Here is a 138784-nt window from a genome sequence, read left to right as displayed (position 1 = left end):
AAAAGTAGAGTACATGTTTTATTAACTTTTTTTTAGGGAAATTGGTCTCTAAAATCATGAACTTTGCCCAAAATTTGGTATTTCCCATGAACTTTGAAATTGGTATATAATATCACGAACTTTTTTTTACTATATTTCTTTATAATTTCAATCAATTTCTTAAAATTAGTATGAAGTCCAATGAGACTATAAATATCGGAATGAGGAAATACTACTCAAATTTTCAGTAAGGAAATAAAGTTTTTTAGGAGCACTTATATGAGAACAATTTTTCTTAGTTCATAAACTTAAAATAAATGATAATCTTGTTTTATTGAAGCCAACTCCATAATATATTAATCGTTAATGCCCTTGCTAAACCGTAGGTAATCCGCATGAAGTCAGACAAGTTTAATCATCAACTTAAATATCAGAAACTTTGTTTAATTATCTCTAATTACTGCTAATACACTGTTTACACACAAAATTAAACAAGCCGTCTCTATCTTAAATGCGTCTACACTTTCGTAGTAAATTCCACTTATTAATTTTCATCTCACAAATCTGGTAAAAATACAGACAAATGCTATTTTGCACCTCTGAATCTGACCATTTTTATCCTCTTCTCTCTCCACTTCAATAATACTCTTCATAAATTATCCAAAATCATTACACGCACTTATATGTGAAAAACCCACACACACACATATATATTTATATTTATATATACGCACATACAAAAGTGCTCTGCCTTCTTATTCTTGCCCAACTTGCCTCTCTGTTTTCCCATTTCTTTGTAGAGTTCTAAAACAGAGGAACTCAGCTGCGAAACAGGGAAGACCTCTCGAGGTAAACACCCCAAATTTTTTGGAAACAAAATATCTTCCTCATTCCGATTTTGATGTTTATTGCTTGATTTGATTTGAGAATTTTGGGGGATTTTTTTTCATTATGTTACTCAATTAAGAAAATTGTTTTCGATTTCGTTTTAAACATACAATCTTCAATTTCTTCAAAAATCTGTGTTTCTGGTTTTGGGTGGATCTTATAACCGAAAAAAATCATTTCTTGACATACTATTTTCTAGTGATTTTGTTAATCAATGAGACATTAATTGTTTTTTTTTTCGCGGGGATTTTTGAAATAATTTTTCGTGGCAATTTCCGTGGAATATCTGATCTTAGATTTACTTGGATCTGTATTTTTTTTTTGTCATGATGGCAGCTTTTATTATCACAGATGTGAGAATCTAAGTAGTTCAAGAAAAGTGCGTTTTTTTATTTCCTACCTTTTCGGTTAAAGTTTCATGTGTTTGCTGTGATGAAATTTACTTTGCCTTAAGTCTTTTTCATTATAATCCTTGAATGTATTTGCATATATATCTTTTATTCCCCATTGGGTTTTTGAATTATTCGAGTATATATTCTGAATTTTGAAACTTTCATTTTTTGTAGCTGCAATTGCTAGGAACATCCCTAATTGTGTTTTTTAATTCATCTTTACAGGTGGGAATGGAATTTAAGTGATTTATCCCTTTTGCATAATTCAAGATCTAGAAGGCGATTTATTGAACTTTTTTTTGTTGGTGTTTGGTGTGGTGAGATGATGATGTTTGAGGAGATGGGGTTTTGTGGCGATCTCGATTTCTTTTCGTCTGCTCCGGTGAAGGAAGCCGATGTGTGTGGTCTGCAGTCCGGGGCTGAGGCGGATGCGGAGGGCGGTGTGGAGGAGGACTACACGGACGATGAGATCGACGTGGATGAGCTGGAGAGGAGGATGTGGAGGGACAAGATGCGGCTGAAGAGGCTCAAGGAGATGAGCAAAGGGAAGGAAGGCGTTGATGCTGCGAAGCAGCGCCAGTCGCAGGAGCAGGCGAGGCGGAAGAAGATGTCGAGGGCGCAGGATGGGATCTTGAAGTACATGTTGAAGATGATGGAGGTTTGCAAGGCTCAGGGCTTTGTTTATGGGATCATCCCCGAGAAGGGGAAGCCGGTGAGTGGAGCCTCGGATAATTTGAGGGAGTGGTGGAAGGATAAGGTGAGGTTCGACCGGAATGGGCCGGCTGCTATTGCTAAATACCAGGCGGATAACGCCATCCCTGGGAGGAACGAGGGGTCCAGCCCCGTTGGGCCGACTCCTCACACCTTGCAGGAGCTCCAGGACACCACCCTTGGCTCGTTGCTGTCGGCTCTGATGCAGCACTGTGATCCGCCTCAGAGGCGTTTCCCGTTGGAGAAGGGCGTCCCGCCTCCATGGTGGCCGACCGGGAAAGAGGAATGGTGGCATCAGTTGGGCTTGCAGAAGGATCAAGGCTCCCCTCCTTACAAGAAGCCTCATGATCTCAAGAAGGCGTGGAAGGTCGGGGTTCTGACAGCCGTGATCAAGCACATGTCTCCCGATATTGCCAAGATCCGGAAGCTCGTGAGGCAGTCCAAGTGTTTGCAGGACAAGATGACGGCCAAGGAGAGCGCGACCTGGCTGGCCATCATCAACCAGGAGGAAGCCCTGGCCCGGGAGCTCTACCCCGACCGCTGCCCGCCCCTCTCTGGATGTGGCGGCGGCAGTGGAACATTCGCCATGAACGACAGCAGCGAGTACGACGTGGATGTGGGCGACGAGGAGTCCAACTTCGACGTGCAGGAGCAGAAACCACCACCCGCGACGCTCGGGCTATTGAATATCGGGATGGATAGGTTTCAAGATCGGCTTCCGATTCCGCAACAGTCTCACGCCATCAAGGACGAACTCATCACCAACTTAGACTTCTCGAGGAAGAGAAAGCCCGGGTGCGAGCTCAACATGATGATGGATCAGAAGGTGTACACGTGCGAGTTTCTTCAATGCCCACACGCTGAGCTCTGCCATGGCTTCTACGACCGAGCCTCCCGCGATAATCACCAGCTATCTTGCCCTTACAAGCAGTTTGGGGTTCCTAGTTTCAGCATTAATGACATCAAGCCAGTCATCTTTCCTCAGTCCTTTGTCCATCAGAAGCCATCTCCACTCCCCGTCAACCAAACTCCGGCCCCACCCTTTGATCTCTCCGGCCTAGGGGTCCCAGAAGACGGGCAGAGGATGATCAACGAGCTCATGTCCTGCTACGACAACAATGTAGTAGGGAACAAGAACACGAATGCAGGCAGCGCCCCCAAGGACAGCGGCTACCTCCAAACGCAAGGAATGGTGATGGACGCCAGCCTATTCGAAGACGACCACAACCACAACACCACCAACATTCATCACAATCCCACAATGTTCCGGACAGCTGATCGGTTCAATCAATCGAAGATGTTGAACACACCTTTCAACACCAACCCTACTGAGAATTTCCAGCTAATGTTCAGTTCTCCGTTCAATATACCGGCGGTAGATTTCACCGAGAATTTCGGGCCGAGGGATAATAGCCTGGCAAAGCAGGATGTTGCAATGTGGTACTAAAAGTAGTCTCAATACAGTTTCAAAGGTGGATTTTTTTTTAATCTTCACCTGTCTTTTTCTTAGTTTTTACATGCTGTGGTGTGTTTTTAATGTTGCTAGAGTTTGAAGATGTTATGTAATAATCAATGTGGGGATTGTGGTATGGTATGGTGTCCCATGTCTTTAAAGATGCTTTGGTAGATTAGATAAGAGCTTATAAAGATGTTACATAAATAAGGTTGTTTTTATGGATATTTTGGAGTTAGGCTAAGGTCAGGCAGAAAAGGATAAAGTTGAATGTGGATGGCTGTATTTTGTTGACTGAGGAACTTGGTTTGTGATTGTGATTGTATTTGTGTTTTGAGTGGCCACAGCTGTAATGGAATTGCAGCTACATTAAGATTAGCAATTGGAGTGAGGGAATGGATCTATTATGGTTCATGTCCCATCAATACCCCACTCCCTTACCTTTTTATTAATGGAATTTCTCTTCTGTCATATTTCAATTTCTTTACTTTGGGATGCAAGTTTGGCTGAACTTTATTTGAGAGATAACAAATAAGTCTGCCACCTTCCTATTCAAAGTGAGTCCAGAATTATCCCAAGGGGTGTGGTCGAGTGGCATGTGATTCGTCCTTTCTTAATTAAACAGTTGGAGATTCATCCCTGTCTTTGAGTATGGAGCTGCTTTAAATCCTTGGGCTAATTATTCACTCATTAAGGTGCCTACAAATCAGCACAGAGCCTTAGTAATTACTAAAAACAAATGAGTCCAAAATCTTGAAATATCTTCTTTTCTTCGAAGAGGAGATCTTTGGTTTGTTATTGATTCCCATTCCATCCTTGTATTTTGAGTTTAGAAAGGAAAGGGGTCTTCAAATTAAACTCAAGTAGCATAGTTAAGATTAGTTAGACATGTAAACTAATTACATTTAATTAATTAAGGATAATGGAATAATAATGCAAAGGGTAGGTGATATGGTGTCGTCAAGCTAAGCGAAAGGGGGCCCCTTCAACTTAATTTAATAAGTAAATTAGGATAATGTTATGTTGATTTGGAGGCTTCTTACTTCAAGAATTCTTGTAGTTTTCATCTCTTTATCTTTTATTGCAGCCGCCCACACACAATGCCACCACTATTTCATCAATCCCATGCACAATCGAAAAGTCATATATATATGTATTGTAGTATAAGCATGGGGGGATGCACATAAAGGTAGCATAGTTTTTGTCGAGAAGCAAATGCTGTTCATTTAGTCATTTTCTAATTCATTTGGATTGTTTTTTACTCACTTCCATCAATTATTTATGAACAAATGACTTTCTCGCTTTACTTTATTTGCAGTTTCGCGCATTTCCTGGAAGAGAACAATTAAATATATTATTTTTTCATTGAATTGTATTTTACAATTTTGCACTTAAATCATGACCCTATTTCAAATTTTTGGATTTATTCCTACCAATAATGAAGTGAAGTAAAGAGTTTTTTAAAAAAGGGACTCCGGTATGGGTCGTGGTTGTAAGTCAATAAATATGATTTAGGACAATCTAATATAGTGATCTGTCATCTTTAAGTATAATGTCGTTATTATTAATTGCAAATTTTTTTGGGTCCGTTCATTCCTATTGATAAATAAGTTTTTGTCACACATGAAAGCACAATTCAAAACGCACTATTATAATGTGTTTTGAACAATAGCCGTAGTTATTCGGTTTTTATTATTATTATTTTTTTTAATTCATCTACTATTCTTACAATTATATAGTTTAGATAATTAGGACTCCAATTGTGAATCGAATTTGGGAAGCTCAATCATTAAGAGCCCGAATTAAAATATAAAAGATTTAGCATAAAATTAAAGAAATTATTATAGTGAACTCTATTAATTTGATATAAAGTGATTTGCATAAATAGTAAAGTATATTTATCATAGACTTTAGAAGATGGAGTATATAGTTACTCAACTCGTATATCTTAAAATATAAACAAGAGATTTAAACTATCCCCCATCTATGTAACTTCAATTGTTCATGGCTTCCAATAATGGCAGTTGACTTTAGGGATTAAAATAGTTCTTTTAGGTCATAGTTCATTCAATCTAAGTAAACTCAAACTGAAAATGATAGCTAGATAACAAGTATTTGACCTACAAATACAGGGAAACTCTTTGAACAACCCTTATACAACTAATAACTATAATTAAAAAAAAACACCTACACCTACAATAATCCATCTAAAATAGAACTAAAAATAAAGTCACTTCCTATCCCCTTGGAACCTTACACGACATGCACAAAAACAAAATAAAAAAGGAAGCAATTTCCATAATTTTTTAAAAAAATTATCATATTTTTGGAATACATGTGTGAAATTACACAAACGGTATAGTCATACCGCAAAAATCAACATTGATTTGCAATATCTACTAGAGCCGGGAAAAAAGCCCGGCACGACCAGACCTGACCCGTCTGACTAGAAGGGGGCATTATAATCTTGAAATTGTAAGTGTGTAGCTACATCATGAGGCAACATTTTCTGGCAAGAGAACATGCATGGCTTCTACTTCACCACATACAAGTTCATGCATCTACACAATTTGATCTCCCACAAAACGATAAAACACTAATTTTTTATTTATATTCATAAACCCTCTTAATCCCATTTAATTAACCATGGCATGATTTAATTAATCATACTTTCATGACAACACACTATCATTAATATTACAAAACCTCAGATTAGCAGACATATGCTTGGTGTTATGTTGAAAGAGAGAACTGTCTAATTAATACGGATAGACTACTTTAAAATACATATAAAACTTGATCAACTTATTAAATTAATCAAGTTTATCGGCACTTCTCACACACTTTTGGTGAATAGTTACTTTTATAATCTTGTGACCTGGCTAATGTGGTTGTTAATCCATGTCGTGGCGGTTATTGATTGGCTGGTGTTTGTTTAATTAAGGTTCTTTGTAATCATAGTTAGGGCACAATCAAAACTTCATGTGACTTTTAGATTTATTCAATGGTTATTTTTTATATAGCTAGCTAGTGTACCTTGTTCTGCTACTTTCTGTTGGGAGCAATTATTATGAAATTAAGAATACAATTATTGAGTAAGGAAATAGAAAGGGGACATGAGATCCACAAGAGTAGAGACATATACGACTACAAATTTTAAAAAGTAAATTCTCATGATCCAATACTTTAGTGGACATGTAATTTTATTTCTAAGTACTAAATGTGCGAGCACGTAGGTGAGTTGTCCATTTGCTAATTAGGATGACAAAACAAATTTAAAAATATATTTGTTACTCATGAGTCATTAATATTCGAATATTAAATAAATGAATTATAAAGATAACAATAGTTTTTTCTTTATTGGATATTATTTCGTAAAAAGGTAGTACTTTCTCTTTTTTTTTGTTATTTCATGCAGGCTACAAGTCTCATTTTTACTTGTGGCCTAAAATAAAATTTTGATATTCATTTTATTATGTTATACAAGTCTCATGTATAGTATAATTGTGGGAAATGAATATATTCGATGAATGCTACTCATAACTAATTAAATTAAATAAGTTGAGTAAAATTCAAGTGAATGAACGGATTCTAACATTTAAATTTGCTAAAAAGTGCAATAGTTGTACCACTTTTACACTCTTATTCTTTCCCGTTTTCTTGTAATTGATATTTTTAACTTTGAACCCTTTTGAGTTTCGAAAGGGCTATACATGGCAAGCACTTTTAACATTATTTAAATAAACATAAATAATTACATTAATTATATTTATCAAGTGTTTGTGACACGTGTCTTGCTGCCGAATGGTACAAGTCAACCCTTGTGTATAATAATGAGAAAGAGGCGTGTTAAATAATAGTATTGTAATAGTGGATTTAATTTCTTCCACTTAGAAATAATATTTTATTGCCTGATTTTATTTAATTGCTCATTCTCTCCCTTCTGTCATCCTAGCTGTTGTTGTTTTATTTGAAACAAGGTACATCCAATGGGAAAAAATCCCCACACATTCACCAAAAAAATTAAAAGATTTATACTCTATTTAGAGTAATTGTACCACATTGTTTAAACAAATGTCACTCATTTTGGTTCACGTACAAGAATAAAGCGAAAACTCAATCTTCAGTCATTTCCATTAAATTTAAACTAATTCTTCAGTCATTTCCATTAAATTTAAACTAATTTTTTTAATTTGAGTCCTCTTAAAAATTAGTTTCACTCTAATTATTTATTCTAAAATATAATCTAATTCAGTTACATTTTATACTTTCTCAATTTTTACCAACATACTTATTTAAATTACATATTAATCCCATAACACTTTATCAATGATTTATATAAATTAAATAATTACATAAAATTTTCTTATAAATATATTTATATAGTATTATACTTTATACTCAAAAATAATTACACTAACTTTAAAATTAAAACACACTAAACATACTACTATAATAAAATTGAAACGCATTTATAAACAAAATGAGGGAATAAACAAAGATATTAAAAAAAAGAATTATAAGGCCAAGTTTGAGGAAAATCAAAAGATGGCCCAAGAACACAAAACAATGAGGGTAGAAAATAAAACAATGGCTATGAACTTGAGCTCAGTGGTAGACGATCCTTATAGTCGTGCTTATTCAAGCTGAAAGAAGGCACATTTTACAGAAAAAAGCTCAATAAAAAACAACCAAATGACGGTGCGATCAAGATATATTCTTCATACTTTGACAATATTGTAGGATTTGGTTGTGATTAACCGGATTATAAGATTACATAATTTTTATTTTGTTATTGTAACTTATTGTTCGTATTTTAGTTCACATTAATTAAATAATAATGGGCCCATTTGAAATATTTCATAAATTTTGTGCAGTAGCACCATATTTATTGTTGTTCTGTATAAAAACCCAAAAATGAGTTTGGATTTGGTGTATAGTTGGAGATATTTTCTACACCAAATATGAGTATGATATATGGTTGAAGATGGTCTAAGTTCCAAGTTCCAGTTGTTTTGTTTTGAAGAAGCACAAACATTAATATGACTATTTTGAAAGATAATTTTAAATAGGGATAATTATCATTTAAATCACAATTTTTAGTTGATTTCTGGTCAATTTCATAACTTATAAAAGTAACTAATTAAATCATAGACTAAAGGCAAAATTTAGTCTCTTACATCTGCGTTAAAAAAACGTTTTTGTCTTACACATTAAGTGTGCTACGGAATGCTCCCAAACAATATATTTTCGTCCAAAATTAACATTTTTTTAAAACTCAGTCATCAAACATTTTTAACCAAATTAATCACTTAGTTATGAATCTAATTAATCAGATTAGCCTAATTACTTTAATACTAAAATTTATAAAATGTTTTTTATTCATAATGAAAATGAAATGAAATTAATATTGATAGGTAAATTTGTGAATATTTTATAAATTATAATTCAAATTAATTTTTATTATAGGTAAAAAATTATAAATATTAATATTTTTGTTATATGTAAAAAAGTATTTTCTAAATTTTAATATTTCTTAAATTTATAATATATTGGACGATTTTGACTTATAAAGATGTTATGCATTTCATTCTTTCAATCTTATCCGTATATATTGATCCAAAAATTAATTTCCATCTCTCATAAAATAATCTCTTTTTTTTTTCTGTCACACAAAATTAGTCTCCTATATTTCGTACGTTTTTCTCTCTTATGAGGTGGTTTCAATTCTTCACCAAGAATACAAGAATTACTGTTCTTTATATCTCTTTCATACTCTATCAATTTCACAATGAAACTCGTGCCAGTCCCTAAATTTTTTATTTTTATGGAATGAAAAGAGTATAAGTGTTTAGTTATGAATAGTTGTACATTAGTGCATCTCTTTAAAGAAGGGTCAATGACATATTTGGATTTTACATGGTTTTAGAGGGTGGTTATTTGTGAATTTGATCATATTTTGTCTATTATTGGACGTGTTTATATCTAGTTCTCTATGTTGACCATTTTGTTAAGAATGTGTAGAAAAAGGTACAAAATATGTGGATGTGCAGCAGCTTTGGTTTGAGACAATATTTACTGGAGATTTTGAAGTCCAATCAGCCCCTAATGCATACCAATCTCTTCATCTTCGAAAGAGCTTCGCGTGGGTATCTCACACGCCTCAATCGGAGTTCGGTAGAAGAAGTTATGGCCGTTATACGAACACTGCGCTGTCCAGAAATTCCCACCCGGCCGGGTGAATTATTACCCTATAATTCCACCCGGCCGGGTGGCGTAATTATGCCTGCGAGATTCCAGAGAGTACCAAAGAAGTCTCACCCGGCCGGGTGAATTTCCAGTGGATTAATTCCACCTGGCCGGGTACGTCATTTTGACATTTTTTAGAGCTGAAACGCAATTTTTTGAGGAGAAAATAAGAAGGAAGAATTAGGTCAATTCTATTCATTCTCTACAAGTGACAAAACACATCTCTCTCTTTGTGAAGAACTCTTGGAAGAAGATTGAAGATTCAAGCTTCAATTCTTCCGCCAATTGCAATTCGGATCATGATTTTTATTGTTTTGCTTAGTTTCTTTTTGTTTTCTACCATGAACATGAGTAACTGAACTTTTTATATAAAATTCTTGGTGAAGATGCATTAATTCATAATTTTAATCCAATTGACTTCGTTTTTATCTAGCTCTTATAATTGTTTGGTTTATTCCTGTGCTTTTTTCTGTCAATTGCTTGATCACCAATTGGTAGTGTTAGGGTTTCTTAGAGTAATCGAGAGGTGAAATAATTAATCTTGAAAGAGGGATAATTCACACCTTAATTCAATAAAACTCGGGAGAGTTGAGGTTTTGAGTGAGATCTTTAATCTAATCGAACTATTAGGAGTTAGGTCTAAGAATTAGAAGGGGACTTCAATTATTACACCTAATCTACGGATTTCTCACTTCGGGAGGGGGTTTAATCTATATTTGTGATTGATTCAACAATTCTGGAGACTTTAAATGGTAAATCGGTTTCAATTGGGTTAGGCTATGAGTTGTGCATCGGATCCTTGAATTCTGCATATTTTTCTATCATTTTCTACAACTTGCTTAATTGTTTTCTTGTTTAAGTGCTTATTTTAATCTCTGATTTTATATGCTTTCAGTAGTTGTTAGTTTAAAACCAAAATTCTCGATCGTCTGGATACTAGTTGAAATTGGTTCGTGGTACTTAGGTTTACACTTAATTGTCTTTGTGGGATACGATATACTCTTACTTACTATTTGCTACAATAACCTTGTACACTTGCAGGTATTATTTGGGTAAAATAAAGTTGAGTCAGTCAATAACCATTTAACTCATAAAGTTTGGTCAAATTTTAGTATGTCCAATGAAATTGAAATATTAAGTCACGAAATTAAATTTTTTCTCAATTATCTCATTCATGCACAATAGTCGAATTTTAACGATATCCAAAACGACGTGTTTCATTAAAATAAATATTTTTTGTTTACTTTCCTTTATTTTCTTATTTCTATTCTTATTTAATTGAAATATTATCTCTTTTAACATCACTAAAAGGCGTTAATTGTGCATGGACGAGACAATTAAAAACTCGTCCAATTAAAAAAAAATTAAAACCTTATAATTAATATTCCAATTTCAGAATTAATAGGAATAACTATTATTTGACCAAACTCATGATTTAGATGAGTATCACTATCATCCCTTTCAAACAATGATATTTATGACGTGAGCAATCAACATTTTTTAATGGGCCTGTCATCTAAGAAAGTTTAAGAATGAATTAAATAGTATTGTGGCCCACTAATATGACATTAAATAACAATGCTCATCTCCTTTATCAGTATATTTGCGGCCCAAACCATGTTTGTAGGCTTTGGCCATACAATGCAGCCTTGATAATTAAATAAAATATATTAAATTTATTTAGAAATATTTCATTTTTTTACTTCTTAACTGCTAATGATAACATTTTAAGTCATTGATACTCGAGAAATATACTTTGAGAAGAATGGGTGTTTTTTTTATCATTTAGGCTAAGAGGTAGCTTGGTGTACTTCTTTCTTTTAGTTTAACACAACAATATTAGTACTTCTCCGTCCCATAAAAGTTGATACAAAACTTTTGGGCACGGAGATTAAGAATTTATATTAAATAAATAGAAGCGATGAAAAAAGTAGGAAAGATAAGAGAGAGTAAAGTAAATGATGGAATAAAGGAAGAGTGATTAGATGTTTTGTCTTTTGTTAAAAAAGGAAATGACTCAACTTTGTTGGGACGGACTAAAATGGAATACGACTCAACTTTTATGGGACGGAGGGAGTATTATTTTTATATTAACAATATTTTTATATACTGTATATGTAAAACTACATTACATGAAAGAATAAATCAACATCCTTGGCTGAAAAAACGCATAAAATCAAATTCAACATCCTTGGCAAAAGAATAAATCATACTATTTGTCATGACTAAATGTAGATAAATGTACATTGGTCACCAGAGCTCATACTCACAAATCAAAACGAGACTACATTCTCCTTTGCAAAAGTCTTGAGAGGAACAAAGCTCGGCGTTGTAATGCATACACTATCAATACGTGAATAAAGCATATCAACTTCTTTAGTAGTATTAGTTTTAGTGTCGTATAATAATGTGCCCCCGTTCTCTCCCCATTCTAGCAAGATGGAACTATCTTCAAAAACTTTGATCACGCGAAGAAAATAAGGTGAATAACTTAAAAAATAACCAGTCTTGATTGTGAGAACAAATTTTGTTGTCCAAGATTTCTCATCACCATATTCCTTCATCAACCATATATTAATCTCATAACTAGGTGCATACTCATTCTTTGAACTCAAGCACACACATAAACAATCCCCCAAAACAGATAATCGCCCTAATTGGCAAGGAAAATCAACAGGAGGAGCCGAAAAGAAGCTAAAAAGTTCTGTTTCAAGATCAAGACAACAAACTCCCCAAGAGGATCCATTCCATTCCAACCAATGCAGATTTCCATTTAGAAATAAGCCTCTTGAATCACGTGTCACTGACAAGCTATCAAAAGCAATACTTCTCCACAATCTAGTCCCTATAGTGTATACTTGGCATAGTGTTTTACAGGAAAACCTAACCACCTTATAATGGCCACTTATTTTGCTCACTCCAAATCCATACTTGCTGAATAGAAGCGGATGTCGTGTAGGTAGAGGATCAACAATTGAGATATGCTCACGAGTGACTGGATTGCATAAGTGAAGATGACTATCAAACTTTGGCCGATGTAAGAGCAAACCATTAGCTGAACCAAGCAGTGGCCCATGAAAAGGGTGGTCTAAGTTAATTACATCCCAGCAATACTCATCACTGAGATCATTTACAAATTCAATTAATTTACATGGCTTCAAACCCAATTCCAGATGAAAAAGAGAGCCATTGGGTGGGCCTTGAAATATAGCGAGACAAGGGACTGATTTAGAAAGATGGGACTTGACAAACTCATGAGTCATGATCAGATCGAACCATGACTTACAAACCAACTTGCAGCAAGTGGCGGTTCGTGCGGGGAGTCTGGAGAGGATGTCTAGTGTGATTTCTGATGGCAGCCATTCGAAGAAAACTTGGTCCATTTGGGATAATCAATAGTTTTGCAGTCTTCTTGATCTTATATCTAAACAACAAAACAGTTTCAGTCTTCAACTATTTTATATCTAAACAGCCAAAATTCATAGTCTACTATTTTTCTATCTCAATAGTACTATAATTCGTTGTGTGTGAGTTGGTCTCAGATTCGAGTCCTCCATGGCGTGACCTTTAAATTAAATATCATTTACCCATCTAAATAAAATTAGTAAGTAGTACTAGTACTAAAATTTGTCTCTGCCATGGATAAAGGCAATATTTTTATAAGAAATTAAACGAAATAAAATGAGTAAATGCAGAAATCTATCCAACTCTAAACCCTAATCAATTCGGAGCTACTGCTAATGTAAAGATCCGAAAAAGCAAAACACATACGCATATGCAAAAGCAAAAAACATTTAGGTCCGCATTCACAAATAAACCGGTACAAAATTGAAAAAAGGTGGAGTAGTAAAACAAATTGACTTGACGGAAATAATTTACCTTGTCGGGATTGTGGTGGAGACTGACGGCTCTAGAAGGCGGAGATGGGTTGAATAAATGACAATAGTAAAGTTAAATTAAATGTATTAATTTTCACTGAATTATAGTATTAAAATTTTATTTTATTATTAGTTACTATATCAGAATTAGTATATAGCAACATGAAAAATTTATGACAATTTTTTATATAATTTCATGCTTGATTCGAAATAATTTAAATTAGGGTTAGGGTATGTTTAAATATGAAAAATATGTTACCTTAAAATTTTAATATTTTCATATATTGTTATGGAAACATAATTTATTTTAAGGTAATTTATATTTATAAATTGATTCACAATGTAAAATATTATATGTACAATTTATATACATTTATCACTACCTAAATGACAAAAATGAGCAGTACTAGTACTAAAGAAAGACTTTCCTATTTGAAAATTACTACTACACTAGTCTACTACTTTCTATACTCAACATAAATATGGAAATAAATAAACCATAATTATGGAGTAACAAATCCAATCCAAACGTGAAAATAAATAAATGATTGTTATGGAATAACAAATCCCGTATAATCATTGAAGCAAATATAACGACAGCTATGGAATTAAATCTTAATCCTAATTGAATCCATCTCATGTCGGTAATTCGGCATCAGTGTGATTTTAGGACATAATTATTTTTTTATTGAAGTTTAGGGCTTGATTATTTGAAAAACTGAAGTCCATGCCCATTTACTTGGGCCTTTTTTAATTTAGGTCTTCTTATTAGAAAAATATAGAAAACGCAATTTCACCAACCGATGTTTTAGTGTATGGAAAATATTGAAGAACATTTATGCAATATTTATCTCTCATTCTCTGTCACATCTGATTCTATGTCTCACCTGTACAAGATGGAGTATTTGAATATAGACAACAAAATAAATGAAATGGAAAAAACATACAAAAACGAATGTGGACTCTCGATGCTAAGATGCTAGAATACAATTATACAAATAAGAGAGAATAGATAAATTATTTGAATTGTGATATCCATCTACACCTCATGCTTTTACAGGCACAAATATGAAGAATCATAAAATTAAACCACTATTAAACAATCATTAAGCTAATGGTGATTACAACAAAATGGAAAACCAAAAGTTAAAAATTTAAAATTCATTTTAAACAATCATTAAGCTAATGGTGATTACAAGAAAATGGAAAACCAAAAGTTAAAAATTTAAAATTCATTTTAAACAATCATTAAGCTAATGGTGATTACAAGAAAATAGAAAACCAAAAGTTAAAAATTTAAAATTAAAAATGAATTATATAAATGTTAAACACTATATATATTATATAATATTTTAAATATGATATTATAAATTACAATGATATTTTGGTTAGTTATCACAAAACTCCCCTTTTGTAAATGTATAGGCTGTCATTTACAACAATTGGCATTAATAACAACATAGTCATCTCAAATTCACATCAAGCTAAAATAGCTCCACAATCGTATTTAGAGTCAACAGTCAGATGCAAGGACAATCCACCTATGACGTAGAATTATCACACAACATCAAGACTATAGCCCCCGATAGAGTGTAAAGCCCTACCTAAGCGGTGTCACATATCTCCTCAACATAGCCAATTACATCCATAAAATTTTGCTACCCAAAATCGCATTGACAAATTCTGTATTCGGCAACAATATAAGAACTTACCAGTAATTATCTCTTATTGTCTATTGATAATAGGTATGTAGTGTTTGTTTTAATAATATAAGAGTGCATCTTTCCAACTCTTTCAGTTTAAATCAACAATATATGACTATTTTTATATTAAAATATTGTTATATACATGGAAAACTACATTGCATGAAAGAATAAATCAACATCCCTGGCAAAACAAAAGTATAAAATCAATATCCTTAGCAAAAGAATAAATCATTTTGTCATGAAAAAAAGTAGATAAATTACATTGGTCACAAGAGCTCCCTACTCACAAATCAAAATGAGCCTACATTCTCCATTGCAAAAGTCTTGAGAGGAACAATGCTCGGCGTTGTAATGCATAAACTATCAATACGTGAATAAAGCATAGCAACGTCTTTAGTAGTAGTATTAGTTTTAGTGTTGTATAATACTATGCCCCCGTCCTCTCCCCATTCTAGCAAGATGAAACTATCTTCGAAAACTTTGATCGCGCGAAGATAATAAGGTGAATAATTAAAAAAATAGCCAGTATTGATTGTGAGGACAAATTTTTTTTCCCAAGATTTCTCATCACCATATTCCTTCATCAACCAGATATTAGGGCATCCACAATGGGACGCCCTAAGCGACGTCCTATGCACCGCCACGTCAGCATTTTATCCTCCTCCTATTCCACCTGCAGTGGGGCGGACTATAGCCCGCCCTAAGCATTTTACTATTTTGTATTTATATTTTTATGTTTGCAAATGTAAATAAAATTAATAAACAAATAAAAACAACACAATTAAAGGGAAATTCTAATTTTACTTAATTAAAAAAAAAGTTACAAAATAAGAAATAAAAAAAGCACTAAATACAAAAAAGGAGGCTAGTCTAGAGAAGTCCCAACTTGCGGCTGAGGCCATCGATCATCCGCTGGATCCCCTCGATTTGAGCCGGGTTGGTCGCCTGCATGAGGGCGGTGTGCGCGTCCAAAAACGTCCGGTAGTCGGAGGAGGCCGCCAAATCTGCGTACGCATGGGCCGCAGTCGAAGTAATGACGGCGTCGAACTCGGGGTCGGCGACAGGGTCGGGTCAGGCGGTGCGACGGAGGTTGATGTGGCCTTGCCCTTGACCTTGGCAGCCTTGACGCCAGGGGGGATGCCGGGAGGAAATCGGTGTGCCGGAACTCTCATCCGCGAACACCCTGTTGAGGTCCATCGGAGACGCGCCGCTATCGCTACTTGTATAATCATTGAAGGTGTGCTTCGACGCCCTCCTCCTCGCCGTTGTCGATTGGGGAATCACACCACCAACGAACTTCTACTTGTCCCTCAAGAGCGCCCAGGACTGGTAGTGCTTGAAATCGCCGTACAATGAAATGTACGACTGTATCGCTTTGTCCCGCACATCCGCGAGACTCTCGCCACTGGCCTGCTCCCAGTGAACAATTTACATGCTTCTTTATTTGATCTCAGTGCTTGCGGAGCTGCTCCCTGTGGCGCTTGTACGCGTTCGCCGGCTTGGCCGCATTGTATTTCTCGGCGATGCGCTCCCAATACACAGTCACCCTCTGGTTGTTGGCGTACACCGGATCCTCCGAAACATCAATCCAACATCTCGTCAAGACGATGGATTCGGGGTCGGAGTAGTTCGTCCTTCTCGGGGCGAACTCTTCACATACCTCCGTTGTAGGCAACTTCTAGGCTCGTGCCTTGGTCCGCTTCTTCTTGGTGGCGGACCCAGAAGCGGCGGCGGCGGAGGGGCGGTGTGGAGACGGTTCCATATCGGACAGCCCGTATGAGTCGGTGGAAAAGTCGGGATCGTACTCGGCGTTGGTGTCGAATGGCCGGTATTTGTCGGGTTCTGTACCCAGCCATCGTGCACCACCGAACATCGGACTATTCGGATAATCTACGGAATCCATTTTGCTTGAAAATGTAGTGAATTTGATGAGAGTGAAGTGAGAAAAATGAAGTGTGAAAAATGAAGTGAATTTGATATATATAGGTTTTGAAATTTTAATAAAATTAAAAAAAAAAAACTAAACCGCGTCGCATCGTCCGTGACCATCGTCCGCCTCGTCCACAGTGGCGGACGATGCGACAGACGATGGGTATCCTCCGCGCATCGTCCGCGGACGATGTATCGGGCGCGGACGATGGGTTACCCATCGTCCGCCCCATTGCGGATGCCCTTGATCTCATAATTAGATGCATACCCATAATTCGGACTCCAACACACACATAAACAATCCCCCAAAACAGATAATCGCCCTAATTTGCACGGAAAATCAACAGGAGGAAACGAAAAGGAGCTAAAAAGTTCTGTTTCAAGATCAAGGCAACAAACTCCCCAAGTGGACCCATTACTTTCCATCCAATGCAGATTTCCATTTAGAAATAAGCCTCTTGAATCACGTGCCACTGGCGATCTATCACAAGCAATACTTCTCCACAATTTAGTCCCTATAGTGTATACTTTACATAATGTTTTACCGAAAATCCTAACCACCTTATAATGGCCGCTTATTATGCTCACTCCAAATCCATACTTCCTGAATTGATGCAGTGGCCATGTAGGTCGAGGATCTTGCCATGTAGGTAGAGGATCAACAATTGTGATATACTCACGAGTGATTGGATTGCATAAGTATAGATAACTATCAAACTTTGGCTTATGTAAGAGCAAACCATTAGCTGAACCAATCACTGGCCCATGAAAAGGGTGGTCTAAGTTAATTACATCCCAACAATACTCATCACTGAGATCATTTACAAATTCAATTAATTTACATAGCTTCAAACCCGATTTCATATGAAACAGAGAGCCACCCGGTGGGGCTCGAAATATAGCGAGACAAGGGACTGATTTATAAAGATGAGACTTGACAAACTCATGAGTCTTGATCAGATTGAGCCATAACTTACAAACCAACTTGCAGCAAGTGGCGGTTCGTGCGGGGAGTCTGGAGAGGATGTCTAATGTGATTTCTGATGGCAGCCATTTGAAGAAAACTTGGTCCGTTTGGGGACAATCAATAGTTTTGCAGTCTTCTTGATCTTATATCTGAACAACAAAACAGTTTCAGTCTTCAACCATTTTTTATCTAAACAACCAAAATTAATAGCCTGCTATTTTCCTCTCGCTCTTCTCCTGTTTTATAGTACTATGATTTGTTGTGTAATAGTACTCCCTCCGTCCCCTATTAAGAGTCGCACTTTTTCATTTCAGTTTGTCCCTAATTAAAAGTCACACTTCATTTTTACCATAAATAATATGTAGTTCACACATTCCACTAACTCAATTCAGTCATATTTTATTATAAAACCAATATAAAAAAATGGGTCTCACATTCCACTAACTTTTTCAACAACTTTTCTTTACATTTCTTAAAACTTGTGTTCGGTCAAAGTGTGATTTAAACTTGTGTCCGGTCAAAGTGTGATCCAAAATTTAAATAGTACTCCTCATTTATCCGTCCAAAAAAAAAAAATTGTCTCTGCCATGGATACAGGAAATATTTTTATAAGAAATTAAACGAAATAATATAAGAGTAAGTACATAAATCTATCCAACACTAAACCCTAATCAATCCGGAGCTACTGCTAATATAAAGATCCGTAAAAAGCAAAACATATACGCATATGCAAAAGCAAAACATATACGCATATGCAAAAGCAAAAAACATTTAGGTCTGCATTCATAAATAATGCGGTACAAAATTGAAAAAAGGTAAAACAAATTGACTTGATGGAAATAATTTACCTTGTCGGGATTGTGGTGGAGACTGACGGCTCTAGAAGGCGGCGGAGATGGTATTTGGAGACAAATCGTTGTTGCAGTACTTGTTTGTTTGTATCAATTGCACAAAAACTCTATGAATAAATGACAAGAGTAAAGTTAATATCCCTAAACTTTAAATTTCACTAAATTATACTAGTATTAAAAGATAATTTTATTATTAGTTATACGAGTATATAGCAACACAAAAGAAGTGATGGAAAATTTATAACAAATTTTCACATAATTCGAAATAATTAGTACATCATATAATACCAGTATTCAAGTTTGAATATGAAAAATATGTAATTTATTTAATTTTAAATTTTAATACTATTTTCTTATATTGCAGGGAAATGAAATTTATTTTAAGTTAATTTATATTTATAAATTAATTTACAATGTAAAATATCGAAAAACACTCATATAAGTACAATTTATATACATTTATCACTACCTAAATGACCCAATGAGGACTCTTTATTAGTGAGTACTTACTAAACAAAGACTCTTTCCTATTTGAAAATTACTACTACTTAGTACTTTCTATACTCAACATATATAAACATGGAAATAAATAAACCATTATTATGGAATAACAAATCCCATACAAACACGAAAATAAGTAAATGATTATGTAACAAGAGATACGAATCCCATATAATCATCGAAACAAATAAAACGATAGCTATGGAATAATAAAATCGTAATCCTAAGAGCATCCGCATCGCATCTCGGTGCAGGCTCTATCTCGTCTCGGAGAGACGAGAGACCACATAGAGACAGCGATGCGGGAGCGCAATCTCGTCTCGTCGCGTCCCACGCCTCTCCGCGAAGATGTGGCTGGCGAGCTCCCGTTCGTCCGTGACGCCCACTCGCCGACCTGCGAGTGAGCGTCGTTTATATCCGTTGAAAAATGTTTTTTTTTAATTCCGAAAAAATCGAAAATAAGAAAAATTTAAAAAAATCCCAAAAAATACTAGCTATTTATAGCCTTTTTTTCAAAAAAAAAAATCTATTTTTTTTAAGCCCCCAATGACTTCTATAAATTTCAAATCATTCCCACAAATTATCCACCATCAAAAAACTCTCTATTCTCACTCAAACACTCTATGATTACCGTATCACTTTCCATGATTAGACCATCTCCAAGGGTACACTAAAACCTAAAATGGGATAGATATTTAGCTCCAATAGTACTCAAAAACCAATCCTATTTTTGGTTTTTGAGAAAAAAATACCTATCTTTAGGTTTACACTAAACCAATACCTAAAAGTTTTTCAAATTTTGTGTAAAAAAGACATAATATAGAGAATATTCTTTTAAGTTTGAGTTTAGTGTAAATGGTTGGAGTAAAATCAATATTTAGTGTGAGATTTACACTAAAATAAGTTTGAGTTTAGTGGAATGGTTGGAGATCCTCTTATACGGATTTCAGTTATGTATTTTTCGTATTTTCAGATGTTGTAATTTTCGTGATTTTTAATGATTTTATGAATTATTAGTATTTATTTAATATTTCAATGAAATGTTAATTGAATTTGTTGGAAATAAAAATAAAAAAAATGAAATTGAATGAATAGTTAAAAGATGAAATGGTTAAGAGACGGAGGGATGCATGTGCTTTTTCTTAGTTAAGAGATTGAGTGATAAGTACAATGGAGCCATGAATGGTGAAGGGATGAGACAGTATTGAGACAGAGATGCGGATGCCTAATTGTATCCATGTCAACGTGATTTTAGGACATACGTAATTATTTTTATTGAAATTTAGGGCTTGATTATTTAAACTGAAGTCCATGCCCATTTAGTTTGGCCTTTTTAATTTAGGTCTTCTTATTAGAAAATTTAGGCCAATATCAAAGTGTTACATTCATACTATTATTTTACTAATTTGAAGGTTGATTTAATTAAATATGGGAAATAATTTTTTGACATTAAGAAATTATTATTATTATAGAACTTAAGTAGTAATTTTAATTACATTACATTTTTTAATTTTGTATTTTGTATATGTACAATTTTAGGGTTTCAATTGATAGGTAATCTAATACTCCCTCTGTCCTATTAAAAATGAAACGTTTTCCTTTTTTTGTTGTCCCATTAAAAATGAAACGTTTCCTAAAATGAAAACAACTTTATCTCTACTTTTTCATCTCTCTTACTTTACTCTCTCTTCATTAACTCACAAAACAATACTACATAAAATCCCGTGCCGATTCACAAATGTTTCATTTTAAGTGGGACGGTGGAAGTAATTCAATTTGAAAATTCATACCAATCATAGACTTAATTGTACCAAGTCATTAATAAAATAATAATAGTAGTATTAGATTTAGTTGAACAATTTAATTTACCACTGATTCAATTGACCGTTCAGAAGTTTCAGTCAGTCTTATATTTCCAATTATAAATGAAAATGATTTAATTTCTGGAAACATATCTTTTTATTATCTACTTGTAGTATATTAAATAGGTCGACTTGTACAGAGGTAGAGGGTTGGGGGCCATGGCCCATGGGTAAAGTCACAAGACATAAGCATTGGAGGGACAAATGCCCACCCCCTCAAAAAATTCTATCCATACTATTTTTTTCTTTAATTACAAATATATTTTAAATTATTCTTTAAATGTTCCTTTTCAATACTTTAAAATTTGTTGATAATGTATTTTTTATATTTCCTCAAATCAATTCCTGACTATGTCCTAGATTAGAGCATGAGGTTTTCACCGGTAAAGGAGAAAAAAGTATAAAAATAAAAAATGAATATTCTAATGAACCGACATTTTTTGAAATTATATTTTTCGGCTGTCACATAACACATTGTTTCTCCCTCGAGTTCATGGGACAATTCAAAAAACCGTCAAAGTTACGCTAGCTCTGAAATGTGTGGAATTGAGCAATTCGACCAAATTTCATGATTTTTTCGATAATTCACTTTTTTTAACAAAAAATAATTAGATTTCAAATGTAGGAGGAGTACTACATTTTGGGGAAAAAAAAAGTAGAAAGAAGAATAAGAAGAAAAAAAAGAAGAAAACAAAAGAAAAAAAAAAGTGAGAAATTGACTAAAATCAAAATACTCCCTCCGTCCACGAAAATTCGTCCCGGTTTGATCGGGCACGGGTTTTAAGAAATGTAATGGAAAGTGAGTTGAAAAAGTTAGTGGATTGTGGGTCCTACTTTTAAAGTGTTAGTTTTATAATAAAATGTGAGTAAGAATGAGTTAGTGGAATATGGGGTCCACTACTAAAAATGGTAAAAGTGAAATGGGATAAATTTTGGGGGACGGACGGAAATAGAAAACTGGGACAAATTTTCGTGGACGGGGGGAGTATAAACGAAACACACAGTGGATATAGAGTCAATATACAATTTTGCTTTTAAAATTGAAAAAGTGAAAAGAGCAAAAATATTTTACAAAAATGATTCTAAATGTGATTACCTTTATACATGATTCCGCCGGCGTAAACTTGAGTATATAAAAAAGTGGAATAATTTCTACAAAAAGATATAAATACCATGAAATCCCAATTCGTGTATCGCATAATCAAGACTTTTATTAAGATCCCATTCCATCATTAACTAATGGGGCAGTTTAAAAAGTGAATTCCCAGTCTGCAAGAATTCTTAATTAGTTTAGTGGGGCTAATAGAATTTGTCTCATTGTAATGGAGATTGGTTAAAAATCACATTTTTACACTAGTGCGACAACACCCATTTGGATCTGACCCATCCAATTTTTGTTTTCTTGAATTGAATCTATCTACCACACCCCAACAACCATGCCAGAACAAACACACAGCGATGAGAGTGGGAGAGAGACAGAGACAAGTGTCGTGCATCACTCAAAAACACACTCAGTGAGAGTTCACTTAGCAAATTCCCACTTCTCTCTCTCTCTCTCTAAATGTTGGTGCTATTGACCACTGCCCTTGAGAAGCTGGCCATTGCTGTACTCTTGTCACTTTCATTCTCTTAAATGCCCCACGCTACCCTCTTTCTGCAGTTATTCTCTATTATTGGGAAAGAAAAGGGCTTTCATTTCATTTCTTCCTCTCATTAATAAATTAAATCGAGGGTTTATTTTGATTTTGTAGGCTTATTCCTGTCATCATGTTGCAATTAGTCTTGAGTGATGGTAGTATCAGTCTCACTTCTCTTCTTGAGATGTAGGCCCCTTTCACTATCATGCAAATAAGCACCACTTTTAGTTGGAATTGTTGTCAATTCATGTGTTGGAGTGATTGCATTTTCTGCTATAATGTGCTTTTGATTTTAGATTTCATTATCTGTTGCTCAGATTCTTGAATTTTTTTGCCATTTTTTTGAAAGTTGTGATCTTGTGCATTCCCTTCTCTCAATTTTGTGTATTCATAGCTTCAAAACCAATAATGCAGTTGATCTGGTTTGTTTTAGTAATCCTAGTAGAAGTAGCAGTAGGAGAATCAGAGGTTGATGCACTTTTAGAACTCAAAAAGGGAATTCAGACAGAAACCTTAACAAAAGATTTTGTTTCATGGGATTCCAACTCATTAGAATCAGATGGATGCCCCAAGAACTGGTATGGCATCACCTGTAGCACTGGCCATGTCACTTCAATATCACTCAACCATTTAGGCCTAGCCGGAGAATTCAGTTTTCTTACAGTTTCCCGTCTCCGGATGCTCCAAAATCTATCGCTATCCAACAATCACTTCACCGGAACTCTCACAAGAGATGTCGGTCTGCTTGAATCCCTACAGAATTTGGATCTTTCCAGCAATCTGTTTACTGGCTCACTCCCTCATCAGTTGACAAGTTTACCAAGCTTGGCACTTGTTAATATCTCATTGAACAAAATGGAAGGGGAAATCCCCTCAGGTTTTGCTAATCTGAAGAAGCTCAAGTACTTAGATCTCCATTCTAATGCTTTTGTGGGTGATGTGATGAGCCTTTTGGGCCAGTTAGGAGGTAGTGTGGTGTACGTTGATCTCAGCTGCAATAGTTTCTCGGGGCCGTTGGATTTGGGAACTGCTGATCCCGATTTCATGTCATCGGTTAGCCACCTCAATGTTAGTTGTAATAACTTGACAGGGGAGCTGTTCTTCCCTCATGATGGGATACCATACTTGGACAGCCTAGAGGTTCTTGATGCCAGTGATAATCGCATAACTGGAAAAATACCTTCTTTCAGTCTTGTAGTCTCTCTCCGAGTTCTCAGACTTCGCGGCAACCAGCTGTCAGGATCATTGCCTGGGGGCCTCTTGCAAGGGAGCTCAATGGTCTTGTCTGAGTTGGACCTTAGCCATAACCAGCTTGAAGGTATGTAGATTTTTGGAATCATTCTTTTGGTTGAAGATGAACTTTTACCATAATCTGATTGAGGTCAAGAAATTAGATAGCTTTGCTTTCCTTTACTTTTTTCATAAAGTTGAGTTGGATTTTTGTCATGAAAGTCACATTTAGAAAAGTGTTTCCAAAGAAAAGAAGCTTTTAGGAAAGTGCAGGAGCTTTTAGGGCCTTGTATTACTAATCAGCATGACTAAAGTTCTTTGTTTTAGTTCTCGATAATTTGATTCAAATCTAAACTGTTTAAATATGCTTTTCTGCAGGTCCTATTGAAAGTATAACCTCTCTTAATCTGAGATATCTAAACCTATCCTCTAATAGCCTTTCTGGGCCCTTGCCTTTGAGGATTGCACATTGTGCTGTCATAGATCTCAGTAACAATATGTTCTCGGGGAACTTCTCGAGAGCTCAGAGCTGGGGAAACTATGTCGAAGTGATAGATTTAAGCTCCAATCACCTGACCGGATCCTTTCCAAATCAAACGTCTCAGTTCTTGAGGCTCAATTCATTCAGAATTTCCAACAACTCGTTGGAAGGCCTTCTTCCACCTGTGCTCGCCACATATCCTGAGCTACGAGTGGTTGATTTTAGCTTCAACACGTTGAGTGGTTCACTTCCTAGCCTGTTTGTCTCCACCAAACTGATTGACATCAACCTGTCCTGGAACAATTTTTCTGGGGTGGTACCTACGGATGGACTGACCCCACAGAATTACAGCCTGCTATTTCTCGATCTATCGCACAATTCCTTTACAGGCCAACTGCCCCCTGAGTTGGGCAGGTTCAGTACCATGGTGTATCTTGACCTGTCTAACAACCTTCTTGAAGGCGCCATCCCTGATGACCTCCCAAACACAATGACAGTATTCAACGTTTCTTACAATAATCTTTCTGGAGTTGTTCCACAAAGCTTGCAGAGATTCCCATCTTCATCATTCCATCCTGGAAACATGTTGCTTGTTGTCCCAAATGAGGCTGCTTCGTCACCAAAAGGTGGTGACAGCCTAAGTATGAGGGGCCATGGTTCTCGCATGAGTTCTGCGATCAGAGCCGCCCTCATTGCAGGCCTTGTAGGTGGTGTGTTGGTGATAGCCATACTAACTGTGATGATTTATTGGAGAGTCCACCGTGAAAGAAATAAGTCGGCCTCAACAGAAACTGGTGGGAAGAAAGGTATACGTACAAACTGCTTGGATATTCTTTAACCGTGATTCATCATCATTCTCTTGAAACTGTATGTGGTTAATAACTTGTATTTTACAGTGTTATCCTCAACTGCAGTAGAATCAGGTACGCAGCAACAAGCCAACTTATCCGCTCTGCAGCAGGGATTGAAGAATCTTGATAATCCAGAATCAACGAGGAAAACTGAATTGGTGGCTTCTCCTGCAACAGTGGCATCATCTGGTGACTCGTCGCCTGGAAAATTCCAGCAACTATCGGAGCATCCAAGTGCACTGAGGGTTTGTTCACCGGAAAAACTGGCAGGAGACCTCCATCTTTTTGACAGCTCCTTAAAGTTCAGCTCCGAAGAGCTATCATCCGCGCCTGCAGAGCCTGTGGGAATGAGCTGCCACGGGACACTCTACAAGGCCGTGCTTTCTTCAGGCCATGTCCTGGCAGTGAAACTGCTAAAAGAAGGAATAGCGAAAAGAAGAAAAGAGTTTGCTCGAGAAGCGAAGAAGCTTGGCAGTATACGGCATCCAAATTTGGTTTCTCTGCAGGGATTCTACTGGGGTCCAAAGGAGCATGAGAAGCTGATCATATCCAACTACGTCGATGCTCCTTGTTTGGCGCTCTATCTTCACGGTTATAAAAATACTCCGGCCTAAGTGCTTCCGTTTCATGAAAATGCAGCTTAAATCTTGAATCTATAATGCGTTGTTTTACATTTCAGGAACAGCTCCCCAAACACTCCCTCCTTTGTCTCTAGATGAAAGGCTGAAGATCGCGATCAATGTGGCATGCTGCCTCACTCACCTCCACACAGAGAGTGCCATACCTCATGGCAACCTGAAATCCACCAACATCCTGATCGAACTTCCCAATAAAAACGCGGTCTTGACAGACTACAGCCTGCACCGGCTGCTGACAACAGCGGGCACAGCTGAGCAGGTGCTGAATGCAGGCGCGCTAGGATACCTGCCACCTGAATTCACCAGCACGAGCAAACCTTGCCCCTCGATGAAGAGTGATGTATATGCTTTCGGTGTTATTCTGCTGGAACTCTTGACCGGGAGAAGTATCCCAGGCAACCCTGAAGTGGTTGATCTGGCGGAATGGGTGAGCTTCATGGCTGTGGAGAATCGGGCTGCTGAGTGCTTTGACTCGCATATTTTGGGAGCGGAGAACCTTCTCCCGAAAACTCTTGATGACATGCTTCACGTTGCTCTGAAATGCACCCTTCCGGCTGCTGAACGGCCCGACATGAAGATGGTTTTCGAAGAGCTTTCTTCGATGGTGGTGGGCTAGAGATCAGAGGCATGCTTGTGTTTTGAAGTTGGATTAATTACAATTTGTTAGTAGTTGTGTAGCTGATATTCATTATTCAGTTGGGCTAAAGAGCATAAGTGAGATTAGCATTGAAGAAGGATCAAAATTTATTCTTGTATATTGTTTGTAGACCATTCATTTCAGTTCTAAATGCTTTGTATTGTAGCCTTATATCAAAGCTCAATTATGCGAAAATTAAAATTGTAAGTAACTAAATATTCATTTATTCTTTCAATTCTCGATATCAAGTAGTACTAGTATACCACCGAAAAATTAAAATTGTTGGTAAACCAATAATTTCATAAACTTAGCAATAATTGAACTGGAATTATGGCCCACTTTTACAATTTTAGCAGGATTAAATTGGTCATAGATGGGCTGTATAGCAATTAAAAGACTACTGCTGCTATTTATTTCTTTCAAAACAAGACCCATATATGACTATACAATAAAATAATGGCATGTCAATCCTTTCCAATATTTTATTACATGTGGAATGAAGCAAAATCCTAAATTTTCTTATAGCTGATTGTTACTGAATTTCTAACATATAGTACAATGCAACCAATTCAAAGCTAAATCTGGTGGCGTGGGAAACGAAATTAAAGTAGTATATGTCAAGTTGAAGAAAACTAATCTTTTGTTCAATCTAATACTACTATTGTAATTATGCATGTCACAACCCAAGTAGTATCGGAATTATTGATTTAGTCTACAAGGCTGCAACAACCCCTACCAAAACTACTGAAAATTCAACTTGAGAAAATAAAATATAATAAAAAAAATGTGAATTTCGTTTCATACTCTAATTAACTTCATAATTGTGACTTTGTAATAGAATAAACAACTGGAAACCACTCTCCTCTCAGGCAATTATCGGTTCTTATATAAATGCATGTATAACTTGAGACATAAATGTATTATAGTAAAAATATAATATTGCACGAGGCCGGTCCGATAGAATCAGTCATGGAAGGTGGATTAAATATTAGTCGGAAAAAATTAATCAATAAATTTATAATGATCTCGTATGTCATGGTGCTTATGTTTGCATCAATACTTGCGTATAATTTTTCCCATATAATTAAATTAAACCACTTAAATCTAGTTCTGTTTCCTATTACTCTATCAACCAAATCAATATTGGAGTAATTAAATATAGATTGTTTGACATCCATTCAATTTTATTTTATATTTCACGCCCAATCAAGGGAATGTTAATTTCATCTATTTTATGTCATTTGGCAGTCCCCTACACGAAATGACGAAAGCATCGTTTTCAATACTAGTAGTATTATTAATTTTGCTAGCTCATAACCAATCATCTTTATATATATTCACTATATACGAACGCCAAAGATTATTATACTCTATCTTTTGAGATATAACTACAGGGACAGAATTTGAGATAGCCGTTTAGAAATCAATAAGTACTAACCACCAATTTAATTCAATAATCTATAGTACTGTAGTTAATTTTAGAAATTTTAAAAATCACCCCAAATTAAAGTAATTACGTACAGTAGTCAATATGACATTGTTACGCAATTGATCAAAATTTACCTTGATACAGATGAGAATTATTCAATGTATAAAATATGAATGGTTCCGATTTGAATAAGATATAGGTGTGTCAAGTTAAAATAAGATCATTTAAATCTCTTCATAGTAATTTTAGATATTTACTGTTTTAAATTAATTTTTTGAAATTTATGTTATCATGTTTTTTTCCCACACTATTTTTAGGGTAAAGAGTATAATAAAGTTCTAATCTACATTATAGTTCATTCAAGTAATCATCCTATAGTTATGAAATCATTTAAGATTTAAATGACATTTGATCCAATTAATACTATATGGAGTACTTTTTATTAGGGAAACAATACAAAATAATATAGAGGATGTGATTATATGAGTTTCTTATTCCATTCTCGAATTTTCAATCATATAATGTTCATAGTGCATTTTTTGTTGAATACATAATATTTAATTTTGATAAGTTTGATTTTGAAATGTATAGGATTGTAATAATTTGATAATCAATTTTTATTATAGAACTAGTAACCATGAACATTTTATGAACTTGTAATGACATTGTATGCATTTGTACATATAAAGATTATCCCTTATAATCAACATTTATATGCATAATGTACTTTACTAGGGGGCAGTTCATTACATATATATAAATTTGTAATTATAAGTGCATAAAATGTTAGTAATTGTTTGTAGATCTGTAATAAGAATTATATGTATTTTAGCGCACCCCAAATGTATAACTTCAACTAATATACTATTTGATGCACGATTATTTCGCATTGTATATCTTAGTTTAATCTATTTTATTTTGCATGCTTAGATTGCATTATATGGAGTATCTATAATAACTAACGATACTATACAATATCACTTTAGGTTTACCAAGCAGAAAGTGTGAAGATGAAGAACAGAAAAACAAGTTGAGAAATTTGACAAAATCCAAGGTGAGACTTGACTTAATCTTCACTTAATATTGTATTTGAAAATGTGACAGACTCCACTACCTCACAACATAAATTAGTAAAAGAAATTTTCTTGATAATATCATCATATAAGACTTGTTCTTCTCAATTAACCTATCAATTCAATTGTGCATCCAAAACCTTTTAATTAGCTTGTCAATCAATTTGGACATTATCATCCATCTTAATTCCCGGAGTGAAAGAGCTGCAGCCTTTACTTCAATCCTCTCAGGAATTATTGTTCAAGATTTAAACAGGTGTGCATCTTTCAAATATCACTCATGATTCATGTGAACTCCTACAAATTATTTAATCTCAAAGATGATTATGTTTTCACAGGGAAACTATAAGTTGCAAACTATTTTCTTGTAAAAATTGTATATATTGCTTCACTATAGCTCGATGCAAAATTCCTGATGTGTTTATTCCAGTGCTCATATTAACTATAGTAGTATCAATTAGTACAACACATGTTTACTTTTATTTCATTTATTTTTTGAACACTATAAGATTTTGGCTTCTTAGACATACAATCTATATGTAATAGGGGCTGGTAATTTGTGGTCCTTTCTACATGTATTTAGCCACAACTCAACTTCACTAATTTATTAATATATTCTTAAAAAATATAAATCTAAAACACTCCATCCGTTCCTTAAAAATAAAAATTCTTTCCTTTTTGGTTAATTTTCTAAAATAGAAACTTTACGTTTTAGGAAATGTACCCACGATCTAATAACACTAATTCAACTACTTCTTCTCATCATATATCTTACTTACTCTATTTTTTTTCTCTTCATTTTTTTTATATTATCATTTTTTTAGTTAAAATTCTTGTCATTTTCAAAGTTTTTATTTTTGGAAAATCGAAGGCAGTATAAATTTAGGAAAATAACTCAGATTTATAATCTTTAAAATTTATTGAGGCCCTACCCCAGTGTAGCTCAGTCAAATTACCACCTTTATTTGATTTGCAATTGGATTTTTCTCTTTTGTTTGATTAGCAATTTTAAATAAAGTTCTTCTGTATATTTCTAACTAGGAGTAGTAATTGATTTGAGAATGTTTTTGATTGATGAAATGTGAAGTTATATTTTACGATGCCAAAATAATTTTAGACATTAAACGTATGCTAAGATCCTTTGATTCTTTAATAACAATAGCAAAATTTTATAGAGTTGTAGTAATAAATATTTTTCAAAACGGTGATTCTCAAAAATCTACAACTCACATATTCACGTCTCTAATAATTAATAATGCAAATAATGTGTTGCCAAACATTTAATACCAACATAAGTTTCAACATCCTTTCTTTTGTAAATCATTATTCATATTAAAAAATCTCCCTATAATCAAGGCTTTTTCTTCAACATAGAAAAGAGAGAAGAAAATAGAAATTAAATCTGAAACGAAACAGCTGTTTAATTTAAAAGTTAAAACAATACGCGTTTCACATTTACACACAAATCACCCTCTTCTGCTTCTTCAAAAACACACACAGCACACACTAGCTGAGCGAATTCTCCTTCATCTCTCTCTGTAAAGTGTAAAATTGCTTATATTCTGATTGCAATTCACAAAATTGCTAGTACAGTGCTCGAGAATGACTGATGCACGGGTTCATCCGGCGACGGCCGACGCTCTGTCTTCCTCATCCGCAGCGACCTCCGCCAAGGACTCCGGCGAGTATCCTGTACCTCCAAATCCTCTTCCGACGAAACCGGTGCCTCCGCCGGACACCTACGTCGTCCAGATCCCGAGAGAGCAGATCCTCCGCTATCCGCCGCCGGAGAACGCCAGGAAGTTCGAAGCCCTCACGCGCCGCGGAAAGAGCCGGCGGAGCTGCTGCTGCTTCACTCTCTCCGCACTCGCTCTCCTCGTAATTGCCGCCGCGATATCCGCCGGAGTGCTCTACCTCGTCTTCAGATTCAAATCGCCGAAATTCGCGGTCAGTAGCGTCGCGATCAAGGGGATGAATCTGACAACAGCCGCGCCGATCTCGCCGGAATTCGACGTCACCGTCAGGGCGGAGAACCCTAACGCCAAGGTCGGCATCTATTATTTGAAAGGCAGCGCAATTAACGTGTTCTACGAAGACGTTAAGCTGAGTAACGGCGTTTGGCCGGCGTTTTACCAGCCGAAGAAGAACGTGACGGAGCTGCGGCCGGCGGTTACGGGATCAGGGGTAATTCTAGGGGGCACCGTTAAGGCGTCGTTAAGAAACCAGCAGAGCCAAGGGAATATTCCGTTTGTAGTGAGAGCGAAGGTGCCGGTTAAAATTAAAGTGGGGTCCGTTAAAACTTGGAAAATCAGCGTTAAGGTGAAATGTGACGTGGCGGTGGATGCATTGAAGGACAAAGCTAAAATTGTGTCAAATGACTGTGATTATAGTGTGAGATTATGGTAGCCATTTTTTGATTGCAGATTATTACACTGTCAAATTATATAAGGGATTTATTTTATTTTTGTTATAGTACAAACAATGGTGTGATGTATTATACTGTTTGATGCAGATTAAACATGTTTTGTTAAAGAATAAATGGGGAAGACTATTGATAAATATAAAGTGGATTCATGACCTTTGATTGATGAATTCTGAAGTGGGGATATCCGTTTTCAAATTCTCAGACGTTATGTGAATAACACTGATACGAATTAAATTCAATTACTATATATAGATTGCACTTGAGACTATATCCTGCATTTTGTAACCAGTATCTAATTTTATTTTAATTTTATATTCAATTCTACTCACAATAAAATTAAAATTTCTAAAGTACTAGCATTCTCATAATAGTCCGTATATTTTTATAAATGATCGTTTGACCCAATAAATACTAATACCTATTTATCTTCATTTCTACGTCAGTTTTTCTTTTTAGTTTATCTCTTGATAATTTTAATTTCATTTCCAACATCTTTGGTAGTCAAACTCACATTCCACTTGACTCATTTTACTTACATTTTATTATAATATTAATATTAATATATTCAACTAATTTCTTTGATCTATTTTTATTTACATTTTTTAAAATCTATGTCCGATTAAAATGAGATTGATGAAGTATTAACTTAATAGACCATGTAATAAGGTCATTGATAATTAATCATATACGTATCTATATTCATTGGGTAAGTAGGAGTATATTGGACCATATTAAAATAGTACTACCTCAAGTCTAAACACAATTTTTATTTCTGGTCTTTCTAAAAATGACATCCTTGTAAATTAATTGCAGTCCTTACATCCTAAAACCATAGAAATAAAAATTGGAATAGAAATAAAACTAGAGTTTCGACTTTCGAATGAAGCTTCTTATGTTATGGATGATGAATGGACTTAATTTTCTTTTGAGGAGCACTGAAGCACCTATGCAAGCCCTAGCGTGAGTCAACTCCAACCTAGACTAGGGTTTGACCAGGCTTAACCCTTAACCCGATCCTCAGTATTGATCAACATTCAATACCATCACTTATTATGTTTGTGTGTGTAGTAGGGAATGTACTAGGTGATCCATAGGGAGTATTGAGTCAATGCCTTTATGCCCTTACTTAAATTTACTAGTGAACTCAATCTTAAGTTTTGAAGTCTTAACGGTTATAAAGATTAAGTTGTGCCAAAATCATTTTTCACAAGACAAAACATGACAAGATTACATGTATTTTTTTGTTAAATACATGTAATTTAATTTGGGTTTCAATTTTGTACTTAAGTATCTTAGTTGTATACTTATTAACTTTAAATGTATAATTTATTTAATTCTATATTTGAAGTTTATTTATTTTTTAAACTTAGTAATTTGTAAAATAAATTATTATTAAATCAATTTTAATGAAAATATTTTTTAATTATTACTAAATGTATATTTTTATATTATGTCACATTAATTTATTAAATTATAAAATTAAAAATCGGAAACCATGGGTTTTGAACCTAAACTAGCAAAAATTAACGAAAAATCATCAGATTTGAACTGAAACTATAACCGGCTCTCTTGTCGAGCCGGTTACCGTTTCAATTTTGGTGGAATCGGAACCGGCTATCTTTGGCCCGGAGCAAAACTAATTCGAATAAATAAATGGTCAAAAAGTAACTGTCCAACACATTTGATCCACCCTTCTTGGAACCTTGTTTTATCAAGGTGACAAAAATAGCTTCCTCATTTTTGGATTAGTTATGAATTCAATTCAATACACCAAATCAGATATAATGAATAACAAATATTCCAAACTAACCAAATCCAGTTGAGCTTTGGTTGAAAAATCTCTTTTCAAACTATGAAGTTTATTGGATAACCACATGTACAGATGTCTCCTGTGAACCTGTAGTTCTATATCTATGTATGAAATTCTTATTTTTTCAATTTAAACATTCTCCTATTATTTGCAAATTCTCAATGACTATGACTGTTGTGACTTGAATTGTTCATAGTTATTCTTAGCTTCCTGGATTGCCTTTTGTAGGTCGGAGAACATCCGCTCTGATGACTCAGCAAAGTTGTTCAGCTGCCCGAGAAATCCAGTCAAGCTCGTCCTGAAACGATCCAGAGCAGGTGTCCGGTCTTGCAAGACTTCGTCTCCCAGTATTGTAGTACTTGTTGCGGCCTTCCCCTGGCTCTTCTCTTGATGAGGGAGAAAGTGCGCTACTTCCACCTCCAAATCCTTGATAGAATCGACGACTCCTTTAGCAGGGAGTTTGTCGAACATCTCCAACCAAGCACCACATATCATGTATATTGGCGGCCCCATGTTCTGTATGGGCGGAGGTCTCATCCTTTTGTTTCGCTTGGAAGTATTCTGCGGAAGCAAAACACACTTGAAGAGCCACTTGTTGATGGATTCCACGTAGAGTTTCTGTGCGTTGATCCATTTCGTGAAGATGGATGACAGATAGCTTAGTTCATTCTTGAGATGGATGGTGATCTGTTTCCGCGAATCCGACTGTATAATGATTTTCATGCTCCCGGGCATTTGAGATACCGATATCGTATGAAGTTGAAGCTTGTGGCATTCCAACATCATCTCCCACATCTTCCTTAATCTGTGGTTTGCAACAAGAGACAATCATATAAATAACCATTGTATCATAGATTCAATGTTCTACACAAAAATGCATAATGTTGAAAACAAAAGGTACATATAAGTATTCAAGTGCATAAAATTATGTATACATATATGCACTTTCAAGTTAACATTATGCAATTTCAAGTTAGGTGCATACCCCTCTATTAGTTCCTCGAGCTGCGGCTGAAGCTCTCTATCTCTAATTTCTTCGATCTTCTTTGAGATGGAATCAATTCTCTGAACAGCAACTCTAATTCTCGAGTGCAGTCCTTTGACTGCAGCTCGCGTCTTGTCGGTATTCTCTCCTTGTGATTCTTGTTGTCGAAGAAGTCTGCATTTCTGATCAAAATTACTCTTAAGAATCTGACCAGCCTGAAAGAGGAGACCTTCTATCAGATGGCATAACAAAGGAAAATACTGAAAAATATGGATGCATGCAAAACCAATTTATTTGAACAAATAAACTACAAGCAAAAATACAAATAAAATCTTCTGGATGACTGAAGAAAATGGATTAATTCGTGCTCAGCCAATGCCAACATAACTCTTACGCTATACTCATTCAAGAGAATGCTTTGATCCCACACACTAAAGATGCAGCGTCATTATTATTTCCACGAGTAGAGTGATTGACAAATTAAATTTCAATGTGAAATTAGTTCACAGTTCACACAATAATTAAGTAAAACGACTTACGCATGTGTCAAAAAGATAAGATTTAGAGATATTGCTCATGGAAAAAGTTCAAAAAAAAATATGATAATTAGGTGAGAGATTTAAGCTGAAGCAATCATCGCACTAGAATAATAATTCTATAGATTGATAGTATCACTGATGAACATCCACTCAGTACTTACCTTAACTTCGTCATAAAGCTTCTTCTCCCATGCATAAAGCCTATCCAAGGTTGATGCATGGCTTCCAGAGACCATACAGAAGTTGTCAAAGAGATTCGTACTAAGATCTTCAACACCATCACTGGAATTCACACCAAGAAGATTCCGAGATGAAGCGGACCGAGATGATGTTGTGCGATGCCAAGTCAAGTACTTGACAGATTCTTGCGGCGGCTCTACATAGAAAACAGAAATAACTTAAGGAACCATTTCTCTTTGCAACAATAGCACAAACAAAAGGTTAAACCATTAGACATAGAGAGACTAGAGAACACTTGAAATGCAAAGTGCTCTTTTTTCAAACAATACGGAATGCCGTTGGCTTTTTTCCTTCTCTTGCTGTGGTAACTTCATAGCTGAATTGCCAATATGAAAACTCTTTTCTAACATGTCCCATAAAATGGAGCAGCTGAGCTCTAAACAAAGAAAACTAGGTCCGACATTTTTACTTTTTACCTCTGTTCTCCTTTCCGACAATTAACAAAATCATACATTACTCGCTGCTGTATGCCTCATGATACATATCAAAGTGAGTACTTCCACAACTTAAACTACATGAAAACCAAGTTAAACTTAACAGTCTGTTGATAGCATACAAAAGGTAGATAATCTGATACTATGTTTTATTCTTTCATTATTTAATATTCTTTGCTCAGGCCTAAATTGATGGGATGGTATTCATCCATTTGATATAGGGTGTACTTACGACGAGGAGAAGATTTAGGAGGGAGAAAAACTGTATATAGAGTAAGGTGGAGAAACATACCTTGTGGAACCTGACTTGGGTCATCCCCACAGGAAAAACAAGATTTCATTAATAATGAGGTAGCTGACCCACCTGCCACAAAAGAATTCACCCAAGTTCACGCTTTTACCATTACAAAGACAGAATAATGAAAGGAACAAAGTGTTTATAATTTTTTATTAGATATATTCCACTTTGTCATCTCAAAAAAGGGAGCTACTTCTCTATCATTATGATACTGTGCAGCAGCTTAATAACTCAAACCTTTTTTTTTTTTTTTTTGGCGAAACTTGATAAAAATAATATTCTGCCACAGCCAATCAATATGATGTACCGGCCCAAGAAACTAAAAGCTCTCCAACAAATATTAGTCGACATCCCACTAAAAAATTCCCAAGATAATTTTTCTAAAAGATAATGTATTTGCAGCATGCATAAAAACTTACACAAGCGCACACGCACACAGAGCTTACCTTGTTTTCCATGAGTAACTGGTCGGAAATGGAATTTATTTGCTTCAAGCATCTTTGGAACTTCTTTTCCTGATTCAGATGCTTTAGCAAAAAGCTGATCAATAGTTTTCATGCTCGAAAGAAAGTCCTTTGGTACAACTTGATCTTCGACTTCGGTTTGTTTCACTGGTGTTATCTTGACATCATCCAAATGCACAAATCTGGAAGATGGAGCTCGTAGAGGGGACAAATCAGGTGAGTTGTTATTGTTCTTCCCATTCGTTAACTTGATTTCTGATATTTCTGATGGCTTAGGTGGTGAAACTCCATTGACAATAGCTTCTCTTGTTCCCTTTACATTTTCAGCACCTGAAAACTTGGTTTCTGATACTCTATTTTCAGAAGGTATGGAAGACGAATCTTCATTGAGAAGATTCTCTATAGACCTGTTCACATTTTTGAAACTTCGAACAAGGGTAGCAGTGGAGGGCTCATCAAATTCATCATCTGATATCTGTGAATCTTCTATTCCATCAGATGATAATTTATCTTCTGTATTACCTATTCCGCGAGCCCCTCCCTCTACCCTTTGATGCCTTATCTCATCTAAATTCTCTGAACCCTGATCAAATCCATGGCCCTCTTGTGTAGATAAATGCTGATCGATTGGATGAAATAGACCAAAATAATCCCAAGGAGAATTTTCTGTTGCTTCAGCAGTTTCAAAAGGCGATGCTTGTGGTGTTTCCGTGGAGCGAGGGGTGGTAGTTGGAGGAGTTGTAGAAGAAACCGACACTGCAAAAGGCACGGGAGGCTTTTCTTCGACTTTGGTAGAAAACGAGCCTCTAAATTTCATATGATGAGATTGGAACTGAGTCGAAACAGGGGTGGAAGAAGGTGGCGAAAGATTTCCGATTGCATCAACATTTTGCGATAAAGACCGGGAGGAAAAAGATAATCGAGAAACAGACTTCAAAGAATGGGGCTCTGGAGTTGCACACGTTGAAGAATGTGCTAAATTCTCGAATTGAGAATCGAATTCCACAAATCTCCTCAAAGCTGATCCTACGATTTTCAGTTCCTCGATATATCCTATATGAGCAGCTGCAAGAGAACATCTGCCGTTTAGTGCCTGTTTGATGAATTTCTTTCTCGACCGGCATAGCTGCAGACTCTTGTCTTCTTCCAATCTAGAATTTGAGGCTCCCATTAACCTAAAACAGTCTGTAGCCAAATCAGCATAAAAGCTTCTTCTTTTTTATATGAGCCGTCCTAAGAGTAAACATTTAACGTCTGTTAGATTAGCACTCACAACAAACACTATTCGAATTGTTACTATATGCATAACATAATTTCAATGAATAATCACAGACACTATAATCAAAGAAATCATCTACAATTACAGAAAATCCGCACTACCACTTTGAATCAAAATAGTATTTCAGATCAAATTGACAATTCAAAAATGTTTCTTTTTAATCACTTTATGATTTTTAAAAAATTATTATGTTTCATCAATGAACAACAATGGCTGATAATCCAAGAGTAGCATACATAATATGACAAAGTAGCTTAGAGGCTTAATCTAGACTATGAAAAACCCATAATTAGAATATAACAGGAAGTCATAAATTCAGTATCCGAGTATCACATCTCATGGGGAAAAAGGAAAAGGATGCAAGGTAAAAATAATGGTAACATGGGCTAAATCACACTAATTGTTCAGTAACATGTGTATTTTGATACACAAACAAAATTACAGAAATCATGAGGCAATATATGAACTGAAAATCAACATGATTCGAACAGCAGGTGTATTCATGACTTTGACTTCTTTGCTATTTCTCTATGGCATATTGTTGAATTACAGTCAGTGCTGGTAGTTGTTTTATGAATAAAATTCGATCTACTTACCAACCAAAGTTATTACCTGCCTCTAAAAGCATCTGTTCCTATATCCGAATTATGTGATACCACCTTACTGAATAATTTGGCTAGTCACTGAACTTGAGTAAACAAAAGTTAGAGACAAAGTAATTTGCGTGTTATGATTGAGCGCTTAAGCACACTTTCACACTTAACATAGGCAACCGATCAACTGGACGCCATAACTTGACATTTGGTTGAAGAAACAAACACAAACATAATATTTTGCACTTTGCATTATAGAGCCATCAATTTCCAGATGAAAGAAATACCACTAGAAAACGACTAAAAACTAAAGCAACAACATCAAGAGCAACATGATCAGCATCTCTCCCTTTGGCCTAAAGCATATGAAATCAGAGAAAGCACATACCATAAATCTAATCTATCCAAGTAATTTCAATTGTAATCTCCCCTAATATCCCTCTGATTCCAAACTTGTAACCAAAATCAAACAAGACCAAAAGCCTCATCAAAAAGGTCAGCTATCACATCCAACTGGAAAACACGAACAAAAGCATCTGACCCAAAAATGAAAACGCCACGCTTTAAACTGGCAAGTGATTAATTCAAGCTACCAAAACCATCAACCACGAATCAGACAACACCAATTCATACCAGAAAATACAAAAGATCCCACCTTTAATCCGATTGGGATTGAAAATACAAAAAGATCCCACCTTTAATAAAATAAACAAGCCGATTGGAATTGAAAATCCACCACAAAAAAACTGCAATCAAGCAAATCCCACAACAATCAAGCCTCACTGAGCAGAACCCACAACAGGAAAAACCAAGAATCCCACAAAATCAAAGTGAAAAACTAAGCAATCACGCGTATCCCATTTCTTTACCTGAGAATTGTGAAGTGGGTGGCGATTGGGATTGCGAAAGTGAAGAAAGGGAGTCCCTTTTAGCCTTTTAGGGATCGTCTGCAGGAGAGTGACAGCTGACAAGAGTCCAAATCAGGGGTTAAGTTTGCATGCAATGGCAATCGAAAGGGGGTTGGGTTGAAGAGGGGTGTGGACCCCCGCTGACTTAGCACAAGAAATGGAATGGAATAATATTATTCTCAGTTAAAGATTGATCTTGATGCCTTATTATTTCCTTTTTAATTGATTAATGGTGTGCGTGGAAAAAGTTTACATTGGGAATTGGGAGAAGAAAATGGAATTGAATTCCTTCGCAACATAAATATAGTCGGTTTATTTTAAATTCAAATTTAAAATTATAGTCGGTTACTGTAATTTATGTTCTATACTTTCAATTGTATTGAAATTTGGATTTGATTAGTAACCTATAACTTTGAATTAGCAAATTTTTTAACATAAGACTTCCTCATAGCAGCAATTATAAGTCTATTTTACATAAATTAGCTACTTCTATCATTAATAAAAAGAAATGCAATATAACGGTATACAACTTAATATTAGAGTGATTAATATCTGGGAAAAAAAAATTAGATATAAGTCAATCGTTACATGGTCTTTAAATTTATGTTCATTTATATATAAAGAAGTGCCTATATAGGGTTTTGATCTATGAAAACCGGATTTTAATATAGAAACACAGAACACGGTCATACGTAAGGCATTTTTAGGTCATAGTTAATTTATTTTTAGGTCATGCTAACAAAGCATGAAATTAAATGACCTTAACATGACATAAACCCAAATCTTATAATATGACCTAAAAGTACTTAATTATCACCTTCTGTGTTTTGGGTTAATTATTGACCATTAGATCATCTAATCCTAGGGCCAAGATTTGAGCTGCATTTCTGGATTTAAATGCATTCTTATTTTGATCATCTCCCTCTATATATATATATATATATGTGTGTGTGTGTGTGTGTGGGGTAGAAATTAGATATAACAATTGTCCCGAAAAGTGATCAGTTTACTATATTAGGTCGGTCAGATTGATATGTTTGAAAATTGTCCGAGATCTGTTTTTTTCAACCCAACAATACTCGGACCATTGAATATAGCCAAAATTAACATATTTCCTCCGTTCACCATTAGGAGTCTCGTTGACTTTTCTGCACCCATTTTATAAAAATAATAATAAATAATTAAAATGAAAAAATGACAAACTAAGAGAGAAAATAATGTAAAGAAAACTCTTCTCATCCAGTCATACCTTTAATCGATCACGTCGTTATTCCCTTCAATTTATGTATCAGACCACGAGTCCCACAGTCATATACAATCTCATCATCCATCCAGTCATACATCTACGTTAGTATGTACTACTACTATTCATTATTTTAGCTTCAAATAATTGTAAAATAAAATTCATAACAATATAAATAAAAAAAATATTTTATTAAAAATTTATAAAAAGTAAGTCCTATAAATTAAAATTTTAAAATGTAGTACTATACTTTAGTGCTAGTGCTGGAATACGTTGGTGTGTGTATTTTCGTAACACAACCTCCATGTACATTTCAATAAAACATCAAAGAATACATTGTCATTGAGAATCAGATCCGTTTTTTTGAAAAAACTATTTTTTTGAGAGAATAGATAAAATGTGGTTATATTTACAGACGTCTCCCCCGACCACCAACATCCGATCATGCGGATGCTCTGATGGACCACTAAAATCTAGCTCTAAAATATTGGTGACATCCAATAAGTTTCAGAACAAATACACAATACTTTTTAAATTTGTGATGTTAACATTGTGATAAAGACCACACCAATTATGATAATACTTTAGAACTGTATATTAACTAAAATACAAAACATACCAGGCTTATCTGATCAAAGTTATTTTTAGCTTTTTAGTTCCTATTGGTTGGCTCAGTGGGACTGGGTTGGATTTTTAGGTTTGATACCTTTATCAATTTTGAAGATTTACGCACTTTAATCGAAACCATATTTTGGTGATAAATACACGTAAACGTTTAAATAAGATCATCTTCTCTAAAGAAAAATAACTATCATATTTACTTTTCTTTCAAAAAGTTCATGTTTCAATAAAAAGGATATATAGGAAGATATTATACCTTCTTTTATTTAAAAAATGTATCTATACCTCTTCTTGACAAAAAGGATAAAATATTAATTGTTTTTATTTGTCATTTTAATTTATATCTTCTCAATTTATCTTTCTTCCTTAGAGATGCTCTAATAAGGATTGAAATGTAGTGACAATTTTGTGAATAGAATAGTTCATTTGAATTTAAGGACACCAAAAAGTAGGGGCATAATGGTCAAAATAGTTATGCCATGATTTATTCGACAATTAACTCTTGTAAAAAATTTACTCATCCTATTGGTTGAATTTATCAAGATCGCAACATAATCTAGCAAGTTCAAAAAAAAAATAAGAATAAGAATCTTAACACTCCAGCAATGCAATGTACTTGCAAAGGACAATCAAGAACACATTTCAAGATTCTTCTTAATTTACTTAACCACTGACATGTGACAACGATTAAATTTCATGTTCAAATCAGAAATTATTTATTCATGTTACAGTAAATCAACATATGCTACAGCACATGCATTGCTCAAAACTTAGGCTGTGACTGATCAAGATTCTCTTGTTTATAAAATAGTACTTACACTACTTGACTACTTCTGTTTCAGTTCTCTACTATAATTAGATTTACTCAACTTAGATAGATGGAGTATATAAATGCAATACATATAAATTCTTTTTTTATTTTCTTTTATACATAGTGGATTGAGATTCACATAGAGTAACTTTTTCAAATATGTACATTTTTGTGGTAAAAAAGGAAAGGATGGTGATATCTTATTTGAAAAAACTTTAGGCACATGATCATGCATACCATTAGTTAGCCATAAAGCAAATATATGTGTAAAGTGTGTATACTTGATTCATGACTTTGAGCTTTAACAGAATGATGATGCATGATTCACAAGACATAACTTTTTGATCATGTTTATGGGATGGAAATATTTAACTATCACTCGAGTACTTGATTCATTATTTTTCGTTAAGCATTCCACTAATTCATAATTCAACTTACCGTTTAATCCATGTGACTCAAGATTCTCTTGTTTTTGAAATTATGTGCTTATAATAAAATTATTTATTCATGTCCAATGGACATTATAAACGGTGGATTGTTTTGCTTAATTACAACGGTGACTGGACCTATCTAACTTTCTCTATTAAATATCTCATATACCTTCGTTCACGATTAATTGACATCAATTTCCTTTTTCGTCCACCCATAATTAATTAACATTTTTACTTTTACTTCTATTTTTTTAATGGAACTCACATTACACTAACTCATCATACTCACAAATTATTATAAAACTTATACATAAAAGTAGGACCCACATTTTACTAACCATTTAACTCATATTTCTTCAAAATTCGTGGACGGAGTGAGTATTTTGTTTAGATGGTTCCTATTAAATATTTTATTTTTATCAATTTTAATAAATAAACTTCACATTCAACAAACTCTATCTACTCATAATTATTTATAAAACTAAGGGCATCCGCAATGGGGCAGACGATGCGACGGACGATGCATCGTCTGTCGCATCGTCCGCCACTGCAGCATCGCGGACGATGGGTAACCCATCGTCCGCGCCCGATACATCGTCCGCGGAGGATACCCATCGTCCGTCGCATCGTCCGCCACTGTGGACGAGGCGGACGATGCGACACGGTTTAGTTTTTTTTTTTTAATTTTATTAAATTTTCAAAACCTATATATATCAAATTCACTTCATTTTTCACACTTCATTTTTCTCACTTCACTCTCATCAAATTCACTACATTTTCAAGCAAAATGGATTCTGGAGATTATCCGAATAGTCCGATGTTCGGTGGTGCACGATGGTCGGGTACATAACCCGACGAATACCGGCCATTCAACACCAACGCCGAGTACGATCCCGACTTTTCCACCGGCTCATACGGGTTGTCCGATATGGAACCGTCTCCACACCGCCCCTACGCCGCCGCTCCCTCCGCCGCCGCCGCTTCCGGGTCCGCCACCAAGAAGAAGCGGACAAAGGCACGAGCCCAGAAGTTGCCTACAACGGAGGTGTGTGAAGAGTTCGCCCCGGACAGGACGAACTACTCCGACCCCGAATCCATCGTCTTGACGAGATGTTGGATTGATTTCGGAGGATCCGGTGTACGCCAACAACCAGAGGGTGACTGCATATTGGGAGCGCATCGCCGAGAAATACAACGCGGCCAAGCCGGTGAACGCGTACAAGCGCCAAAGGGAGCAGCTCCGCAAGCACTGGGATCAAATAAAGAAGCAGGTAAATTTGTTCGCGGCGGAGTACGAGAAGTGCGAGAGGGAGCAGGTCAGTGGCGAGAGTCTCGCGGATGTGCGGGACAAAGCGATGCAGTCACATTTCATTGTACGGCGATTTCAAGCACTACCAGTCCTGGGTGCTCTTGAGGGACAAGCAAAAGTTCGTTGGTGGTGTGATTCCCCAACCGACGGCGGCGAGGAGGAGGGCGTCGAAGCGCACCTTCAATGATTATACAAGTAGCGATAGCGGCGCGTCTCCGATGGACCTCAACAGTCCGGTGTTCGAGGATGAGAGTTCCGACACACCGATATCCTTCCGGCGACCCCCTGGCGTCAAGGCTGCCAAGGGCAAGGCCACATCCTCCTCCGTCGCGCCGCCTGAGCAAGCCCCGTCGCCGACCCCGAGTTCGACGCCGTCCGCGACTTCGACCGCGGCCCATGCGTACGCGGATTTGGCGGCCTCCTCCGACTACCGGACGTTGTTGGACGCGCACACCGCCCTCATGCAGGCGACCAACCCAGCTCAAATCGAGGGCATCCAGCGGATGATCGATGGCCTCAGCCGCAAGTTGGGACTTCTTTAGACTAGCCTCCTTTTTTTGTATTTAGTACTTTTTTTTATTTCTTATTTTGTAACTTTTTTTTTAATTAAGTAAAATTAAAATTTCTCTTTAATTGTGTTGTTTTTATTTGTTTATTATTTTTATTTACATTTGCAAACATAATAAAAATATAAATACAAAATAGTGAAATGCTTAGGGCGTCGCTTAGGGCGGGCTATAGTCCGCCCCACTGCAGGTGGAATAGGAGGAGGATAAAATGCTGACGTGGCGGTGCATAGGGCATCGCTTAGGGCGTCCCATTGTGGATGCCCTAATATTTAAAAGTATTACTCATATTCTATTAACTTTTTTCACTCATTTTAATTTTTTATACAAAGTCAACATTTTTTAAAACTCACATCGATCAAATATAGAACATCTATTGGAGATCATAGATAAATTAAATACCAGTTTAATATAACCAATTCAGATAAATACCAGTTCAATATAACCAATTCATTGTAGAAGCCATTGATTTTGTATGATTTGTTGTACCTAAAATATTTATTCATGCATAATATGATTGTAGTAGAGTGGACGAAACAAATGTAATAACTCTGACGTCCTTTATAAAGAGAGTGTTAAAACACAAACAAGTAATGTTGAGGATTGGTATACTAAAAAGTAGTTCTACTATGTTTTAAGCTGATAATTGCGTGATTTAATCTTATAACTCTGACATCCTTTATGATTCTCTATTTCGTGTAGTATATAAATTAGTATATAAAACAAGTTATTAGAAAGTCTTAGAGCATCCCCATCCGTGCTCTTAGTCAAGAGCACGGAAGTGGGTCCGGACCCACTTTTACTGCTTGTCCTTAGCTAAGAGCACAACACCCACATTCGTGCTCTTAGCTAAGGACAAGCTCAAGGGTCCCACCATTCTATTATTCAATTTAAATAAAAACATTTTCACAATATTAAAATGCATTAAAATATCCGAAATACTATTACAAATTACAAAATAATTAAAAATTACATAATTAAAATCCTAAAAATTAAAAATTACACAAATAAAATCCTAAAAATTAAAAATTACACTACTCGTTGCCGAATTTCGCCCAAATGTGATTGATTAGATCTTTTTGTAGCTCAGTGTGGGCTCTTGTATCGCGCATTATGTGTCTTCTTTCCATCCTCTCGTTCACCGTCGTATGCACACCTCGACGTGGGGGAAACCTCGCGGTTGAGCTTCCGGCTTCATCCTCGTCGTAAAAGTTACCCGCCATCGGTCCTTCGTCAGCTATAATCATGTTGTGCAAGATAATGCACGTGTACATGATGTCGGCGATATTCTTAACGTACCAAAGCCGAGAAGGGGACTTCACAATGTTGAATCGGCCTTGAAGGACACCAAAAGCTCTTTCGACGTCTTTCCGAGCAGACTCTTGACGCTGTGCAAAAAGAATCCGTCTCGGCTCTTGTGGATTGCTGAACGACTTCACGAAAGTCGACCACCTTGGGTAGATACCATCGGCGAGATAGTAACCCATGTGGTATGCATTTCTGTTGACGGTGAAGTCGATCGCCGGTGCTACACCATTCAAAACATCATCGAAGAGTGGTGAAGAATATAGCACGTTCAAGTCGTTGTTGGATCCGGCAACACCGAAATATGCATGCCAAATCCATAGGCGGTAGTCGGCGACCGCTTCAAGGATAAGCGTTGGGCCGCCACCTTTGTGGCCGCTTAAGTGTTGCCCCCTCCAAGCAGTCGGGCAATTCTTCCACTTCCAATGCATGCAGTCAATGCTGCCTAGCATACTGGGAAAACCGTGGACTGTTTCGTGAAGACGAAGCAACCGTTGACAATCGTCGGTGGTGGGTGCCCGAAGGAATTCCTCGCCGAAAGCAGAACGAACGCCGTCGCAAAAACTCTTGAGGCATAGGATTCCAGTTGACTCACCGACATGCAAATACTCGTCGAAGAGGTCAGCCGTTTGCCCAGTAGCAAGTTGTCGGATGGCACAAGTACACTTTTGCAACGCCGTGAGACTTTGCCGACCGGTTGCGTCTGCACCTTCTTGAAAGTATTCAACGCGGGTGGACAATGTGGTGACAATACGCATAAACAACCGTTTTGACATGCGAAAACGGCGCCGAAAGTAATCTTGTGGATACCGTGGCTGGTCGGAAAAATAGTCGGCAAAGAGCCTTTCATGGGCTCCCTCTCGATCACGAGGGATGTAGCGACGTTTTGCTCTAGTTGGTTGAGGAGGAGGGGCGTTGGCGGCGACATAGGCTTCATAGGCGGCACGATATTGTTCATAATATTCTTGTTCTTCGCGCTCCGCTTCCGCAATGAGATTGGTGAAATCCATTTTTGAATTTTTTAGAGAGAGTTTGGAAGATGTAGATGATTTAGTATGAAAAAGTATGAATGAGAGATAATTTAATGTGAAAAGTGGATGATGAATGTGTGTAAGTGGATGATGAATGTGTGTATTTATAGATGATTTTGGGATTAAAAATAAAAAATAAAAATTCACAAAAATCCAAAAAAAAACGTCTATAAACGGCTCTATTTTTTTGGGAATCCAAAAATATTTTTTTTTTTTTTGGTATTATTTTGAATTAATTATGAATTTTTTTTAAAAAAAATTAAAAATCGAATTTGCCAACGGCATAGCCGTTGGCCAATAAAAACACGCCACGTATGGCTGCTCAGCGGCACGGACGTGCTCTTAGCTAAGAGCAGCGCCGTGCCGCTGGCACGGACGGACGAGCTCCAGCGGCGGACGGACAAGCTCTGTCCAGCGGCACGGACGGACAAGGCGACGGACGAGCACCGCTGCGGATGCTCTTAAAAAGAAACTAAAAATCGGTTTGAACCGTAGGTTGGTCCATAGTCAAACTGCCTAGTTTTTCCTCGTTCATGATGACTAGAAAAATTGATTTTATAATCAAATTTCAGTTTTCAATATTGATGAACTTGTTCATCTTACCACTCATTTTCAACCAAACTTCTTCTCTATGGAACTTATGATTTTTGTCTTAACAATTTTAATTTTTTAAGTGAAGCAAGACTAGATATATGTTGTTCGATGCAAGTTGCGATTCTCAAGCCTAGTAATTTATGTGTTTTGTTTGTTTATTTTTATAACTTTTAGTTTATTATTTATTGTGTTCTTATAAATTTTATGGTGAAATAACAAGATATTTCATGTAAAATAAAAAAATACTTGATATGGTTCGATGGTCATTAGTAAAACACACTACACTAGTAGTAAAAAATTTGGGTTAATTGATAATGTGAATAATGATTTGGATGAAATAGAGAGTAATAAATTATTGAAAAAATTGCTAAATTGGCAAAGCATATTAAATACAAATATTCAGTAATTGCATCTATGGAGCTCAATCACCCACCCATGGCCACGAGGTAATGATCGGATGCTTTCTTTTCCTCAAATCCAAATACTACTTTCAATTAGACTAGATGAAAATGCAGATCTATTTGGTGTTTCCAGATACGCGGTGGTTACCGGAGCAAACAAGGGCATCGGTTTCGAGACAGTGCGGCAGCTCGCGACAGCCGGCGTCACCGTTGTTTTGACTGCCAGAAATCAGAAAAGAGGCGTGGAAGCCGTCAATCGACTGCAACAATCGGGTCTCTCCAATGTACTATTCCATCAGCTTGACGTACTAGACGCGCAAAGCATACACTCCCTCGCCCAATTCATCCAAACGCGATTCCAAAGGCTCCATATTTTGGTAAAATTCCTTCACTTTTATTGCGTTTTTATTTTTTGAGCAATCAATTTATTGTTTGGCTTTCACGGAAAAATAAGCCCATCTTGATAGATTAAAAGAAGTGGTTCGTTGTAATTGGAATAAGAGGGTATAATATTTGGGATAAATAAATTATAAAAAAGTGGTTCATTCTATTGGAACCACATGTAGTAGTAGTACCTACGTGTCCAAAGCCAAATACCTAGCTGTCTACAAAAATTTGTTTTTGTTATCGACAACACAGTGTTTTAAAAAATTGTTTAAGAAATACGAGATATATAGAGAAATAAATTGTTGAAATATTATAAGGGAAAAATAGTACTAGTATTTTACACATCACAATACAGAGATGGACTTACTATAAATAAATAGATACTCCCATCTCCCGCTACAAATGATTGATGTTTAGATCTTTCTCATTACAAATTTTCTTTTTATCAGTGAAACGCAATACTTTTATTATTTCTTAGTATTTTATTTTCTCATTTATTTTATTCTTTTTTTAACTGTTTACTTTATTCTCTCTACGCTTAACTCAATAAATATCATGCCGAAAATGGAACCGGGAGAGTACTTATTTTAGGGAACGGCCTAAAATGAAATAATATGACTATTTTTCATGGACGGATATTGTAATAGTCTAATTTTTTGTCTTTTACTTTGTCAATTTACATTAAAACTGATACGGCGTACAATAAACGAGTATGCAATGCAATTTTTTGTCTTTTACTTTGTCAATTTACATTAAAACTGATACGGCGTACTATAAACGAGTATGGAATGCAAGGAGAGAGCAGTGATTTCAACCTTGGTTATCAAATGTGCATAATTTTCTGAATTTGTTTATATAAAGAAAATTGAATGTGAGTTTTAAATTTTATGAGTGTTATATTTCTCCGAACTAAAAAAAAGTGTATGTAATACTCCTATTTGATAAATGTAATATGATACACGTTAATACTCCTCTATCCTGTAATAGATGTCACACTTTCCTTTTCAATTTATCTCATAAAAGAATTTTCTTTTTTTGAAAAAAATTGTCTCTTATATCAATACATTTCATTTTCTCTTACCATTTAAAACACATAACAACATTTTCTAAATCATAGCGGGACATCTATTATAGGACAAAGGCATTGTCATATACGAAAACGAGACTAATGGCATAGTGCTGTGTCCTTTATCTCGTCAACACAGATAAATATATGTTGATGTTGATGCTGATGTGGATGTGGATGTTTTCTTTTTTTATTTTTATTTTTATTGATAGTAATATTCTTACATTTACCATTAATATATTTCCTAGTCATAGTTTGAATCAGATTCTAATCGAATCGTCTTCATGTTTAGTTTTGTTGTGATAGCGACACAACATTTTTTCGTGTTTAGAAAAGCAAAAAGACTAGCTAGAGAGACCTTTTTGAGTAGAAAGCAATAGCTATAAATATTTAGTATCATTCCCTTTTAGCCAATTATCTGTATTGCTAAAATTTGAGGGCAAAGAAGACTGATTTATACTCCCTTCGTCCTAATAAATACTAGGAGTACTATGACACATTTACTTTTCAGCTCGGGATTTTATGTTTTAATAGGACAACCAAAAAGGAAAACGTTTCATATTAAATAGGACAGAGGGAGTACTGTTTTTGACAGGTTAACAATGCTGGAGCTACTGGGGTAGAAGTTGATGAAGATGGCCTAAGGGCTAAAAATATCGACCCCGAAATATGGGTAAGCCATAATATCGCAGCAGCTCTCGACGAACCCTGTTACATAATTGTCATTTCTCGTTTTTCCGGCAATGCAGCTTGCAGGAAAGGCGGTGGACATGATACAAGACGTTATGAAAACAACGTACGATGCAGCAAAGGAATGCATACAAACCAATTACTATGGTGCCAAGAACGTAACCGAGGGCCTTCTTCCTCTGCTGCAGCGCTCCACCTCAGGAGCTCGGGTCGTCAATGTTACTTCCCTGAGGGGAGAATTATCCGTGAGTTGGGACACTCGTGACGATAGTTTGCATGATCTAGTCGATTGCTTTGTTTAATTTGTTGGGAGTTGAGATTCGGAGTGTGTTGTGATGATGCAGCGTGTCCCTGATGAGCGGAGAAGGAAGGAACTCGGAGATATAGACACTCTAACAGAGGATAAAATTGACAGGATTCTGCAGCAGTTTCTGCAGGATGTGCAACGGGAAGCGATTGAAACCAACGGATGGCAGAAGATGCTACCGGCTTACAGCATATCGAAGGTAACTCTAAATGCCTACACTAGACTATTTGCTAGGAAGCATCCGGATATGTGTGTGAACTGTGTGCACCCGGGGTACGTGGACACCGATCTCAACTGGCACACGGGACCATTGACGGTGGAAGAGGGGGCTCGAGGCTCCGTCATGCTGGCTCTACTGCCCGATGGAGGTCCCACCGGGTGCTACTTTGACCGAACAAATGTCGCTTGCTTCTAATTTGGGAGTTGGGACATATTATTTGTATTTGCTTCTAATCTTGTAACTGGTTTGAGTTCTAGTTTTTGGTAACAATATAATTGTAGTCTTTGAACAATAGAGATAAATTTTTTACTAAAATGTCATTTTTGCCTAACGTCTTTTACACATTTTCCGGTCTTTTCAACAATTGGTATTAATTTTGTGGTAGTTATGGAATAATCATACAATATGCAATTTTTTAATGGAGTACTTCATTGTTAAAATTTAGTAGATTTTTCAAATCTTTACCGTCCCATATAATTAACTTACAGTAGAAATCTTAAAATTTAAGAATTTTTTTTTTATTTTATACAACTGATTTTATGATGATTCTAATAAAATCTCAATTACGTAGGTTCGCGCGAATAAATATAAAAGATGTACTCCACTAATTTATACTACTCCATATGTATTTATGTTGACTTGCAGTAACATGTTGTTTATTGTTGTGTTATGATTACCCAGAACGTGATCAAATGCAAACTCTAAATATTGTATAAACTCCAAACTATAATCTGGGCCGATGACTGTTGCTACTATTTTGTCATCTGTTGACATTTTCTAATGGTCCAGATCATAGTTTGGAGTTTGTACAATATATGTGTTTGCATTTTATCACTACCTTGATGACCCGCTACAATATATATGTAAGTTTAATATATATAAATTAATTCTAAAAATTATAATGTGTAATGTAAGTGTGGTTTCGAAATTGAAATGGTGAAAATGACGGTTGTCATATTCAACCAATTTGCATATAATGAAGTAGATGAAGCTTCAGTGTACAACGATGTGCGGTGTCATAATCAACTACCTAAGGTTTTTCCGTTCTTTCCTTTTTGTTCGTGTCATTCTCCCATTCAACTATATTGAATTTACAAAGAAAAATGAAGCGACAAATCATAATCCACCGGGGTCAACCTTCATGGGTTTACATACATTCATTTGAAAAAACCAATAGAAAAATAAAAATTGCATTTGGCAACATCCACAAATGACAAAACAATGATAATGATTTAATTGCCACAATTTTGAAAATCAGAGCCTATGATCGGGCTCTAATACCAATTATTGGAGATATATCAAACATCTCCAATCCTAAATATCCTATAGGATGATTTTCAAAAATTCTTTAATTAATTCCACGAAATAATAGTTAATGTAGCATATACGAATTGGATTTTATTGTCAATCTTCTTTATTTTGATGGGGCTTTCTACTCCCATCATTCCACCAATTAGATTCGACCTTGAATCATCTATTCAATTAATTACTCTTACTACGAGTTTATATTACTATTAAACTCTAAATCTAGATGAGTGAAAATATCACAACTTGAGAAGTTAAGAGAACTATGTGGGTTGCTAATTGCTATGAGGAATTGAGTCCCAACCCCCATTATTTATATATTGGTGGGATTGAAAATCCCATTTCCATTTGAGAGATGGATGTATCTCCTTATTTTATATCCACATACCACATATATTTTCTCTGATATGTATCCAATATTCATCTAATAAAATTTATTGTTAATGTATTGCATATATTTTGATTCTCCTTAACATTTAAATAAAATTCAATGAGCATGGTTAGAGATCAAGGGAGAATCGGATGGAATAAATTTCTGCTTCATTAAATCAACCTAGATTTAATGAAAGTTTGTAAAGAATAATTAGTATCATTATCACAATTAATGAATTAATATTGATTTACCACTCAAATTTAGATTACATAATCCGAGCATCTTTCCAATTTTTTCATTTTTTCGTGTTTAACTATATTGTCCATTTGTGTTTTTCCCTTGTTTCCATATTTTTCCACAATGGATGAAACTATTTAGTTAATGGAAATAAACTATTTTTTGTTAAAGAAATATCAGACATTTTATTTTATAAATTGAAGTTAAAATACCACAATCCTGAACTTAATTACCGTAAAGAGTTACTAATATGGGAAATATAAATTTATTAAAATTGAATTAATTCATGATTTTCTAATATTATAAAGAAGGGATATTGGCCCCCTAATATCATGAAACTTTCAAAAAGTTTGATTTTTCTCATGAACATTCAACTTGACAAATAATATCACAAACTTTACTCGAGTTTGTTATTTCTATCAACGAAAAAATTCCAGCTATATTAATGGATTGAAGAACAATTCTGGAGGGTGTGTTTAAAAAAAACTATCTTCAAATATTTAAAAATTTGAAGCTCTCGAAGTTGTTATCGAAAAATAATGAAAACAGATTTGTATCATGATATTATTTGCCGGAATTTTTTCGTCAATGAAAAATAACAAATTCAGATAAAGTTCGTAATATTGTTCTAAGTTAAAAATTTGTTAAAAAAATCTCTCTCTTTTTTAAAGTTTCATGATATTAGGAGTTAATATCCCTATAAAAGAGAGACTAAATACCAGTATAAGTACATTTTATGCTTATTTATCACAATTAGAGCATCCGCAATGGTAGGCTAGCGACCGGCTAGTCGATTCGTCGCGCTGGCCGATCGGCTAGCCGAACCATTGCAATCGGCCAGCGCAAAATCGGCGAGCGGATCGGCGTGGGCTCGCCGATCGCTCGTCGCTGGCCGAAACGCTAGCCGATCGGCTAGCCGCCATTGTGGAGGCCCGATCGGCCAGCGCCGATTTTCGATTTTTTTTTTTTTTTTTTTAAAATCATATATAAACGCGATTTTCGTTTCATTTTCATTTGCACCACTTGTTTTAACGAGTTTTCTCTCTCTCTAACTTTCTGTTCAAGAGCATCATCGAGTGATGGATCACAACAACGAGTCCAGTCCGGCGACGAGCGGCTCTCAGACTCCCACAGTACCCGTGGGATCTGGATGGGGGCAGATGGGCCCGGGATTTAACATCCCTTGGAATCAGATGATGGGGATGATGGCTGGTGCGCCGGGGGGGCGATGGGGGGGAACCAGGGGGTATGCCGGGGGGTATGCCGTGGGGGATGCCGGGCGGCGGGCAGTCAGCGCCCGGGTGGGGGGGTATGCCCCAGATGCAGCAGCAGATGATGCTGCAGCAGATGATGGGGATGATGTGGCAGGGGGGGATGCCGCACGGTATGCATCCCGGGATGCCGGGGGGGGGGGGGGGGGGTGCAGGGGTCACCGGGAGGGGACGCGGTATATCGGCCCTCGCTTGATTTTTTGACGGCTTCGTCTCACACGTCGACCCCGGTGGAGACGCAGTTCTCTGGCGATGACCTTCTGTCATTGCATGATATGGGGATCGATCTCGGGGACGATGATACTCCCGTTCGAGCGACGCCGGCCGCGCCGAGGAAGAAGACGAGGGGGAAGGGGAAGGGCAAGGCGGTCGGCGAGTCATCGCAGCCCACTGCCACCGGCCGGAGGAAGTGGACGGAGGATGAGTACGCCGCGGTGGCCAAGGGGTGGTTGGAGGTGTGCGACGATCCACTGGTTGCGAACAACCAGCGGGTCGTCAACATGTGGGCGAAGATCAGTGCTGCCTATAAGAGGCACTGCCCGCACGGGAAGGACTTCAGCAACGAGGAGGTCCGGAGGGGTGGGAGCGCACCAGGGCCGCGGTTGGCCGTTTTGAGAATTTGTACGCCAACGCCCTCCGTCAGCTCAGAAGTGGGCAGACTGAGGACGACGCCCGGAGGATAGCCGCGAGTCAGTTCCCCTTGGAGGGGAAGTATAAGGAGTTCACCTTCTGGGAGTGCTTCTTGTTGCTGAAGGACTCGGAGAAGTTCCGGGCGGGGTGCGACGCTGGGTGGCCGAAGAAGCAGCGACTTAACTATAGCGGCGACTACAGTGGCAGCAGCGGCGGATCCCACGACCTCCCCCCGGATGCTGAGGAGTTTCCATCCCCTCCTTCATTTACTGGTCGCCCCCGCCCGGTTGGACAGAAGCGGGCGCAGCGGGCTGCGAGGGGCGGATCCCCCCTATCGCCCCGCGAGGTCCAGTCCTCCGCCCTCCCAGCCGCCCCACTCGAGTACACTCTCCATTCGTGTAACCAAACGCGGGCTCAGATGTTACAGGTCTTCCGAGAGTGGAAGAACGCCACTGACCCCACGGAGAAGAGGTTTCTTTACGAGATGCTCGAGAGCATGCGTGCTGATTTAGAGATCGCGAGGTCACGGCTGGGGGGTTCCGACGTGGGCTCAGATACCACGGGTGGCGACAGCGGCGGCGGAGACGGCGGCGGCGACGAGGAGGGCGACGGCGACGGCGACGGCGATGAGGAGTAGAGAGTGGCGGGGCTCGGGTGTTGAAGCCTTTTTTTTATAAAAAAAATCATGTACTTTTTTTTTTAAATCTTTGTACTTTTTTTTTAATGGAATGAATTATTTTTCCCGTATATGTGTCGTAAATTTAATTACGTATATCGCAATTTTAATTCCGTAAATGTAGTATATTTTGAATTGTTTTTATTGCGGCTGGCCTATGGCTAGCCTATGGCTGGCCTAAATCTGACGTGGCAGGTGGTTTTTTTAGTGTTACTGACGTGGCAGAGGAGAGAATGGCTGGCCTATGGCTGGCCTATTAACCATTGCGGATGCTCTTATATTCCTAATTCGAAGTTGTGAATTTAAGACAACAGTTGGCACCACCTTTCCATCTGCCAACAATAAATGCAACCCATTTTATTAGAGTGATCCATCCATAAATTCCCATCTAATTCCAAAAACCTAATTTTGCATCATGCTTTTTGTTCAAACTTGTGGACTAGAATATTGTGGGGCATTGTCACATGCGACAACTTATTTGCTTTGCATATTTCGAATTAAAAATGTGATGCTGCTTATATAAAGCAAATTGAGAAAGTTATTCCAAAGCCTTTCCCCTTGTGTCTACCTTCCAACTGCCTCCATATTTAATTTCCTTACGATTTTATTTATGTATACAAAAATTACAATGTGATTTGTCGATTCTAGTTAATGCGGAAGATTAAATTGCTTTTCAATTTTTCCAACTTAATTCATTTTCATTCCTCTTTCCGAAATTGGTACCTAAAACAACGAACTTTGGTCTAAATCTGATACTCCATTTTTAATGAATTTTAAAAGTGATTTGAAATATCACAACTTTTACATTCTGTGTTATTTCCCAGCTCCGAATAAGATATTTGCTACCAAACTCATTCTACGTAGGGAATCTGCAATCGAGTAACATTTGCGATATTTTATACTACCACTTTAATATCACTTTAAAAGTTTGTGGCAAATAGGATAAAAAGTCACATACGCTAGTCAGATATGAAGGTTGATCCAACGTGGAAAATAATACTACACGAAATGTGAAGTTTGTGATTTTTTTTTACACTTTTAAAATAAATAGAAAATATCAATATATAGTTAAGAGGTTAGTGATTTTAAAGAATAATATTTAAAGAAAAAAAACAATTCTGGTGAGGTAATTTTTAAAATATTTAAAATATTAAAAATTGAAAAGCATTGTAACGTATAAGACATGTGGATGAGCTTGTAAATCAAAACAAGAGATAAAAGTTAATTTGAAAAAGAAATGTAGCAGAGTTTGAAATGTGAAAGAAATAAATTTGGCGGTTGGGCCCATTTCAATTTCTTCATCTTTTTACACACAGAATTTCCTCAATTGCTAGCTGTTATATATTAATAAACCCAAGCAAGCTCACCACAAATCCCACCCAATTTCGACCTAATTTCACCACCACAGCCATGTCCTCCTCCACCATTGCCTATTCACTGATGATCGCCCTCATTATCGCGGCGACGGCGACCGCGCAGTCACCCGCGCCGGCGCCGACATTTCCGGAAGCGCCTGGGCCTGCGCCGGAGCTGGATTGCTTCCCTTATTTACTAAACCTGTCGGATTGCCTGACATTTGTAGAGGAGGGGAGTAATCTGACCCAACCCGCCGGCGGATGCTGCCCGGAGCTGGGGAACTTGGTGGATACGCAGCCAATCTGCTTGTGCCAGCTGTTGGGGGACCCCTCCAAGGTTGGGATCGCCGTCGATCTCAACAGAGCTCTTAAGCTGCCTTCTCTCTGCAATGTCTCCACCCCTCCGGTTAGCTTGTGTGCAGGTATTTGCAATTCCTTCTTAATTCTCTACGCTTTTTAATGCACGCTATTATTATTGTTGGATTAATTAGTGGTGGTTTTATGAGTTTTCTTTTAAATAATGGTGTATGATTTTGAAATATCTAATTGTAACGGCCATTGCATGACCAAGATTCACAACACTACTTTTTTATTAATTCAAAACATCCATCGTGATTTTGGGGGCCACTTGAAATCTAGTAATGATTTGTTTAATCAAACATGATTTATGGGCCGATTCAATTATTTGTGTTTCCCATTTTATTATATAAAGTCTTTAAATTACAAGTGGTTTATGCAAATTTTAACCATCAATCCTTCCCATCTCCAAATAAGACAGATAAGTTTATGCAAATTATATGATAATAAAATAAACATTAGAAGGTGCAATAATATTCGTAGTAAATATTTAATATCTACTCAAGGACCAACTATATATCTTTGCTCATTAATGATAATTATTGCCCACCCATCTACCTGTCACTGACAAAATTATTAATATAGGTAGTCCCTGTTGTTTTAACTATCCATTCAATTCTCACAACACTATAAATGAGTAAATAACGAATCAGTAAATTAAGAGAGAAAGATGAAAAATTAGGTAAAGTATGAGAAAAAGCTTTTTATTTTTAGAAATATCACTATTTTTTTTGGACATCCCAAAATAATAAAACGAGACTATTATTCATGGACGGAAGGTGGAGTAAGTTTCTTATTATTGTATACTAGTATCTACATTTACTTTATTTTAAACATCTGTATAGAGGTCTGAATTACACAAAACTTAATCAAATAGTGTGTAAGTTGTGGGTGGCAAATTTGTTTTTCAATGTTGTTTGTGATAAACCAATATAGTATAAGATCTAGGACTAGTATAGCAAGTGTTGATGAATACATGGATTAATTAGGTAGTAGTAATATATGGCACTAGGTAGGTCTTTCCTCTCCGAGATTATTTTGCAACGAACTAGACCTTAATTAATTCTTCATATTACATTCTGTAACAAGGTTGACTGATGTTGTAAACTAGGCTAGGCTTTTATTATAGTTATAGCAGTATAACTTTTAATCACCATCATCACGAATTTGACTAATTTATTGAGCATGCAGCCATCGGTATTCCAGTATCTCTCTCACCAAGTGAAGCCCCTTCACCAGGTATCTTCCTTTCTTTTAAGTAGGAGTACTAAAAAATGAAATGACTCTACTACTACTATGGAACGTCTTAAAATAAAATAAAATAAAATGACTTTACTATTACGTAACGGAGGGAGTAAGTTATATTTTCAATTTTTTGTCCCAACCTGTGTTTGATGAAATTCTGTATCAACAGCATTCACACCAACTGAAGGCCCTTCCTCAGGTGGAGAAGAAACAACACCACCAGCATCTGATGCTGGAAGCACAACCAATTTAGTGTCCATCCACCATTTCCTCATTGGATTTGTATTTTTCATATATTTCTTCACATTCTAAGCTCTATGTAATTTACATTTCCATGCAGATTCATATCTTCATTTCATCATTTATATATGGACTTATGTATCGTTGTAGCTAATTGAATTCATTACACGCTTAATTATTGTATCATTAATTAACACTTGCCTTCGGATTTTGCTAATTGAATTCAATGCTTCTTTTATTCCTCATTCTTGAGTATAGGGATAGTAGTAGTACTATATCACAGACCATCCTCACCGGTTCGCTTTCCACAACTCAGAAGAGTTGTTTCAAAGAAAAGGGGCGGCAAAGGGAAGGAGAAGACCATGCGGACTGAGCCACGAGCGAGTTCACAGCCGGGGTCGGGTTTTGCAAGTCCCACCACACGTGAGTCGAAGCTTCTTGGCAGGCCATCTCCGTTGACACGCAGCCACTCACCTTCCCGTCCCTCACCACTCCACAGCACGCATTCCTCACATCCTCTATCCCTGCACCACAAACACCTCAATAACACTAAATACCACACCATTTCCAAACAAACAAACTCGCACCGTATTTGGCTGGGTGATCGATGACCTCCATCACGGCCTCATAAACATCACAAAAGACAACGCGTGCGTCTCCCAGCTGTCGGTCCATGCCGGCTATGTTCTCCTCCAGTCGCCTGTTATAGTACGATACCACTTTGTTGACGTCGTCCAAGCACGCTTTCCTTATGCCATTCCCACCCGACTCGAGCAGCAGCAGCGCTTGCGGTGCACACCCCAAGGGCACGACACCAGCGCATACTATCTTCCTCACATTAGAGGCGTACAAGCTTCTCACGCCATTTGTCATCTGCTCAACCAAAATGTGGGCAAAGTCGAAGCCACTGTTACCTAATGAGTTGTTGTGGAGGAAATCGGTGAAGTCGTCTTTCCCAAAGGAGAGATAGAAGACAGAAGAGTTGATGAATGCATTGGCAGTTGATTCACCAAGCTGGAGCTGCAATAACTGAATAGTCTCGAGTGCCTGGCGGAGCTGCTGGTTGAGAGACTGGTAGTTTCGACTATGAGGGGAGAGGATGCTAGCTTCTGCTGACCCGAAGTTTAGACCACCTAAAATCCGATCGATTGAACCATTTTGACTGTAGAATGGTGTGGTATGCGGCAACTTCATCTGCTTCGCTGCATCACAGAATTTAACTTACTAATACATATTCATCCAGATAAATAATTTAGACATGATAGCATTTCTGGACAGAAAGTATATTAAGTTCTTGACAGAAAGAAAGAAATTTAAAAGCTCATTTGCTCAGAAACTACTGCTCCCTCATTCCCCAAGGCTAGTGCCTATGTTAATCCTATAAAACTTTATGAAAGATGGAGAGAGAGTACCAAGAAGCTGTGGAAGAAGAGTTGTATCAGAGCCATTACAAGGGAATCGCGACAGATTTCTGTGGAAGAGAGCGTTAAACGGATTGTTGTCTCCACAATCGACCGACGAATCCCCCAATACAAACATAGCCGGGCCTGGTGGTGTCTCAACACCAGAGAGCCCTATTTTCACGGAATCAACACAAGCAGATGTCATCACAAATATCAGATAAAGAAAATACTTACCGCTCGCCATTCCTGTGCTTTCTATAGCTTGCTATGTTCAAATATCAGCATGTGAGTATCAAAGCAACAGGAAATTAGTAGTATATGTTAAAGAGTCTTTTTATGAATTGTGACTTTGCCAACTTATTCCTGTTTGGTTGACTCATAAGTTCTGTGCTTCACAATCTCAACACATTCTACATTTATCTTGTTCTATTATACTAATTGGGTTCCAAAAAAAAAAAGCAAAAGCACATAAAGACCCTGATCCAAGTAAACACATGCCTTCTTAATATTGCATACTATTACAGGCAAATATGTAATGAGCTAGATCATGCTAAACATGCTGGATTCTGCTATACAATCACGAAACGTGCTAGTCGAAAATCAATTTGATAACAACAATTCTTTGAATCCATGACTAGCACATTCCGGCAAGCATATGCAGAGCAACATTGTTCCACTTGGTTCAGCCCCTCCTTCAGGCAAAAACACACACACTTGAGGCGTTGGAGTTAAGTCGATAGGGCCGGCATATATCGGCTTACCCCAACCGAAATCAGCGGCCTCGTATATAGAAAACCGAGTCCATTGAGTTATCGTCAGTTTGCCACCAAATTCTAGCCTCTTAGGCCTATAGAGATCAATGTAGTCGATTGTTGATTTCAGATACTCCTCCGAGACCCCTAACCGAGCCTCGCGGACTAACTGGGATGTGTCAGCTAGGCATCCCTTCACAAGGCTCTCTATGGTGCTCGTAGCACACGCCACGCACAAGGCATTACCATAAAAACCTTCTTTCAGAGGAGTATCTCTCAACTTCTCACGAGCATTGACGGAGAAAGTGAGGCGAAGCTCGCAGTCGGGAGGCTTCACATTCAGTGCTTTCACCCAACATCTCCACACATGAGCTGCTGTTGCATCAAAGGTTGTGCATGAAAGCTCTCCCGCTTGTGCTAGTATCTTCAAACGGGCTTGGAATTCGCGGCTCATCCGGTAGCATTTCTGGACAGGCTTGCCTTGCCACAGTGTCTTTGCCAAGGTGGAACCGTCGACAATTCTCTTGAATTCAGTATGGGAGAACTGAATCTTGGGGGGGTCGCGGGGCAGAAATACCTCTCGATCCCAACAAGGCTTTGGATTCACCACCAAAGAGCCAGCTTTCGCTGTTTCAGCCCAGGCACTGAGAAACTGCATTGCTCCGAGGCCATCACAGAGACAATGGCACATTCTCAAACCAAGGCTGAAGCCACCACAGGTGAACTTGGTTACTTGAGCTATCACCAGTGGCATGTCCACAACTTTGTACTGTTCTTCATTGGGAAATCGGTAGATCAAGTTCATCCAGGCAGGATTTGGCACTGATAAATCTCCGAGATCTGCAAAGGGGACGTCCGAATGGGCCTCAACAAGCAGAGCACCTTGATTGGGGCCAAAGAAAATCTCCAGCTTCCCATTCTCCGTCTCTCTTAGCCTGCCTGTGAAAGGATAGTAAGGCACTAGAACTTTCGTCAGCGCGTCCCTGAGTATCTGAACAACAGGTTCATCGCCCTGTGGCTGGTAGAAGTAGACCGTCGGAGTGAAGAGGCGCACTCCAATCATGTCATCAAGATTGGAGAGGTAAAGAGTAGTATCCTGTTGTGCTGTAGCAAGGTCAAAATCTGACAATACATGACCTATTCCATCAATGGTTACTGGGATTTCTAGTCTAGGAAAATCAAGTTCTTCAACCCAACACGCCATGGCACCAGATTTTACAGAGAGACTTAAGTTTATACAAGATCGATCTATAGCACCAAATCAGCTTCAGATAATCATAGATGTCAGCTATCCATTTGGTAGAAAGTTGTTGGCAAAACAGATTGAATCTTTCTGCCTTAGTAGGTGAAGATCAGTTCTAGTTCAGATACAAAAATCACACATATAGTATGACTAGTAATTATGCAATATTTAACACACTGAAATTAACATTAGAAAGTTTCCAAAAGAAAAGAGTCAGAACAAAAGGGAAACAATAGAAAATTGAAATATGCATAGACATAAAGGTGCATTATTTGTATATAGTTGCAAGAGGCATAATGGAAAGAGAATTTATAAAGGCTAAACATTCAGTAAACAACTTGAAAACTACAAAGCTACTAATCGAACTATTCCTTAGTACATACCTAGCCAATTAGAACTAAGATGATAAGGAAATAATAATAGTCAGAAACTACACTTTCACCTTCCCACCTACTCTACGCCTGTTATGCCACCCATTCTTATCACTATTCATCTGGTTTTTCTTTGCAGCTGCTGAACACTGCTCACCTGGATTCCCTTTACCACTACTCATCTCAATTTGGAGCTTACGGCGCCTCATTCGATTCTCGAGCTTCATACCTCTCAAACTCTGGATTCTTTGTTCAATTTCAAGAGCTTGAGAAAAATTCCAGATCCTGATAACACCATCTTCACCACCACAAGCAATTCGATCAGAACCAATACCCACAGAGAACAAATTGCATCCGAACCCATGCAGCATTCTCTGTGGGGGTTCCACATTCTTTTGGTCCGCATTGCTACCCTTAGAAACCTTTCCAGTAGGTGAAATTTTGCTGGTCTTCAGCAACTTTCTCACATCAATAAGTGATATCTTCCCATCACTGGAAGCTGAAACTAACCAAGGGAACTCAAATGCAAGAGAATAAACAGATCCAGTGTGAGGAATCCAAGTAGCAATCCTTCGCATATTGCACTTAACATTTCTAGTGACCTCAAACATGTGTATGGAGCCATCCTCCCCTCCAGTAAACAGAAGCTTCCCTGAGTGGCTTCGTGCCAAGGCATATGCGTTACCAGCGTGGGCACTGTAAATGACGGAAAGCAGGGATCCAGAAGCAGTGTCCCAAATGTAAGCACTTGAACCTGCAGTGCTCCCAATTGTAGTATCATGAGGAACGAGGCTCCAAACCCAGTCATTATGCACCAAGATATTCAAACATTTCAGAGAAGAACGATCCCAGACACGAACAGTCATGTCCCATGAACCACTGTACATTTTCCCGAATTCCAAAGCAAGACAAGTTATAGGCCCGTCGTGTCCCCAGATTCGGAACTCCATATTCTGATTTTGTGGTGCCCTAAGGTCAAACAAGTGAGGGTTCCCATCCTCAACCTTCCAACCATGTATAAAACCATCAGTACCCCCAGCAACCAAAAGTTTTGTATCAGCTGCAACAGCTCGAATGGTGCAACCAAGAGGTCGAGATGATGTTATAGACAAACCTTCTTCCAGATCCCACATTCTCACCACCTGATCATATCCCGATGTGAAGACCAGCTTTTTGGAAGCTAGCACAAAGACGGTCCTCACAGCTTCTTTGTGGCCATACAGAGTATCGATGCTGTAACGTCCCATAAATGTCTTGCTCCGGAATTCTCTCTCCCCAAACAATTTCTTCCATGAGTTCTCATCCGAACCTCCTGGCCCCAAATTGGCAGCGGTTGCCGGCTGCCCCCACCTCTCATAGTAGAAGTCCTTCCAAACACAGTGATCAGATGCAAGCCTATACAAATATGTATTGACGCAAGACACAATACCAAGTCCCTTTGGATCTAGGTAATTAAAAATTTCAGATATCAATGCTGGAGGTAGATCAGAAAAGGACCAATGCTGGCTGGGCAAAGCTTCAGAGAAACTTAACCCGATTTCAGAATTTGATTTCGATATAGACTGCTGTTTCTCAATCCCCAAAGATTCAGTTTTTCCGTTCTTCACAAAAACAATTTGATTGGAGAGGAGTTCTGACTTTCCAAGTTCATCCACACATTTTCCTGAGCAGTTCTTTAAGCCGATTTCTGTATCTTGTCGGCATTCAAATGCCATAAAACTATTTTCCTGAATATTGTTCAGATGCTTGTACCCAAAGTCTGACCTTGATATTGATATTTTGACTTTCCGAATTATCACAAAAATCTCAAATATCACAAAAATGATAAATGGAAAAACAGGGATGCCCCAAAAACCTTGCGAAAGCCCAACTCAATCACACCCGCAAACAGACCTAAAAAAAATTAGGCTAATCACTCAAGCTCTAAATCGATTTGGAGTCTGCAGAAACAGAATAAGAACGAATCGGAAATTTGATTGCGTTAGAAATTGGCTTTTCAAAAGGGAATCGGTTGTAAAAACTTCAAACAAATGGAAGAGGAATTGAGATCAGATTTGTAAAAACAAAAAAGGGTGCGACTAAGATTGGACAGAAAATACCTCGAATATGACGAAGGCGACGACTTTTCACGCGTGAATGGAAAAATTAGTGGATTCGAAAAATGAGAAGTAAATTGGTGAGTTTGTTAAAGCAATTTGCGGAGAAGCTGAGGGAGAAAACTGGGATAATCTATACCCTAGGAAGTTGGAAGAGGTGTGGCGTTCATTATTCATAATTCTACAATATTAGCCGCCCCTTTATTGTTTATAACATTTACTCCCCTCCACTTCTCTTTATTTACCGAACGATTTTATGTTAGGTTTGAGTCTTACTAATACAAATTAATTAGTTTAATTTTTATTATTATTTATATATCACTCCATTGTTTTTTTTTACATATAAAAAATGATTACAATCAATTGAATTACCAAACCAAAGCATGAGAATAGAATAAGAGGTGGGAAATGTTTTGGAACATACGATTCCATTTCTTGAAGATAATAACAGAATTATTTTAAGTTGCCTATTTGTTAATTTGTCGATATCATGAGTTGGTTCATGTGTTGTAGGAATATATGTTTTTTGGTTAAAGAAGAGGAAGTGAAAAAATTCATACTTAAAAAGAACTGGGTCAGTGGTTATAAATTTTAAATGCAAAGAACAACATTACAAATACTTGATTATAAATTATAGTAGTAAAATACATGAAAATATAAGCACTTGAGTAAGATAATATTACCATTCCTCCTATGAACTCCTACTTTAAGTAATTGAATGCCTAACTACATCTGATATTACAAAACATAGGAAAGGATACTAAGTTTGGCAAACTGTTGTGTGCCAATGAGAAAATTATAGAACTGCACACATATGAGAACTATATAGGACTCAGGTAAAAAAAATCAATCTAAGAAAGATTTGAAATGTTAACCATATGTGAGCTGAACTGTGTTTAAAATGACTATTTAATGGACCAAAAAAAGAGATCCTGACTGACCTACAACTACAAGTTACAATCCCAGATGCGTTAGCTGCGAATATTCGATCCAAACATAATCTCGCCCTACCAGTGAGGCAGCACGTCCGCGCATTCTACAAGCCCCATTTGTTTAGTTAACTGAGCCAAGCATTCGTTTATCTTGTCAGATTGAGAATGTGACTTGTCTCTAACTATGAACTCGTACAGATTTCCATTAACCTCGATGGAGCTGCAACCGGGGGTCTTATCCACTCCTCTTGCCCTCATCATCTTTCTCACCTCCTCGGCCTCATGCCACATGTTTCTTTCAACGTACATGCGTGCAAGCAACACGTAAATCCCACTATCATAAGGATCCAACCGGAGAAGTTGCATTGCAGCTCTCTCCCCCAACTCAATATTTTTGTGCTTTTGACAAGCAAAAAACATGGCTCCCCAAACCACAGCATCTGCTTCCATAGGCATGCTTTCCAGAAGTTGCATAGCTTCCTTAAGAAGACCAGCCCTACCAAGAAGGTCGACCATGCACGAGTAGTGCTTGACTTTGGGGGGTGTGGTGAACTTGGAATTCATGAGTGAAAATATCTTCCGTCCCTCTACCACCAAACCTCCGTGACAGCAAGCTGCTAAAACCCCTAGAAAAGTTACTTCATCCGGCACTAGGCCAGCACGAATCATCTCGTGAAAGAAAGACAACGCATCTTGTGCATCACCATGAAGTGCTAAGCCACCAATTATAGCTGTATAAGTTAGAGCATTTCTTCCTGGAACCTCACGGAAAACCTGTAGTGCCTTTGTGATATTACCGCACTTGGCATACATGTCTACCAGAGCTGTCCCAAGAACGACATTCAAGGAGAGGTTATGCTTTTCAATGTAATGGTGAATCCAAATTCCAACATCGAGTGCTCCCAGCTGGGCGCAAGCGGATAAGCAGCTAACCATGGTCACCTCATCCGGTTTTACGTTCATCTCTTGCATCTCATTAAACAATGTCAATGCTTCTTTGCAATGCTGGGCTTGGACATAAGCACTTAGCATTGCATTCCACGGGACAACATCCTTCTCCGGTATTTCATCAAAGAGCCTCCGTGAAACATCTAAATAGCCATGTTTTGCATACGCCACCATCATGGTAGTCCAAGTCACCATCGTCTTCTCCTCCATTCTCTCAAACAATTCCTTCGCTTTCTCAAGATCCCCGCACTTGACATACATATCCAGAAGTGCATTAGCAAGCCGGACGCCCAAATTCAACCCTCGTTCTCTTATATCTCGGTGAAATTTACGCCCAAGCTCCAAATCCTCCAACTGAGCACATGCCATAACAACCCCAATCATGGTGATCTCGTCCGGATCAACACTCCTCTCCATCTCCATTCCACTGTATACCCTCAAAGCCTCCTCCCCCCTCCCACTCTTCACATACCCATTGATCAACGAATTCCAAGAAACCAAGTCCCTCACACAACTATCCTGAAACACTTGGTGGGCAGCCTCCAACTCCCCACAAGCAGCCAAAAAATGGATCAAAGCATTACGCACATATATATCTCCATCATAATCCAGCTTGGCAACATGGCCGAGAATCCCATGTCCCAAACGGGAAAGCAAGAATTTAGCACAAACTTTGAACAATAAAGGAAAGGTATAATTATCGGGTCTCAAACTAACACCACCGAAACTCGAGAAAACCAACATTTTCTTGTACAAAATCAAAGCTTCAAATGGAGACTGGCTCTCACCAGTCGCCCTAATCACGATATTCCACGAAAAAGCATTTGGATTGGGCATCGAAAACAGTAGCCTTTTGGAATAATCAAGATCACCCGTTTGAGAAAGTGCGCAAAAAGTCACCAAGCGGCTGTAAGCCAGGCCGTCTAGAGCGAGGCCAGTGACGATCATTTGAGACTGGATTTGCTTGAGCTGAAAAATGGATCTGCATTTGGTCTCTAGAAGAGAAAGAGTGGGGTTTGAGAGTACAAATTTGTGAGTTGTGTTCCAGTTAGTAGTAGTGGTTTTTTGGGGGGGTTTGTTTCTTTGGGGTAGGAGAGAGAGTGTGTGAAGAGGGGAGAGGGAGAAGCTGAGGGTACACCATTGTTGGCGGTTATGGATGAAGCGGAGCAACATTACACACACACCCCAAAATTCTCCTTTTTCTGCCATATCAAAATAGGTTTATACTCGTGGTCTTCATGCCTAAATCATCATAAGTAATGGTAGAAATTAGGTGAATCATAAAAAACAAATAATCAGACAACAATATACAAGAAAGTCAGTGCATATATGGACCTTTATGAAGTGCAAGATTGTACCTTGAGCAAGTGAAACAGAAACCGTCTCTTCCAGACTAATCCAAATCAAGAATGAAATTGGAGGAAAATTCTTACGGGAAGTATTATCTCAGCTTCTTAGTATCTTACCTTGACAATAAGATTTTTTCCGATTTCTACTGAGACGAAGCACTTGAGGTAAAACAAATGACACTAGTTTTCCTCTCTGAAATACAAGCTCAATTAGAAGTGGAGAATGAATCAAATTATCAAATCATGCTTGATACCGAAAAACAGAAGCGAAGAGAGAGAAAAAGAAAACCTGTTTGTTGTTGTGATCGTCAAGGGCGAAAGGAGCAATAGCATCGATTTCAAGGCTGTTCGCTGATGCCTCGCTCTCGCGAATTGCTCCGACTGTTGCCATTCGCCCCTACAGAAAATGAAAATTGGATGGTGCCATTGTCGCCTACAGAAAATGAAAATTTATGGAGATTGGGGTTTAGCGATTTGGGGAAGGGAGGTGTTACGATATTGGGTTTAATAAATTATCTTTGTTATTTTATTGAAATTTATAATATTTTACTTATTAAATGTAAAGTAAGTACTCTGGTTGAAGATCTAAACTTGTAATAATGAAAGTTGAGTGTTTTTTCTATGGGTGAATTGCTCACCAAATTGCTATCGCTAAACTTCTTAATATCATCAACTAAAATTGAGCCATATAATCTAAATCGAAACAAAATATTTGGTTTAAGGTTGAGAAGGTAAAATTATGTTTTAATTACTAATGTTACCCTAACAAACCAAAATTCTCGATTGAGATCCAACTGACATGTTTTAAATATACTAGTTGTTTAAATATTACCACCGAAATATAAAAAAAAATACTCACAATTACAATTTTATTTATATTAATATAGATAATCAAGCCTAAATAACAAAATTTTCTGAAAACAATAACCAAAATTACTTATAAAACTAAAATAGTTAACATTCTAAAAAATATTGATGGAATTAGAATCAGATTCAGCGCATCGAAATATGCTGTCAAAACAAACCCAGTGCCTGGATGGAGGTGTAATACAACAGCTTACAGACAAACAAACTAAAATCCATTGACATTTCAAAATTTAGGGAATAGAGGGGTATATAACTATATATGCATATAGTACATGGTATTCCATTACACACAACAACAAGCATTTCGTAATCAAGTCCTTTGCCTTACTCTCCTGCCACTGGTATCACCACCATCAGAGAGCTGGCCCCATACACTTCTCGACTTGCCACCACCGCTGCTACATTCTTCATCGCAGCCAGCCACCGTTTTCAAGAGTTCAGACTGTAGAGCCGCGCAGTTCTCCTTAAGGTACTCAAAACCATCAGAGCGCATAACAGCTGCAGCAGAATCATAACAGAGTCATGTCTCAGTTCAAAAGAAAGCAAACTAGGTGTTTTAAATTGTTTTATCCTCCTTCTTATGGTACAGGGTTTCACACATTAAGTTCAGCTCCTTCTTTCTAAAATGCATACGAACAAAATATAGGTTCCCAAATGACCTGTGCTCGATACCTAGTGATCCAGAAAGTATACTATGTGCAATTCTATTACATCTCTAGTGCATAGAAACTATCCATCTTTGATATTAACAGTGAGTACTAGAGTTAGCTTCCTTTTCATTTTTAAGATACATATCAAACAATTATTCGAAACCATATTGGCATGCTCTAAACGGGTAAAATCGGGAGGAGTGGCCAATAAATAGGAATCGCCCCACATAAATATTTAGAACAGCAAAAAGGAATACAGGCTGCATTGTTGAAAGTAGTTCCCCTGCCATCCATCCCAACCTGATTTTTTTTTAAAACAGTGTAAAGGAATATAATAATGCAAAAATGTCTATACAGCAGAAAGCAAGGCAAGCACTAATAATGCCTGCATAACAATGTCACAGAAGCATACATCATATTTAATTGATGCAGAAGTAAATGGCACAAAAGGCAAAATGTTGTTTACCTGCTAGGTTCTCAGCCGCAAATTTAAGGCAAATTGGTTTCAATTCTGTAGCATGATAACGGTCTGCCAAAGACAGTATACGTGCAACAGAATTCACAGATATGTCCTTGCAAAGATAAGATTCACACATCCGTTTTAGTCTCCCTAAATCATAACGATCAGCAGCAGCTAACAACTTTGCAATTAAAGTGTCAGTTATCAAAGGAGAAGAAGAACTAGATGCTATCATCTCATCTTCATCCAAGGCATCTCTATATACAAAGTGCAGCATTGCCTGTCAGACAAAAAGGGCAAAAGGAACTTCAGCATGCTATTTGAAACATTGAAACAATGATCTCATCAGCCTAAAAAAAAGATACCATCGAGCAAATAGATATTAGGATAGAATCAGTGAAATTCTTTTCGGCAAATAGATTAATGATTCATGCGTTAATAGCAACTGGAAAGCATAAACATACTGACCTTAAAAACTTTAGGTTCCATGTCTGACACTGTAATATCTTTCCCATCGCTATCCAGTTCAAAAAATTCAGAACAAAAAACTGGAGAACGGGCCGCCAATACCAATTTGTGGGCATGGAATTGTTCCCCAGACACATTAAAAGTTACATCAGAACCTTCCATATTTTCCAGAAGCGTACCAAAATCTGATCCAATGTCAGAATCTGGAACATGGATATGATGTAAACTTGAACAGTCAATGGCAGAAACCACAACCCCAACAGTACAGTTGATCTTCAGGCAGTCATCTTTGAGATAATCTGAAGATTCGAGCATGGCTCTCCTAAAAAAGCGCTTGTATCCCCTGTATTTAATTTATTTATGTTTTACTGACGAAATATGATGAAAACAATGTTTGTACAGCACACTTCTTAAAAAATGTACAAAAGAGACTTGTTTTCTGATACAACCAGCAGTGATTTCATAATTGTCTCCAGTGAAGATTTGATGACAAATTTACTCAATTTACCTCACTCATCATTAGAAGTCAGTGGCCTGAACATATTTGAATACACGAAAGCAGAAGCCATGAAACCAGATAGTTCAACAAAAATGCATGTTAATTCTTTTCTTATCAATTACTTGATTTTTTATCTTTTATATTTTCATTGTTAGGCTGTGCATCTCCCAGCACCTCTGTCCCTTCCTCTCAATGTTCAAATGCCCATAAATAGCCAATAGGGTATTTGCATTGCGATGGCTATTGCAGAGTGATACCACATGCAAATATCATGTGAGATTCATAGCACACTTATTTTCAACTCATTAAACACCAAAACTAAGAAACGTAATTACATCCCCAATATAAAGCCAAGTGCCAAAATATGTATATCACGATTCATTAGGAAATGCTAAGTCATTCTATGTAACCTTCAAAACCAAGGTACGGAGGTATTCTACGACCTACGTACAAGATAGAATCACCTAATGATAACATGATCATACATCCAATACAAAACACAAGGAAATACAGTGTCAATTATAAAATAGCCAAAAGAAAATAGTATCAAGTATAATGAGGCGAGAAGGATCACAAACAATCAGCAGTTATTCATTGAAAGCATATAATGGATAAGACAAAAACCGATATCATCAAAAAAATTCACAAATAAAAAGGGAGTAGAAGGTGGACTCTTTAAATTTGAGTACTACTATAAAAGAAGAAATACTAAATATCTAACTAGTGATGCGATTAATCATCACTATTTATCTGAAACCATAGCATATTGCTGAGAAGAAATACTAAATATCTGAAACCATAGCATAATTGCTGAGATAAAAAAATATTTCAAATAAATTGCTCAAATGCACATTTGATAGAATATCTACCTAGTGATGCGATTAATCATATACAATACACATTAAGATTATTTAACCGATGATATGAGAATTTGTATTGTTTGATCATGAATAGAAAGCTGAAGAATGCAAGTATTTTGATTTTATAACCAGGCACTACTAATCCTAAATCAAAAACAATTCAGTCCAATTCAACTTTTAAGTAAATCACAAGTAACACAGAAAAACAGTGACAGCTTGAGGTTCAAAAACACTCAAAATTTTATAAGGCGGACGCGATTCAAAACTATCTAGAAATTGTTAGTCAACATAAGACAATCACTCAGTAGCAGCGTCTTGGATTAGGTCCAATCAAAGTGATCAACAGTCAACAACAGCAATACTCAGTAGCAGCAAATGTAAAGAGCAGAAAACACGGTCGTAGCGAAATGAAGAGGAATTTACCACATACTGCCGCGGTATTTAAGTGTATAAGGCCCACTCTCAAGCGACCTATCGAAATGGCTATGCACTTTATGCTTCCCTTTCCCGCTCTGATCAACAAGAGTAAGCTCGAACAGCGCCCGCACATCCGTGCCCTCGCTCGCCAGCGCGATGAAAACCGAGACGTAAGTGGAATTGTCCTCGGGATTTTTACCGTCGGGGTAAAAGTAAATCGCCCATTTATAGCCCCCGACGGTGAAATCATGGCTGGCGATATGCTTGCCGACGCCCATTCCTTTGGCCATGGAGTAGCCCTGGATCAGAAATCGGTGCGACCCGTTTATGGTCTCGGTGACGGAGCGTGAGCTGGTCGGCGAAATGAGGAGGTTCTGCGCTTGGTCCGGCGATTCCGACATTGTAGGATCCGCGGAGTGATTGCGTTTGCTTTGGCGATTGAGGTGAAAGGATGAAGCTGGTGAGAGAGAGAGAGTTGGGTGATTAGGGTTTTTTGGAATTGAGATTTGGGCGAATTTGCTTCGGCTGGAGAGAGACGATGATATGGATTTTCAACTTTCAAGGAGAGGCTTTTCTTCTGTAAATTAATTCGAAATGTAGTTACGATTCTACCCCTACTTATTTCACTCTTTGAAATAGTAGTATTACTACGTCTAATAAGGTTTTCATAGTATTTTTACTAAAGTCTAAAAGAAATGTTCTAATTTTGCTTGTCCCCCATATACTAACTATTGTTGGTTGGTTTGGTTTATTGGTTTAATATGAAAGACCTACCAAATTAAAACTTCTCTCTCCAATAAATCTAATTCAATAATGCTTTTTACAATAAGAAAAACACAGCTGAGGAGAAGAATGAATCAAACTAATGAGTTTATATACCTAACTAGGAGATCATAACACATAAATGATCTCAAATCATTAATTTTGTCAAAATCAAATTGGTTAACACAACACAAAACCAAACAACTTATGATGATGATGCTGAAGAATCAAATTGTGGGCGGAGGAAACATAGCAACAGCAGCCCTCTCCGGATTAGAGTACTTTCTCCACACCGCTTTCAGCTTGCTCTCTGCCATACCACTCTGCAATCCAACCAACACCTTCCCACACTCCCTATTACAATAATACAACACAAACACAAATTATTAAGTTATTTCAATTCTTAATAAGCACGAAACACAAACAAACATACATGAGCTGATCTTGAGAGTATCCCGTGTGGTGCCTAAGCGTCTCACTCCACACCGGGCTCCTCCCGAGAGTGCAACGAGCAACGTACACAGCAGAAGCAGCAAGCACCGAGGGGCTATACCGTGTCATCACCGAGTAGCTTGTCAAACCAAGCTCACCAAAGAAAAAGCTCATGTTTTCCATCTGCACTCAACAAACAAAATCATCATCATTAACAACACTAAAACCACCAAAATGATCATTCAAATCAATACTCACCTCCTTATCAGATGGAATAGAGGCCTTGATGTATCGAATCAGAAACACGTAAGGAGTCGGTACAGTAAGGTACCACTCCAGCTGCCCGAGAATCGCCTTCTCCATCACCAGCACTTGTTCCCTTGCATAAGCATTGTCCGATATCGCCATCAGGTCACTCACCTCTGGTGCCCATATCTCCTCATATTTGCACGCAATCAGCATCGAGCTTATCCCAACGAGCTGCAGCTCCCTCCTCGGAACAGCCTTGAGGGAGAGGAATCGATCCATCACGTTCACTGTGAGGTATAGGCTCTCAGGGGTCAGTTCAAACTTCTTGTGCACTTCAATCAGCCAGTCCACCAGAATGCCTCTCATTTTCGAGTTGATCTCTCGTTGCGATTCCATATAGTCGTGAACTCGACCATCACCCTAACAACCAACCATATAAGTAAATTTGATATGATTCTTGCAAATGCCAGAAACACACATGAGTTCTTGCATATATACATACTTCAGTGAGCTTGTAGTAAGTGTACATGTCCTCAACATACTCAGCAGCTGTCAATTCGTTGTCCGAGTCCCCTGCATCAATGTCCACGACCTTATCCTTGGGCTTCTTTGTAACCCCACAGGCAGCCTGCAACAATCCATTAATCCATCAAACTACTATAATTCTTGAATTAGGTTGAATTCAGGAATGTATGTGTGTTACCTTGCTTCTAGCAGATAGGATGGAAGTGAAAGCTTTAGCAGCCTTCTTCTCTTTTCTTCCACTTTTGCAACTCTCTCCTTTATCCGAACTGATCACAACCACAGCCTCCTCCTTGGGCTTCAGTGCTTCCTTCTTGGCAGCAACAACATCTTTCCCCACCAAATCTTTTCCACTTTCCACCAGTGGCTTCTGCAATCAAATTCCATGTAAATCCCTAAACTATTTAAATGGATAATCACTGAATAATTGGTTATATGCCCTCCAGTTTCCCACCTTGCAGATGTTTTTCTCTGCTTCTGCTTGTGCATTTGCCAGCAACTGTGCCCCAAAACTCCTGAAAATCACACAACAGTCAATGCCAAGAAGGCAAGAACACCCTACATTATTGTGTGTGTGTGTGTGAGAGAGAGAGAGAGAAAGAGAGAGAGGAGGAACCTGGTTACAGGGCGAGTGATTTGATTTTGAGGCTTACGCTCAACAACAGCTTGTTTAGTTGCCAAATTTCCAATATCTCTCAAAACACGCCTATTTCTGCCCTCGGCCTGCACAATCTTCTGCTTTCCACCACCTACTGATTTAACAAACCCCAATACTCAAGAAATTCAAAGAGAGCCATCTCCAAATAAAAACAGAATCTTTAAGCTTATGATAACAATCAAGAAAGCGCTTATCATGATATAGCTGAAGCGCACCATGTCAAGAACTCACGAGAATTTCCATATTCAGTCAAATATCAACAAATAATAAGAAAAAATATAGTCTGTGTTAGTTAATTTACCCCTCGGTTGCTCCGGAATAACAACCCTAGAAGCCATCTCTGCTACACAAAACGACGACAAAATTCACCCTCAAACTTGGGATTACTTCGATTCACAGTTTCTCGCTCAAGATTTTTTCTTTCTTTATCTACTTTCGGTGACAATGATGGTGAAGAAAGAGAGGTGAGCGCGGACAAAGTGTTTGTTATATATACAAGTGGAGAGCAGCGTATTGCCAAATAACGGTCATATTCTCCAGCTTGAATAGGAGCCGTTGGATTGTGAGTATCGGACGGTTGAGATTTGGTTTATCGGTGTATTGGCCGAATATTGACTAGCCGTTGGCTGGGCACAGGGAGCCTTAATTGCATTAATACTTCGCATTTTAGTGCCTAAGTAATGATAAGTTATAAAATTACCTTTTCCAATTTCAAAAATTCTAATGCATACATTGATAAAATATATAATGACGAGTTATTAATTTATAAATACAGAAACTTTTGGTATTCTTCATTTCTTTTTTATTCACCTATAAATATTGGAGGGGAAATCCAAAGTGACATGGCAAATTAAAACTATTTGTGTGAAACATGAATAAATACTAGTACGTCATTTAAACTTGAAATCGAAAGGAGTACTTCCTTTTCATTCTTCCTCATCGATGCAATTCAACTAACATTTTCTTCCTCTCGCAAATTTCAAAAATAAAAATGTAACAATATCTCATATCAGCGTAAAAAAATAATTGAAATAGCCATATAAATGGCTCAAATGTCACTCCTCATATTATTAATTGGTTTTAGGATGAAAACAATAAGTTTTTACTATGTTATAGCCACTGTGACTTGGGATGATTTGCTTGCTCATTAGAGTTTACTTTTATTAGCTTTGTTGTACTGTGTTTTAGCTTAATTTTATGATGAATTTTTTTTGCCTCCTTGTGAGCATCGCTCTGGTTAGTCGGAGTTTGGGGAATTGAGGCTCATGTGTTTCCATTTATTGTATTTGGAATAGTTGTTAGATTTCCAATCGTGGATATGCCTTTTGTAGCTTGAAGTATTGAGAAATTTGTGTCGATCAGTGACTAACGGCAATGCTAAGGCAAACAAAGATGTCAGGAAATTTGAGAATGAAAGATAAGGTTGTACCAGGAGGGTGTGCATGTGACATTTTAATTAAAATTCAGTAACATTAAAGACATTGTTTTGATTGCCGATTAAGCTTTAACTTGCCACATATTTGAACTAAAGACATTGTTTAGAGAAAATCAAACAAATCAAAAGTTTGTGTATTTGAATTACATGCAGATCGATTTCAAATTCAAATATTTTATGATACCGAACATTAAATTTGAAAATGAAATCCTCCAATTCCAATTCCACGAGCTCATTTACATGATATCATATGGAGTCGTTATAAATTTGATATTTAAAGATCAAATGATAATCAAACTCAAACTTAGTCAATAATGTAAATAATACTAGGAAATATTACTCAAAGTAATCTTTTTTTGAGGATTAAATTATTGTCACCCATTGAGATTTATAAATTTAGATAAAAATATGATTGTCTTTTAAAATAACACAAATTAGATAAGTTTGATAAATATTTTAAATTACATAAAATAACTAGGAAATATTTTAGCAATTAGGGATCCAAAACATGATGATAGATGATCCATTAAATGGTACTCCAGTATAACTTTTCATCCAAAGTGAATGAAGGGGAAAAGAGAGGGGTATAAAAGTATAAAACAATCATTTCATCCATCCTAGCAGTCGTTGTACAAAAAACTACTATTCCTTATAATTACAGTGGCGCTTTGGGTTGGATCCACTACTTTTTTCATAATTTTAAAGGCCTACCTTTTTCTCATTAAAATTTTTTGCTATGAAATCCGCTACTTGAATATAGTCTTTTTTGTTTCACCACTTGTACCCTGTCCAATGTGAATGAATCAATATAGTATTTCATTGGGCAAAATAATTGCAAGTCACGTGATATATAATCAAGGTTAACACGAAATAATTATATTTAACCTTTCAATAAGAACTAAATCAATACTTCCCGTTTAAATTCCATCGGGGGAGCTCTTACATTCACAAGATAACATACTACCAGTATATAGATCACAATACTACTACTACTACTATATCGGAAAGATCAAATACAAATTCTTTTGAATTTGTGATTTTGTTTGTTCTTTAAAATTGATCAATTTACTCCTAGTTTATATATGTGCTTCAGTGTTTTGTTGCATTTGCGTAATTTTACAAAATTCTCGTGTTTTAAGCCATAAATTTTTTTATAGATTTAAGACGATTAATTTAGTACATAGTGAGTACGAGAATACGTATCAATATATATGGCCACTGCTGCGGTTTTGACCTCTGTCACTCTAGTTAGTTTATTCAGTACATAGCGGTCTCTTATTCTCGTACCAACATTTGTGCCCACTATTACAATATCGACCTTCCCCACTCCAGTCGGTTTGTTTGGTACATAGTGGTCTCGTATTCTCGTACCAACATTTGTGCCCACTATTGCAATCTCGACCCCTCCACTCCATTGTCACATTAAAATTTAGTTCAACAGGAACAAACTATAATATCAACTTTATGACTTTTTAGTCCATATTTATATTCCATGTTAGAGCACTCCCAATGGAGTTCCCTTATTTCTCCCTTATTTCTCCCTAACTCCTGCCACATCAGCGCCACATCAGCATCACATTTTATCCCCAGTTTTTAGCCAACCCCTACAATGGTTTCTCCCTTATTTCTCCCTTATTTCTCCCTAACTCAACATTTCATTTTTACATCATCACTAATTTAATTGTTTTATTTTTATATATAATAAAGCTAGCTTATTTAATTTATAAAGATAAATCAAATAAATAGTAATAAAGTTCGTTGTATTAAACACGGGTACACATTACAACGAAGAAAATTAAAAAAAAAAAAAGTACACGAATGGAAATAAAAAATCAAAAAAAAAATTCAAAGAAAAAAAAATTCAAGGGCGGTGGGCGCGGTTTCTATTTGCCCACAATTCTTCGATGATATCGTGTTGTAGTGCTTGATGGGCCTCCTTCTGGTGTATGTCCATGAACGCCTGGAACCGTTCATGTTCGTTGTGCGGTACACCCTGGCGGGCGGACTCGGTTGAGACACCGTGACTCGATGATGCAACACTTGGGTCGTTGGTGACGTCGAGGACGCCTTCGTGTTCATCTTCGATGATCATGTTATGCATGATGATGCACGCATACATGATATCGGCAATATCCCCCTGGTAGAAAAAGCGCGTCGGACCCTTTACCAGTGCAAATCGCGATTGGAGCACCCCAAATGCCCTCTCCACATCCTTGCGCGCAGACTCTTGCGCTCGGGCAAAATACCTTCTTCTATCTCCGAGTGGGCATCTGATCGTCTTCAGAAACACGGGCCATTGCGGATAGATGCCGTCAGCCAGGTAGTACCCCATGTTATGCACATTGCCATTGGCCGTGAATTCGATGGAGGGGCCTAATCCGTTGATCCGCTCGTTGAAAAGGGGCGAGGAATTGAGAACATTTAGGTCGTTGTTCGACCCGGCTATACCAAAATAAGCATGCCAAATCCAAAGCCGTTGGTCGGCAACGGCTTCAAGAATGATGGTGGGATGCGTACCTTTGTAGCCGGTAGTAAACTGGCCTCGCCACGCGGTTGGGCAGTTCTTCCACTGCCAGTGCATACAGTCGATGCTGCCGAGCATCCCCGGAAAGCCGTGGGTCCTCCAGTGCCAATCCAGTAGGAACTGGCAGTCAGCTGCGTCCGGCGAGCGAAGGTAGTGCTCCCCAAATATCTCTCGCACGCCCTGACAGAAATTCTTCAGGCACTCGTTGCCAGTCGTCTCGCCGCATTGCAGATACTCATCGAACATGTCGGCGGACCCTCCATATGCCAACTGCCGGATGGCAACAGTGCATTTCTGTAGGGGCGATAGTCCGGGCTTCCCTGCTGCGTCTCGCTGGAGCCGGAACTCGGGGTAACGCGCGGACAACGCATTAACAATGCGCAGGAAGAGGGAGCGGCGCATTCTGAACCGGCGACGAAATACATCTGCCGGATAACGTGGTTCCTCCGCGAAATAATCGGCGAACAGCCGATCGTGCGCACCAGTGTGGTTGCGAGGGATGTATCGGCGCCGCCGGCGGATTGGCCGTTGGGGGGGTGGCTGCTGCATTCGAGCGATCTCGCTTTGTATGCAGCGGGAGATATAGTTGTTGATTGGGTTGTTGGCGAAACCCGCTACATCCCATCCGGTGGGAGCGGGAGGTACCTCTTCTTCGGAAGAAGAATGTGATATTTCCTCGTCGGACTGAGCACGAGACGATGAATCAGAACTCATTTAATAAAGATGGAGAGAAAAAAGATTGAAAATTTGTGTGAATGAAGTTTGTGGGTGATGAATGGAGGAAGAGGATGAAATATTTATAGGGGTGGGATAAAATAGCCGTTCGGCCAAAAAAAAAAAAAAAAATTTTAAAAATCGCCGATTATCGCCGAGCGTCGCCCACAGTGGCCGGCGATCGCTCGGCGATAATCCGGCGATAAATCGCCACTCGGCGAAGCAACGGTAACATTATCGCCGAATTATCGCCGACTTCGCCACAATGGCCGGCGATAATTCGGCGATAATCGGCGATTTATCGCCGAGAATTCGCCACCTCCATTGGGAGTGCTCTTAGTAAGCAATCTTCAATGTGAGAAAAATAAAAAAAAATTAATTTACTGAATTATCATTCAAATTTTGAAAAGTATATAGACAAACTATAATTAACCAAAAGCTAGTATGATTTTCATTATCCCAATATAGTGAAACCGTCTCAAACTCTCAATTGAACTGACACACCCTAGGTTTCAATATTTATCATACAATATAAATACCCATGTCATATTTTTTTAGCTTCCATAATTCTAGCCAAACTCTATAAATGTCGACATTCTATAAGTGAAAATTTATTTATAATTGTTCTCGAATTCTTTGTATATTTGAGTTACTCATGTCGACACTATCAGTAACTAAAACATAACTCTCATTAATATCTCAACAGATTAGAGTTAATCTTATACATCTCAACAGATTCAATCTATAACAACCTCAATAAATATAATTAATCTCAAAGACTCAAACAGTTATATTTTTTTCCCCAATGAAGACTCATTTCCTCGCCGCCACCATCATCATAATAATGCTGCCGGCGGCAGTCCTCGCCGACTGCACGTGCGAGGCGGAGGACGAATACCGCGACAAAGCCCTAGCTCTCCGCTACAAGTTGGCGGCTCTCGCCTCGATTCTGGTGGCGAGCGCCGCCGGCGTGTGCCTCCCTGTGGCGGCGAAGCGCTTCCCGGCGCTGAGCCCTAAAAGCAACCTTTTCTTCGTGGTGAAGGCGTTTGCGGCCGGCGTGATCCTCTCGACGGGCTTCATCCACGTGCTGCCCGATGCCTTCGAGAGCCTGACGTCCCCGTGCATCCCCGACCACCCGTGGGGGGATTTTCCTTTTACTGGCTTTATTGCTATGGTGGCGTCCATCGGGACGCTCATGGTGGATACTTACACGACGTCGTATTATAGGCGCCGGGCTAATGCCAAGGCGGCCGACGGAGGCGGTGATGAGGAGATGTTGGCTGCAGTGCATGACCGTGACACACATGGTCATGTACACCGTGGCGGGCTGGTGTCGTCAGACTCAGATTCTGACGACTCTGAGGAGCTGCGCCACCGTGTCATTTCTCAGGTCAATTTTTTTTTTTTCTATTTAGTTAAATTTTACCATGATTAAACATAGTGAATTTCTATTTAATTAGCATTATTTTGATTAATTGTTCAGTGTTAGGGTTGATTATTCATTGCTAATTCGATATTTTGTTTTTCTTTTAGGTGTTGGAATTGGGAATTGTAGTGCATTCTGTAATTATTGGAATTGCACTAGGTGCTTCCCAAAGTCCATCGACAATAAAGCCCTTGATTGCTGCACTGACTTTTCATCAATTTTTCGAAGGCATTGGTCTAGGAGGATGCATAAGTCAGGTACAAAATTATTATTTCCCAAACATGTTTAATCAAGAAATTAAACACATATTTATCCAACCTTTTCTTGTTATTTATAGGCAAAGTTCAATGTACGTGCCGTAGTAACAATGGCGGTTTTCTTCTCCCTCACAACGCCCGTAGGTATTGCCATAGGTATCGGAATAGCCAACATTTATAGCGAGACGAGCACGACGGCCCTCGTAGTTGAAGGTGTCTTCAATTCGGCATCGGCTGGTATACTAATATATATGGCATTGGTCGATCTTCTCTCCGCGGATTTCATGAGCCCTAGGCTCCAAAACAATGGAAAGCTTCAACTAGGGGCAAATTTAGCACTTCTTATTGGGACAGGGTGCATGTCCCTTTTGACTAAATGGGCTTAAATCATGAGTTTGTTTATATTTGTTTTTATCCATTTTTGGTCTTTCATGTTATGCACAGTGAGTTTATTGGAGTAGCAAATTCGGAATTTCACTTTTATATTTGATTCAAATCTTATTTTTAAGTTAGAATTCACGTAATAACTAATTGTTCATAATTATACAATAACAACAATTTTAATATTAATATAATTATTTTCTTAATATATGATTAAATTTATTACTATTATGGTGAATAATTTAATTTATTTTAACCAGCTATTGTTGTTTAACCAATACTATCTGTTCTTTCGACGTTAACACTACGCTTAAACGGCAATTGACATGTGTTTACGTAGCTCTTTCTAATAACCATCTTATTATTTGTCCACCATTATTCATCATTATCTCTCGCAATTTCCCATCACTCATACCCACAATAATTAACATTAATTTGAGTCATCATTGTCAAAACTTTGGCTATACCATTATAAACCAGTGGCTGAAGTTGCGAGATTGTGAGGTACTACAAGTGATTAGGTTTACTTTTGCAAAATATATTGGGATAAGCATCTTCTGAAACTGCTATGAGTAAAAATTGTGGAATAGAAAAGACTGAAGATGTTGGGATTGTGGTAATGATTGAGATAACCGTTTTTTTAATAATGTTGAAAATTAACTATAAGTACTATTTATATTTGAATTGATTACATAACGCATTAATTCCTTTAGTTATGAATCAATTAACATTTAATTAAGAATCAATTACCAATAGACTATTGGTCAACTCTATTAATAAAAAAATATATTTTTATCATATTTTCTTAGATGTCATTTATTTCTCTAGTATGAATATATTTTTTTTAATCTCAAATTAATCAAATCATTAGTTTTCCAATTCTATCTAAACTTTTTAGATTAAAACTTAATCAATTTCATTTAATTAATTAAGAAAATTTAAAATTTCAATCTTATATTGACTATATAGTACTATATTGCTACTTCACAGTACAAGTTATTATATAAATTAAATTAAATAAATTTAATTGAATCAAACATAAAACAAGAATGTATGACAATTAAAAGGATAAAAAATTAAAAATAAATAAAACAACAAAGTTTAGAAACTGCCACTAAGTAGTGTATCGTGTAAATAAGATACAGTAATATAGCAGAAATTGTTCCATTAATTAATCATAAACTATAAATATTTACCCGCATATATATCTTCTAACTAATAATTACATTGAATCTTTTCCTTACTATAGTGTATATTGTTATTTTACAGACCACAAGACACAAGTTATTGTATAATTATTATTCAACTTATATGTTATAGTGTAAATAAAATAAATTTAATTGAATCAAACAAAAAAGAAACAATAAAAAGAAGGAAAAAAATGAATAAAACATCGAATTATAGAAACTATCGTGTATATAAAATATAAGAATATAGCAGAAATTGCTCCACTAATTAATCCTACGCTACAAATATTTACACGTATATCTTCTAACTAAGGCAAGATAATTAGTAGTATTAATTAAATCTTTTCCTTATATACAGTCAAGGATAATTGCATTTATATAGAGATACCTAAAAGCAAGACTATACAGCTATTTTTCAAATCACTTCTTTTAAAATTCTCAATGACGAATTATCCAACCAAATACCTCCTTATCTTCCTCATCTTCCATTCCATTTTCTTCGGGTTTGGGATTCGACAATCTCGAGCTTCCTGCCACCCTACGGATAGAGAGGCACTCCTTGATTTCAAAAGAAGAATCACTTTTGATCCCTCAAAATTGCTTGACTCTTGGATTCCTAGCAAAGATTGTTGCACATCATGGAATGGAATCAAATGCAACCCTTCAACAGGCCGAGTCATCAATTTGGATCGTCGCGGGCTTTATCCCGATGACCGGCTCATAAACACCACAATGTCTGGAACATTGTCCCCATTTCTTGGGAATCTCTCTTCCCTTGAATCTCTCATTCTGTCCGATCTGAAGAACTTAACGGGCTTCATCCCATCTGAATTAGGCAAGCTTACTAACTTGCGCGAAATGTACATCGAATTAAACAATCTCGAAGGATCAATCCCAAGCACTATTAAGAGCATGAGTAAACTAGAAGCCCTAGTTCTTAGCGATAACCATCTCACGGGCCCCATCCCCCATAATCTTTTCAAGAAATTGAAGTCGCTAAAATACTTGGATTTCAGCAACAACAATTTGAGCGGAAGCTTACCTGAGTCCATAGAAAACCTATCCAATCTCACGTCATTGATTCTCACAAACAATCGCCTCAGCGGAAGCATCCCACCATCCATCGGAAACATGGACTCCCTCACTTCCATCGAGCTATCCGACAACAACCTGTCCGGCCCGATCCCGAACTCTATTGGCAACCTACGACGAGTTAATTTCCTGAATCTCGAAAACAACAATCTTAGCGGCAACATCCCCACAACCATTGGCAACATGATCAGACTCGTCTACATATACCTATCAAACAACAACTTAACCGGCAAAATCCCACCAACCCTATCAAAACTTGAGAATCTATTATACCTAGAGCTATCTAGAAACAGGCTTTCCGGCCCAATCCCACCCCAATTTGCCAACATGAGCGGCCTCGGAAGTCTAATACTATATGGAAACGGGCTTTCCGGCCCAATCTCACCCGAACTCGCCAACATAAGCGGCCTCGGAAATATATTGCTATCTAATAATAGGCTTTCTGGTCCGATCCCACCCCAACTCGCCAACTTGAGCGACCTCTCATTTCTACACCTTTCTGGCAACTCCCTCACAGGGAAGATTCAGTAGGGAATCTTGAATCATGAAGGTCTCATCGAGTTTAATGTTTCTTGGAATCGGTTGAGTGGGGAGATTCCGCCGCATAAATTCGATTTTCCAACTTCGGATTTTGCTGGAAATCCTGGTTTATGTGGAGCGCCACTGGCTCCATGTAACAACTAATTATGTGTTGTTTTCAAAACAGAATAATATAATTGATTATCATCTTATTGCTCCAATTACATTCTTTCTTACCAGTATTTTATCGATAGATTGTAGTAAATATAATGAAACTTGAAACGAAAATATAAAAATAGTTATGCTTAATAAATCCACGATGAGCCAACTAATCTATAATCTATAATCTATAGTCTATAATCTATAATCTATAATCTATAACTATATAAAAGTCAAGGTTTATTCTTAATTTGAATATTTAAGAATTATGAACATGAAGGTAATTATAAATTTGACAGTTATTGGAAAATGTTTAAAATTTTCAAATTTGCAGTTACACTAATACAATAAATAGGTTGCTCTAATTATGAGATTTGTAACTGAAATCAAAATTAAGCATTCTATTAATAATAATTATGATTTATAATGTTTTGCCGGAAGATCAATGCTCCTATATTTGACGTTTCGAGAGTTGGGGAGTCTAATAAAATGTAGTGTGAACTATGAAGCGTCATATATAGATGTTATGAAATGCCAAAATATTTTTAAAATGTATAAAAAATAATTGTATAAATTTAATTAATTAAGATGGCATTCATGTAAATATTTAGAATACTAAGACCAGTAATGACCAATTGAACGATTCGGTTGATAGAGAAACTGGTGGTCACTATCCATACATTTTAGTCATACTTTATTCTTACTATTATACTACAATTATCATACAATCTACGTAATGCAAGGAGAATCCTGAGTTGCACTTGCATCAATTACATCCTGCTAAATTTTAAAGATTGAATCCTCTGCTATAGTTCCAATTGATGTTGAGTATCCAATCGGAATTCTTAAAATATTTTATTATAAATTGCAATAGTTTATAAATTAGCATGGGTCCCGGGTCCCCAATCTCATTCATACGAAATCGAGATGTGTGGATTGGGTGGATTCCAAATTCCAAATCCCAAGTCCCAATCCTGTAATCCACAATCCAAATAAAATTTGACTAATTAGCATTACATTTCTCACAAAACCTATTACTCCATAAAGCATTATCATTGTTTGAGTGTGAGAGCCGCATACATGTCAGCAGCATCATGCTCCTCCCGGCACTTCTCATGGCTGATGAAATCCTGCTTCCCTAACCCCCAGCACCCCTCCGCCTTCTCCCCCACCACCATCGCCGACTCCTCAACCACCATCTCCTGCCTCCCCGATGACCTCCTATTGGAGTGCCTCTGCCGAGTCCCTCCCTCCACTCTCCCCTCCCTCCCCTCCGTGTGCCGCCGCTGGGCCCACCTCCTCAACTCCCCCTCCTTCCACCTCTTCCGCCTCCGCCACCACACCCTCCTCCACACCCTCTTCTCCATCTCCATCTCCAATTCCGCCCTCTTCGCCGCCGCCCTCCGCTTCCACCACCCCGATCCCTCCTGGAAGCTCTCCTCCTTCGTCCCCGCCATCGACAATGATTTCTCCCTCTTCTCGCATTTCCGCTTGGTCTCGCTCGCCCGGAAGATTTACATAATCGACCGCGCCGCGATGCTGCGCTGCGACACGTGGACGGGGACCATCGTGCCCAAGGCCGGGATGACGTTTCCCAGGAAGAAGTTCGCCGCGGCCGCCGTCGCCGGCCGGATCCTCGTCGCCGGCGGCTGCGCCAGGACGTCGGCGGTCGAGGCCTACGACCCCGACGAGAACGCCTGGCGCGTGGTGTCCGACGCGCCTCGCCGGAGGTACGGCTGCATCGGCGCGTCGGCCGACGGCGTGTTCTACGTCATCGGCGGGCTGAAGATCGGCCACGATCCGGCGGGGGCGGCGCACGTCTACGCCGGATCGATGGACCTGTACGACGTGGCGGCGGGGGGGTGGCTGAGGAGCAGATCGGTCCCCGGCGGGGGGTGCGTGGTGGCGGCGTGCGCGGCGGGCGGCGACGTGTACGTGCTGACGAGCCACGCGGTGGAGCTGGCGTTCTGGAGATTCGGCGCGTCGAGGAAGAGGGAGGGTTTCGGGGAGTGGTGCAGGATAAGGAGCCCGCCGCTGCCGGCGCAGGTTAGGCTGGACAGCGCGGTGAGGTTCAGCTGCGTGGGGGTGGGGGATAGGGTGGTGCTGGTGCAGGTGGTCGGGTGCATCGATGATCTGCTGAGGAGGAGCGGGAGGATGGAGAGGGGGCTCAGGGAGGGGCTGGTGTTGGTGTACGATTGCGGCGGGGATGAGTGGAGTAGAGCGCCGGACATGCCGCACCTCATACGACGCGCCGCCTGCGTGTGCGTCGAATGCTAACGTGTCTTTTTTGACTTTTTCGAGGCAGAGTGGTGTTTCGTCCGCTTTAGGCTTTTGCTAATTCATATCGACCGTTGTGTAAAATTTATTCTTTTTTTTTTTTTTACTATTAATTGATTATTGATTATTTTATGTGGAGATAAACAATTGAAATTTGGACCCAATAATATTTGAGGTCCTTTCTAGTAAAATAGTAATACTTTGGGTGATGTTTGTCCATTTTCCCTTTTTTTTCTTAAGAGGTAGTAAAATATTTCTATTACCTATATTCATTAACATAAGTTATTTACTCCTGTAAGATAAATACCTTAAATGATGTTAAATAGTTTCATTTGCTAGTTTTAAAAAGAGATATATTATGTGAGTTTAGCATTATAAAACAAACCTTCCTATTAAAAGATTGTTCAAAGTAATAGTAAAATTTCCATGATAAACAATTGTCTTATACGGAGTACTCTATTTCTTGATATAATCTATTTTCATTTTATTTCAATTCCTTAAAATTATGCATTTTCTATTTTAAAAAATTCTATAATGTACTATATTTTATAGATATACATAGTGTTATGAAATTTGTAAGGATATTTTAGTTGCATAACTTAGATATTTGGCTAGATTGAAATGCATGATGATATTATTCCTTTTTCATATACACGTTGATCTAAGATCCAAAATTAAAAAGGTTAAATCCTAAATTATTTAGTTTGTACCAAAATTCACATAAACTTTCAGTAAATTCAATATAAAAAATGTTTTATTATGTTGACATTAATATTATTCTAAATGTCAAAACATATATAGTTACAAATAAAATATACATATACATCAAACTAAAATAGTGGACTTTAATTTTGTCGAATCACCTATTCATTGTAGAATTTTTGTAATTGTGTTAGTTTGATTGAGGTTGATGGTATTAGTTCTCATTAACCTAATTATTGACTATTTTGCTTAATTGATTACCGAATTTGGAATTTCATAATTAATTCAATTTCAAATTCAAATTCATATTTTAAGTTGAAAGAAAAAGTGAAAATTGGTTGAATTAAATTATAAAGAAGATATCAAAACTACTAGTTTCACCTACACTCTAAATGACATATGTTAGTAAATATAGTCAATGAATGATTTTGTTTGTCAAACCAAAAAATCAGAAAAGATAAATATCTTATTATAGTGCATATAGAACTCAATTCTCCCGGACTACTTTCTAGAAGCACGCATTCTAAAAACTCAACACATTGTTTTAAGTCATCAAAATTTTTTATCGGGTATATAGTAATTTGATTTAGTAATAAAAATAGCCCACGGTAAAATTCTGACGTTGACAAAAACTTAAGAGAAGAATATACTTTAAATTGAGAAATGTGATTCACTAATTGATCGGCACTTGATTACAATTTACTTATAAAACAAAAAATGCAAACTAATGGAATTACTAGACAACTTGCTTTGATTCTTCAACCCTCTAGATTTAAATGTAAGTTGCAGTATCAGTTTTGTGTTACGTTTCAATAAATAATTGATACTACTTCTCATTAATTAATGATGTTCATGGAAGCAATCTAATATAAAATGATTTATTTTATTAGTAGTACTACTAAATAACTCGAAATACTTTTTAGATTCCATTGGAAGTTAATTGTATTTGCATTTTTCACTCATTGATAGGGATTTAGGGAGGAGTAGTAGTACTAAATTGGTTGAAGAGATATTAAGATGGAGAGTTTGAATTCTAATATGAACCTATGCTTTCTCGTATTTATTTAATACTATATCTTATAGCCGTCCACTAATATCCTAGTAGTACTAAATAAAATCACACATACCAATTAAATATTTTCCTCGTATTTTGTAGGTTAAAATCACACAAATAGCAATAACTATCATATGTAGGCTGACTAGATTCAGCAATTCAAGCCTACGTCATTCGAAAAGTATAACTACAAAATCAATCCAAAACAACTAACATCGAGTCAAATCTTTATTAGGGAGAAATTAATTGCATTTGCATTTTTTACTCATTGATTGGGAATTGAAATCCTAAATTAATTTGTTGAAGTAATGAAACCTGTTTGGTAACTATGGTTGGTGAGGTTGTCCACATCCACCTAGATTTTCTATCATTACTCAACCTAAAAAAGTTGCAGCGCTTATGCATAGTGATGCTGTTAACAGACACCAACATTTTATAATAAAAGAAATTCACATTTTAATATTAAAATTCATAATTAAATTATTATGGTGTATGGAAGCGCATCCCCTGTGCATTCAGCCATCCAAAACCAACTTGTTATAACACATTTTTGAAAAATCAGGATTTGGTCATGACCTTAACAAAATATATCCACTTTATATGTTTATATCATCTCATTATTCTAAAAATCCAACCAAGAAAATTAGAAACATTGAAATCACATTTAATAAGTACTCCATGTAACAAAAACAGCGATCTAAAATATTGGAAGATGGGAGTTATGAATAAAATTGTGATAAGCATACATATCCCACTTCTAACCTATAGTCCTGTCTGTGCATAGAATAGGATGGCTGCTTTCCACCTTTACCTTTTTCTCTTTGATTCCCTTAAAGCCTGTCGTTTCTCTTCCCTGCAAACCAACATAATTAAATAAGAAAACTAAAAAAGGCTTCTTACAAGTAATGATCACAATTACTACTATACCTGTTTTTTGCAATCTCCTCTCTTGAAGGCCATTCCCTTTTCTTTCTCTTTTCCTTTTCCTTCAAAGATGGCTGCTTCCCTGTCCTAACTCCGTTAGAGGATTCGCTCAATTGTTTCTTCTCTTTGACAACCTCTTCTGTCGCAATTTTGTCAGTCGATTGTTTCTTCTCGTTGACAATCTCTTCCTGGTCATTGCTTTCCATCAACTCGGGTTCCTCCTCCACCTCCCCACCTTCAGACTGTTGAAATGCTGGCTTCATGTTACTCATTTTCTTTAGCTGCACAGTAAATCAGATATACGACAAAAAGTCAGTATTGGCGGAAAGAGTATTATCAGCAGGGACTAAATGAACAGAGTATCAAGTATTAAGTTCTCGTTCAACTCAGTGAAACTGGAAGCAAACTGATAGATAGCACAAACGACAGACATAAGGGTTCAATCAATTGAAGCAGAGTGGTGGGTATGGAGTGTGGACATACCTTAGCTACAAAGAACCCATCCATATTGTGGACGTGGGGATAAAAGCGCCTTGTCTTGTCCAGGGAAGTGTGAAAACGATGCCCTCTAAAACGAATGAATCTGGAAGCAAAACAAGGGATTGTCAGAATCATAAAAATTAATTATCGTAATCTTTCTATAGAATATGTAGTGAGAAGTACCCAGGACGTCCGAAATCAAGGCCACAAGGAACAACTTTAACATCCCTCTTCTTGAGTGCATAATCGATGACTGCTTCATTCTGAAAACTACAGAAGCTGAGAAGAGGATAATAGAATGCAATAGGAGATCTAGTAGGTACCCCAAAAGCTACAAACCTCAGCAACCATTATGGAACATGTGGAGTAGACAATGTATCCTCCAGACTTTGAGTTGGCATCCACAAGATCTATCGCGGCAAGAATTAATTGCTGCAAGAGGAAAGGAAATAAATGATTTTTGGAGCAATTATTTTTGCATACTGAAAACAATGGCCTTTGTGGATAGTAACATCAATTTCTTCTTGGAAAAAAGGCAGTCATTCCTAAGCCATTCGATAGTTAATGATGACATCAGTTAGAAAATTATGTTGATGATTAAGCATTGTGGACTGAGGAGAAAGCCAAAAAGTGTGCACAATTATTTACTACTAGAAACACATAAGCATAACTTTTCACACCAACACTTTAATCTTATAGAATTAGATTCTCTTATCAGTGCAGCGGAAAGCACAAGATTCTTACCCAGAGAAGGACTTCCAACATAAGATGCTAGATATCTCTTAATCAGTAATGGGAAGCAGTGTTACAGATAAAACAAGAGCTGCCTCAAAGTGCAGTTGATTCACCACAATGCATTAAACGAAACTAGCAGAGTATTGCTGGTAGATAGGTTTTGCTAACTAATTCATTAAATCTGAACATCTGCAATCAACTCCAGACTACATACGAGATAAAAAAGGATAACGGATTCTTTCAGAACCAACAACCCGATTGTGCTACAATGACAGGTCATAAGTAATGACGTGGTTTCATATTTTAAAAGAACAATGAATTGCAAATTCAAGCACACCTTTTGTAGATGAGCACAATTTTGTATGTCTAAAGCACTTTTTGAGGTTTTCACAGACTCGTCCTTAGATATAACCTGCAACCAAGAGTAAATCGCATTGATTTTCATAATATCAAGTTTAAAAAAAAGCTGCACGCATTCTAGAATATATTTGACTTCTTACACCAGTGCCACTGCAAGGAGCATCCAATAAAATCCTATCGACAGAGTTGATTCCCAGGACTTTGGGCAGCTGAATTTGATGCAGAAAGAGGGAAATATTATTTTCACCTCAAGGTAATAGGGTGACAGGACGAAAAAAGAACACACACAAACACATGTGCATTAAAACTTTTTAAGAGAAATAGGAATATTGAGCTAAGATTATTACCTCCCTCGCATCATAGTTAGAAACTATGGTGTTTGTTACACCCATCCGATGTATATTTGCAGTGAGGGATTTGAGTCTGGACTCCTTCATCTCATTTGCATAGATCATACCTTTCAGAAAAGATCGTGTGTCAGTCCCATGTAGCATTATCATCAAGTATTACCTTGGGCCTTGGCACATATAATAATGGTTCATTTAGTCTGAAATAGATAGTAACTGGAGCATGCATATTTTGATCCAGAGTAAAAGTATAAATGGTGTGAATTGTACATGTTAAAATTAGAGGTATCAATAACTGAGCTGAACCATTTTTTTAGGCATAATATATGTTTGAAAGAAAAGGAGAGTGATTTTCTCCCCCTAGCAACAGAAATATGATGAAGTTAGTGATAACTGATAAGCACTTAAACCATAGACTTCAACACTAATACAGAATCGCATGGTGACAGCGATAGCTTACAATTAATTTAGAAAATACAGATTTGGTTATAAGCTACTATAAACCTTAACATTTTCGAACAGTAGGATGATAAGATAATGGATCCTCAGTGGTTTTGAATTTTGATTCACAGATTTTTTTTGAAAAATATGTTTCGGAAATAAGACAGTTCTACAAAGTCAAATTGAGGCATTTTTTCAGTTTTATACACAGTGAAGATGAGCAGAAGCATAAAAGATAATTTATAACAGATATTACATAAAGCCGTATTTTTACATCAAATCCGTTTCTCACCTGTATTTTTCATAAGAGCTGCAATGTATGTAGTTTTACCACCAGGCGCAGCCCTATAAATGCACCAATTAGGTCAGAAAGGGAAGAGCATACAGAATCAACAGACTTGTACCAAGCAAACATTTTTGCTTCAAGTATAAACTGGACTTATGAAAGTTGATTGTAAAATTGAAAGTGCAATGGGGGAGTGAAATAAAAAGAAAAGGTTAAAAATGGATTCCCCAGGAATCAAACTGTAATAAGTAAAATAATAAATGAGTAAAGACCACAAAGAACATAAACAATTGCATAGTAGTTGTATGAATGGCAAATACTCACGCCATGTCAACAACTCTCTCTTTCTCCTGAGGAGCAAGGGCCATTATGGGCAAAAAAGAGCTTGCGCCTTGAAGCTGCAAGCCCAACAGACCATTAGCTTTATTTGATATGATAAGCTAAGGGTAGATAATAGAGATATGAGAATACCATATAATGACCAGCCATGTATTCTGGAGTGGCCCCAATCGGAACTTGGGAATCATATACAACCAAACCCACCTAACAAAACAGGAGTATCATCACCTCAACATTCGTGCTTTAATGTTATGGATAAGGACTAAAAATATCCCAGCCATTGCTCACATACTAAAAGTAAAATCTTACTTTGGACCATTTGCTTAATGGATCAAGGTTGACTCCTCTGTTTAAAAGAACACCAGCCAAGTCCCTCCGTCGAGTCTAAGATACAAAACAGAGGCATCAACAGGAAGCCACTAATTTGGCAGTGGAAAATTATAAAAAGCACAAGACTGTTGGATACTTGGGTTTAAAATGGTAAATTACCTTTAAAGTGTTAGTACGAAGACAGGTAGGCCTTGGCTTCTCAAAAGCTTCAATGAGTTCCATGAGTTCAACAACCGGAAACATCTACATAAGCATAGCAAATTGCAGTTACAAATTTGCAAGCAATGCATCAGGAAGGACTGCCAAAACAAACCATGTTTTGAAAAAAAAAAAGAATTACCTCAACCAGAGCTTCGACCAAAAAATCATTGTATCCATAGTAAGATATTAAATCCTTTTTAAGTTGTTCGACATAATCTTTCCGTGTAGCACCCTCTTGCCTCAAAGACTTAAAATTTGAAAGCACCCGTACAACTGAAAGTGTAACCCCAAGCTTAAACAAACTAAATGAGTATCTAAACTATCAACAGATGATAAGCTAAACATACTCTCTTTTATCCTTCTTAGAAGATTGGACAGATCTGGGGGACTATGTGCTTCTTCTTCGAGCTCCTAAGTTATTTAAGAAAAGTGTTAAAAGGACATGGTAAATTGAAGGGATTACGTTCCGTAATTCTAATCATTGCAAAGAAACAAGAGTATCTCATAAGCTGAACCTCCTCAGTTGGTAAAGCAAACTCATTAGCTTCATTTTTTATATTAAGCTCTAATTCTGCTTCGGCGTCTACTTCTTCCCGTGCCTTTTCCTCATCAATTTCTCTTGCTTCCTTCTCGAAATCAGATACATCAGAATCTGAGTCCCCCTCTGCCAAAAATAAATAAATAAAATTTAATACAGAGGAGAGATTATAGACTGGTCTTGATGTGCGTCCAGTCAACAACTGAAAAAGTACCTTTGTTGTCACTCCCCTCTGAAAAAACAGAAGAAAGAAACCATATAAGAAAGTTAAGAGAACAAATTATCATCCCGATAGAGGTCTAATGACAAAAGCAGACAACAATACCTTCGTCATCACTCCCTTGGAGGATGTCATTGGCATAAACATCATCACCATCTGACGACATATCCGAGTTCGAGTCCAATCCATGATCTTCCTCATCTGAGTTCTCAAGCATTTCGTGCTCTTCAGAGCCATCAGAATCACTGATAATCTCCTCTTTCTTAGATTCTTTTTCTAGAGTAGGCAATGCCTTTTGCTTCTTCTTCGGCGGAGGATTAACTGCTCTACCGCCCTTCTTCTTGTTGAGTTTTGAACCAGCCATTAAACTGCATGCATAAGCCCCAAAAAACAATCTGAATCTCCCAACACAGAAGACAATAAACAGAAATGCATGGGAGCATGTCTGGGCAACCAAGTCTTCTACCTAAAGATTGTAGCTATACTGGAAACCCACTAACTTTGGATAGATTATCTATATCTATATATAAAAAGGGTAAGTGCAGCCATGTTTTGGCTGTTTTCGCGCCAAAGTGTTCATCAATTAGTCTATTATGTCATCTGCAATACTCTTGTGAAGTCTGTCAAACCTTCTATGTAAACTATAAAGGCCAAATGTTAGCTTACTCATCCACCAAATACTTGCTCATAAATAAGTAATACAGTGATCATTTTTTGTGAAAGCCATAAGTTTTGTGGAACTCTATTGGATATTAGCGGTTAATACACATGAGATTAAGCATTGGAGCTTAATATTTGGGGTAAAAAAAAGCCATAATATCCGATAATTACACGTACTGCCTAGTCATTCTCATTCCAGTCAAATTCAGTACATGACAAAGCTTCCACCAAAACACACAGCATCCATTAGTCAATGAAAAAATCAAGCAATTTGACATCAAATTTCAATATCTCACAAATCTTATTCTTCCAATTTAGGAAAAATGAATGAACTTCCAGACCTCATTACTGAGATGGGACATTGGTAAATAATAAGTTGACCTGATGAAAAATTAGAACTAAGGATTCTTAATGCTGCTGAGCTGAGACTTACGAGAGCGGCGAGCAAAGGTATACGGCGGCAGCGGCGGGAAGCTGACGTGCTGGTGGAACGACGAAATTGGTGGCTAATTGTCGGTAGTGGTGGTAGATTGGTGAGAGTAGCCAGAAATTTTGAGAAAAAATAATTAGGGTTTAGGGTTTAAACAGGAGGCGAAAGCTGTGCAATGTTCCAATGCCAATGTGTAATCTTTGTAAATATACAAATTTTTATACATATTGACTGCGCCAACTATAGTTAATTAGTTGTGTCCTACATTCTGATGTAAGGGAAGTTATCATTGTAACTCTTTCAAAAAATTTAATTCATAGTATAAGGTTTTGTATGTCCTCAATTTATGTACGTACTTATTTTGTTAAATGGCACAAAAAATTCTAATTCTTTTTTTTTTCATTGTATTCATAGTCCTTTAACTCTAGTATGATAATCAAGCAATCTAAACATAAAATTACTACTAATAAATAAATGAATCGTATTTTATTTTATTAATTTAACACTTCCTCCGTCCGACTTTAGTAGTCTCGATTTAATACTTTTAGGTGTCTCACTCTAGGAGTCTCGGATAGAATATTCTATAAATAGTAGGCTCCACATTCCACTTACATTTTATTATAAAATAAATATGGAATATAATAGTAATATTCACATTCCACTATCTTTTTTTACTGATTTTTTTTTATATTTTTTAAAATTCGCATCGAACTCAAATGAGACCGTTAAAATGGAATGAAGGAAGCATGCCTCATTCATTGCTAATATATACTCAATTCACATTGTCTCACTAGGCACTGATGTGTAATGATAACTAGTGTTTACACCTGTGCTATGCACAAGACAAAAGATTTTTAAATAATGAAGATATATTAATTTATAATAAATAGTATAGAGTAAATAAGTATAAAAATATTTTTATAGATAAGAACTACTTCATTCGTCCTCGATTAAGAGTCACACTTTGACCGGACATGAGTTTTAAGAAATGTAAAGAAAAGTTGTTGAAAAAGTTAGTGGAATGTGGGACCCATTTTTTTATATTGGTTTTATAATAAAATGTGAGTGAATTGAGTTAGTGGAATGTGGGACCTACTTACTATTTATGGTAAAAATGAAGTGTAACTCTTAATTGAGGACGGAACGAAATGAAAAAGTGTGACTCTTAATAGGGGACGGAGGGAGTAATTAACATAAGTATTTGTAATATTATAAACAACGACAAAAAATTATTTGTACAATTATACTTCTCTTGACCCACTCTCAATGAAACATTTTATATTTTAGTAGATGATTATATATTATTTTATTATTTGATATGAGTGTAGTATAAAATAAAAGAAATAACAAAAGAGGAGATGTGTGGATGAAATAGAATAAGACATACAAATATTGTTATTTGTTTGATAATGATATTAGTTTCACTTTATATCATTATTTATTGGTGTTTCATAATTATTTGGTTTAGCCATATTTGAATTCAGTATAAACATATTCCAAATTTTTGAGAAGTAAAAAGAATAGAAACATTTCATATTTTAGCAGATGATTATATATTATTTTAATATTGGGAAATTGGCATCTAATCTACGAACCTTTCAAAAAGTTGGGTTTTTCCCACGAACTTTAAAATTGGCAAATAATATCATGAACTTTACCCCGAGTTTGTTTTTTCCCACGAATGAAAAAATTCAAGTTATTTTAATAGATTGAAGAATAATTTTGGAGGGTGTGCTTCAAGAAAAACTATCTTCAAAGATTGAAAAACTTGAAGCTTTCAAAATTGTTGTTGAGAAATTACGAAAAAAAATCCGTATCATAATATTATTTGTGGGAATTTTTTCATTCGTGGGAAAAAAACAAACACGGTATAAAGTTCGTGATATTATTTGTCTATTTTAAAATTCGTGGGAAAAACCCAACTTTTTGAAAATTTGATGATATTAGATGCAAATATCCCTTTAATATTTGATATGAGTGTAGTCAAATAAAACCAAACTATTTGAACGAATAAATAATAGTAATACTTAGTAGTCAAATAAAACCAAACTTTTAAGACATAATAATATTATAGTCATGACACCCAAATTTAAAACTCAAATTATTCAATTAAAAAATAATTTAACCTAACAAAATATATATTATACAAAATACAATAATTTAGAAGTCTAAATTAGAACCATTTAAAGTATAATAATAATAATAATAGAGTTCAACATCCAAATTAAAATGCTATTTAAATAAATAAAAACATTAATTATAAAATCTATACTACTACACTATTACAGCTGAAATTATATCATACACTAAAAGCCCAAATTAGAGCCCAATTAGTATACAACAGCCACATTTTATGAAACCTTAAACTAATGATGCGCCACTCTCATTCTCTCTCACCGTCTCTCTCCATTAACCGCCGCCGCCTCACACACCTCGCCGGTGAGCAGCGCCAACTGCTTCCTTCATTCCCTCATTTCCTTCCCTATCTCTCCCTCTAATCGGTGGAACCCGCTAAACACCAACTTGCCGCCGCCGCCGGGCAACTCCTCTTGTCCGTCGGCCCACTGAACAACAATCTCCATGTCGCCGCAGTAGTACCTCCAGTTTGTGCCCCTTCAACACACAGCTGTGCCTCAGCCGCCGCCGGGCTCACCTCACCCGCCAGCTCCCTCATCTCCTGACTCCGGCACTCTTCTCTTTTCCTCTCCTTTTTCTTATTCTCCAGCGAGAAAGATCAGATCTTTGAATGAATCTGCTGCTGCCGCCGCCGTACTTCTCTCTCTCCTTCCTCTTCTTTCTATCTTCTCAACTTTCCTCCCATCTCTCTCGTTCTGGATCCCTCCTATCCTCTCGGCCAGCCGCCGCCTTTCCGCCACCGCCCCGTCTCCCTCAGCCTGCCACCCTCTCGTCGGAGCTGTCGCCGGATTCCAAGCACCACGCTATGCTGCAATCAAAATTTAGAAAATCAGTCCACAAAAATGCAGATTCAAATGTTGTCTATATAAATGTCTTAAACTTCTTGTAGAAGCCAATTTTTCTGCATTTCATTGGACCAATTTTTATCCAATAATATTTGTCTTTTAGATTGCCCAATAGATAGTTTTCCCGCTCAAAAGTGTGCCACATGGGCTTCCAAAAAACTGTCCCTTTATATATTGATAGAAGGGTCCGTTTGATAAGAAAGGTGGGATATAGAAAGATATGTAAATTAAGATAAGTAATATGGGTTTTGTGTCAATATATGGCCAGATAAATTTTTTACGTTATTGTTTGATAGGCGAGATATTATCTAAACTTATGTATTAGATAACACATGAAATAACATAATTGCCCTTTTTAAAAAATGTGTCGCAGTGGGAGTTTGTCTAAAGAAACGTAGCAAATCTCACTGTGAATCCAAAATCCTTTTAAGAGCAATTTGTTTAAAAAATCAAATATGCTCATATAACCACAGTATCATCACTACTTTTGAGAATCAAAGAAGCATTTGGGACCATTTGAATGAAAAAAATCAAAGTGAAAAATTGGTATACAACACAAAATCATCACTGCCACATCTTTCATTAACAAAAAACTGAAGAAGAAAATACTAGTTGTCACAGACAATCAAAGAGAAACATCAGTTGAACCAATTAAATATTCGAAGAGAAAAATCTGTCAACATACAAGAACATCTTTGCCCAGATTTTTTCATCATCTCGAAAAAGAAACAAAGAAACCCTCAATTCAGATTTTAGAACCATATTCGTCCAATCGTAGAACCCATGGGAGAAACCCATCCCACATTCGAACCAAAATCGGAGTGAATCGCACCCCACAGTCGACGTGCCTCGAAGAATTTGCCAGCCATGGTAGAAACCCAAGCCATTAATCAACGTCAGCCAGCGATGTTCCGACGGTGTTGATGGATGCCACACCTCTGTATTTCTCTCCAACCGCGTTGCGTCGTTTTCCTGCTGCCCTCTGGCAATCGAAATCGTGCCTCCAGATGCGGTCGTCAACATTCCTGCTCCATGGTGGTATGAACTTTATTGAGGAAAGGGGGAGAATCATTGGAATATGGGAGTGGGATGGGTGAAGAGTGCTAGAGAGAGAGGGTGGAATCGGATATCTTGACAGAAAAGTGATATAACCCACCAAATTGGTAGGATACATAACTTAGCATAAATGTGTATATTTGGTCGGACCGAGACGGGCTTAGGCATTATACTGGGCTTTGAGGTAAGTATTTCAATGATATCAAACAAATAGAAAAGTGAAGATATAAATCCCTATCTTGGCATTACTGCCTTATCAAACAGACCCTTAGAATATCAAGGAGAGGTAATGATTATCTAATTCTAATACGGAAAGTAAATATTTTGAAAAGATGATAAAAGTAAAGTTGAAAAAATAAAAATAAAACCCCTTTAACATGGCTAATTGGTTGAGAAAGGCTAGGGCACACATTTTGTCTGTCACTTCCTCTATTTATTTTAGTATGAGCTATGTTAGGAAGGAATTCATGGATAATTTGGATTGAGCTTGCTTATTGGATCATTACTAATTGAATTAATTAATTCATAATTTAATATATATTCACTAGAGAAAATAATATTGAACTCTCATCCAATCTCAAATTAAGAATAAACTAAGTTCCATTTTTTTTAATACTAGTGTTAACACCTGTGCATAGCACAGGACAGAAGCTTTTTTAATAATGAAGATATATTAATTTAAAATTAAAAATATAGAGTAAATAAGTATAAAAATATATTTACAGATAAGAACTAATTAAAATAAATATTTGTAATATTATAAACAACAACAAAAAATATCGTACAATTGTACTTCTCTCAACCCACTCTCAAGAAACATTTCATATTTTAGCAGATGATTGTATACTATTTTAATATTTGATATGAGTGTAGTATAAAATAAAAGAAATAACAAAAGAGGAGATATGTGGATGAAATGAAATAAGACATACAAATAAAGAAAAATGTAATACTACTATTTACAAAAGAATAAAAAAAAAAAAGCAAACTATTTGAAGGAATAAATAGTTCACCAGTTTTAATTAACAAAATCAACTCAATTATAACTATGTGTACTTCTAGTAATTTAAATATAAATACATTTATAAGTAACTTCAACATATTTAATAAAACTAATATATTATATATAAAATTGTATTATATTACTATACACAACAACAATTAATGTTATGTAATATTGTTCTTTTTTGATAATGATATTAATTTAGTTTCACTTTATATCATTATTTATTGATGTTTCATAATTACTTGGTTTAGCCACATTCGAATTCAATATAAACATATTTCAAAGTTTTGAGAAGTAAAAAGAATAGAAATATGAGTAAATAATAACATAATTCAAAAAAATAATTCAAAAAATCTAAATTCAATAAATTAAAATTTCAAATTAAAACTTAGCATGAATATAATAATAGAGTACAACATTTAAATTAAAACTATATTCTATTAATAAAAATGTAACCCTACTATAAATTGCATAATTTTATAGTACCATTAATTAAAATCAAAATTATACTCCAAAAAGCCCACTAAATATATTAGATTAGTAAGATAAGATAAGATATTCAAATACTTATGAACGGAGTACTACTTGAAGCGAGGTTTTAGCGATTTTTTTTATGTTTATCAATCTTTTAACCCCGCTCTATAATTGGTGGTATACATTTTATCTTCCCTTTTGAGTTGAAGTAACACCAATTTTTTTTCAAAATGTTAGTATGATGCAATATTGTTCTTGGTTTGATATTGATATTAATTTAGTTTTTTTTTTATCATTATTATTTTGTAGTATTTTATATTTATTATTTGGTTTAGCCAAATTTAATTTCAATATTTGATAATATATTTACATTCCACAAATATTTTGAAAAGTCTAAATAGAGAAATATGAGTAATCAAAGACAAATCAATTCTATCTATATACTATGAATTTAATAACTTAGTAAAAAGACTTAAAATTTTCATTTTCCCTTTTGAGTAGAAGTAACACCAAGTGTACGACCTAATATCAAGAAACTAACACATAGTATGTGTTCGTATTAATAAGCATGTTCTTGTTATGCAATATTGTTCTTTGTTTAATAATGAAATTAATTTAGCTTCATTTTTCATAATTATTATTTGGTGTAGCCAAATTTAAATTCAATATTTCAAAATTATCGGAATTCTAAAAGATAGAAATATGAGTAAATCAAAATAACTCAATTCTAACGGTATACTTTAAAATTAATTACTTATTAAAAAAATAATTTAAAAAATATATATTATATAGAGTCAATATATTAGAAGTCCAAATTAATCTTAGCTTAAAATAAATACAATAATAGAGTGCGACACTTAAATTAAAACTCTATTTAGTTAAGAAAGATATACTATAAAATGAGGACATAGCACTATTTGAAATCTAAATTATATACTACTACTGAAAAATTTAACACAATAAAAGCCCACTAAATATAAACAAAATTCCAAACAATATACAATAAATTAATATCATCCTAAAACCCTAATGCACATGCCACGCCTCGCCTCGCCTCGCCTCCATACCATATATGATCAGGAATGCCATAGTCTATGGCTGAAGATGGACTCATGTTGATGAGGTTTGATGCAGTAGACACTGCTTCCCCCCAAAATCTTTTATCTACTCCAGAGCTGAGGAGCATGCATCTGACCCTCTTCATGATTGTCCTATTCATGCGCTTTGCAATGCCATTTTGTTGTGGATTTTTGGGGGCAGTCCTATGGCGCTTGATTCCCTTATTCTTGCAATACTCAGTGAACTCTGATGATAGATATTCGAGACCATTGTCAGTTCTTAAACATTTCAGAGTAATCCCTTTCTTTCTTTCAACCATCAAATGCCACTCCTTGAAGAAACCAAAGGCATCAGACTTCTCCTTGAGGATCCTAACCCACAACTTTCTTGAGAAATCATCAATAATTGTCATGAAATACTTTCCTCCGTTCATAGTGGGAGGTTGAGAAGGCCCCCAGATATCACTGTGGGCATAGTCAAGAACTGACTGAGAGGTGTGTCTTCCCTTTGGAAAAGGGAGTTTCTTACTCTTTTCCATCATACACTGCCCACACTTACTCAGATCCACTTCTTGGTCAGACTTTATAAGGCCATCCTTGATTAGTCACTTCATTCCCTTTGTCCCTAGGTGGCCCATCCTTACATGCCATAGCTTTAGATCAGCAGATAATCCCTCAACATAATTAGAGGCTCCAGATATCACCTCAGCTGGCAAATAGTAGAGTGTTTTCCTCCTAAAAGCAGTCATTATCACCTTCTCTGCCTTGCATATCTCCATGATCCCTTTATCTGATCTGAAACTAAAACCTCTTGCTTCAAGAACACCAAGAGACACAAGATTTCTCTTAATTTCTGGAATGAATCTGACTTCAGAGAGCTTTATCAAAGATCCATTAGCTAATCTGAGCATTATATTTCCAATTCCCTTAATTGAGCATGTTTGATTGTTCCCAAGCAGGACTGATCCTTGCCTTACCTCAAAATCTTGAAACCATTCCTTGTGTGAACTGATGTGGAAGCTGCAATCCGAATCCACGATCCATTTATCCCCAACAGATCCATCAAGAATGTTCAAGACCTGATGAGGCTCCTCAACCTGCACAATATCAGTTGATCCTTGATCATTTTTCTCTGCCTCTTGTTTTCTCTTCCAAGCAAAACAATTCTTCTTAATGTGGCCAGGCTTTTTACAATAATGGCAGCTCCTTGTCTCTTTCTTATCTTTATCTGAGGTGCCTTTACTTTGGCTGAACTGCCCAGACTTTTTCTTGGATTTGCCTTTGAATTTCTTGACATTCAAGACCTCCCCTGAGGTCTCTGTCTGAGGCAGAGTCATCTTCTGGAATTCCTTGGTCTTCAAGGCGGTTTGCACTTCAAGAAAGGTGATGGTCTTATCTCGACCATACAACAATGCATCCTTTAATTGCTCATATGAAGAAGGCAAGGCATTGAGGAGGACTATAGCCTTGTCTTCATCAGCCAATTTTACATCTACATTCTCAAGATCATCCACAAATTTCGAATTGCGCCATCGCCATCAAACACCTCGCTTCCCACAGACGACGCCACTTGAAAGGATCAATCGACGATTGACGCAGCAAGAAAAGTAAGAACACAAAGATTTAACGTGGTTCGACAAATGTCTACGTCCACGGGAAGAGATCGGTTATGGATGTATTGATCAAGCTCAAGGAAAGATGTACAGATTATGGAACAAGAAAGAAAATCACTCGGAGCTCTCTACAATCTACTCACAAGATTGAATCGCAAGATCTCACTCTCTCTTTCTCCTATCTCCTACTTCTGTTACAAATGAGTATTGAATAATGTGTGATATGAGCTGGAGTCTAGCCTTTTATATGCTGGCTCACCTCTGCAACGAGAATCAGTTACAACTAACTAACTTCTTATGCAACGTCACCCTCGACCCATGCACTCTGACCCGCGTCCGGTATCACACGCGCACTTAGACGAATATGTGAAGCAGCTCTCGCGATCATACACTATCATTATGTAATACACATCAATTCAAGTACATACATGGGTCCCATTTAAAGTCTCATTTTGTCATTTTCGTAAAATTTATATTAGAAGTCTCATTTCACTTTTCCTATACTATTTTTGGTAAGTGGACCCCAAAAATTCATTAACCCACTCCACTTACATTTGGTAAATCAATATATAAAAGTGGGATTCACATTCCACTAATTTTTTATACCATTTTCATTTTCAAAGCTAAACATTTTCTTAAAACACGTACTGGATGTGGATGTAAAATTCATCACAATGATAAAATTTGGAAAAAAATTTGTAGACAGAAGAACACCAACGGCGAAGGCACTCTGCTGAGAGGACACTAACACTGAGGGACAAAAGCTAGGGGAGCAAAATGGGATTAGATACCCCAGTAGTCTTAAACATAAACGATGAATACTAGACGTTGTGCGTATCAACCCCATTCCTAGTGCTAACATCAGTATAACCCAATTGAGACGGACTAAATATCTTTTAATATCTTTTCGAACAAAACCAAAGTAGCTCCTAAAATAGTTACATTGAAATAAAAATATATCATCAATGTCATTACAAATATGGATAATAATTTTATAGCATGTGATTGTACGTGAATATCAACAATTTAAATATGGCATAATAAATTTCATTTACAAAATAACTATTAATGATAAAAACATGTTTAAATTAGAAGTATTTATTATAATTATTGTTTTTCCGCATCCTAATCTTAACATAAGTATCTTGGGGCGTGGGGAGTATGATTTAATTGTTACTGCGTAAAGCTTTTAGTATTTTAAAACAAAATTCTAGAGCACCTTTTTGTAAGCGTTAGAGTACTGTTTTGATCATGTTTTTATTTATCTTCGAGTGAAGGTCAAAATTGGTCCTGAACATATGGTCATTTTACGTTTTAGGTCCTAAACATTATTTTTTAGATTTTGTGGTCGTGAACATATGGAAATTTGATCATTTTGGTCCTCCGTCAACTATTCCGTTAAAAACTAATGGTCAACAGGTTTAATCCCAATTTTGACAAAATTAAACTTTTAATTCTGATATTTTACTCCCTAATTATTTTTTATAAACTTTAAATATATGTAAAAGTTAAAATAAATCCATGTAACTTGATATGCTGATTAACAATTTTTAAAAATATTATATTAATAACATGAAATAAATAATTGAATAAATTCCAATTAAATATATAAATAAATAAAAATGTAGTTTCGGTTTAGGTACAGAAACGAGTTAGCACTTCAACCGCACGCCCATTTGATTCGCCGCCGTCCCTTCTCATCTCCTCCCCACGGCTAACGCCACCACCTCCATTCCCACGTTACAATTGGAGGGAATTTCCTTCTGCCGCAATTGCAGATTTTATCCTAGCTGCGTGTGTACCGCTTCCCTTCTAATTTCGCAAACCTTGAGGTAAACCCTTCACTCCAATTTCTCAGATATCATCTTTGATTCTCGGTTTTTAGATGGACAGTTTACGATTAAACCCTAAACCCTTACCTGTACCTAGCAAGAATTTGCTTCTATACAAGATGCTACGGAATTTGAATTTTCTGACATCCCCTAATAATCTATCCTGCAATCGCTGGTTCAGGTCTTGGTTTCTCTCTCTAGAAACCACACCCACACACTCATTGTGTGGGGGAGATAGATAAATAGATAGCTGATGGATTTCCAAGTTGTTGTGTTAGCAGGCGGGTTTTCGAAGAACCTAGTGCCACTTGTTTCCAAGGTAATTTCTTTCTTTTCCATCCAATGTTTGTTTAATGGAAACAGAATTCACTTTTGATGTTGATGAGGAATTGGGGGATATGCGCAGGAGGTGCCAAAAGCTCTTCTGCCAGTTGCAAACCAGCCAGTTATTTTGTATGTTCTGGAACTGCTTGATCAAAACGACCTCAAAAATGCTATTGTGGTGAGGATCTATTTTTCTTTTATTTAATTGCGTTTGTGTTGTGTATTGTTGTTGGTCTTGGATGACAGGAACTTGAATATGTGATTCTTTTCTGTTTAGGTTGTTGAAGGAGAGAGCGCGGCTCTTTTGATCAGTTCCTGGATTTCTATCAATTTTGTTGACCGACTACATGTTGAGGTGACAACGTAGTTGAATATGGCTTATGTAATTGTAAAAACATTCCTTTATGTTCATGTGTAAACAGAACAATTGATTCGCTCTTGTGAAATTGAAATTAAAATTAAAATTGATTTATCACAAATTGTGATACTAATAATGAAGATAAAAAGAACACATTTTAGTTGTGGAACTGTTCTATTTGTTATTCTTTTGGTATGGTCTTATGATGATTATCTGAGGGTGGTGTTAACTGCTCCTAAGGTTGACAATACTGATGATGTTGAAATGTTATAAGAATGGAGGCAAAACAATGGAATTGAAATTCTTGATATGATTCAATGGAAGCACTGGGAGTCTAAGACGTTAATTTATGAGCAGGTTCTGGGTATGACTTCTATAAAAATGGTGATGCATTTGAAATCTTTTGTCATGTTTTTGTTTCATTGCTGTGGAAATGGACATGAAAGAAAAGGCTTTAATTCTCCAATGGCATGTCAGTATGAAGTACTGTATCAATTAGAGTAGGAATTGGATGAACTTGTAGAAGAATTCAGTTGAACGGAATAGACATGATACAACATGAGTGAGGATCTCAACTCTTAGCATAAACTAGGATGTCCCGTTCCTTGTGTAACGTGTTATAAAAAATTACGTGCTTGGTGTTTGAAGCAGGATAATTGTGTTTTGGAAAGGCGGCAGGATAATAATTGAAATAATAAAAAGCCGTCAAAATTTTGAGCTCCCTGCTGATTAAATTGACAGTTGTAGTTATATCATGGTGCCACTGGCCAAGGGATGCATGGTCAGCTCATTTGTCTTGGGGAAACCTCCAAATTTCTGTTGTGTTAACTCCAGTAAATTTTGATCGCATGAACCTCCAAATTTCTGTTGTGTTAACTCCTGTAAATTTTGAAACTGTACATTTTGCTCCATTTATGATGATTGTGAAAATGATGATAGTCTTCTGCTGATTGATTCTTCGACAATGTGTAGGGTGCTTGAGGTGATGATATTTGTTGGTTCCAAACAATCAAACCACTCTATTTCTGTTTACTTGGTCAATATAGTAATGGTTGGAAGTATTTGAATCCTGTTGAAGTATAAATCCATGCGTTTAAAGTTTCATACTCAAGTACTAACCCACTCTTTTGGTTTCTCTGTGTGTTTGTTTGTATGTTTGGTGCTCAACTATTGACACCACTTATATGCCAAGTCGAGGGGTTTATCTCATTAGTTAGCTCATAACTGTGTGTAGACTGTAGAGTCATGGTATTCAGTTGCTGCTGATTGATTGAGATCCTGTTATGTGATTCTGTAATTCTGCAGGTCATTGCAGTTCCAGAGGATGTTGGTACAGCTGGTGCTCTTAGAGCTATCGATCACCGCTTGACTGCAAAAGACATCTTGGTTCGAGTTATTCTGTTACAACCTTTTTTGAGTTTCTAGAATATGTTCAGCAACCATAACTTGTATTATTATGAAGGTTATGAGTGGTGATTTGGTAACTGAGATACCACCTGGGGCGGTGGCAGCCACACATAGACGTCATGATGCAGTAGTTACTGCAATGCTTTGTCCAGTTCCTGTTAGTGGGTTGTCAGAATCAGGGTCATCGAGTGGCAAGGACAAATCTAAGAAAACAAACCGCTATAATATTGTGAGCCTTGATCCGACGAAGCAGTTCTTATTGCATATAGCAGCTGGTAAGATTTTCGCATGTGAGGGGTTTCTCTGGTATGCAATTTCTATTTTGGTGTCACTAGAAATTTGTGCTATTTGTCACAGGAGCTGAAGTTGACAAAGATGTTCGAGCTCAAAAGAGCATTCTTCGAGCAGTTGGCATGGTACACTATTATGCATCCATTAATTAGTTCAATGCATTGTTTGCATCATAAGGCTTAGGGCATTCTTGGCATTCGATGTGGCACTTGCCCCAACTGTTGGGAGAGGGCAGGGTTAGTGTTTTATGTAAGACATCTTCATATTCTGGGAGGTGTAGATGCAAGAACTGCGGACAACTACATAATTACACCAATGTCGTCCTTTCTTTTCAAATAGGAAATTCATTTTAAGTTGATGCAGAATGTTCGTAAGGCTAGTACTTAATTACTAATCAAAACTATTTGTAGTTAGGTCTTGATATTATATATGAGGGCTGAGTGGCAAGGCCCATTTCAGATGCAACAAGGTCCACGTCATTGTTTAGCATAATATGTCCAACCCAATGCGAGAAAAAGATCTATAAACTTATTTTCTTGTAACTTTTTTATTCCTTAACTTTTTGTCTCCTGTGGTCCTTTTTTTTTTTACTTATGCAGATGGAAATTCGTTCTGATCTAATTGATACTCACATGTATGCATTCAAGAGGTTCGAAGTTTTGCTTTATGCTTTAAGCAATTATTGCTTCTTTCTTGTAGATTATTCCTTCTATAAAGTTGTAACTTGTTGTTTGAATTCAGATCTGCTCTGCAAGATGTTCTAAATCAGAAAGAAAATTTTCTAAGTCTGAGACGCGATGTATTGCCATATCTTGTTAGGTCTCAGTTGGTTAGTTTTTCTAGCTTTTCCACCATGATTATATATGTGTGACATCAAGTCAAAATTATGTTCCATGTCTGAGATACATGTTCTCATTCACATCGTAGAGATCTGAATTATCATCAAACGGAGTGCAATCGGACGAAAATAGCAATGGCCAGAATGGTCCCCAGGACAGTAAAATTGTGCTATCTCAACTTCTGGCTAATTCATCTACACCAAATTTTCATGAAATCTATGCGTTGGGTCTGGCTGGGTCTGCTCCTATGAGGAAAACACATAAATGCTGTGTTTATGTTGCAAACAAGAGCAACTATTGTGCACGGATGAACTCCATTCAAGCTTTTACTGACATAAATCGAGATGTAAGTTTTCATTTTTGAAACTCTGAACGTTATTTTCCTCCTCAAAACCCTCACTGTTTCTTATATTCTGCCTTTTGATTTATTGCCACAGGTAGTAGGAGAAGCTAGTCATCTATCAGGCTATACTTTTTCTGCCCAGAATAACATAATTCATCCATCAGCTGTACTTGGATCTAAGACAACGGTGAGTTACAGTGGACATCTTGGTTCAAATCATTATCAATTTGGCACAAGCCTTCTATGTATATGTGCAAAGGATGAGAGCTGATGTATGTAGGGTGCATTTTTTAGTTCACTCCATTTAATTATGTCCTAAGTGTGAAAATAATAATGGTTTTAGGTGGGACCACAATGCATGCTGGGTGAAGGTTCACAAATGGGCGACAAAAGTAGTGTGAAGAAGTCTGTAATTGGTCGCCATTGTCGAATAGGCTCAAATGTGAAGGTATTTGACAAACTTTTAATTTGCTGATTGCTGATTTCATTCTGGCAGCTTCACCTTCGAAGTATAGTATTTTAAATTTTTACTACTCTGTATAATATATGCCTGATCTGCTTTATGCTAACTTATTGCACACTGATTTCGATAGATTGTCAACTCTGTTGTTATGAACCACGTTTCCATTGCGGATGGTTGCTCTATTCAAGGGTCTATTATTTGCAGCAATGTACAGATCCAAGAGCGTGTCGTGTTGAAGGATTGTCAGGTAATACTGTCTAGGCCCATCTCTGTTCCAGTTTACATGTTTTGCTTTGCCTTGCCTTGTATAATGAGTCGGTGTTGATTTCCAGGTAGGAGCAGGTTTCGTAGTGAGTGCAGGGGGTGAATACAAGGGGGAAGCCTTGGCGAAGAAGGAAAAGTTCTAGTCGCTCGTTTAGTTGTGCAAGGTCTTGATAGCCCTCTTGTGTGCTGTTGCCACTGCTCCTTCTGTGTTGCTTCAAGAGTGGGCCAATTTTGGATTTGGAATGAACTAGTACTTGACAATTGTTGTTGATTTTTGGATTTTGAGCTGAGAGTAGTCACAGTTACAGGGATAGCATGTGAAATTGTTGGTGAAGTGCATTTGTTGTACATTGAGAATCTTGTGCCATAAGTCTTTGCATCTTTAACAAAGGAGGGGCTATATCATTCATTGCTTCTTAAAGTTTCACTTTCACGCGGGAGATTCTTGAAAACGATGTGAACGTAGTAAAGTTCTTGATGCTTCAATTGCAGTTTGCTCAATAATAATTTAGTGGTATTTTACCATTTTGTAACGGTGAAAGAATGAAGCATAGGCCAACTCAAAAGAGAAAAATAAAGTAGTAGGATAGGTTAAGTGGTAGCCGATACAATAATTAAAAAAAAAAAAACAAAGTTTGATTTATTCTTTTATATACGTAAAAATTCAATTGTAAGGAGTATATAATTTGTTTTCAGTTTGTTCGATTTGTATTTTAATTGACCTACTAAAATATCACATATCTATACTTAAAATCCCACCCCAACAATTCAATTTTTAATGAGCACGTACCACACGATTGATTGCAACGATCACCATGGTGTTGCACGCACACATGTCAGTGCGGTGCCTAAGGACGTTCAATGACAAATGCGTGCGAGACTGCTACCTTCTTCATCAGCAATGTATCGGGTCACGCCTTTCTTGAAGGGTGTCTCCCACCTCCTATTAGACTTTTTACCTTGTTGTGTTCATATCCCACCATGGCACCATCCAAAAAGGCAAAATCCAAAGAACGGGACAAGAAGTACTCTCTTCGTCTCATTCTCTCTTAGTTAATCAATTTTTAAATAAAACTCAATAAAATTATTTTTTATAATTAAGAAAAATGACTTCACTATGGAAGCTCCAAATTTCGATTATTCTTTATAGAGGAATCTTGTTGCCTAAGTTTGATGCAAATTAGCCATAGCTTTGTCTTCCTCCGCGATTCGAATAAATACATGACATGATTGCTATAAGATGCCCCGTCCGCACCATTTATTTTTCACTCCTCTCCAATATCTCTCTCTCACTCACACAAAACAGACCATCCGATTTTCCTTTTCTGTAGGCGAGAATGGCAACAGTCGGAGCGATTCGCGAGAGCGAGGGATCAGCCAACAGCCTTGAAATTGACGCTCTTGCTCGTTTCGCCCTCGACGATCACAACAGGAAACAGGTTTTCTTTTTCAGTCTCGTCGCTTCTGTTTTTCGGAGCGATTTCCATCGCATTTCTGTTCCATTTCTCTGTTTTTGGGACTATTAATCATCACACAAACATCTACTACTACTACCTCGCTCATTCTTCCCTAATTTTGAGAAATTCACATATCTAGGGTTTAGATCTGAAATTAATTTTATTTTTTTACCAGTATTTCGCAATTCTGTGAATTTATGGTTGATTTTTGTTTGCTCGATTTGTTGATCAAAATCCTAATTTTTGATTGGTTTCAGAATTCTCTGTTGGAGTTCAAAAAGGTGTCGAATGTGAAGGAGCAAGTTGTCGCGGGCACAATGTACTACATAACGCTGGAGGCGGCCGACGGAGGCCACAACAAGGTTTACGAGGCCAAGGTTTGGGTGAAGCCATGGATGAACTTCAAGGAAGTTCAGGAATTCAAGCACGTCGGCGACGCTTGATTTCAATCCTCTACTCCACCATACTATATCTCCCTTAACTTGAATAATGTTGTAAGCTTGTTTCAACTTTGAAGGTCCACCTAATTTGTCTTATTTCGCCACTCTATCGTGATCATGAACACTACTAAATGATACTACTACTATTACTATTACTTCTTCTTCTCTTGATGCATTCTAATTGAGCATTGATCAGTGCCCTGTGGCTAGCTTCGAATTCATTCTGCGGATCTACCACCATGCCTCAATTATTATGCAATCTTAGATATATCAATAATTTATTCACAATAATTAATTTACCTTTTTTTTGTTATTCTTTCTTCTTGTTTGTTTATTCTCCTGATTAATAATTTGATGTTACGATCGTAAATTATTGGAAAAAAATATGCATTAAATTCATTAACACACAAGTTAAGAATAAAATAACTTTGCACCAAAATTTGTTTACTTCCAGTGAGAAATTAAATGATACTATATGAAAATAAGAATATTGGTGATGTGTAAAAATAGAATTAGTGTCGTCGTAATCCACAAAAAAAATGTAAAATGAAAATTATAATGAGCCTAAACATATCTCATGCTCATTCAAGCATCAACAAATGTAGTGGAGATTTGCATGGAATTCGGTTGAGTATTTTTGTTGGAATATATGATTGTCAATAGATATAATGACTGGCAAGCTAATCTTTTCGTGATAGAAAATGAACCATGAGATATTTTACTTTGATGGTAAGATAGTCATTCAATCATATTTTATTTTTGAACCGCGAGTCCAAAAAGTTTGCCTACATTTTCAAGTTATGCTTATATTTTTTGCTCAAAAAATAAAAAGAGGTAACAACATTTTATAGCAATTAACTTCAGAACACTTTTTAAAAAGTGGGTATCCACTTATTCATATCCTTAGACCATTCACAATGAGTACGGGTTACCTCCTATCATACATCTAACTATTGCCACATCAGGATAACTCCTCCAAACGAGAAAATATTCCCTAATCTAGATATACCAGTACCACATAACATAATGAGTAGGTATGTCCAATACATAGTTATTTGACAAATGAAACTCTAAAAAGGTTATATTCCAACTATAGTATAACTATACATGGAAACTTATGAAAGTATATCTAAATTCAATTAGTACTTTAAATTAAAGAAATTTCTCCCAAAATTTGGGCGTTCTTCGTATACAATTATAACTTTTAGTACATGGTAGTATAAAAAATTATAAAAAAAAAAACTAGAAATAACTAATAATATCTACATCAATAAACTTTAAATTAATAGCCAAACTTTATTAATTATAGAATATACGTTTTTATATATAATATCATGTGTCTGTGTATAGGAACTTCCATCTATGCATTTTTTCATGTCAATACACAAAATTCACCCTAGTATTATCACTAAATTGGAATTTTATGATATACCTTTATTTTTTTATTAAGTTATTACATATATAAATGTAAATTATAGTATATAAATAATGAAGTGTGACCATTAACTAATTTTGTTAATATGATTAATTATTTTCAAACTTTTATATTTTTTGTAGCATGTAAAAATTTTAAAAATAAAAAAATAAAATAGCTCAAGCATGTATAATTGTATGTGTATATTACTCCTATTAGAATCAATATGCAATTGAGAGTATGCAAGGAAGGTTCAAAATATTATTGAGAAATTTCAAGTACTATATTTTAAAACAATGAATGGGTTGTGAATTTATATCCATTAGCTTCCATGTATAGTTATGTATACTTGGAATATCACTTTTTTAGAATTCCATTTGTCAAAGTAACTATTTGTTGAACATACCAATTCATTATTCCATTTAGTATGTCTAGACTAGGTAATTGTTCTCCTATACATCTCCCAGTTAATTTTAAATTTTCATATTTTAACCTCTAATTAATTTGTAATATTTAAATACATAACTCTATAAATAACTAAATTACTTCATTAAAAAATTAAAATTACGAAGTCCTAAAAAATAAAATTTTAAATTCCTAAAAGTTAAAGAACGATATCGACTTCAAGTGAAGTCGAAACAAAGTTCAACAATAATATCGTTGTGCACCCCCATTTCCAATTCGAACATCACCAACATATCTTTCTCCATCAGCACTTCCAACTGCCGGAGTTGGAGAGTTTTATTCATCTTCTTCATAGCGCTAGCAACCCTATCTAGAGCCGAGGCGGGTTCAGGTGGGGGCGGTCTCTCTTCGCTTTTCTCTTTGCTGCTTTAGTTCCATGGGATAACTCTGAGTAACGAGAAACGAGGCATAGTTGGAGGGGTCCTCCCTCGTCGTGTTCAAGTCGATGGACGCAGCCCCCCGCTAGCCGAGTAGTTATCGTTGGCTGAGACTTTGGTCCTCTTTGGCGTGTCACCTCTAGACTCGACCCACCGCTGAATTTGAGATTTCTATGGAGAAGTGCACAGATGTCCTAGAACGTGAAAACTATCTTTTCCTCCTCGTAGAAGAGATCCTCTAAACAATGTTGACAAAAATGTGGCTGTTAAGCCACATCTTCCCAGTTTGCCAGCCTCGTTAGGTCTCAGTTGATGCGAATCCTATCATTACAAATCATGTGGCAAACCTAGTGGAGGATTTACATTGGCCGAGGACGAGGTCTATGACCAAGAAAAAAGGAGTCTTGAGCACACTCATCTGTCGGATCAACATCTAAGAAGAAGCTCGAGTTGTGGATAATTGAAAGTCAAAAATTGTGCTCAAGGTCACATATGAGCACAACAAAGAAGACTGATAAAAGGTTCACCCGACTTGGTGATTTGCCAACCATGAATGCCCGATTGGCATTTCAGAGTGTCGTGTTTTCCTTCTAGAAGGTTTGCCCGACTCGGGCTATTGAGCAATCGACTAATGCCTGATCGGGCGATTTGACATTTTGACCAAGACTTGTTTTATTTTTCTCTTTTTAGACTCCTAGTTTAAATACCCATGTTAGGGTTTGTCCATGGCAGCTTTAAACATTTTGTAAACATTCAAAAGTCTCAACATCGAATATTCTTCTTCATCTTAGAAGATTTATCAAAATCTCTTGTGGTTGCATTCAATCTTTGTCGGGCTTGTGTTACTAGTTTAATGGAGCCACTAGGTTTTGCTTTGGTGAAAATAGCCTTTGAGTTGTCTTCATCTTATTTGAGAAAGTCCAAAGTTCCAAACATTAACTTAACTCATACCATATTCATCTTCTTTTTCCTTGTCACCATTTTTTTTTTCATTTTGGTTGACTTGTGTTAGGTTTTATTTGAGAAATGCAAGAACAAGTCTTGGGTATGTTTATGCTTTTTAAATCAACAAGATTCAAACTATAAGTCCTTTGATCGAACAAACTCATTTATTTGTTTTATAATTCATTTTTAAAAAAAAAATAACAAGAAAAATGATAAAATTTGGTATGTTAAGTTTTGGCAGAAAATGAAATTGTTTTTTTTTTCCAGGTGGTTCGACTAAAATAAAAAATGTTGATATATCAGGGGCGAAAAATAGTAATAGTTGAACATGAGACTGATTTTACTATCCTCATTATGTAATCGCCAAATCATATAGGAGTAGCATCTCCAATCATTTATACAGAACTCAAACCTGTTTTAGTGTCTATGTCATATCAAATAGTACTCCCTCTATTCCTTCATAGTTGAGTCATTTTTTCATTTTGGGAAGTTCTCTCATAGTTGAGTCATTTCCATATATAGTAATTTTTTCCTCTTTCTTACTTTACTCTCTCTTACTTTATTCTCTCTACTTTATTCACTTTTTACTTTATTCTCTCTACCTTTTTCTCTTTCTTACCTTTTTATCTATTTATTTAACACACTCAACATTCATTTCTTAAATTCCGTGCCGAAAAGTTCCGCCTCAACTATGAGGGAACGGAGGGAGTATGATTTTTACTTCAACCATTTTACATTAAACTCAAACCTATTTTAGTATCAATATCACATCAAATATGATTTTACTTCCAACAATTTACACTATGCTCAAACTTAAAAGAATATTCTCTATATTTTACTCATAAAATTTGAATTTTTTTTTGGGTTTTGGTTTAGTGTAAACTTAAAAATAGGTATTTTATCTCAAAAACAAAAAATGAGATTCGTTTTGGAGTACTATTAGAGCTAATTATCTATCTCATTTTAGGTTTTAATGCACCATTGTAGATGGTATTATATTATTAAGATAGTTAATTTGAAGTCTATTAGATTTCTAATCATGCAGTTTTATACTATTGTAATTGACATATCCATATAATTTGAAAATATAATTTCTAGGAGTAGAATATAGAATAGGAGTATAGGTTTGTGTTAAAATGACAACTCTTCTTAAAGTGACACTGTGACATCACTTATACAACAATATTATAAACGCTACACAGCAATATTACAAACACTATACAACAATCTCTAGATTGTTGTGTAGTGTGTCGGATATTGCTGGACAAAAAAAATTGTTGTATAAAGAACAACAAATTGCTGGCCGTCTTTTTCAGAATTTTTTTTTTAAATTTGTCCACGTGTACAAATGATTGGCTAGGAATGGTAGTATGATATTATTTTAAGGGGTGGTGGCACCCTAACATGCCTATAGGAGTATATATAATATGGAGTATATATGTCTGTTATCGGTTAATCCGTATCATTTTTCATTTTTTTTTTCTTACCAATTTCAGTTGTGGTCAAATGGACCCGTCACATTTATCCACAGTAGCTCATAGTAACACAATTAATTTATGGTTGTAGCTTCTCTTCAAGGGTATTTATGTGAAAAAAGTAGAATCAGTTAGGTGAAGTTGTATAGAGGGTGGCTACATCCACAATGGCAACGTGGCCGTCCGTGTGTTTTTATTTTTGTTTTTCGTAATTAAAGAAATGGAAGAAGAAAACCCTAATCCCGGGTTGATTCAATTCATTTTTCAGCCTCGTATTAACATTATCTCTCTCCTCTCTCTCTAGAGTAATAGGACATATATATATATCTATCCCATCCATTTCGCAACTCTGTACTTTCTCTCTCTACAATTCTCTCTCCTAAATTTCTCTCTCGCGATTTCTCCCTCTGAAACCAAATCCGACTCTCCATTTCCGACCGGAAACGCTTTGAATTGACAAGCTTCCTTGTCTCCATCTGTCGATCCGTTAGAGGTGAGGCGTTGAATCTATTTGTGGCCGATGCATATGCCTAGGGTTGGGAGGGGGCAGCATTTCTTCTCCTTGCTTTGTGTTTTCCTAGCTTTAAAATGTGAATTTTCTTCATAGAAAGGGGCTCTGAATGGAAGAAATTGGTTTGGGGCGTTTGATTTTGTCGATTCCTCTTCGGGGTGAATTTTGGTAGCTCTAATTGATGCGTTGGATTTTGGGATTGGTTAATCTTCATGTGGCATTGGGAGTTGATCCAGGGCGTGTTTTCAGATTCTCTGTGCTCTCTTTTGTCTCCTTCTAGATTTTTTTTGAAGATTAGATTTCTCCGTTGCAATGGTTTGCTGGTGTTTAATGTTTGGTTATTGGTCATGAGATTGATTTCTGCTTCGATGCATTTTTTTTAATATCAGAAAGTCCGAAGTTAAATGCTTTGTGGATGACATAAGATGGGCATAAAATCTATGTATTCATTGTTTTTTAACTTTGGGATTTATAGTCTAGGATTATCGCATGGGAAGCTGATTGAAAAGATGAAAAGAGAGAAGTTAATGTGATTATAAATACCAAGAAATGTTTGGTTTGAGTCTTTTAAGTGTATGTGAAGAGAGATAAAAATGTGGTATCGAATTAAGTCTCATTACTTGAGTTTGCCAACTCTTTGGTGCATCAATCATAAATGTTGAATTTTTATGAGTAGGTGTTTTTGAGACATTTCGTATCGTAAGATAAATGTACAATATGGAAGGATCAATCTTAAGGAGTTTTGCTCAGCAGCAAAAATATGGAAGATAAATGACCGAACTCTTGTTACTGACTGCTGAGTAGCATCTTGGGAAATTTGAGATGCTTAACAGTATTATCTGATCTGGAATGGACAACATGATGTAATTAACCTTGAATGCCATTAAGATAATTTTGCAAGTGACAAAATTCCTTATTTAACTTCTTAACTTTGTTAATGTAGGTATAGGGGTCTTAAATGCATCTTAAGAGGAAGACAGGACAATATCTGATATTAGTCATGTTTTGTGTTAGCTTCACTCTCAGCATGTCATGTTAGTAATCTTATTTATGTTAGGAGAATTGCCTGAAAGTTCAATTGGTTTCAACATCATTCCCCAGTTTCTATGTTTAAGCATTAGATGCACATGTTGATGATTAAAGCATGATTGGATTCATTCTCCACTTCTAATTAGATTTACTTTTGATACTTGATGTGTGATTAGTTTTGTTTGTTTCTAGAGGTCATGGTGGAGATATTTATTGTTATTTTGCCACATTGACTTATTTGATAGATGCATTTTGAATTTCCTCACTGTTCGTTTATTTACCATTTCTTTATGAATCCAGGATGAGATATATGTATAGCTGGGATCCTTTTCTCATTTTGGGGAATTTATGCAGTAAATTTTAGTCTTTTCTGGATATTTTCTTCTTTATGTATCTGCTGTCACTATACCTGTTACAGTTGCACATCTGGAATAACATTTTGAAGATAGTGCTTTATTTACTAAGTATCAAAGAAAATTTGTCCCCTCTGTACCATTTAACTTAATTTTAATGTAGGAGTATTTTATTTATTTATTTTGGGTTGGTTCCTAATGGAGTGTTTGTCCTTGTTGCAGCTATTACAAGTACAAGTTGAGCCATGTCTCCTGCATCTAGATCTAAATCCAAAGACAAAAAGCCTGGCAAGGAACCTCCAAAGGTTTCTTCAAAGCCTCCAGGACATGTGAGCACCAGCGGCGGGATCCCATCAAGTGGTTACAATCCTCTATTGGGAACTTTCCATACATTTGAGGCTCCACCAGTGCCTTCTACCAGTCCACTTCATGTTAATAGCCGTTTTCGTAATATAGACGATACGGATGATCAGAACGGGAATACATCTGTAACTGGCGTTGAGTATGACTCTGTTTCCAATAATGGCAGCTGGTCTGGTGAGTCAGAAGACCATAAAGACAAAGCATCTCGGCCCACATCAAGGCAGGACTCAGTACCTGGAGCTGATAATGACAAAAGAGAAAAAATACGCCAGAAAAATGAGAGGAAACATCAGCGGCAAAAGGAGAGACGAGCTCAAGAACTACATGAGCGCTGCAGTGGCTATCTCATGTCGAGAAAGCTCGAAGCACTTGCTCAACAGCTTGTTTCCATGGGTTTCTCTCAAGAACGGGCTACAATGGCTCTCATACTAAATGAAGGTAAAGTAGAGGAATCAGTAGCGTGGCTTTTTGAAGGAGGTGAAGAAGACAAGCGTATGGAACATAATCTTGATAGTGGGGGGAATTTGAAAATTGACTTATCAGAAGAGCTTGCACGAATTACTGACATGGAGTTAAGGTTTAAGGCCTCGAAGCAGGAGGTGGAAAGGGCTATTGTTACTTTTGAGGGTGACCTTGAGAAGGCTGAAGAAATGTTGAAAACGCAGAAACAAGAGCTTCCTGCTATCCCTTCCAAGCCTGAAGAAACTGATGATCCTCCAACTATAGGCAATGGCAAGCTAGCTATTGCAATGAGTCACAATGCAATGAGAGTACAAGCCAAACCGACTTCATCTTCTATCATACTACAAAAAAGGGATGAAAAAGATTTCAACTATACCAAAGTTCCAGTGACAGTAGGGGCTCCCATGGATCCTGGGATGAAAAGTATGCAGGTGTTGAAGAAGATTCCACCTAAAATAGATTGGACCAAGCCACAGCAGATTGCTGGACCTGCAGATAAAAGGTGGCCTGGTTCAGGACCCAATCCTTCAGTCTCTTGTTCGCTAGCGTCGCCTTTGCAGGCGTCGACACCTCCAGCCAAGATGGAAGCACGTTCTCTTGCTGTGGGAAATGGATTGAAGAATTTGCAGCTTGGGTCTGTGAGAGAACCGGTCATTGTTATGCAGCGGCCCCAATCTGTCAACTCAAAGCAGGCTCCTCCCACCTCAAGTATCAGCTCATCTCCTCCCGGGACAGCTATGGGTTGGTATCCTAACAATGTTGACGTGGGGAAGCCCAATGGGTTGATACCACCTAGAAGCATAAGTCCTGGTGGTGTTGGATCAAATCTAATGTACAACCCAGTGCATTATCAGTCACAGACGCAGTTTAGCTCGATGGATTCCCAGGGGAGCACGAGAGGAAATGGTTCGTGGAATAAAGGAGGTGCATCACCAACACTTTCGGCTGCTTCATCCCTTGGACTGTTCTCAGGGCTGGGTGCTAGTGGCTCATCGGGGTCTTCGTCTCCGGTGGACTGGAGCACAGGAAGCTCGATGTTACAATGTGATTATACCAACATAGATTGGAGTCTAGATCCTGGGCCCCGGCTGAATGGGTTGTGGAATGGTACAAATTACTCCTTGCAGAACAATACACAGCACACATTGGATACATATGGTTATGGAATGGGCGTCAAGTCTGCGATCAGACCGGTTGTATCTGGTGGGAACGGGGCATCATCAATTCAGGAGGCGACTGAACCGAATGCGGCTGGTAGTGGTGGTTCTTGGGAGTGGACTTCTCCCTTTGAAGAGAGAGATCTTTTCAGTTTGCCCAGACAGTTTGTTTCATCCCCTACGCTATAAACATGTGTGGGGGAGGACAACTAAAGAATAAAAAAACAAAGACAAGGAATGAATATGCTTCTCTTACTGTGTATTGCCAAATCTTACAGGAAAAAGAAGAGGCATCTAAATTCAAATTCTTTTAATGTCATTCTCTGTTTCTTTTATTGTTCCCCCCTAATCCATATATCAGCTGAGCTGTGTTGTTGTTTTACCTTTGGATTCAGATTACTAAGAAGTAAAAGAATATAACGAATCGTCAAATTTATAATATGACAGCTACTTGCATTGGGTGTTGAATGAATCGCAATTTTGAGATCCATGGAGAAGTAGTACAACGTTTATTGCATTTGTTATATTTCAAGAGAAGGAAGGTGAATTTGTTGTATTATTCGCGTAGCAGCACACACTTGTACAACCCCGACTTGAGACTATTCCACATGCTTCTCAAAGGATATTGATTCATCATCAGTTGAAAGAGGTTCCGAATACCATTGTCCAGCTGACCTCGTGATGAACTTGGCCTCTGCATTCAAATCATTCATTCCACATAAATACATGCAAATTTCTCTTGAGTCAATGTTAACACAACTCATGGAGTTTGTCATCAAAATTCTCAGCTAGGTATACAACCAACACAACAAAAAAAATTATGCAATCAAGATTTCCCACGTACCTGATAAAAAGACGTTTTTGTACTCATCATCATCGTAAACAAACTGAGGTGGATCGGGAGAACCCACACCCACAATAGTACTCCCACTGAATCAAAGGAAACATGTTAGTAACTTGTGTCGCACAATGACAAAATACTTTACAATGAGAACCTCGGAACCAAGTAATCTCTCAAGTAGTTATGGAACATACCTTCCGGACATGAACACTGCATCATACTGCCCTCTACCTGCTGCAGCTATGCGCTGTTTCAATCTTTTTAGTGATGGAACAACTTCGAAAGCAGGAGGTTCTGCAGTAAGACGAAGCCAAATCAATTCTCACCACTCTACCTGAAAACCAGAAGATACAAATACGACTCTGGAAGGCGTTAAGACTGACGCCAATTTTTATTCTGCCAATATAGCAACTCTGAATGCTTTTTTCCATGCCTCTAGTTACTTTCATAACCTTATGATGAAGGACGATTATTAATATAGTGTATAGGAGCTGAGACTCAAAGTGAGCTCATTTACCTACCTGAAACCTTTTATGCATATTGTGACTATTTATAACACGAATAACAATAAAACGTTGCATAATATTTTTATATGGACTAGTTCTATTACCAAATGTCCTGAGACTTTCTATGAAAAATTTCTAGGCTTGCACCTGAGGAAATAGAAAATAAAACAGACATGAAAGTGTTCCTAGTTCATACCAAGATCATTAACACAAACATCCTGAGAGATTCCACTCTTTGATATCTTCTCTAGCAACACCAAAGGATCAATTTGGCTTGTTTGGTCCACCCGAAGACGCTGACATTTGGAAACAATGTAATATGAGTAAGATGTTAAGTCGGTCCATTACCAGTTTAGCTTTATCCTGTAAATTTTATGAGCTATACTACCTTGTAAACTTCACCAGTGGGGCATGCCTCTTGCGGTTTGATGAGAACCATAGGAAGATCAAGAGGCACAGGTGGAGAAATATCTTCGACAACCTAAACAATTAAGAGATAATAAGTACTACTAGCATACTACATTTCATGAATGCCGTACGCCTCACACGGTGTTGGGGAACATATTAATCCACATGAATCATTGTATGTTAGTGAACTGTGCTAGGTGAGAGAAAATATAATATCCTAGTCTACCTTGATTAACTTCTATAGATTTCAGTAACCAGAATCAGATGTCTAAGCATGTGTGCACTACCAGAAAATGCTTTGTTCTCAAAAATTAAAGGAAAACCTCATTGCTCGAGAATGCTTTTGCATCCTGCATTACGTATTAGTGAATTGCACTAAGTGAGTAATATCAGGTTTACCCTGACTAAGAACTCACTTATATAGTTTCCAATAACTAGAATAAGATGTCTAAGCATGTTAATTGTCACTAAATTTTTGTGCTTATTCAAAATTGACACATATAAACAATGATATGAAACGCTTAAAGACATGAACAAGAGATGGCAGTTTGAGTTCACCCAAAAACTTAGGACCTACCTCTCCTCTACCCGTACAATATGCAGCACCGTGAGAGAAGAAGAAGGGGATATCAGATCCAATCTCACCCGACCACTCCTGGAGATCCTTTTCACTAGCAACGCAACCACTAAACTGATTTGCTGCCCACAAAGCAGTAGCAGCATTGCTGCTGCCACCACCAAGGCCAGCTCCCGTCGGCACCTTCTTGTCAAGATGAATCTAGATATGCACACAAGGAATACATGCTCAGCTCGGGTGAACTACACTCCATTAAGAAGTCAACAGCTTTAAATTACAAAAATTCACCCAAAAGTGGTTGTCAATCCCTGTCTTTTTCCTAAAGAGATTAAGAGCCTTTATTATCTGCAAAATGGAACAACAAAATGAACTGAAAAGAACTCTTTTACATAAAATGAAACGGCAAGGAAGAAAAAGGATCTCAGTATACCAAATTTCTCTTGTCAAGAGGAACTCCAGGCACATTGGTTGACAAACGGTCCGTTGATTTAGATGGGGACAATGAGAACTTTATTTTATCTCCTAGGCTGATAACCTGAAGTTTAAAAAAAGAAATGATTCATCAATAACCATACCATATCAGAAGCTTCTTTCATATCACCTTCAGACGAACGAGACAACAGTTAGTTGCTTAAACGAGAGGAGCGAGCGAGCTTACATGAAAAAGAGAAGCCAAATCATGGAATCCATCTGCTCGCTTGCCAGTTATTCTTAGGAAAACATTAATCTGTGCATCACAAAAGACTAAAGTTGAATAATATCCCTGAAAAAGCGATTTGGGGCTAAATAACAACAGATTTATCTTACCTTGCAAGGTGAGAAAAGAGTGAGTCTTGAAATCCCAGCTTCCCTATCCACTTCATCAGCTAACTTATTTAACTTATTCTCAAGATCATATACCACCTACCAACGCAATCACAAAAACCATAAATTCCCCCTAATTTGTTTGCAACAATTTCAAATAAACAACACAAAAACATGAGTAAAACAATTTCAAATAAACAAAGCCCTAACTTAGAAAGAAGAAACCACAATCAAATGTTGAGTAAATTCGTGAAAATCAAAATTGAGTTGTTGTAATTGAAGAATTTTGATACCTCTAGTTGCTTTCTGCCAGTGGTGGAATCAGAAGCCGTGGCTCTGATTCTTGAAGACTGGATCTTTTTGGGGAAAGACGAGGAGCCATGTGGCTTAAAGGATGAGAATTGAGGAAGGGTGGCGTTGGTGAATGAATTGAAATGTGGTTTATGATTGTAGGAAACGTGAGTGCAGAGGAAATGGGAGGAGGAAGCCATTGGCAAGGGAGAGAGAAACAAGAGCTAGTAGCCCACCAAAACCAATTGAACTGACTGCTACACTAATGTGGGAATAAATAGCATTGAATATTTGGAAGTTGAAACAGACTAAAGATTCTACAATTCAACTCAATTTTGCAGCTGCTGCCTACCTTTAGACCAGTGAGAGAGAGAGAGAGAGAGAGAGGAGAGATTCTTCAATGGTGTGCGAGTTATTTATTTATTTAATCTGTGAAGGAGACTATTGACTGTATACACATTTTTTAAATTTTATTTGTTGATTATTTTAATAACTAATTATTGGTGCCAAAATACTATGTACAATAATTTCTAAATTAATCACAAAGGCCTTTTGTTAGTCCATCTAATTTTTTATCTTTCGCCAAAAGGGATGAATACGATACTTTAGTCCTTAATAATTTGTCTGTCAAAATAAAACATTATATTTTTTAAAATATTAATCTTTACTATCAAGTTCTATTGATTAGTTTTCTTTAATTATTATTTATTAATATACGAAGTTCAATTAAAATATCCTAAAGAATTCGAAAATTTGAAGGAAAAAATTTAAAATATATTAGTGTCCATATTCTAATAGTAAAATTATGAAATAAAACAAATTTTTTAGAGATTATTCCTCTATTACGTAATAGTGTGATTGGTTGGTTAGGGTGTCTCCGGTGGCGTCCCTCCCACTCGCCCCTCCCACTAGCCCTTCCCATGTCACGTCAGCACTAGCCCTTCCCATTCCACTGCCACATCACTAGCCCTTCCCACTGTACTAGGACTTCCCGCAATAAAATTAATAAATTCACAATTAAAATTAAAATTTACGAAATTAAAATTTCGACACGAGCCGTATTTATAGAGTTTTTTTAAAAAAATAAAAATAAAAATCGGTGGGACGTCCGAGTGGGACGTCCTACCCACGCCACAGTGGCGCCTGTCAGGTAGGACGTCGACGGGAGGGGCGAGGCCATCGCATGGGCACACGGGACGGGCGTGGGCGCCTTTCCCGCCCACTATGGCGCCCGTCAGGTCGCCCGTCCCCGACGGGCGAGTGGAAGGAGCGCCGGTGGAGATACCCTTAGGGTTGAAATATTTTGGTATCAATTTGGTGTCAAAATCACACCATGTGTTTTGCGAGTGTTGATCATCTATTCTTGTTTTTTTAAAAGAGGCAAACAAAATAGCTGTTGATTAGTTAACTGATAAGTTTCAATGCTACTACTTCTCTGTGAATTGATGTCAAAGGAAGGTAAGTTTAATTTAATTTTCTTTTTTGTTAAAAATAGTGGTAAGTTTAATTTAATTTTCCTTTTGTTAAAAATAGTTAATTACTTATGTATTACTATTACTAGCCCTAGTATTTGTGAGGACAATTGACATGTGTAATGAAAGTCAATTTTTTTTTAAAGGAGAACAGGTAATTAGAATATTCCCAACCCCATTCCGGATCAGCCCTAAGTCCATTTTCATGTCATCATTCCTCTCACTTTTTGTACCATACCATAACTTTCACAACTTTGCAGGCCCTATCTAGACGCCATTCAAGAAACAAACATTAAACTGGACTATTCACTATTTTACTCTTAAAATTAAAAACGTTGAACAATTATATTTCAAAAAATTAATTGTTCATTTGGAAATTATAAATTACAAACTCTAGAAATTAAAAATTACAATTCCAAAAATTCAATCGAGAGGAATCGAGAGAAATTAATATGAACTATGGAGTTTAAATAGACCAAAAATTTGATTTGGGGTTTGGGTCCGGCCCATGCGGCCGCAACACCAGGATAGGCCGCAACCGAACGCGGGCCCAAGCCTCTTCACAGTCCCCAATCACAGTCTAGGCCGTCTCTCCCCACCTCCAACACACCAGGATGCGGGCTGGACACCGTTGTTGATGCTCTTAATTTGAACCTTGAAATTGTACTATTGAAACAAAGACTAGCACTGTAGAAAAATTGAAAAAAGAATGGGTAATTAAAACCAATGTAATATGTGGATCAACGAGATTATGAGGTCACACTATTCTAAACAGAGTAAAGGTCCTTTTTGGTCCTAAACATATTGCGATTTTATAATTTTGGTCCAAAACATTATCTTTTGAATTATTCGGTCTCTCACAAATTAAAAAGGATCACATTTAGTCCGAATTGGGTAAAACTTAACAGTCTACTGTTCATAATTGAATTTTGACCGGGTTAAGAGTTAATAATTATGTTTCATTAATGCCTAAAATGCTAAGAAGAAGAAGAATAGAGAATTCAAATTCTGAGATCCAAAGCTACAGAGCTTCTCCTTAGAGAAGAATAAAGCGACTCCATCAAAACCTACTCCCAAATCATACTTATCTGCCAAGAACAAATTTCTCTTAAATCCAGCCAATCCCGTCTCTCAAATCTCCAACGCACCCTCTGCTTAGCCTTGTCCAACCGGGCTGAGGCCCGAGCCCGTCAATCGGAATCCTCCGAAGCCCTGAGAGACTGCGAGGCCGCACTGAGCATCGAGAATTCCCATTTCAAACCCTTCTCTGCAAGGGCAAAATCCTCATGAGTTTGAATCGCTACGCCGCCCCGCTGGATTGCTTCAAGCAGGCGAATCTCGATCCATACCATTGAGAATTCCGATACGGTTAATGGGCTGCTGAAGAAATGCAAAAAGCTCGAATCTTTATCGAGATCGGGCGCATTCGACGTCTCCGATTGGGTTCTCGGCGGTTTCCGGGGAAAAACGCCGGAGCTCGCGGAGTATATAGGCGCGGTGGAGATCAGGAAGTCCGAGATCAGCTGGCACGGCCTGTTCGCGACGAGGAACGTCGAGAGCGGAGCGCGAAGAGCGCGAAGAAGCTCCCGACATGGAGGTTTTCCGGCCAGAGGCAGATGTTGGAATCGGGGATTTTAGTGGGAGGGTGGATAAGGAGAGATTGCTTAGCATTTTAGATGTGAATTCAGTTCTTGCACATGCTCAGCCAAGGTTTTGGGGAGAAATGCAGATTATCAAGGAGTAGGTTTGTAGACTGTTAATTATTAACTTAATAAAACATAATTATTAACTCTTAATCCGGTCAAAATCGAATTAAAATTCATTGACTATTAAATTTCAACAGTTCCATCTAATTCGAACTAAATGTGATCCGTTTTTATTTGTAAAGAACCGAATAATTCAAAAAATAATGTTTTGGACCAAAATAAAAAAATCGCAATATGCTTAGGACCAAAAAAGACCTTTACTCTTCTAAACAATGAGTTAAATAGTACAAAATCAAAATACACAAATTGATTTGGGTTATGATTTTTGCAGTAGAATAATTTCTAAAAAGAATGAATGGAAGTAAGAAGACCACCTCATCCTCATCAAAGAACACAAACTCAACGCATTAATCAATCCCGAACGAGGTCAAAACGCATCAGTTTCATTAACGACGATGCTCTCTTCATTTTCAGCTTCTTCCTTGGCCCACATTCGTAAATCTTCCTTTCTTCATGGAAACCCAACACACATTACCAAAATCAAGAATCCACCTTTTTCTGTTGGGATCTCTGGAGCACCAAATTTCACTCATCTCTTCATTGATTCTTCTCCGAGGGCATCACTGAAGTGCTTCTCCCAGCAAGAAAACCAGCAGTTGCTGCAACAAGACGATGAGGAAGTTCATGAATTCCAGAGGCTGTTTTCCAATCTTAATCAAGCCACATTGAAAAGGGAACCTGGTACAAACTCAACTGCTATTTCTTGAATACACTTACATTTTTTCTTTTCAAGTTTGGGTCTTTCACAAAATTTGACCTTTTTCATTGGATAATTAGTTTGGTGCAATTTTGATATGTGGCTCTTGAGAAAAGTCGGTTCTAGTTTGATAAGTGCAGCTGAACTGAACTGAAGTGTGGAGTGTTTGTGTTGTAATTCTGTTATAGAAATGTGCTAATATTATTGTAAAGGTATTATGTCACAAAGTAACATTCATTTGCTATTCAGAGTAATCACAATACTACAACTGACTTCTTTTGTGTAGTCATCTGTTGTCTTGACATGGTCATGGTCTCATCTTATGTTTGATGAATACTCTTTCCATATTCCCAGGAAGCCTAAGCAGTTCGATTTTCCTCGTTGCTGGTACCACTGTATGTTTCTTCGACTCTCTGGGATGCCTAGTTTTTATAGTAATGACAAAGTTTCAATTTTGTTTTGCTGAATATTTCTCCATTTATGAAGAGTATTACTGCCACATTACGTAACATCTAGATATCATCTGACTATCGAAATAAGTAATATATAGTGTATCCTCAATTACCAGCTCATTCAGTCAGATTGATTTTACTATATGGTAGCAATTATTTAGTTTGAAGTTTGAACGTTTCTTTTTCTTGTTGAACATAGAGATGCCACTTGTTCATTTATCATGTTCTACCTTGCCTTCTCAAATCTGATCGTGTGTAAAGAAAAAGATTTGAGTTTCCTGTATGAATTTGAGAGACGCACAATCTGCCATGCAGTAGTATCAATAATAGTTACATTTCTCCCTGTTAGTTACTATTTTGGAAGATGTGGTTGTATTAAAAAATGTGTGTGACGTCTATGCACGTCAAAATTCCTTTTGGCCAAGGTGCTTGAATTGCTTCCTCTTTTGCATATGAATTATGTATGCCTGTGATACATTTTACTATTTATGTTTCTTATATTTTACTACTCTTTATGTTTCTTATGAAGCTACAATTACTATATTAGAGCCTTAGGACCACTATCAGTCTTCAGTTATGTACAAACATATCATTCCTGATTGCATTACACATGTGGTACAGCAACCGTAATCATAAGGACCATGAAATTGATAATTAAAAAATTTGGACAAATATTTGTTGAGTTTGAAATAAACATAAAAAAAAACTGTATACATATTTTATATCTGCAACATAGAAAATTAGTATGATCTAATAATCTCGTTGGAGGTTTCAATTTTTCTTCATGAATTAAAATTTCTGTTTCTTCAACTATCACTTTCCTTATAATGAATTTCGGTGGTCTCCAAATAGATAGGTGCAGGAATACTTGCCATTCCTGCCGTGACACAAGAATCTGGATTCCTGGCATCTGCAGTAACCTGCATCATATGCTGGATTTTTATGGTAATGATTATTTTACTAATCTTGTAGTAAGTATTAATTATCCTCCGGAGATGGATAGTTGAATCGGGGAACTTTGTGACTTAAAATTCTGGTTGAACTGAATCTGATAAAAGCAAGAGAGTTTGATCACCACATTGAACATGAATATTGAAAGATCAACTGAAAGTCGCAGTTCAATTGGATTGTGCACTCTACTATACAGACTGACTAAAAGGGGTTAGAAAATATAAAATTTTCAACCATCTCATTACATCCCCACTCCCAAGACACTAATCAAGTACTCCCCCCGTGCCACTCACGTGATTTTAGGAGGAGTTGTTAGGTGTAGTAAATAGAGAGAAAAAGGCAGTTGAATATTTTCATGAGGAGAGAGGGAGATATTTATTTCCTAATATAGAAATGGACATCTTGAGTGGGACAAACTAAAAAGTAAAGGTGGACATCTTGAGTGGGACGGAGGGAGTACGTTTGACCATGTTTTGCTTTTCTTAATCTGCATGTTCTGGGGGAGATTTTGAGACAAGAGTTTCCATAGAATGTATTCAAGAGTTTTTTATATCAGCAAGAATATGCATTGGGAATTGTCTATTCATGGCTTGTGTTTTGGGTGGACGAATGAAAACGAAAATATTAGTGACTAAACGTTGAAAATTTTAAGAACTGTCGAAGAAAATAACTAATACTACAAATTGTCTTTCTCTTGGATCATACTCTTTCAAAGATAAAGTGTATGTTTGCTTAACTTGATGAAATTACTAAGTAAATCAAACTTGAAAATATTCTCTCATAATGAACAATTGAGTTCCAATGCGTTTAGCTCCTTAATACTGTTGGATCTGACTCCGTCATTCATTATTTTCTTCGAAGACCTTGCTTTTTTCTATTTGCAGCAGTTTTCACTCATAGGGAAATGTGATAATATGCTCTGCTTGAAATGATGTAGGTCACCACTGGACTTCTCATTGCTGAAGTAAATGTGAATACAATGCGTGATCTTGGTTCTGGTGGTGTTTCTTTGGTAAGTAATGTAGATATATGGATTGATGCGAATAATACACCCTGCATATGCATGTAACATGTTGTTACATTATTTGACTAAATTTGACCGTCATACGTATGTAGTGATTTTCCTTGACGGTGGTAATAGTTTTGCATGCTAGCACATTCCATTTTGCCAAATTAACATATCGATATAGTAGTACTTTGTTACTTTTATTTTCCCTTTTTCCATTTTTTGAAAATCTTAGTGAATAGGTCTTTTTTCATATGAATGTTGCTTGTTAAAATTTCCTTTTTGGCTATACAACACTGTCCTAGATGTTCGTAGAAAAAGAGCAATAATTAAAAGGTTATTCAAAATTCTTTATTTTATCATATAAAATTGACAACAAAAATTTAGTTCTAATTGACAGCTTTGGTTCACTTTTTCATAATCAATTCATGATATTGTAGAGTTCATTCAATTGGTCTTATTGTACACTCACAGGTATCAATGGCCATGAGAACCCTTGGGAATGCTGGAGTGCAGGTTACCTGGTATGAAAATTACCTCAAATCATGTAGTAGGTTTATGGCAAACTACATTTTTGATAGTGATTAAAACTTTACAAGTTGACTTGGCTTGGTGAGGTGTTATGCAAACTGTCTCTGTTCTTTTATCCATCTGCTTTTCTTCATCATATTATTAATTAGTAGTACAACATTTCATCCACTGCAGCTGGTCCTACATTTTCATCCACTATGCCCTCCTCGTTGCCTATGTGGCTCGTTCCTCAGAAATTCTGACAAATTTCCTCGGCATTCCAATGTATGGATCAGATTTTTTATCTTCTAAATTTGAATTGTATCTCTTGTTTTATGTCACTTTGGCAAGGGTAAATATATGCAACCATTAATGAATGTTTAAAGTATATGATGGATGGTGTGAAAACCTCACATGTTTCATAAGAACCAAACATTCTCCCCACCCTTCATCAAATTTTATTAGGTTCAATAAAGATGGTGATTCCATATTAAAGTTAGATGGCGTTCCAAACTTATGTCTTCAAATATAGTGTTTCCCATTCATCCACCTGATTCTGAGTTAGCCTTTGTAGTGGAGGTGACATGAGAGTTCATGAAAAGTAAAAACTTGTAGTCAGCCATGGAAAACTAAATCATGGACTGAGCTCCTAATAACACTAGATGCAGCCTTCCCTTTGGTTTTCTATTGGGGGAGGATGTCATCATCAATTTCATATGATTGCTAGGTGTTGACTGTCCGCATTCTCAATTGCAGATGGGAAACTGCGACACTGTTTTCGATTCTTTTTGGTGGTCTATGCTACTTTGGAAGGTTTGTTTAATCTTTTCTCTCACCTTTACATACAATGAGTTGGACATTTTTGATGTCATTGTTCCTTAAAACTGGCGCATCATCAACTAACTTACGGAATTGTTCTTTTGTGTTTTCACTACTCTCTTAAAGCCATCATCTATAGTGATTCTGCTCTTTTATTATTTCCATGCTGATAATATCCCTTCTTTTATTGCTTTCAAAACTCTTTTTTTATCTTTAAGAATTGTTGAGTGACAATGTGATGTTTTATTTCTATGTAGCCAAGGTATTATTGGAGCAGTGAATGGTGCTTTAGTCATTTGCATTATAGCTTCTTTCGTCGCACTTGTGGTAATCGAAAGCCTTTTTCTTTCTTTTCCTTTTTTCTCTTATTTCCTTTTTCCTTTTATCTGTTGTTTTTTTTTTGGTGTTTTCAAATTGATAGGTGGTGGCAAGTGGAGACTTACACTGGGACTTTCTTCTAAAAGCCAACTTAGAGGCTGCACCTAAAAGTATACCAATTATAGCACTTTCTTTTGTTTACCAGGTACCACAACACAACTATATACTTCATTTTATTCATACTATATAGACTATGGTTCTTATTAACTCTCTCTTTCTCTCTCTCTCTCTCTCGTGCAGAATGTCGTTCCAGTTCTTTGTACCAATCTTGAAGGCGACTTATCAAAAGTAAGGTGATAAAGTGTGGTATCATGTAAAACTTTTTCCTGTTTAAGTCCTCGCACATTGTATTGAAGGAACCAACATGTGTCATTCCTAACATCAAAATATGAGAAAGTAGCCATCACTTATCAGTTTCTAACTGTTTTTCGAAGATTTTGATAGCAACAGACTTGCACTGGCTCGAATTCTTGAGGATCAACATATATTTCCTTCAATCATATTTGGGATCCATTCGTTTATTTTGAGAATTTTAAAGTATGGTTACAATCACCGGATAGCACTTGTTGTACTAATGGTTGATATGCAGGACTGCGATTGTTGGGGGCACTGCTATTCCGCTAGGCTTATTTCTGATCTGGAACGCAGTCATTCTTGGTATCATTCCAACTCCTGAAACGGGATCAGATACTTTTGTCGACCCACTACAACTATTGCGCTCAACTAACGAGGTCGTTGGGGTGAGCAACTGGTTCCTTACACTTGCTATATCATCGTACTCATCTAGTTTTAGCCATCAAGAAAGAAGCAATTGAGCAAACACTAGATGTAACCTCTTCCATGATAAACAGTTTGTAATACTACTATTTTGCAGCCTATAGTTGATGTGTTCTCGGTTCTAGCCATTGCAACTTCTTACATTGGGTTCGTTCTCGGCCTCTCCGACTTCCTTGCTGACTGTAAGTGGGTTGTTTCTCCACTAAACTCGTCGTCCATTAACCTAGCAATTCGACTGCTAAAACTAGTTTGTGTGTGAAAATATGACAGTGCTGAAACTCGAGAATGGGGAGAATAGGGCGCTACCGTATGTCCTTACTCTAGTTCCTCCGTTGATATTGTCTTTGCTGGATCCAGAGATATTTTTCAAAGCATTGGATTTTGCTGGGACTTATGGAGGTACATTACTTATTACATTTACTATGTTGTTTTGATTGATCATGCTTGTTTTTAGTAGTACTATAATGTATATGTATGTATATATGTGTGTTATGGGGCAGTGCTGGTGCTGTTTGGAGTCCTTCCAGCGGCAATGTCATGGTCGGATAGATATTCGGGATCATCGGAGACTCCCACGTTGGTTCCCGGAGGAAAAGTGACACTCTCACTGGTAATGGCAGGATCAGCTCTTGTCATTCTCACTGAAATTCTTGACAATTTCGGCCAACATTGATAATCATGTGTATGTGTTATACTCAACATTAGGGATGAGATGTAGCATTACTCAACTTCAGCATTGGTTGTCAAAATTTGATTGCATTTTTTCCTTTAAAAAAAATGACTGCATTTCAAGCGGATCTCACTACTTTTCTTTCTTTAACCATACCTTAACAACATATATCGTTTAATACTTACTAAAATATTATCCATGTGAATAATTAAGTTCAAAATTTAAAATGTTCAAACTGTCAAAGCTGTGAACAATAAAAGAAATGATGAATTAAGCAATAAATAAATATAAGCATCATATTTATAAAGTTTGCTCTGAAAAGATAATTCAACAATGAAAGAACATGGATTTATAAACAAAAACTAAACTAAAAGTTACAAACAATTTTTAAAACCTTTCAAGTCTTCCTAGAAATGAAAATGTATTTATCTAGCTAATCAATAAGAATTAAAACGAATATCAATTTATAGTAGTATAAGTCATTATTTAGTAAAATAAGTTCATTTTGTTAGATGAGCATTCACCTCATGAGTTTGAGCGACATTGAAACAATTAGAAATCTAAACAGTATTTTCATATAAATCACAACATTCATCCTTGAACAGATGCATACCAAAAAAAGGGTTTAGCGGTTTACATTAAGCTAAAAAATGCCAGGCATGATGCTAAGTACCATTTAGTCAAGAGCCATAGCTTCAGGACCCCCAGTAGCATCTTCCAATGCAGCCCTAGGCTCATCGATTGATGTTCTCATTTCCTCCATTAAACTCCTTTGTTCTTCCTCAATGGTGTTTTGTAATTCATCAACCTGTAATCAAGTATAGCAATCACCACACAGTGAGATAGTTGTAAAATTCGAAAGCTGCAATTCAACTGGATTTGACAACTCATTCCAGATCGATGACTAAACAGAATGATCTAATCCTGTCAACAACATTATTCCAAACCTCACTCATGATTACCATTTTCCAACCCTTAAATCTATGTTTTGTGATAACTCTTACTAAGGAACAATATCCACCGTTTGCACACTAAAAAAACAAAGAGAAACACTCTAAGGGAGGTTTTTTTTCACACAGAATTGATTCATTATGACAATGTAAGCTCAAAAGAGTTGATAACAGAAACAGAAAGAAGGTCATTCTTACGAGATAGTTCAATCCATCAGCATTCCCATTTGAGTGGAGTTGAGAGAAGGATAATGATATGACTGAAGGGAGAAAACTAATGACGGATAGGAAATAATTATGTTCAAAAGTGGACATAAGAAAGAGCATAAAAGGAAAACAAGAAGAGATCACCAAAGAGTTTCCATGTTGGATTGTGAATTGCTTGATCCCACAATGGGTTCTCAGAGGTTTTACTGAACACTAATGGGGCATTTGATAGCTATTTTGGGGAAAGTCAAGAGTTCTTATTTGGCCTTAATTGTGTGTTTGGTACATATGTTAGTCTTAGTAAATGGCCCATGCTACTTATATGGCATGGGCAAGCCCACCTTGAAGCCCATGTTTCAGCCTAGAAATTAACCCACCATTTTGGTGGGTTACACTAACAACTTGGGAGTTGAACTAGACTGTGGGATAAAAGTACCAAGATGTCCTCCATTCTCAATTTGTGATCGTGTGGAATATGAGGGCATTTTAGTCCACACAAAATTTAACATGGTATTTTATCTTTTGCACCAAACATGAATAAAGATTGGGTTAATTTTTCTAAACACACTAACTAGATACATAACTAGCACAAACCATTATACATATCATGGGCATTATCCTACCTAACCAAAACATGAATACCCTACCAAACAAGTCACAAAATGAAGGAACTTGACCATATGTATTGACTAAACTGTATTCAAAGTTCAGAACTTGTGAACTAAGAACAAACAGGAAAGAAGAGCTGGAGGAAAAAAAAAGCTCTTAGGTTCTTGCAGAACAATTTCATTTCATTTGAAGGATAATCCGAGATACCAGTTAAGTGATTAACATAGCTCATGGGGAGTCTAATGATACCTAAATAAAAATGAAAATGATACAGAAGAGGTTGATATAATAAATGAATTTCTGCAATAGGGTTTTGACTTAGAAGAGTGAAAATCACAATTTCAGTGTACTGCAATGGTTTTGGCAGATGAAATTCTACAAACAGCAAGACTTGTGCACAACTACCTTCATGAATCATGATAAACTGTTCAATCTCATGGTAGGTCCTAGCTTTCTAAAATAATCAGTTACACATCAAAATTCCATGCTTTCTGAAACATTTATGGGATTTATTCTCGAATTCAGTTTAAAATCATGCGTCCATGCAGAATATAACATAATTCTCCTAAGAACAGATATAAACAAAAGTCGTGCAAACAAATGATAGTACTCACCACATGCAACAGCAGCGAAAATTGCTTTTTGCGGAGTTCTAGTGTCCTCGAGCCAGAAGTGTTTTCTGATTCCAGGGATGCAATCTCCTGTTCAAGTTCTGTTATGGTTTTCTGTGTTGCTGATCTTGGTGGCTGCATAGCAATTAACTTCCTAATAGCTTCGCACTCCTCTTTGTGCTGCCTCTCAATCTTGCTATCCTCCAGCTGTTTCTTCAAATCTTCTATATCATCCTGTGCTAGCAAAATCTGTCGATTTATCTCATTTTTTAACTCGTTAAAGTTCTCCTTCTCTCTAACATTTGCATCGATGATCGCTTTACTCTTGAGCAGTGGAATTTCAAAAGTGTTCAGCTCCTGCAAGAAAGCTTTGGCAAGTCTTTCACAGTCGCCATGATTATCAGCATCTTTTTCTACCTCTACTGCGAAGGCTGTAAACTTCTTCTGAAGTTTCTTCAACGGCGGTTCACCTCTTGTCGTAGTTGTGCGGGTCAGAAGCCTGTGTTTGATTATAATGTCATCCTCAAGGGGGCCAAAAGCGTAGTGTGCGGCCACAGTCTCTCCCCTACCAGCAGTTTTCCTCCCTTTCAACATTTATATTGTTTGATTTTTTAACTCTGCAAGCAAAAGAATCCATCTACATCTGATCAAAAATTTAACAAGATCCAACAACAGCTTCGGGAAAAAAAAAATCAGATTAAGCACCTAAACATCACAAAATATCAGACAAATAATGGTACATCAACAAAATGGGTTGGGCATCAGGCATAATCTGAGCTAGGGCTGTCCAATTGAGTAACGGCAGATACCGAAAATCTCAATACGTACCCAAATCGGGTATCCGATCCTAAGAAATCGAATACCCGAAAAATTCGATTAGAAGAAAAAATTGAATATGTACATTTCAAGATTGTATTACAACCTAACACTTCCAATTTCCAAATCACACAACATCCAAAATGGCCAAAACCAAAAGCAAGAAGACAGTAAGCTTGCATAATTACAGTGCAGTTGGTGGCGAGCTCGTCGTCCGTGGTCGGCAGTCGGCGCCGAAATGGAGAGAACCGGGCGATGTGTGGCGTCGAAATGGAACGAGGCGCGGCGCCAGTAGACCAGTGATTGACGATGTGGAACGGAGAGGCGGCGGTCTCAACGGTGCCGTGAAATGGGAGAGGAGAGAAGGGTCCCGTCGGAGAGGGAGAGGGAAATGAAATAAGGTGGTAGACCTAATTTACACTTTTAATTTATTTTGACTTGGGTCAAAATCTGGAGATTCGGTAATACCCGATAACCGAATTTATAGAAAAATCAATACCCGATTCTGTATCTGTCATCCGAACTCCGGATATCGAGTATCCAATACCTGATAATTTTCAGAGGATTGGGTACGCGATAACCAAATTGACACCCCTAATTTGAACAAGACAACTAATATTTTGGTAAACCGAAACCTCAAAATAAAGAAACTGAACATAAGAGAATATAATTCAAATGTATTACGGGTATTGCCCATATCAGAGATTTGGAAGAAAAAAAAGTAGTTAACCAAATTCTTATGCGCTCATCGACTAAAAAAATGGGAAACCATCAATGATGCTCTTCCTTATCAAAATTATAACAAGTCGTATCACTACAAAAGAAAGTCGCATAAGAAACTCATAGAAGCAATAAAAAAGGATGACATATCATGTCCGAGCATTTCCTAATCGCAAAGAGTTCAATAGATGATCACTGATAAAGACAAAACTCATAATATATATACTATATTTGTCTCATAAAAATAGAGATAATTGGAATAACATGGATTTTAATGCATAATGGTAAAGTAGGAAAGCGATAGAAAGAAAAAGTTATTGGTATGCTAGTGAAAAATAAGTTTCACCTCGTTAGGGAAAAAGGAGTTACTAAAAATAAAAGTGAACTGTTTTTTTTGGAACCGACTAAAATGGAAAGAGTCTATTTTTATGGGATGAAGAAAGTATATATGAATTCATAAAAAAAACAAAAACAACAAAAAACTTCATATAAAACACTCGATTCATAAAATAATATTCAGAGGATGAATTGAGTAAACAAAACCCTCTATTTATATTTATATAAAAAAAAAAAATAAACCAAAACCTTATTGGGTTGCCTCCTAATACGCTTTTTGCATTGGTTTAAGGCCTATATTCAGTCGTTTTAAATGTCAAACTTACACGTTTTATACATTTTGATATTTTGATATGTTTTGTGAGAAATGTGTAAAATAGAGCTCAGAGCATCCGCAATGGATGCCCGATCTGGAGCCTGATAGCGCGAGATCGGGTTCGGTCGTCCTCGGGCACCCATTGCAGGCGGCCGATCGGACGCCCATTGCAACACCGAGCCCGACTACGCATTTTCATTTTTATTTTTATTTTTTGTCTATAAATATACCTTATTTTCACTCATTTCTCACACAACTCTTACACATCTCTCAACCCTCACACAACATCTCTTCAATCCAATATCTCTCTTTTACTCACTTTTCCAAAATGTTTCCCAGAGAAGATATAAGTCGGGCTATGGAACGCGCAATGTTTGTTTTCGGAAACCAGATTCTCACATGTATTCGTGCAATACAAGAGCAAGAGCAGGCCGAACAGCAGGTCCTGAGGCCCATCTGCCACCGGACATCCGTTCGTCGAGAGCATGGCCTAGCTCGTCAACGTCTGTTTGAGGACTACTTCGCCGATGAGCCCCGGTGGGGACCGACGGTTTTTCACCGATAGTTTAGGACGTGGCGAGAACTGTTTCTCCGCATTGTTCACGCGATGGAGGCGCGCGACGAATACTTCCAGCAGCGGCAAGATGCGGCCCACAGAATCGATCTATCCCCGCTTACAAAGTGCACGTTTGCGCTTCGTCAGTTGGCCTACGGCACCACGGTGGACATGTTCGACGAGTATCTTCACGTCGAGGATACAACTGGCTGGGAGTGGCTGGCAAAATTTTGTGAGGGCGTGACTGACGCCTTCGGCGCCACATATTTGCGCAAGTCGAATGTCGAAGATTGCTAGTTCCTGATGGGGATGCACGATAAGGTGCACGACTTTCCTGGAATGTTAGGGAGCATTGATTGTATGCACTGGATGTATAAGAATTGTCCGACAGCGTGGGAAGGCCAATTCACCAGTAGGTATAAGGGTATCCACCCGACGATGATCCTTGAACGTCTTGTTGATACGTCAGCCCACCTGCTGAGAATAACTACCACATTCTAGAGTGACATTAGAACCGAGATGAATTACGTTCTATTGATGCATCAGTCATACCTGTTGAGAGATATTAGGACCTTGTTGAAACTCGTTCTGTTGATGCATCGACTCCATCTCCACACTAGGACCTAGGACTTTGTTGAAGCTCGTTTCATTGATGCATCAACTATATCTGCCCTGAGACATAAGGGACTTTGTTGAAGCATGTTATGTCCCATTGATTCTACCTGCATCGAAATTAGACTATTAAATCTATTGATTATTGACTCAACTTATTTTGAACACAAGTATACCCGCAAGAATACGGGGCTAATGTAGCAAATAGTAAGCAAGAGTATCGTATCCACAAAGACAATAAGTATTAACCTAAGTACCACGAATCAATCTTAACTACTATCTAGAAGAATCAGAAGGTTTTGGTTTTCTAAATCTACTTGAAAGCAAAACATAAAAAATAATTGAAACAATTGGAAACAACTTAGCGAACTATAAGCAAATAAAAGGTAATGGATGTAGATCAAGGATGAGGAAGGTAGAATCCTACGGGATCGATAACAACTAAATTATGCTCAACTAAATTCCAAACTATGCCAACAAAGGGTCTTAAGGGTTATTAAACTATCACTAATGTAAAATTGTATCTTCTCTCAAAGCATACAATTTGTAGATTGCTACCTACAACCGAAGTCTCCTTCCTAGAACTAAGGCAACAACTCCTAATAGCTCCTAAGATACTTAGCTTCATTCAAAGGCTTAAATCTCTCGATTATATTGGCAAAGACGCCAATTTCTTCTCTTTCAAATTAAACTACTCACTTCTTAGTTCTTGTAGTAAAATCCACATGCATTTATAAGGTGATCAGTCAAATAAATGTATAAGCATAGAAGAAATCAAAATAACCACATGAGTCAAGGCATAGAAAAAGGAAATCAATTAAACATAAGAATCATTGTATCTCCCATGTAGAACTCTATGAAGGATTTAGCTACTCATGTTTAGAACATCCACAATGGATGCCCGATCTCACGCCCTATCGCCCGAGATCGGGCTCGGGCATGATCGGGCATCCTTTGCAGGTCTCGGTCATGCCAAAGGACGACCGAGAGTTCGGTCGCCCATTGCCGGGGCGCGCCCGAGCCCGAGCCGATCTTTTCCGTTTTTTTTTAAATTTCAAATTATTTAACCCTAATTTAAACCACTATAAATGCTCCATTTTCTTCACTTTTCACATACCAAACCTTTCACTTTCTCTTCTCTATTATCTCAATATCCACACTTTCAACAATGGATCCGAGTCAATTTCCAAACCCCCATAATGTCAACGACGATATGCCCATGTTTGGCGGAGGCGGCGGCGGCCGCGCCCGGTAACACGTTTCCTGAAGGAGATGGTCTAGCGAAAGAAGAAGCGAAGTGAGCAAGATTTACAAGGGGAATTGGCGTGACAAAGGAGTCAAAAGCCGAGGGCATTAAAGTCTTATCTATACCTCGTTGGGCCCCACTCAAACGCCTATAAATAGAAGAGCATGCAACGCAGGGAT

At 36.9% G+C, this 138784-nt stretch overlaps 23 protein-coding genes across 34 annotated transcripts; 12 read left to right on the top strand and 11 right to left on the bottom strand.

Moving 5' to 3' along the window:
• The first annotated feature begins 682 nt into the window (after positions 1 to 682).
• LOC125187864 (protein ETHYLENE INSENSITIVE 3-like) lies at positions 683 to 3894 on the top strand. Its single transcript, XM_048084508.2, has 2 exons — positions 683 to 828; positions 1485 to 3894. Exon 2 carries the CDS (start codon positions 1582 to 1584, stop codon positions 3415 to 3417), a length of 1836 nt encoding a protein of 611 aa, XP_047940465.1. The 5' UTR covers positions 683 to 828; positions 1485 to 1581; the 3' UTR covers positions 3418 to 3894.
• An 11652-nt stretch (positions 3895 to 15546) lies between these two features.
• LOC148926663 (uncharacterized) lies at positions 15547 to 18495 on the bottom strand. The gene is made up of 3 exons (XM_089059206.1): positions 18489 to 18495; positions 17747 to 18294; positions 15547 to 15864 (listed from the first exon to the last, which is right to left on the bottom strand). The coding sequence occupies exons 1-3, from the start codon at positions 18493 to 18495 to the stop codon at positions 15547 to 15549; spliced, it is 873 nt and encodes a 290-aa protein (XP_088915332.1).
• Positions 18496 to 22771: 4276 nt separating this feature from the next.
• Positions 22772 to 27011, top strand: LOC125190384 (Leucine-rich repeat protein kinase family protein). 2 transcript variants are annotated; one of them, XM_048087678.2, is made up of 4 exons: positions 22772 to 24321; positions 24612 to 25520; positions 25629 to 26156; positions 26245 to 27011. In XM_048087678.2, the coding sequence occupies exons 1-4, from the start codon at positions 23412 to 23414 to the stop codon at positions 26817 to 26819; spliced, it is 2922 nt and encodes a 973-aa protein (XP_047943635.1). In that variant the 5' UTR covers positions 22772 to 23411; the 3' UTR covers positions 26820 to 27011. The 2 variants fall into 2 exon arrangements, with proteins under 2 accessions (XP_047943635.1, XP_047943634.1); XM_048087677.2 differs by having other exon boundaries at positions 22773 to 24321; positions 25611 to 26156.
• A 2438-nt stretch (positions 27012 to 29449) lies between these two features.
• LOC125186965 (NDR1/HIN1-like protein 13) lies at positions 29450 to 31934 on the top strand. The gene is made up of 2 exons (XM_048083455.2): positions 29450 to 29598; positions 30936 to 31934. Exon 2 carries the CDS (start codon positions 30945 to 30947, stop codon positions 31746 to 31748), a length of 804 nt encoding a protein of 267 aa, XP_047939412.1. The 5' UTR covers positions 29450 to 29598; positions 30936 to 30944; the 3' UTR covers positions 31749 to 31934.
• A 1610-nt stretch (positions 31935 to 33544) lies between these two features.
• LOC125188624 (bZIP transcription factor (DUF630 and DUF632)) lies at positions 33545 to 39485 on the bottom strand. 8 transcript variants are annotated; one of them, XM_089059013.1, is made up of 7 exons: positions 39279 to 39485; positions 38413 to 39155; positions 36520 to 37770; positions 36068 to 36139; positions 35263 to 35477; positions 34563 to 34777; positions 33545 to 34382 (listed from the first exon to the last, which is right to left on the bottom strand). In XM_089059013.1, the coding sequence occupies exons 3-7, from the start codon at positions 37706 to 37708 to the stop codon at positions 33743 to 33745; spliced, it is 2331 nt and encodes a 776-aa protein (XP_088915139.1). In that variant the 5' UTR covers positions 37709 to 37770; positions 38413 to 39155; positions 39279 to 39485; the 3' UTR covers positions 33545 to 33742. The 8 variants fall into 8 exon arrangements, with proteins under 8 accessions (XP_088915139.1, XP_088915140.1, XP_047941538.1 ...); XM_089059014.1 differs by having other exon boundaries at positions 36520 to 37722; XM_048085581.2 differs by having other exon boundaries at positions 38429 to 39155.
• An 8082-nt stretch (positions 39486 to 47567) lies between these two features.
• LOC125187190 (short-chain dehydrogenase/reductase 1-like) lies at positions 47568 to 50630 on the top strand. The gene is made up of 5 exons (XM_048083728.2): positions 47568 to 47674; positions 47763 to 48006; positions 49678 to 49755; positions 49832 to 50017; positions 50117 to 50630. The coding sequence occupies exons 1-5, from the start codon at positions 47643 to 47645 to the stop codon at positions 50492 to 50494; spliced, it is 918 nt and encodes a 305-aa protein (XP_047939685.1). The 5' UTR covers positions 47568 to 47642; the 3' UTR covers positions 50495 to 50630.
• A 5484-nt stretch (positions 50631 to 56114) lies between these two features.
• LOC125186645 (uncharacterized) lies at positions 56115 to 58226 on the top strand. The gene is made up of 3 exons (XM_048083053.2): positions 56115 to 56568; positions 57695 to 57742; positions 57918 to 58226. The coding sequence occupies exons 1-3, from the start codon at positions 56202 to 56204 to the stop codon at positions 58058 to 58060; spliced, it is 558 nt and encodes a 185-aa protein (XP_047939010.1). The 5' UTR covers positions 56115 to 56201; the 3' UTR covers positions 58061 to 58226.
• A 74-nt stretch (positions 58227 to 58300) lies between these two features.
• LOC125189505 (GDSL esterase/lipase At1g71250-like) lies at positions 58301 to 59691 on the bottom strand. Its single transcript, XM_089058857.1, has 3 exons — positions 59401 to 59691; positions 58576 to 59190; positions 58301 to 58512 (listed from the first exon to the last, which is right to left on the bottom strand). The coding sequence occupies exons 1-3, from the start codon at positions 59633 to 59635 to the stop codon at positions 58301 to 58303; spliced, it is 1062 nt and encodes a 353-aa protein (XP_088914983.1). The 5' UTR covers positions 59636 to 59691.
• Positions 59692 to 59872: 181 nt separating this feature from the next.
• Positions 59873 to 61538, bottom strand: LOC125186644 (HXXXD-type acyl-transferase family protein). Its single transcript, XM_048083052.2, has one exon. It carries the CDS (start codon positions 61345 to 61347, stop codon positions 59992 to 59994), a length of 1356 nt encoding a protein of 451 aa, XP_047939009.1. The 5' UTR covers positions 61348 to 61538; the 3' UTR covers positions 59873 to 59991.
• Positions 61539 to 61680: 142 nt separating this feature from the next.
• Positions 61681 to 64040, bottom strand: FBX2 (F-box protein 2). Its single transcript, XM_048083050.2, has 2 exons — positions 63857 to 64040; positions 61681 to 63697 (listed from the first exon to the last, which is right to left on the bottom strand). The coding sequence occupies exon 2, from the start codon at positions 63470 to 63472 to the stop codon at positions 61817 to 61819; it is 1656 nt and encodes a 551-aa protein (XP_047939007.1). The 5' UTR covers positions 63473 to 63697; positions 63857 to 64040; the 3' UTR covers positions 61681 to 61816.
• A 650-nt stretch (positions 64041 to 64690) lies between these two features.
• On the bottom strand, positions 64691 to 67584 carry SLO1 (SLOW GROWTH 1). Of its 2 annotated transcripts, none has more exons than XM_089058855.1 (3): positions 67372 to 67584; positions 67092 to 67275; positions 64691 to 66975 (listed from the first exon to the last, which is right to left on the bottom strand). In XM_089058855.1, exon 3 carries the CDS (start codon positions 66940 to 66942, stop codon positions 64861 to 64863), a length of 2082 nt encoding a protein of 693 aa, XP_088914981.1. In that variant the 5' UTR covers positions 66943 to 66975; positions 67092 to 67275; positions 67372 to 67584; the 3' UTR covers positions 64691 to 64860. The 2 variants fall into 2 exon arrangements, with proteins under 2 accessions (XP_088914981.1, XP_088914982.1); XM_089058856.1 differs by having other exon boundaries at positions 67200 to 67275.
• A 452-nt stretch (positions 67585 to 68036) lies between these two features.
• LOC125188290 (BTB/POZ and MATH domain-containing protein 4-like) lies at positions 68037 to 71877 on the bottom strand. The gene is made up of 4 exons (XM_048085065.2): positions 71310 to 71877; positions 69528 to 69870; positions 69066 to 69339; positions 68037 to 68447 (listed from the first exon to the last, which is right to left on the bottom strand). The coding sequence occupies exons 1-4, from the start codon at positions 71702 to 71704 to the stop codon at positions 68260 to 68262; spliced, it is 1200 nt and encodes a 399-aa protein (XP_047941022.1). The 5' UTR covers positions 71705 to 71877; the 3' UTR covers positions 68037 to 68259.
• Positions 71878 to 72081: 204 nt separating this feature from the next.
• Positions 72082 to 74388, bottom strand: LOC125188289 (G2/mitotic-specific cyclin S13-7-like). Of its 2 annotated transcripts, none has more exons than XM_048085062.2 (8): positions 74228 to 74388; positions 73885 to 74020; positions 73723 to 73783; positions 73450 to 73638; positions 73249 to 73374; positions 72756 to 73166; positions 72499 to 72680; positions 72082 to 72419 (listed from the first exon to the last, which is right to left on the bottom strand). In XM_048085062.2, exons 1-8 carry the CDS (start codon positions 74262 to 74264, stop codon positions 72293 to 72295), a joined length of 1269 nt encoding a protein of 422 aa, XP_047941019.1. In that variant the 5' UTR covers positions 74265 to 74388; the 3' UTR covers positions 72082 to 72292. The 2 variants fall into 2 exon arrangements, with proteins under 2 accessions (XP_047941019.1, XP_047941020.1); XM_048085063.2 differs by having other exon boundaries at positions 73885 to 74017; positions 74228 to 74386.
• A 5016-nt stretch (positions 74389 to 79404) lies between these two features.
• LOC125189507 (zinc transporter 8-like) lies at positions 79405 to 80669 on the top strand. Its single transcript, XM_048086779.2, has 3 exons — positions 79405 to 79989; positions 80133 to 80282; positions 80363 to 80669. Exons 1-3 carry the CDS (start codon positions 79405 to 79407, stop codon positions 80666 to 80668), a joined length of 1041 nt encoding a protein of 346 aa, XP_047942736.1. The 3' UTR covers position 80669.
• A 1622-nt stretch (positions 80670 to 82291) lies between these two features.
• On the top strand, positions 82292 to 83473 carry LOC125189508 (uncharacterized). Its single transcript, XM_048086780.1, has one exon. The coding sequence runs from the start codon at positions 82292 to 82294 to the stop codon at positions 83471 to 83473; it is 1182 nt and encodes a 393-aa protein (XP_047942737.1).
• A 1085-nt stretch (positions 83474 to 84558) lies between these two features.
• LOC125187341 (Galactose oxidase/kelch repeat superfamily protein) lies at positions 84559 to 86106 on the top strand. The gene has a single exon (XM_048083908.2). The coding sequence runs from the start codon at positions 84701 to 84703 to the stop codon at positions 85895 to 85897; it is 1197 nt and encodes a 398-aa protein (XP_047939865.1). The 5' UTR covers positions 84559 to 84700; the 3' UTR covers positions 85898 to 86106.
• Positions 86107 to 88296: 2190 nt separating this feature from the next.
• Positions 88297 to 94138, bottom strand: LOC125187093 (26S rRNA (cytosine-C(5))-methyltransferase NOP2B-like). Of its 2 annotated transcripts, XM_089057926.1 has the most exons (19): positions 93948 to 94138; positions 92960 to 93222; positions 92849 to 92866; positions 92612 to 92760; positions 92444 to 92507; positions 92236 to 92369; positions 92055 to 92138; positions 91875 to 91949; positions 91698 to 91769; positions 91551 to 91624; positions 91233 to 91285; positions 90500 to 90609; positions 90293 to 90361; positions 90130 to 90204; positions 89397 to 89489; positions 89241 to 89320; positions 89061 to 89160; positions 88581 to 88858; positions 88297 to 88506 (listed from the first exon to the last, which is right to left on the bottom strand). In XM_089057926.1, exons 2-19 carry the CDS (start codon positions 93216 to 93218, stop codon positions 88461 to 88463), a joined length of 1833 nt encoding a protein of 610 aa, XP_088914052.1. In that variant the 5' UTR covers positions 93219 to 93222; positions 93948 to 94138; the 3' UTR covers positions 88297 to 88460. The 2 variants fall into 2 exon arrangements, with proteins under 2 accessions (XP_088914052.1, XP_088914053.1); XM_089057927.1 differs by lacking the exon at positions 92849 to 92866.
• Positions 94139 to 103777: 9639 nt separating this feature from the next.
• Positions 103778 to 108662, top strand: LOC125190383 (transferases/nucleotidyltransferase). The gene is made up of 14 exons (XM_048087676.2): positions 103778 to 103964; positions 104146 to 104283; positions 104371 to 104466; positions 104566 to 104643; positions 105952 to 106032; positions 106109 to 106328; positions 106411 to 106469; positions 106944 to 106993; positions 107086 to 107173; positions 107272 to 107529; positions 107621 to 107713; positions 107870 to 107974; positions 108120 to 108236; positions 108322 to 108662. Exons 2-14 carry the CDS (start codon positions 104218 to 104220, stop codon positions 108394 to 108396), a joined length of 1386 nt encoding a protein of 461 aa, XP_047943633.1. The 5' UTR covers positions 103778 to 103964; positions 104146 to 104217; the 3' UTR covers positions 108397 to 108662.
• Positions 108663 to 109498: 836 nt separating this feature from the next.
• On the top strand, positions 109499 to 110305 carry LOC125187391 (cysteine proteinase inhibitor A-like). Its single transcript, XM_048083975.2, has 2 exons — positions 109499 to 109692; positions 109968 to 110305. The coding sequence occupies exons 1-2, from the start codon at positions 109591 to 109593 to the stop codon at positions 110151 to 110153; spliced, it is 288 nt and encodes a 95-aa protein (XP_047939932.1). The 5' UTR covers positions 109499 to 109590; the 3' UTR covers positions 110154 to 110305.
• Positions 110306 to 115102: 4797 nt separating this feature from the next.
• LOC125186713 (Ubiquitin-associated/translation elongation factor EF1B protein) lies at positions 115103 to 119398 on the top strand. Its single transcript, XM_048083142.2, has 2 exons — positions 115103 to 115319; positions 116942 to 119398. Exon 2 carries the CDS (start codon positions 116965 to 116967, stop codon positions 118888 to 118890), a length of 1926 nt encoding a protein of 641 aa, XP_047939099.1. The 5' UTR covers positions 115103 to 115319; positions 116942 to 116964; the 3' UTR covers positions 118891 to 119398.
• CDPMEK (4-(cytidine 5'-phospho)-2-C-methyl-D-erithritol kinase) lies at positions 119134 to 122513 on the bottom strand. Its single transcript, XM_048083143.2, has 11 exons — positions 122131 to 122513; positions 121841 to 121936; positions 121692 to 121760; positions 121464 to 121568; positions 121322 to 121378; positions 121034 to 121234; positions 120437 to 120529; positions 120245 to 120344; positions 119737 to 119836; positions 119546 to 119631; positions 119134 to 119395 (listed from the first exon to the last, which is right to left on the bottom strand). Exons 1-11 carry the CDS (start codon positions 122326 to 122328, stop codon positions 119301 to 119303), a joined length of 1200 nt encoding a protein of 399 aa, XP_047939100.1. The 5' UTR covers positions 122329 to 122513; the 3' UTR covers positions 119134 to 119300.
• A 3138-nt stretch (positions 122514 to 125651) lies between these two features.
• LOC125187252 (Tryptophan/tyrosine permease) lies at positions 125652 to 131758 on the top strand. The gene is made up of 14 exons (XM_048083807.2): positions 125652 to 126047; positions 126418 to 126458; positions 127368 to 127460; positions 128404 to 128478; positions 128947 to 128996; positions 129178 to 129267; positions 129739 to 129795; positions 130059 to 130128; positions 130223 to 130324; positions 130420 to 130472; positions 130769 to 130919; positions 131054 to 131138; positions 131227 to 131355; positions 131457 to 131758. The coding sequence occupies exons 1-14, from the start codon at positions 125762 to 125764 to the stop codon at positions 131627 to 131629; spliced, it is 1455 nt and encodes a 484-aa protein (XP_047939764.1). The 5' UTR covers positions 125652 to 125761; the 3' UTR covers positions 131630 to 131758.
• A 420-nt stretch (positions 131759 to 132178) lies between these two features.
• Positions 132179 to 135319, bottom strand: LOC125186480 (THO complex subunit 7A-like). Its single transcript, XM_048082850.2, has 3 exons — positions 135008 to 135319; positions 134007 to 134620; positions 132179 to 132434 (listed from the first exon to the last, which is right to left on the bottom strand). The coding sequence occupies exons 2-3, from the start codon at positions 134595 to 134597 to the stop codon at positions 132303 to 132305; spliced, it is 723 nt and encodes a 240-aa protein (XP_047938807.1). The 5' UTR covers positions 134598 to 134620; positions 135008 to 135319; the 3' UTR covers positions 132179 to 132302.
• Positions 135320 to 138784: the final 3465 nt, after the last annotated feature.

This window comes from Salvia hispanica, chromosome 5 (genome assembly GCF_029641045.1).
Source record: "Salvia hispanica isolate PSC_SH4W2 chromosome 5, Shi_PSC_v1, whole genome shotgun sequence".
NCBI lineage: Eukaryota > Viridiplantae > Streptophyta > Magnoliopsida > Lamiales > Lamiaceae > Salvia > Salvia hispanica.
The sequence above is the reverse complement of the archived record's forward strand: the minus strand, read 5'-3'. Positions and strand labels throughout refer to the sequence as shown.

Bases quoted from the DNA above. Each gene is read 5' to 3' on its own strand.
- LOC125189507 (XM_048086779.2), top strand. From the start codon at position 79,405: ATGAAGACTCATTTCCTCGCCGCCACCATCATCATAATAATGCTGCCG. The intron at 79,990-80,132 runs GTCAATTTTTTT...TTTTTCTTTTAG, and splicing joins GCCACCGTGTCATTTCTCAG to GTGTTGGAATTGGGAATTGT. The intron at 80,283-80,362 runs GTACAAAATTAT...TGTTATTTATAG, and splicing joins TAGGAGGATGCATAAGTCAG to GCAAAGTTCAATGTACGTGC.
- LOC125186713 (XM_048083142.2), top strand. From the start codon at position 116,965: ATGTCTCCTGCATCTAGATCTAAATCCAAAGACAAAAAGCCTGGCAAG.
- LOC125186645 (XM_048083053.2), top strand. From the start codon at position 56,202: ATGTCCTCCTCCACCATTGCCTATTCACTGATGATCGCCCTCATTATC. The intron at 56,569-57,694 runs GTATTTGCAATT...TTGAGCATGCAG, and splicing joins TCCGGTTAGCTTGTGTGCAG to CCATCGGTATTCCAGTATCT. The intron at 57,743-57,917 runs GTATCTTCCTTT...CTGTATCAACAG, and splicing joins AAGTGAAGCCCCTTCACCAG to CATTCACACCAACTGAAGGC.
- SLO1 (XM_089058855.1), bottom strand. From the start codon at position 66,942: ATGGCAGAAAAAGGAGAATTTTGGGGTGTGTGTGTAATGTTGCTCCGC.
- LOC125187252 (XM_048083807.2), top strand. From the start codon at position 125,762: ATGCTCTCTTCATTTTCAGCTTCTTCCTTGGCCCACATTCGTAAATCT. The intron at 126,459-127,367 runs GTATGTTTCTTC...GTCTCCAAATAG, and splicing joins TCCTCGTTGCTGGTACCACT to ATAGGTGCAGGAATACTTGC. The intron at 130,473-130,768 runs GTGATAAAGTGT...GTTGATATGCAG, and splicing joins GGCGACTTATCAAAAGTAAG to GACTGCGATTGTTGGGGGCA.
- LOC125187190 (XM_048083728.2), top strand. From the start codon at position 47,643: ATGGAGCTCAATCACCCACCCATGGCCACGAG. The intron at 47,675-47,762 runs GTAATGATCGGA...TGGTGTTTCCAG, and splicing joins CACCCACCCATGGCCACGAG to ATACGCGGTGGTTACCGGAG. The intron at 50,018-50,116 runs GTGAGTTGGGAC...GTGATGATGCAG, and splicing joins CCCTGAGGGGAGAATTATCC to CGTGTCCCTGATGAGCGGAG.
- LOC125186644 (XM_048083052.2), bottom strand. From the start codon at position 61,347: ATGGCGTGTTGGGTTGAAGAACTTGATTTTCCTAGACTAGAAATCCCA.
- LOC125187093 (XM_089057926.1), bottom strand. From the start codon at position 93,218: ATGGCTGGTTCAAAACTCAACAAGAAGAAGGGCGGTAGAGCAGTTAAT. The intron at 92,508-92,611 runs GTTCAGCTTATG...TAAATAACTTAG, and splicing joins TTGCTTTACCAACTGAGGAG to GAGCTCGAAGAAGAAGCACA. The intron at 89,490-90,129 runs GTGTGCTTGAAT...TTCCTCTTGCAG, and splicing joins ATTGTGCTCATCTACAAAAG to CAATTAATTCTTGCCGCGAT.
- LOC125187391 (XM_048083975.2), top strand. From the start codon at position 109,591: ATGGCAACAGTCGGAGCGATTCGCGAGAGCGAGGGATCAGCCAACAGC. The intron at 109,693-109,967 runs GTTTTCTTTTTC...GATTGGTTTCAG, and splicing joins ACGATCACAACAGGAAACAG to AATTCTCTGTTGGAGTTCAA.
- LOC125187864 (XM_048084508.2), top strand. From the start codon at position 1,582: ATGATGATGTTTGAGGAGATGGGGTTTTGTGGCGATCTCGATTTCTTT.
- CDPMEK (XM_048083143.2), bottom strand. From the start codon at position 122,328: ATGGCTTCCTCCTCCCATTTCCTCTGCACTCACGTTTCCTACAATCAT. The intron at 121,937-122,130 runs GTATCAAAATTC...TTGCGTTGGTAG, and splicing joins CTGGCAGAAAGCAACTAGAG to GTGGTATATGATCTTGAGAA. The intron at 121,235-121,321 runs GTGAATTTTTGT...GTGCATATCTAG, and splicing joins GGATTGACAACCACTTTTGG to ATTCATCTTGACAAGAAGGT.
- LOC125190384 (XM_048087677.2), top strand. From the start codon at position 23,412: ATGCAGTTGATCTGGTTTGTTTTAGTAATCCTAGTAGAAGTAGCAGTA. The intron at 24,322-24,611 runs GTATGTAGATTT...GCTTTTCTGCAG, and splicing joins TAGCCATAACCAGCTTGAAG to GTCCTATTGAAAGTATAACC. The intron at 25,521-25,610 runs GTATACGTACAA...TGTATTTTACAG, and splicing joins AGAAACTGGTGGGAAGAAAG to TGTTATCCTCAACTGCAGTA.
- LOC125186965 (XM_048083455.2), top strand. From the start codon at position 30,945: ATGACTGATGCACGGGTTCATCCGGCGACGGCCGACGCTCTGTCTTCC.
- LOC125189508 (XM_048086780.1), top strand. From the start codon at position 82,292: ATGACGAATTATCCAACCAAATACCTCCTTATCTTCCTCATCTTCCAT.
- LOC148926663 (XM_089059206.1), bottom strand. The intron at 15,865-17,746 runs GTGGTTAGGATT...AGGGCGTCCCAT, and splicing joins TAATAAGCGGCCATTATAAG to TGTGGATGCCCTAATATCTG.
- LOC125186480 (XM_048082850.2), bottom strand. From the start codon at position 134,597: ATGTTGAAAGGGAGGAAAACTGCTGGTAGGGGAGAGACTGTGGCCGCA. The intron at 132,435-134,006 runs GTGAGTACTATC...ACTTGATTACAG, and splicing joins TTTCGCTGCTGTTGCATGTG to GTTGATGAATTACAAAACAC.
- LOC125188624 (XM_048085578.2), bottom strand. The intron at 34,778-35,262 runs GTAAGTACTGAG...CTCCTCTTTCAG, and splicing joins AGCTTTATGACGAAGTTAAG to GCTGGTCAGATTCTTAAGAG. The intron at 34,383-34,562 runs GTATGCACCTAA...TGCAAACCACAG, and splicing joins CTCGAGGAACTAATAGAGGG to ATTAAGGAAGATGTGGGAGA.
- LOC125188289 (XM_048085062.2), bottom strand. From the start codon at position 74,264: ATGGCTTCTAGGGTTGTTATTCCGGAGCAACCGAGGG. The intron at 73,639-73,722 runs GTGGGAAACTGG...ATTTGATTGCAG, and splicing joins CAGAGAAAAACATCTGCAAG to AAGCCACTGGTGGAAAGTGG. The intron at 73,167-73,248 runs GTATGTATATAT...GTTGGTTGTTAG, and splicing joins CTTACTACAAGCTCACTGAA to GGTGATGGTCGAGTTCACGA.
- LOC125189505 (XM_089058857.1), bottom strand. From the start codon at position 59,635: ATGGCGAGCGGTAAGTATTTTCTTTATCTGATATTTGTGATGACATCT. The intron at 59,191-59,400 runs GTACTCTCTCTC...TCTGTGATGCAG, and splicing joins TCTTCTTCCACAGCTTCTTG to CGAAGCAGATGAAGTTGCCG. The intron at 58,513-58,575 runs GTGCGAGTTTGT...TTTGTGGTGCAG, and splicing joins CGATCACCCAGCCAAATACG to GGATAGAGGATGTGAGGAAT.
- FBX2 (XM_048083050.2), bottom strand. From the start codon at position 63,472: ATGGCATTTGAATGCCGACAAGATACAGAAATCGGCTTAAAGAACTGC.
- LOC125190383 (XM_048087676.2), top strand. From the start codon at position 104,218: ATGGATTTCCAAGTTGTTGTGTTAGCAGGCGGGTTTTCGAAGAACCTA. The intron at 107,530-107,620 runs GTAAGTTTTCAT...TTATTGCCACAG, and splicing joins TTACTGACATAAATCGAGAT to GTAGTAGGAGAAGCTAGTCA. The intron at 107,714-107,869 runs GTGAGTTACAGT...TAATGGTTTTAG, and splicing joins TACTTGGATCTAAGACAACG to GTGGGACCACAATGCATGCT.
- LOC125187341 (XM_048083908.2), top strand. From the start codon at position 84,701: ATGTCAGCAGCATCATGCTCCTCCCGGCACTTCTCATGGCTGATGAAA.
- LOC125188290 (XM_048085065.2), bottom strand. From the start codon at position 71,704: ATGTCGGAATCGCCGGACCAAGCGCAGAACCTCCTCATTTCGCCGACC. The intron at 69,871-71,309 runs GTAAATTCCTCT...AATTAAATACAG, and splicing joins AAATACCGCGGCAGTATGTG to GGGATACAAGCGCTTTTTTA. The intron at 68,448-69,065 runs GTAAACAACATT...ATTCTGCTGCAG, and splicing joins TGCGGCTGAGAACCTAGCAG to CTGTTATGCGCTCTGATGGT.